Source organism: Ambystoma mexicanum, chromosome 6p, assembly GCF_040938575.1.
Source record: "Ambystoma mexicanum isolate Mex_15411 chromosome 6p, UKY_AmexF1_1, whole genome shotgun sequence".
In the NCBI taxonomy this organism is placed as follows: Eukaryota; Metazoa; Chordata; class Amphibia; order Caudata; family Ambystomatidae; genus Ambystoma; species Ambystoma mexicanum.
Genome location: NC_090935.1, coordinates 466,532,771 through 466,676,949, shown reverse-complemented (window position 1 = coordinate 466,676,949; position 144,179 = coordinate 466,532,771).

Sequence of the window (144,179 nt, the reverse complement as noted above, 5' to 3'; positions counted from 1 at the left end):
TTCCTAGTTTGAATTTCTAGTAGTTTGTATGAGCAGGATATGTATGATGTGTGTGTTTTGGAGTTTGTAATTGGTTGTTGGTACTGTTGTAATTATCCACAGCTATCCAGCAACCACTCAGTGTGCAGCGTTGTTCCCCATGGGTAGATTTGGACCACAGTTCAGCTGCGGCTATATTAGGGCAAATGGAACGTCGTGTGTTGGTGGATGTGTGGTAGCCGCAGCTAGCCGACATTTTTGGTGGAATAGCATTATAGATGCATTGAGTTTTTGGGGTGTTTGGGGGAAACCAGGGCAGTGGACGAGGAGCATAGAGAGTGGAGGGGGGCTGGTATGTGTGTTAGGTGCACTTGTTTGGAGTTTGCGGGAGTGGAAATACATTTTTTAATTTGTAGTTTTTTTGAATAGCTGTAGCTAACAGCAAACGTCCATAAATCTGCGGCTATGAATATACATTTTCTGCGCAATAATCATATTGTTATGTGGATAATACAGCATAGAATTTTATTTATGTGTGTTATTTGATCTGCTTTGCAGTCTTGAAGGCCGGCTTAGTTTGATCATGGGCTTGCATAAAAATGTACGTGTAGTCGCGAATACAAAGCAAGATCTGCAGCTGCATCTAATAGCCGCGGCTATGAAAGATGCTGGGTGGGGAAAAAATAGATTTCTTTGAATTTCATTGTTTGTTATTGGTTGTTGTTACTTTTCTATTTCAGTAGCTGTCTGTGATAGGTTGTGGTGAAAATGTGTCCTCCATTTTATTAGTTTTATTTCCATATAGTGGTTTTTTTGGTATTCATTTTGGAAAGTATAAAAGCCACCATTGTCTGCACTTCCATCCTTTTGCTTGCAGAACTTTACCTGTGTACATGGCAGGAGTGTGGGTAATGTGAAAGTAAGTGTTATTAAATAGTTACATGTTTGAAGGTTTATTGGCAGTGTTGTGTGTGTTCATTATATATAAATTACTGCTATCAAATGGTGTTTATTATATTTCTTTCATCTGCTCTGATTGTGTAGCAAGTATTTTTAAATGTTTTCTTTTTCACTAACATGGACCTACAAAAATTTGATTTCTCAAACAATGGCATTTATATGTAGACATTTAGTTTATGTATTTATGTTAGTGAGGTTGAAGGTTTATTTAATTGTATTTGCTCTCATTTTAATGCAGTTTCAGCTATGCAGTACTCTTAGCTGTTTTGAGTTTTCTGTGAGGTAGTACACTTGATGGTGTTTTGCAAGTTCATTTTAGTCATTTTCCATTTTTGTATTGTGTTGTAGCTGTATCGTTCCCATTATCCCAGTGGATTTACACAAACTATATTTAAAACAAAGTGCTACTAGGAGCAGCACATTTGTAGACCGTTTTTGAAAAGCCTTTTTTTTTCCTCTCTAGCATTTCTGATGATTCTTGAAATGGAGTGCTGCAAGTGTTTCAAGTCTCTGGTTCTGGTGACAGCACCTTTAGTGTGTGGAGGTTGATTCTGCACAACCACTGCTCAAGTCTAGCTTGTTTAATGTTTTTTTAATCCAAGTTGGAGTTTTCTTCCCAATGACCCAATGATTAGTATGAGGAAAGAGAACAACATTGTTGTATACACACATGTTGTATCTTATATAGTGCATGTGATGCACTGCATACAAGCTATGTGGGTAATATAAATGTGTGTATTCAATTGTGTTTCTTAAAGAGTGTGTGTTGTTTAACTGATTATGTTTTCTTTTTGTTCAGATAGAAGGATATTATAATTTTTTTAAACATAGATGAATAATGCTGTTGCATATTGGAGGTGTGTTTAACCGCAGCAACGACTGCACAGGGTGTTAGCTCCAGTTTATAGGGCCATACCTCTGGCTATAAGCCGCAATGTGGAAAAAAGTACACTGTTTGTACCCAAAAGAGTCCTTTCAAGGACTGATCTATTATGTATATATTTTTCGAACTATTTTCTTTCACTTTGAAGTATCGCCAACTGTCTGCGACGATCTTCATTTCAGTTTCTTTCTTCCTTTGGTGGCGACAGATTCGGGACCCAAGTAACATCATCATCACTGTTATGTAAAAAAATTAAAATGACAACACTAAAAAGACAATGGGGGTCATTACAAGGTTGAAGGTAGCCATGGCGCTATTAGCGCCATGGCTACCCCCTTACCGCATTCTTGGTCCGGGTTCCTGGAATAGGGACTTACCGGGTCATTCCGACCTTGGAGGACCCGGAGAGTCCCCATTCTGGGAATCATTCCCCATTCCCATTGAGCCCCTATAGGGCTCAATGGGAATGGGGATGGAACTAATAACTGGCCCGCTATTGGCGGGCCCATTATTAGCTCTAAAGTCCCTTAACAGGTCCTTTCCATAACACCTGGTAAAACCAGGCGTTAAGGAAGGGACCCGCTAAGGGACCTCGTTGTAGGGCGGTAAGGGATTACCGGCATCGGTGTTGTGACCCCCCAATGCCTCAAAAAATGAAAACACTTTTTCTAAAACAAAAACAAAAACAAATAAACCTAAACAAATCACTAGACAAGGGAAAACAGGTTGAGGTGAAAAGTGGGTAAAAAGGAAGAAGGATTAAAGGGTTAAAGTGCCAAAAGTTCTTGCAGTTACTTGGATAACCTTTCACTAACAAGCGTTGGTTGACGCGGATAAGAATCACATGTAGGCGCGGAGCCGAAGCACATGATATGATTGGCTAGTGCATCAGGCAAAAAAGATGCATAGCCGCATTGAAGGAGTTCGACATCCTATTGGCTAGTTTTGCATGTGCAATTTTCATCAAAAGGCATGAGCATAGCCACATCAATACATCACAGCACGTGATTGGACCGCTGTTTGATGCGGATAAGATACGTGTAGGTGCAGAGCCGCAGCGCACAATATGATTGGCTGGTGTGTCAGGTGCAAAGATGTATAGCTGCTTTGAAGGAGCTTGACGTCCTATTGCTAATTTCAAACACAAGGGTTCTCATTGTCTCGTTCTATGACGTGTCTGCACAGCCCATGATGGGATTGGCTGTTAAAAAGGGACACAAATCACTGTAGCCGCGTGAACGTAAATTTCTAAGTAATTGGGCCTTCCATTGATTCAGCTCCTCATTTGGCAACATGATTGGTCAATCATTTAGGCGTGAAGAAGAAATTGCGCTTGGGTGTATACAGGTGTACAGAAAACACATTCTGGTTGGCTATATCGCGTAATCGCAGTTAAACCCGCTCCCAAACACTTTTTCATGTTTTCTGTCATTGCTTTTGGTCTCTTTGTAGGTGTAATTCACAGTGAGCCTTCAAAAGCAGTACCTTGATTTATCAATTCCTTTTTTACCTTTCTTGTTCCTACACATTTGTCCTTCATCTTGTACTTTGTAGTTTGTAATTTTTGTTATTTTAGCATGTTATATATATGTTTTTAACTTTTTGATATTAAGTGGCAGATACCTTTTTGTGTTGTGTTTTTTACAGTTTTTAGTTTTCCTCCACAATTAGCATTTCAATATGACTACGGCCAGCAGTGGTGATTAGCTGGTATGGGTGGTTTCAGCTTTACTGCCATGGAAGAAGAAATGTGCAAAAAAAAGTTGCTGACAGTTAGCAATATTTCTGCGTAAAGGAAAAACACAGCAAAAAGATTGAGGAGGTCATGTGTAAGGTTTCTCAGAGGGTACCTTCACACAAGCCGTCACAAAGCTTGGGAACATGCACGTTAATTCAACATCTTGTCGATGTTCATTGGGATGAAGTGGATGAATCCTATAGGAAGGCTCATGTGAAACATCAGGTCAAAGCATGTGGGGCAAGATCAGGACAGCAGTATTTGTCATCTGTGCCACAGACTTCCAATTTGATTACCAATTATTTTCTACCAAGTAACACCCAACCCCAGTCCTCCCTGTCTGCACCTGATCTTTCTAATTTTATTGTGATGTGCAAAACCTGTTACAGTACAATCGAGGTGGGAGGTGGCACCCTAGACACTTTGGGCAAGGACCGTTTGGAGCGTACAGGCAATTGCCAACACTAGGTATATTTTTAAGTGGCAATTTATTTGTACCGCATTCTTTAGAAAAAAAAGAAGAAAATGTACTAAATATAAAATGCGAAGAAAACACCTATTATTTTTTTAACCTTTTGTTATATGTAGTGTTTCCCTTCTTATTTCCTACCTCTTTTTTTCTTATGCCCAAAACGGTCCTTTTGAAGGCCAATATTTCAGTTATTAAAATAGACAATAAAAAAAATACTGTAAATTTGGGTCAAAGACCTTTAATTGATCCTTTCAAGACAATGTGCGTTAAAAATTAAAACATATCATTATATATTTTATTATAGCCGCAATTATCCCATGTGGGAGCCACAACTAGATCCCTTCCAGATCTTGCTGCATCTAGTCGCACATGTATTTTGACAGCCGCAGCTATAAAAACAATTTTTGAAAAGAAAAATATATCTACATATATAAATGTTAATGTTTATGTTGCTAATGTTAAAGGTATTTGTATCGGGCACCGTCACCACTGGAGTGAGGCTAGGCGCTCCGGCGGATCTGAAAAGGAAGGTGTGAAAAAAGATTAATGTTGGTGAGTTGGTAGGGTGTAGTGGGAATAGGAAAGTGAGAGTTGTGATTTCCTGTTGGCAGCTTCAGTTCGGTTTGCACCGTTCGCTGTGCTTAAGTGCGGCTTTCGGGTCGGTGCATCTTCCCATGTGCTTTTGTGAGGTATTATGTGCTGTTATTCGGTTGTTGTGGTGTGGTGAAGTACGTGTGTATTGCTGTGCAGAGATGTGGTTGTGGAAGTGTATGCGGAAAGTTGAGGTTTTAGAGTTGGGTTATCAGGTTTTCCTTACCTCTTGTGTTTGCGTTTCTGTGCTTAACATCTATGATTATCCTGTGTGTTTGGTGCAGTAGTTTGTCTGCTTAGTTGGTGTGCATATTGAGGCGTGGCACTTTTCCTCTGTGTTACTCTAGTGGTATGTCTACCTGGCTGATGCTGGCATGTATCTCGACCTGGGTAGGCGATGATTGGGATAGAGGGTTCTGGTCACTACCTACCCATCCCTTAGGGGGTCCTTACCTCCCTATGTTTCCTAGGGGGAGATGGTTTGTTAGGGTGTCCTCCCCCGACCTTCCGCTAGGGAAGATTAAGTTAGGGCCATGGGTTACTTCTTAAGGTTCTTGTTTCCCGTTGGGTGCATGTTCTGTTAGGCGAAGGATTAGGGATTTGCAGTTTTCGATGGTTAGCGGTTCTTCAGTTTCAATTTTGAGGTGTTTCCGGTATGCTATGGCTAGTCCTCCTTCTTTTTTTCTTTTCCTGTGTGCTTGCAAGCACTTGAAGTTGTCAGGGATGCAGTTATGGAGTGAAATTTTTTAATTGTTGCCTAGCCATGTTCCGGTTATGAATAAGATGTCGATACGTCCGTCACACAGGAGGCCGTAAATCTGGGTGGCATGCTTGGACATTGATCTGGTGTTGATTAGCTAGCTGTGGCTCTTTTGATGTGATTAGGTGTGTTTTTTTATCTGTGTTTTGTCTCACAGTTGTTTAGTTGGGGTGCTTCTGTGTTGTCATAGATCGGTTGGTGATCCGCAAAGTCTGCTTTGTCGTTAAGGCGGTCTGTTAAGTTGATGGTTGAGTTGATGAAGTCTTCTGTTTCATAGTCTTCTATGTTTTGATGGGGTTTTTGGCGGTGCCCTTATGTTTTTGTGATGTACGGAGTGAGGAACAGAGTGGGGACTTTGGTTATGTACCTTTCTATTCTGGGGCCCTCTCTTCTTTTTTTGCAGGGTGTCAGCAGGTTGTCAGCAAGTCTGGATCTGTCTGTGGTGTTGGAGTGAGAAGGTGTTGTGGTTGCTGTGAGGTACGTGTAAGATATAGGGATTTGTCTCATCTCATGTTGTTTCTTCTGTTGGCTGTATTGTTAGTTGGGGTGTGTTCCGTATTTGCTGCGGTTTCTACTGGAGGAGGGTGAGGGTGTGGATCTGTTCGGTTTGTTCCTTGTTCAGATTCTCTTTGGCAGCGTCCAACTCTGTGTCGGAGCATTTTATGGTCCTTGATAGTAGGATTGTTAGGGTATTGAGGTTACAGGGGCAGTAGCCCGCCTGTAGGGCCTTGTGTGGTTTGGTTGGATTCGACTCTTATCCTCTTGCAATGTTATAGCTGGAAGTCTTCTATGGGTAGTTGTCAAATTAGTGGGTTAGGTTCTGGTGTTCCTCTATCTATGGATGGCCTGTCTAAGCAGGGCTCTGGCGGGGTACTATGTATTGGGAGTGGGCAGTGAAATTGGATATGTGAGGAAGGTGACTGGTTCCTAGTTAATTTGGGCAGTGACCTGGCTATCAGCACTTGCTTTTAGTGGTTGCTGGGTGTTCCTGGGTGAGAGGCAGGCCTTGGTATTGCAGATGGCAGGCAATGGGAAAACGGATTTCACATTCCCCGATAGTGGGACAAAAGTCCTAGGTTTCTCAAGATGGTAGTCAATTGAGAAAACCACACCTAGATTTGAGATTCCTTGATAGTGCGAGAAAAGACTTAGGTTTCACAAAATGGCTGTCAATTCAGAAAACCACATCTAGATTTGGGTTTTCTTGATAGTGGGAGAAAAGGCCTTGATTGCACAAAATTGCAGTGAATTGAGAAAATCACACCTAGGTTTGAGATCCCTTGATAGTGGCAGAAAAGGATTAGGTTTCACAAAAACCTCAGTCAATTGAGAAAACCACACCTAGATTTGAGATTGCAAGGTAGTGGGAGAAAAGGCCCAGGCTTAACAAAAACAAAAATGTCAGTCAATTGAGAAACAACACACCTAGATTTGAGATTTCTAGATAGTTTGAGAAAAGGTCTAGTTTTCAGAGAAATGGCAGACAATTTGAGAAAACACACCTAGATTTGTGATTCCTAGATAGTGGTAGAAAAGGCCTAGGTGTGGGCAGTCAATTGAGAAACAACACACCTAGATTTGAGATTCCTAGATAGTAGGAGAAAAGGCCTACGTTTCACAAACTGGCAGCCAATTGAGAAAACCACACCTAGATTTGAATTTCCTAGACGGTGGGAGAAAGGGCCTAAGTGTAAGAAAAAGGTGGTAAATTGAGAAACAATACACCTAGAATTGAGATTCCTAGACAATTGGAGAAAATGACTGGGTTTCACCAAGCAATGAACTCTTCGATGTGTGCCTGTAAATTGGGTTCACACTGGACTCCTCAGAGTGTGTATGTTTAGTGGGTGAGGTATTTATGGCAAGAGGCTGTGGTTTAGGAAGGAGTTCTCCCTACCTTGTTTGTTGACGCAGGTTGACGGCTGTCTGGTCTTCTTTTTCCATATGTGGATGCTATGCAATGCTGATTCTGCTGTTCATGGGTGGAATTATGTCTTGGCAACCACCCAGGTGAGTCGAGGTGGGAGCAAGGGAGCTTGTTGGCAGCTGCTTTGGGATTAGGTGGTGCTTGCCTCTGCAGCCGGGTATAACCTGCCAAGTACTACTTTACCTGTTGCTTGAGCTCAGTGTGGGATGGGTTACAGGCAGAGGGAGTAGCAAGCATAAGGGGCTCTTCTGTTTGAGTATGTGTGCAGGGTTTGGGGTTCGGTGGCAGTGATTCACGATAGTGCTTATTGGTGGGTGGTAGCTTGCTTTCCCTGCTGACACCTGCAGCCACTTCTCAGGGTTGATTCTTGGTAATTGCCCTTTGCCTTGGGACCCTTAGCCGCGGGGGCTGCAATGGGCAGAGGGCTTCCCTAGCACTCTGGGTCTTAAGAGGACATTGGATCAATCAGGGCCAGGGGTAGGGGATACACCTAGGCAATCAAAGGGGGCACTGGGTTGAAGCATGCAGGGGCCGGGGGAGCAAAATACAATTTTAAATGCCAAAAAAGAGTCACAGTAATGAGGGGATCACATAAATGGTGTGGTAGGCATCGGGTGAACACAAACACCCTGTGTGTTACAAAAAAAGCCGGCTTTAGGCAATCAGGGTAGACGGGGAGGGACGGGAGGTGAGCGGAAGGGAGAGGACAAAAAGGCACAACGTAAAGCCCTAACAAAACAAGATTGCAAGCGGTATGTAGCAATGCAGGCACTCACACCATGATGAAGATGGAAGCTGAGTGGGGGAAAGGTCACTGTAAGGCTTGCACCTTGCAAAGGTGTTCCGCGCGTCAGGGCAAGACTTCAGGGCAAGACGCCATGGCCCAATTGGTGGGTGGGGGGTGGCAGGAAGTGAGCAAGGAGCTGGGCAGAGGGTGGGGGGAGGATAGAGTCGAGCAATAGTCTTATAAAGATTTATTGTAAGATACATTGGGGGTCATTACAACCCAGGCGCTAATTGCGCCAACTTTACCACAATGGTGTAAACTACGTTTACAGCATGGTGGATGGCGGACTTACCGCCCCATTCCAAGGTGAGTGGGGCGGTAAATCCCCATTTCCCATTTTCCCTTCCCCATTCCCATTTTTGCCCCATAGGGCATAATGGGAGTGGGGAAGGCGCTAATTACGCCACCGTAAATTACGGTGGCGTAATTAGCATCATGGCAGGTTAGCGCCATGGATTTTAACGGCTGCTAAAAGCAGCCGTTAAAATCAGAATAGGCGTTAAGGGTTAACGACGGCGTTAACCCTTAACGCCTGGGTCGTAATGAGGCCCATTGAGTGTAATCTTTGTACACAGTTACTGTAACACTTTAATAACTTTCTATTTATCTATAGTACATATAAATGTAAATACTTTAAAATGTTAATTACATATGCAAATACATTTTTTAAATAACAGTTTTATTTGGGGTGAATGTGGTTGTACAATTTCTTTTTATTTTACTTTCTACACATTATATATTGTTTTCATTAGCCCAATTGTCAGTATTATTAATGTCAATTATGTGGGGCATGACATAACCTTTGAAATTCAAGAAAAGAACTTCAGCTGAGGGACGTTAAGGTGAGTAATACATTGTAAAAAAAACGTGGAATTCAAGGAAATAACTTAAGTTGGAACGACATTAAGGTGAGCAATACGTTGTAACCAAACCTTTGAAATTCAAGGAACAAACTTTAGTTGCAGGGACATTAACATGACAACTTAATGCAACAAAACCGCTGAAATTCAGCTAAAGCCACCTTAACTGTGCGCCCCCTGTTGGGCAGCCTATGACCCCAATGATGACATCTCAGATAACATCACTGATGAGACTACTAATTACATTACACAGTAACTGGCATAAAGAATGTCCTTCAGCCATAGTCAGTGTGCATGGCCAAATATATTTTAACACATGAATGGGTGCTAGCCATGGCCTTCAGTTATGGACATTGGTCAGAACCTTCACCCATGTGTGCTGAATACAGTGGACACAGCTTTCAACGGTGTCCACTGTATATTATATACAATGATCAGGCACTAGCCATAGACTTAAACACATTACTGTCCAGTGGCCACAATCTTCAGCTGTGCTCACTATATATCTAACATATAAATGGGCCACTAGACATGACCTTGAGCAGTTTCTTCATCTTTTGGACATGTCCACTGTATATTGCACAAAACAGAAATACATTAAGCGATGGCCTTTGGCCGTGCCCACTGTGTATTATAGAACACTAACCAGCCACTAGTTATGGCCTTCAGCCGTGCCCACTGTATATTATATACACTAACCAGCAACTAGCCATGGTCTTCAACGCAATTCTAGCCAGTGGCAACAGCCTTTGGCTCTGCTGACTGTATATCCTAACATATTAATAGGCACTAGCTATGGCCTTTAGCCATAGCCAGTGACTGCAGCTTTCAATGTTGCCCACTGTATATTTTAAAAGGATGTATTTGAAAATACCAAAAGAGAAAACGGCGCACTGCAAAAAAACTAAATTAATTTGTTCGTAAAGTACAATAACTCTGTATTGGCAAATTAATGTTAGTATTACATGTGTGGGCATAAACACTATTAAATTGTAAGTTAAAAGTGTAGTTAGCATGCAGAATTAATGACAGAAAAGAAGAGGTACATTACACAATCATGTACAATGAACTCTCCTGTCTCCCTGCAATGCCAGTTCCCTTCTCTTACGTGGATGACAACCAGCGCTTCAGGGTCCGTTTAAAAAAGAAATCTTTATTTGTCTGCCTGCCCGAAAGAGGGGACACCTCCGCAACCCTCAATCCTATTATATCAAACAAGGGACACCCCTGCATCCCAGCTCCCCCTGTTTGCTATAATGGGATTGTACAGTGTAATTGTTCCACATTTTTGGCTGTATGAAATTTTTAGTGCAGCCGAATTTCAAACAAATATATCATACGTTCATTTTTTCAACTTTTTCTACAGATACCTTTTAAAACAGTGATGGGCTACTAGGCATGGCTTTTAATCATGCACATTGGTGTATTTGTACACTAACCGACCACTAGCTATGGCCTTTGGTGCTGGCCAGTGACCCCAGCCTTAGTCATGGCCAAGTCTATGTCCTAAATTGTTATTAAGGTAATCAAAGATTTCATGAGCAACCGTATAAATGATGTTCTGTCTAAGTGCATTATTGATGTAATCAGTTATATACAATGTAATTAGTGTTGTCATCAGTGATGGCATCAGTGATATGATTTGTAAGGTCATCAGTATTCACATACAACATGTAATTAGTGATGTCATCAGTGATGTGATCTGTGATGTCATCATTGTGGTTATAGGCTGTGCAATAGGGGGCGCGAACTTAAAGTGGCTTCAGCTGAATTTCAGGCGTTTCATTGATTTAAGTTCACACCTTAACATCCTGCAACTATATATATCCTGAACATATATATATATATATATATATATATATATATATATATATATATATATATATACTAGCCTAAGTACCCAGCCTCACCCGGGATATCCAGTCTCAGATTTCTTTTTCATATGCCACCGAGGAAGATGAACAAATATTGTTGTTTGCCACAGAGGTAAAATGCGATACATGTTGATTTCATTAATTAATTGAACACCACATTTTCATTTATCTCTGATTTTAATTCTCACCTGAATATCATATTTGTATGCCTTCCATGATTATTTGCAGTGTTGTTAGCAGTGGTGGCCATTTTCACAGCTAAACACACACTGCAAATAATCAGATTAAGCATACGGCCTCAAGCATATGATGTTAATGTCAGAATTTAATTTGAAGGTAAATACAAATTTGGTGTTCAATTAATTAGTGAAATTAACATGTATCGAGTTTATTGCAGAACAAATCAATAAAAAGAAAAACATACTCATTCTCTTCTAAAAAAAATTAGAAAACAAAAAAATGCAAAACCAGTTCAGCACAGACAGCACAATGATGAGCACTTCCTACAAATGACCTGTAGATGGCTCATGGAACACCACAAACATAATGCTGAATTTTTTTTAAAAAAGTTAATTATCTCTGGAACGGGATGACCTATCAAGGTAGAAATAGTTGCATTAATTTGGGAAGGTAATAAATAATATTCCATGCAAAATTCACAGTGCCAGACATCACCGTTCATGGTGAGTTACGTCCCCAAGATCAATGCCAGATACAAACCTACACACAAACACGACTTTGTTTTGTATATATACATATATTACAGAACCTGCGGTAGCGGCCCGGTAGTTATGGTAAAGTTGATCAACTCATAGAAAGAGCACTTTTGGGCAGCTTATAACTTTGCCCCCCCCTGGGACGAATCCTCACGAAACTTTGCAAAAGTATATGGCCCCCTTGGAATGATTGTGCAAGGTTTGGTGTGGTTTCCTCCAAGGGGGGGGGGGCAAAGTTATAAGGAGGCCCAAACATTTTTTAAATCCTCATAGACACAATGCAAAAATCAATTTGCTTGTGCCTTCAGCCCAAACCGGTAGACTGATTTTCACCAAACTTGCGCCAGGAGTGATGGTCTGGTCCCGAAAGCATGCTTTGTAAATTTGGTGAAAATCCATCCAGTCATTTTTAGAAAAATTGCCATAAAGTAGGTCAAAACCTTTTGGTGATATTTGGGTCCAGTCCATGGACTCACTTCCTGATTCAGAGTCCGCAGACACCTATGGACCAATCAGGATCCAGCATACCATCCGTGGACACCATGCATACTGGCTGGTTATATTCAAAAACTTGAGCTGTGTCATATTTCTTTAAATGGTCGGCCTCTTGGATCCACAGACAGGTGTACACGGATAGCACAGTTAGAAAAAAGTGTGGAAAACACATTTAGGGTTATTTAGTGGCCAGAAGAGGGCATGGTAAGGGTGTAGGAGTGGAATAAAGTTCATATGGAGCTGTTTTTATAGGTGAAAAAAAGGTTTGCAGGTGCCGCTAAATCCGCGGACATCAGTGCTGACCATGGACAGCACAGTGAGAAAAAAGTCTGGAAAACAGATTTTGGGTTATTTGGTGGCCAAAAGAGGGCCTGGAAAGGGTTGGGGTGGAATAAAGTTCATATGGGGATGTTTCTATAGGTGAAAAAAATGTGTGCAGGTGTATTGCTGTCTACAGATCCTGCAGTGGTCTGTGGACCCCCAGGTTTCATCCGGGTGTTTAAAGGATGCCTGGCATGGAAATCAGACATTGGGGGAGTAGCTAATCAGGTTTTGTGGTTGTGGAGGAGGAGTTGAAGTGGACAAAAACACAGGAAAGCAAGTGTTTTCTTTGTTGTGTGTAGTGAAGATAGCATTGGCTATGGCTATTTCTATAAAGAAGTAGAGTGTGTGGACGGTGGAAGATTCTTGGATCCATTAATTCAAGGTTCATACTGAATCTCGTGGCATCTCTGCTACTACTGGATTGGAATAAGTGGAATTTTCGTGGCATGCAGATTGTGGATTAAAGTGAGTGGCTTTATTACCATTCTGTGAGAGTATGGCTCACTTTAAATGTCCAGCTATTATTATTGTGCATTGTGGAGGCAGCAGTTTGGGCTATGTTACTGCAGGAACTTTGCAGTTTGCCATGAAGGACATGTTGAAAAGCCTAATGGGACTGTTTCCAGCTGCAAAGATAATTTTTTCTGAAATCCATGAAAGTCAAATATGGAGACGTCAAAACTTGTTTTGTTCTGAAATGGAAGAAGCCAGACAGCATGTAAATAAAGGTGTATGTGTTTTTTTATTTGGTTTAGGAATGGCATCTTTTGACAACGTAAATATCAAATATCACATTTTTCAACGAGATGCAGTGCATTTAAATGATGTCATAAATCCGATTTTTCTTTTGAATATCCAAAACACACTGGAAGAAATGTTTGTGAACTTGGGAATTATGTTGTGAAGTATTTTTTTAGAAGTCGTTTTTGTTACGATCGCCTGGCTCCCACAGGGGCGTTGATCGGAACTGGACAGCTGCGGTCTCCACCAATGTGACGCGTAGTGCAAAGATGACAGACTGGACTGGCCCGCCTAATTTCGTCTGCTTGACCCGTAGAAGTATTCTCCTGAAAGTGAAGAAAGGGAATTAGCCACCCGTGGATTTGAGTGATAACACCCCATTGTTCTTCCCACTAATCACCTCCAATATCTCCTTTCATAGTCTCAACTTATGTTTATAAAAGATGAGCTCTCCATCCTGCGTGGAATGCAGGGGCGCGTAGATAACCAGTTACTTCACTGGTCCGAAGGAATTGGGAGAGTTCCAGACCAATATTGACTCTGAGGTCCCTGGCGAGGAACCGTAAGTATATAGTTCGTAAGAGTTCAAAATGTCTGATATTCACTCTTGTCCGATTCCTTTTGTCTTGCAGCTTGACCCAAGAGAAGATTGCCTCGTGGCAGCTGGTAGCGTTCAGGTAAGAGTCTGTATTACCCAACACTGTCCGGTAAATGATACCTGTGTTTAATCTGTTGCTTTCCCTCTTATTACTGGTGCGGCGTGAGAAATTATGACGTCTTGATGAATAATGCCTCCGGGGGTAAAATCAGGTAAGTCTATGGTGGTAAAAGAGATTGCCTTTGTTTATTCTCTCGGTTCACCTTGCTGTTCTTTTGTTCCCCTTAGGTGCCGGAGTTCAGCGAAGATGAGATGGAGGCTGCGCCGGACCGTGGAGATGAAAAATGCCTCCAGCGGTAAAATCAGGTAAGTCTATGGTGATAACAGAGATTGCCTTTGTTTATTCTCTGGGCTCACCTTGCTGTTCTTTTGTCCCCCTTAGGCGCCGGAGTTCGGCGAAGATGTGATGGAGACTACGGCGGGTCGTGGAGGTGCTGCGAAGGCTGGTGAGTACAGCGCGGCGCTACAGCGGGCGATGCGACGCGTATCAAATTAACGTCTCTTTCCTTGTTTGAAGGCGTGATGGATCCGGAATCAGGTGGGGAATAGAAGTAATGTTCTTGTTCTAACCTTTCCTCCTTCTTCCCCTTTTCTCTAGGAGCTCCAGACTCGAGCCGGGCGTGGCAGAAGGCTGGATGCTGACTTGCAGGCACGGTGAGCGTTACGCTGCTGGATGCAGAATAACGCGAAGCGTGTGCTGCTCTTCGGGCGTGGTTTAAATGGCCTTCAAAGTAGTCCCAGGTAAGAAGTTCCCCCAAGACCACACCCGAGTAAGAAAATAGTCCCTGAAGTAAAGTATTCCCCTTCAGGCTTCACGTTGGCTTGGATTCTTAGCAGCATGGTCTGCATGAGGTAAGTGTAAGCATATGAGCCTGGCGCCTATGACGCCAGGACTGACTCCTTCTATGAGCCTGGTGCCTACGGCGCCAGGACTGTACCCAGGTAGCCCCTAGCCGGGGCTGCTGGGCTTTTTCTAAGCATCTCGATGCCTGCTCCCGGGACTGATGGGCCTAGTCCGGATGCCCGGGGGTAGGCATCTGGACAGCACTCCCCCTCAAGGCCCCTCCTTAGGTCGTTCTTCCTCTTGGCCCTGGTTTGTCTGGGAAGTTCCGATGGAATTTTTTCACCAATCGAGGTGCATGAACGTGGTCACTAGGCTCCCATGACCTTTCTTGTGGTCCGTAACCTTTCCAGTCAATTAAATAAAAAAGTCTTGAGTTCACTATTTTAGAGTTCAGGATATTTTTAACTTCAAATTCGGGTTCCCCATCTATTAGGATGGGGTCAGGTGGGTTGGTTAATCTTGTCCCGGGTTGAACTGGTTTCAGAAGTGAAACGTGAAAGACGGGATGGATTTGCATGTTAGAAGGTAATTCCAAAGTGACGGCCACCGGGTTGATAATGGCCTTAATAGTGTAAGGTCCCAAATATCTAGGGTTAAAGGTCTTAGTTCCTTTTAGGGGTATGTGTTTTGTAGCCAGCCAAACTTGATCCCCAATCTGGTATTGTGGAGCATCACTCCTATGTTGGTCAGCATTTTCTTTGTATTTTTCTTTTGCTTGCCTTAAATGTTCTGTTGCCTCCTTGAAGGCTTGTGTAATAGTAGAGTGCAGATGATTCACCGCGGGCATTTCTTGGTGTTGGGGCGAATCGAGTTCTGAGGTTCGAGGATGATGCCCATATATGGTATAAAAGGGTCTTTGTCCGGTTCCTGAATGTACAGAGTTGTTGTATGCGTATTCGGAAATCCACAAAATATCCTTCCAATTGCCTTCGGTTTGGTGTAGCCTGCAACGTAGGTATTGCTCAAGAGTCTGGTTGGTTCTCTCCATCTGACCATCAGTCTGGGGATGGTGACTGGTAGATAACCTCACGTCGATTTGCGCCAATTGACAGCATTTCCTCCAAAATTGCGAAATGAATTGACTACCTCGGTCTGAGACCAATACGGAAGGGAATCCATGTAGTCGAACAATATTCTCAAGAAATTCCTTGGCCAAAATCGAAGCGGAAGGTAATCCCTTCAAAGGAATAAAGTGGGCCATCTTGGAAAAAAAGATCCACTACAACTAGAATGGTGTAAAATCCACTACATGGAGGCAGATCAGTAATGAAGTCTAGGGACAAAGTGTGCCATGGTATAGGTGGAATATCCAAAGGTTGTAAAAGACCGGCTGGTCTTTTCTTCAGGCTTTTGTTTTGGGCACAGATCCCACAAGATAGCACAAATGACTTTACGTCTTTTTGCCAGGTGGGCCACGAAAATTGTCTCTTAATTTTAGCTTCAGTTTTTGCGACTCCTGGATGTCCTTCAATCAGCGCATCGTGATAATTGGAGATAACCAATTCTTGTAGTTTCTTGTGTGGTATGAATAGACGACCTTTATAGTAAGGTAGGTCATTGATGACTGAATAATCTTGGCCTTTCTTTACCCAGTCCTGTAGGGCTGCTGGATCGAAAAGTTGCTTGATTTTTAGATGAATATCTGCTAGAGTCTGTAGAGTAGTTATGCCAAGAATTCTTTCTTCTGAAATTATAGGTACCGGTTCTGGGTTCGAGTATGCATCTCCCATTCCTATTCGGGATAAGGCATCTGCCTTGCCATTTTTACAACCTGGTCGATAAGTGATCACGAAATCGAATTCTGCAAAGAATAATGCCCACCTAAGTTGACGTGATGATTGGGCCTTGGCTGTCTTCAAATATTGCAAATTCCTGTGATCGGTGATTACAGTGATGGTATGCCTGGCGCAGAGAAGATAATGCCACCAAGCCTTGAAGGCAGATTTGATGGCCAGTAACTCTTTATCAGTAACTGCATAGTTTAATTTGGGTGCCGAGAATTTTCTGGACCAGAATGCTACTGGATGAAGTCGGCCGGTTTCAGGATCCTTCTGAGACAGGACAGCTCCCATGGCTAAACTGGATGCATCCGTTTCAACTACGTATGGAAACTTGGGGCGTGGGTGCTTTAAGATAGGTGCAGATGTGAATTTCAATTTTACATCTTGGAAGGCTCTTTCAGCTTCTTCGGTCCACAAGAAGCGCTTGTTCTTTTGCAAGCGTGCTGTGATGGGATGTACAATATGTGAGAATTCAGGGATACATCTTCAGTAGAAATTAGCGAAGCCAAGCATGCTTTGTACTCCTTTGACTGAACTGGGTGATGGCCATTTGAGAATGGCATCCACCTTCTGTGAGTCCATTCGGAACCCCTTTTGGGGTCAGGATAAATCCAAGAAATTCGACTTCTATAGAGTGAAAGACACATTTTTCCAATTTTGCATATAACTTGTGCTGGCGTAATTTCTCAAGGACTGCACAAACGTGCTTAACATGGTCTGATTTTGAGGAGGAGTACACTAGAATATCGTCTATGTATACGACAACACAGACGTCAATGAGTTCACGAAAGACATCGTTCATAAAATACTGGAAGGCTGCAGGTGCATTGCACAACCTGAAAGGCATCACCTGATATTCGAATAATCCGTACTTGGTGCGAAAGGCAGTCTTCCATTCATCGCCTTTCTTCACACGTACCAGATGATATGCCCCTCGGAGATCTAACTTAATGTAGATACAAGCATCCTTAACTTGGTCCAGTAATTCGGGGATCAGAGGCAATGGGTATCAGTTTTTTACCGTAATTTGGTTTAATGTGCGGTAATCTATACACGTTCAAAGGTCACCTTTCTTTTTAGGCACGAAGAATAGAGCTGAGGATGCAGGAGACTTGGATGGGTGAATGAAGCCATTAGCAAGGTATTGGTCCAAGTATTGTCGTAGGTGAAGGTTTTCGGGCTCCGTAAGGGCGTAGATCCTGCTGCATGGGGGTTGTGCACCAGGTAAGAGATCGATTTGATAATCGTATGATCTGTGAGGTGGTAAGGTGTTTGCCTGTTATTTCTGAAAAACATCCTGAAATTCTTGATATTCCTGAGGTAACTGCACAACTGGATTAGTGACTGTGGCCAGGCCTTTGTTCAAGGTTTTTTCCGGGTAACAGGTGTGTGCACAATCTGGGAAGGTCATTCTCTTCTCTCGCCATTCGATACAAGGATGATGTGTTTCCAACCATGGCATTCCCAGAATTATTTGGAATTGCGGAGCCTTGATTAGGTCAAACACAATGCTTTCTCGATGCCCATCTTGACCCAACAGTGTCATCTCTGTAGTGGAATGAGTTACTGGCCCAGAGGCAATTTCAATACCATCGACGGTAGTGATGACATCTGTAGTGGTCCTTTTGCAAAGAGATAGGTTCATCCTTGAAGCCAGTTCGTGGTCCATGTAGTTTCCTATGGCCCCACTATCAATGTACGCTCTTACTGCGTGCATACGTGATGGTTGCCTTGGATCAATAAGGACCATTGGTATGATTAGGTGCAAGGTCTGAGTGTCCTTCTTTAAGCTCAGCAAGCGGACCTCTATGCTTGTCGGGCGTGGTTGTTTCCCGAATCAGACTCTGTATGGCTTTTGTCCGCAACTCCTACAACCTTTTTGGGTGGTTTTACCGGCCAATCCCGTAGAAAATGTCCCGAGGTTCCACAGTACAGACACAAGTGCAATTGCCGTCTCTTTTCTCTTTCCTTCTGAGTTAAAGGTCCTTTAACCCCCCTGATATGCATGGGTTCTGGTGCATCTGTTCCTTTAGGGGTAATGCTCGGCTTAACCAACACTCGATTCTCGAACCTAGCTCAATCAGCCTTTCTATTTTGAAGTCGGTGATCTATCTGGACCACTAAGTCTATATATTCAGCGCAATCCTGAGGTGGGTTCACAACTTGAGCCAAAACATCTTTGTGTTCTCCTCGCAGCCCACGATGGAATAATGTAATTTGTTTTACCTCGGGCCACCCGGTTTCCACCATCAACCTATTGAAGGTAGCGATATAGGTTAGCAGATCCTGGTTACCCTGTCGCAGGGACAAAAGTTCGTTATCCAGGGCCTGTCCCTGTGAATGTCGGGCGAATAGTCTTTCCATGCTCATTTGAAAACCCTGAAAATCCCGAAGAAGAGGGTCATCCTGGTTGACTAGTGGAATTGACCAATCAGCTGCACTGCCACTGAGGTATGATAATACATTGGCTACTTTGGCTTGATCATTTGGAAAGGCTCCAGGTCTGCATAAAAAGTGGAGGCGGCATTGGTTCATAAACACAGCAAACCTTTTGGGGTCCCCAGCAAAGCGTTCGGGTGAAGCTAAAGGAATAGTTCCTGGTAGAATTACTTGCACAGGGTTGCTTGATGAAACAGGAGTTGGGTTTCCCCTGAGTCCAGGTAGGGGTGTTTGCCCAGCCTGGCTTTGCAGTAGTTGTCTAGCAAGGTCATCAGTGCGCTCCTTCGATACAATCAGTTCTCTCCTGAGGGCATTAGTTTCTTGGCGGGCGGAATGTACTTCAGCCCTAAATTCCCCTAATAATTGGGCCAGTTGGTCAGTTTCTGAGGTCTCCATAACGCCCAAGTTGGAATTTGTAGGGAGGCTTTGCGTTCTTTTACGCTCACCTGGCTCCCACAGGGGCGTTGATCGGAACTGGACAGCTGCGGTCTCCACCAATGTGACACGTAGTGCAGAGATGACAGACTGGACTGGCCCGCCTAATTTCATCTGCTTGACACGTAGAAGTATTCTCCTGAAAGTGGAGAAAGGGAATTAGCCACCAATGGATTTGAGTGATAACACCCCACTGTTCTTCCCACTAATCACCTCCGATATCTCCTTTCGTAGTCTCACCTTATGTTTATAAAAGATGAGCTCTCCATCCTGCGTGGAATGCAGGGGCGCGTAGATAACCAGTTACTTCACTGGCCCGAAGGAATTGGGAGAGTTCCAGACCAATATTGACTCTGAGGTCCCTGGCGAGGAACCGTAAGTATATAGTTCGTAAGAGTTCAAAATGTCTGATATTCACTCTTGTCCGATTCCTTTTGTCTTGCAGCTTGACCCAAGAGAAGATTGCCTCGTGGCAGCTGGTAACGTTCAGGTAAGAGTCTGTATTACCCAACACTGTCCGGTAAATGATACCTGTGTTTAATCTGTTGCTTTCCCGCTTATTACAGGTGCGGTGTGATAAATGATGACGTCTTGATGAATAATGCCTCCGGCGGTAAAATCAGGTAAGTCTATGGTGGTCAAAGAGATTGCCTTTGTTTATTCTCTCGGTTTACCTTGCTGTTCTTTTGTTCCCCTTAGGTGCCGGAGTTCGGCGAAGATGAGATGGAGGCTGCGCCGGACCATGGAGATGAAAAATGCCTCCGACAGTAAAATCAGGTAAGTCTATGGTGGTAACAGAGATTGCCTTTGTTTATTCTCTCGGCTCACCTTGCTGTTCTTTTGTCCCATTTAGGCGCCGGAGTTCGGCGAAGATATGATGGAGACTGCGGCGGGTCGTGGAGGTGCTGCGAAGGCTGGTGAGTATAGCGCGGCGCTACAGCAGGCGATGCGACGCGTATCAAATTAACATCTCTTTCCTTGTTTGAAGGCAAGATGGATCCGGAATCAGGTGAGGAATAGAAGTAATGTTCTTGTTCTAACCTTTCCTCCTTCGTCCCCTTTTCTCTAGGAGCTCCAGACTCGAGGCGGGCGTGGCAGAGGGCTGGATGCTGACTTGCAGGCACGGTGAGCGTTACACTGCTGGATGCAGAATAACGCGAAGCATGTGCTGCTCTTCGGTTGTGGTTTAAATAGCCTTCAAAGTATTCCCAGGTAAGAAGTTCCCCCAAGACCACACCCGAGTAAGAAAATAGTCCCTGAAGTAAAGTAGTCCCCTTCAGGCTTCACGTTGGCTTGGATTCTTAGCAGCATGGTCTGCATGAGGTAAGTTTAAGCATATGAGCCTGGCGCCTATGGCGCCAGGACTGACCCCTTCTATGAGCCTGGTGCCTATCGCACCAGGACTGTACCCAGGTAGCCCCTAGCCGGGGCTGCTGGGATTTTTCTAAGCATCTGGATGCCTGCTCCCAGGACTGATGGGCCTGGTCTGGATGCCCGGGGGTAGGCATCATGACAGTTTTTGTGAAAGTTAGAAAAAATGATTACGTTCAGTAGAACATTTGCTGGTGCAGTATATAAAACCCTTTAACAATAAAAAAAAGGTTATTTTAAGAGCCACCATTTCTGAACGAAAAACAAGTGAATTGATTTTAATTCCCCCACTACATGGCTTGAATTTTCCAGTTGTCCGCGGACTATGCAGATTTCAAAAGGTCGTGTGATTTTTATTTTTAGTTATATTTTTTAACTGTGAAAGCCGGGTCCTAAAGGAACCTTTTTTCTGTCTTTCTGTCTTTTATATATTTTCAGAATTTTGTTTTTTTATAGGATTGCGGAGGAGGTAAGGTGGTGGAGGGAAGGGGCACCATGTCATGATGCCTGCCCCCGGAAGACCAGACCAGGCCCAGCAGCCCCGGAAGCAGGCATCATGCCACTTGGAGCATGCCCAAAAGCCCCAGTTAGGGGCTGTTTGGGTGCAGTCCTGGCGCCTGTGGCGCCAGGCTCATAAAGATAAAGTCTGTCCTGGCGCCATGGGCGCCAGGCTCATTATTGATAACTTACCTGAAGCAGACCATGCTGCATACTCACCTGAGGCAGACCATGCTGCATGAAGACTCAAGCCAAATGAGGCTTAGGAGGGACTATTTTACTGAAGGAACTATTTTGTTACTTGGGTGGGGCTGTGAAAGAATACTTACCTGGATCTTCTTCCAAGGCTATTTAAACCACGCCCGGACAGCCACACGTGCTTCGCGTTATTCTGCTTGCTGCAGCGTAACGCTCACCGTGTTTTCAGCAGCTCCAGTCTTCAGCCATGCCCGCTTCAGTCCTGGGACTCCTGAAACAAGAAGAAAGAAGGATAAAGGTTAGAACAGGAGTTTTAACTTTAATCCTTACCTGAATCCTGATCCATTTCGCCACGGAACTGAAAGACAGAAGCATTTGAAGCATCGCTTCGCATTCCTACGGCGCCGCGCTGAACTTACCTGCTTGGCGGTACTTCAGCATTCCATCACGCTCTCTCCATCTCGCGGCCGCCCTCCGACACCTAAGGTGACAAAGACAGCAAGGTGAGCAAGGGGACTCTCTAAGGCTATACAAGCTACCTCCAAGGACTTACCTGATTTACCACGGGAGGTACTCACCTCATCTCAGGTCGGCGCAGTCAACTCTGCTTCATCGCCGTACCCCGGCCCCTAAGGGGAGAAAGCAAAGACAATACCAGTTACCCCCCACAAAACTTAGCTGATTTACCACGGGGGTCTCACCTCATCTTGGGTCGGCACAGTCAACTCTGCTTCATCGCCGTACCCCGGCCCCTAAGGGGAAAACCACAATAGACTTACCTGAATCTTACCATGTGCCATTTGGAAATCTTCGAGTGGATTAATCGGCAACCTGCAAGGAATCGGACAGAGTGAAGATCAGACATTTGAACTCTTATGAACAATTGGACTTTAGAGTCAATACTGGAACTCACCAATTCCTCTACGCCAGTGAAGTAACTGGTCATCAACGCTCCCCTGCGGTCTACGCAGGATGGAGAGCTCATCCTACCAAACTATCAGGTGAGACTAAGGAGGGGACATCAAGAGTGATCTGTGGGAAGACAACGGGAGTGGGGAAGGTGGGTTGACACTCAAATTCCACAGGTGGTTAATTCCTCTTCTCCTTTGCAGAAGAATATTCTTGTGAGCCAGACAACCTAGGCTGAGCGGGCCAGTCCAGTCAGTCATCTTGGCGCTACACGTCACGCTGGTGGAAACAACAGTGGCCCAGTCCCGGTCGACGCCCCCGTGGGAACCAGGTGAGTGTAACACACCAACCACAGATATGGGGGGCAGGTAGACAGGGGAAGGTGTTGGGCGTGCCTTAAATTTAAGGTAGGTGGCAATGTTTTCCATGCTCCTTGACTTTGGCCTTGAAAGCACTCTGAAACGTCTCCCCACTGCAGAGCTGCAGAGTAGTGTGTCACAGTACAAACAGAGTATTGTGACTTTCGAAAGGTAAGGGTCAACAGCGTTCTGTACGGCATGTGAGGCAGCCAGTGAGATCTTCTTCCCACAGGAGTAGCTTGTGTGGTGCTATGAGCGGTTGAGGCACATGGGGTCGAGGAAAATAACCTACTTCTCCCTGAGAAAGGAATGGCCTTTCTTAGATCACCTGTGGTTTTGCATGGAGGTGATCACAAAACAGTACTGCCATGGTTGTCAGCGACTGAGTACGACTCTGCACTCATTGCATTCATCTTGGCCGCCCAAGCTTTTGGTACATCCCCAATGGTTTTAAATAACTGCCACACTCATGATTCTCTCTGGGTGCTGGAGGTAGGAACTTCCTCTACCTCATCTGTTCCTTGTCATCCTCTTCCGCATTACAGCGCTTGTTCCCATGTTCAGGTCCTACATATGGGGATGGTGGTGGTTCTGGTGTTATGACAGATGCCATTCTTGAACTCCTGGAAGTCTCCTGGAAGTAGCTCTGAAAAGATGCTCTCTCCTGGTCTGCCAGATTGAGAAGGACCAAAAGTAATGTGTGGGTCCCTTCAGAGGAAGCGTTGAGGACCTTGTGACTGTCTGCGGACTACCGAGTTGAAAATAGACCCTGAAAAAAGTTGACAGATCAACTAAGAATATGTCTAGGAGGTCTGGAAGGGTCAACTTTCAACTTGAAACATTCTAGATTGGCCAAAAATAGTTTCAAATCGTCCACGATCATGAACACTGTCCGTGGACACATTGGCACACCACATGGGTGCGGTGACATGATGACATCTGTGGAGCATCTGTGGTAGCAGTGGGTGTCCGTGGAAATTGGCAGGTGGGAAACATGGGGCCCATGTGTAGGGATATCCGCAAATGGGAGCATTGTCTGTGGACTCATTTAAAATGTCTCATGTGAGACCGGACATGCACGGACAGGGTGTGATGTCCTCATTTGTTATTTGAAGGCGTATTGTACATACTTTTTTATATGGTTTAATTCTATTGTGGTTGTTGTGGCCAGTGGCCAGATTCTTGAGGGTAAGGCCATAAGGCGTGCCTCCAAGAATCTGGCCACTGGCCAGATACAGTATAGTAATATGTGTATAGTCATTATTGGTTGCATAGGGGAGTATACCAGATTTTTTTATATGGTGGAATTATTGAAGTGTATATGGTATTTATGATAGTAGAACAATTGAGGATAGTGCTGCTTGATGTCTCCTCTGCCTTTGACACAGTGAACCATTGTATCCTCATTAAACGGTTACATGATACCTTTGGCATCATGGAACGGGCACTGGACTGGCTGACCTGTTTTCCACACTAACTGCCCTTACCAGCTGCAACTGGGCCATTTCTACCACCTTAGTCTCTACCTGCAGCATACCCCAGGGTTCTATCCTATCATTGTGGCTCTTCAATATCCATCTCGTCCCTCTGGCTTACCTGATGTCCTTCTTTTTTCTCATTTCCAGCGTCATGTTAATGACACACAGCTTTCTTTGAAACTTCCCTCTACTAACTTCTCCCCGATTTGTATCCCTCAGTGTCTGACAGCCATCAGAGCATTGTGTGCAGCTAACAATCTCTGTCTTAATGCCAGTAGGATGGAGATCATTCTTATTGGGACACCTGTGCCCTGTTTTCTTCCTTCTCTACGGCCGCCCTCTTTGGGCCCTCTACTCTCACCATCCTCTGAGGCCAAAAACCGTGGGGTCATATTTGAGTCCTCTCTCTCCTTTACTCCTTACATTTTGGAGCTTGTAAAGAAGGCCCACTTTCGGCTTCACCTCCTAACAGGCATCCTACCGATCCTCAACTTGCCCCAGAAGAACAATATCTGTAGAGCCCTGGTACTCTCTAGGCTGGGCTACTGCAACAACCTCTTCCTTCACTTCCCCCTTTGTTAGTTTCTGTGCTTTTCCTTTTTCTGTAGTATACAATTGTTCATTATTTCGATTAGCATAGTACAAAATGCTAATGGAAATGTTGGAGAATCTTATTGAGTCTAACAAATTTACTGAAAATTTAAAGTAGATAGAGTCTATGGGCTTCATTACGAGTATGGAGTTAGCCATGGTGCTATTAACGCCATGGTTGCCACCATACCGGGCTCCAATACCGGGTTCCTTCAATGGGGAATAACCGGGTCATTCCAACATTGGAGGACCCGGTAATTCCTCCTTGAAGGAACCATTCCCCATTCCTATTTGAGCCCCCATAGTGCTCAATGGGAATGGTGAGGGAGCTAAAAACGGGCACGTTAATAATGGGCCGTTATTAGCTCCCTGTTCCCCTCGCGGGACCCGGAAAGGACAACTGGTTTTACCAGACGTCTGTTCTGGGTCCCGCAAAGGGAACCTTGTAATAGGCGCTCCCGTAATGAAGGGTGCCGGTCCCGTAGCGGCACCCTTCATTACGGGACCGCCAGGGTCGTAATGGGGCCCTATAAGTTTATTGTTCTTTAGTTCTATTTTTTATCTGTGAAAGGTGCTTCCTAAAGTAACCTTTTTTTGGGTGTTTTTTTATTTAGTATTTTTCTTTTTTGCAGGTGAGGCCAGGAAGTAAGGTGGGGGAGGGAAATGAGGGAAGGGGCACCAACCACAGTTATGGAGGGGAAGGTGAACAGGGGAAGATGTTGGGTGTATGTTAAATATAAGGTAGGTGGCAAGTTTCTCATGCTCCTTGATTACAGCCTCGGAAGCACTTAGAAACTGCTTTCCCTGCAGAGTGATGTGTTACGGTCCATGCAGAGTACTGTTGTCTTGGAAAGATATGGATCAATAGCCTCTTTTATGGCCTGTAAGGAAGCTGATGGGACTTTCTGTTCCACAGGAGTAGCCATTTTGGTGGCACTAGCGGTTGAGGAAGATGAGGTAGATGAAGACTGCCTACTACTTTCTGAGAAAGGAACAGCCTTTCAGAGAGGACCTGGGTGGTGTGAGTGGGTGTGGTGGTGCATGGAAGTGGTAGCAAAACAGTACTGCCCGTGTTGTCTGTGACTAAGCATGATTCCATACTCAATGCATTCAACATGGTCAGCCTGAGTCTTTGGTACCCTACGCACAGTCTTCAAGAACTGCCACCCCTGTGATTCTCTGTGCGTGCTGGAGGTAGGCTTTTCCTCTATCTCTTCTTCCTGGTCCACTTGATCCTTCTCTACATCATTACACCTTTTCACTTGTCCAGGCCCTCCAGATGGTTGTGGTGGTGGTGTTGGCGTTGGTGGCGGCTCTTGGGGAGGAGGGATGGCCATGGCTGATTCCATTGTTGAAGTTAAATAGCAGGTGTGTCAATACTCTTCTAAAGCAGGTGCTTTGTCCTGGATTGCAGATGAAAAATGAGCAAGAATGGGTCAAAAAACATTATTAAAGGGACATTATAGTTAAGTTGCACTAATAAACACCTATGAAATTCAATGAATAAAAGTTCTTAAACGGACGTTATGGATACAAATAAAACAAAACCCCTTAACAAATGTGCCAGTTATTGTAAGCTAGGCAACCATAACTCGTGCCACCACCGTGCACTGCTAAGACATCACAAATGTCATTGATGATATCACAGATGACATCACATATGGCATTAATGTTGATGAAAAGTTCCTACAAGGGATTGTGTTTATAATGTGGGTAATAAGATGTCAGGGGTGATCAGGAGACCTGAACTACTTAATGTATTAAAGAATGTACTCATCTAAACAAAACATTATATTGGAGTATTTTTGTTAATACAGGAGCCTAATAATACATACACATAGGCAATGGCTGCAGCATGCACCATAGAAGTACAATATTTCTAATCTGGCAATTTTGCATAGTAAAATAATGAAAACTACGTTATCAGAGTTTTGAGTAATGTTAAACCTGGAATAAATAGCTAATAATTCAAGACTACATACTTGTGTTAGTACAAACAATACATATGAAGACCCAGAATGCATACAAATCAGAGACACATACAGGAAAACTTGAGTAAGGAAGAAAGAAAAAACATCACCAGAAAATGTCAATAACATTAAAGTTCATCATCATGTATACAAATGAATTGTGTGTTTGAGGCCTGCTTATTGCTCCACATATGTGCGCCATGAGCAAAGACCAAACCCTAAGTACTTTAAGAACATACAAGATGGTTAACGTCTAAATATATAACACATTTTCAATTTTCATATTCTATCACTGAACAAAACTGCCTGGCCTCGATATGTCAGTGAACCAAAGCAAGTGGCCCAGATATGTGATATCATCAGTGATGCCATCAATGACATTTGTGATGTCATCTTTGATGTCCTGGCTGTTAGTCTTAGCAGTGCACAGTGGTGGCGCGAGTTATGGTTGCTTAGCTTACCATAACTGGCAAATATTTGAGGGTTTCTGGTTTTACTTGTAACCATGATGTCCCTTTAAGAAAATGTTTTCACTGAATTTCATAGGTTTTTACAAGTGTACCCTTAATCTGCTACAAGTTCCTTATATTGTATTCACCCCCAATGTAGCACCTGTGGAGTCCATGGACAGTATGGAACATTGCAGACTTCAGGTCGCATTCACACAGCCCAGAAGCACAGAGGACAACAGAAAATGTTCTACCCATCAACCAACAACCACATATACATAAAACAACGTTACTTATATTTACTGCACCCAAATATACCTTTTTGTAATGATTATTTGAAAATGTACACATTTTATGTATTTATAACATACAATAAAATGGAATGCACCAAGAATAAACCATAACTGTACTGCTATTATCACTTCAATACAACTGTTCATAGAGACTCAGCTACACCAAGCGCTTATTCTAAAACAATCTCTCACCAAACAGTAGGTATACTGAATTTATTTCATTATTATTAGCATTCATTATATAAACATGTGTTATAAACAAAAATCACTATTTTTTCATTTTTACAGAAATGGCAAACACACTTGAATGGTTAGAGGAGAACGTCCCAAAAGAAGAAATGAGTGACGATAACATTTCTAATGATATACATGTTTTAATGTAAACAAATAATGTAATTTGTATAGATTTCACTTAAATAATAATTTATTTTTTTCTTACAGTACATAGTTTTCATGAAGGAACCACTCCCCAGTTTAATTATACGCAATCCCAAGAATCACAAAGAGAAGCCCTATCTCCAACTGTACATAATCAAATCATGAACTTAACTACAAAATTGGATGAACTAAGTAATGATTTTAAAGAACTTTTGCAATATGTGAAAAATCATGTAATTAAAAATACTCCCTATCACTGTACTTCTTGCACCTATTCCCCTTGTCCCCAGCAATCATCCCCATCAAATACTGAAAATGTAACTCAAAGAGAGTATGATAAAATATCACTCATTCCTCCCCTCATCATTATTATACAGAAATTCCTAATCCACCTATTTATGTTTACCATTCAAATACCCCATCCCTTTCATGAATAAATTAATTTTTTAATAGTATAAATATGTTGTATATCATTGTGTGATATTTATTTTGTTTTTTCTAAAAGCCCCATTGTGAGTCCACGGATGCCGCAGCTGTCCGGGGTGTCCGTACTCAAAATGGAGGTGCCCCCGGATAGGCGCCATGTCTGGACATGTCCGGTTTCGCATGATGCACTTTTAATTAGTCTGCGGACATCGTGCCTGTTCTACAGACATGTGCCCTGGGATTCTTGGCCTGTGTTTGTCCGGAAATGACCGTCATGCCCGTGGATGGCCGCGGATGTCATCATGTGACTGCACCCATGCAGCGTAGAAGGGATGTGACCTAGAAGTTCGGGCTGGACTGCCCCTTTTGGGGTGGGGCCAAGCCTGATTTGCACATGGTCTTTCCCCTTCTGTATTGGCTTGGCAGGCGAAGAACGATGGTCTGGAGGGTTGCCCAGAGCAATGCCAGTGGTTAAGATTCATTCTAAACCTTCCAGCCATCACCTCTTTTTTTTTGCTTTGTCACTCCGAGTGGGACGGCTATACCCAGACGTGGGTCCCGTGCCTGCTAGGCCTAGAGACCCAAGATACTCTTCACTGATGAGGCCCAACAAGGCCAAAACATGTTTGGGGATGCTTGTGGTCTCGTGCAGAAGGGATGTGACCTAGCAGTTCAGGCCGGACTGCCCCTTTTGGGGTGGGGCCAAGCCTGATTTGCATATGGTTTTCCCCTTCTGTAATGATTTGGCATGCGAAGAACAATGGTCTGGAGGGTTGCCCAGAGCAATGCCAGTGGTTAAGATTATTTCTAGACCTTCCAGCCATCACCTCTTTGTTTTTGCTTTGTCACCCCGAGTGGGACGGGTATGCCCAGACGTGGGTCCCGTGCCTGCTGGGCCTAGAGACCCAAGCTACTCCTCACTGAGGAGGCCCGACAAGGCCGAAACATGTTTGCGGATGCTTGTGGTCTCGTGCAGAAGGGATGTGACCTAGCAGTTCGGGCTGGACTGCCCCTTTTGGGGTGGGGCCAAGCCTGCTTTGCATATGGTCTTTCCCCTTCTGTAATGGCTTGGCAGGCGAAGAACGATGGTCTGAAGGGTTGCCCAGAGCAATGCCAGTGGTTAAGATCAATTCTAAACCTTCCAGCCATCGCCTCTTTGTTTTTACTCAAAAAACGGAACCAGCGAACACTAAACTAAAAAAAGTTAGGCTCCTCTTCCAAACACTAATACTAAAAAAATGTGTAAACAAAACCAAACCTACTAATGAACCTAACACTATATCTACCAATGTTAACATAGCCACAGAGACGCATTACAAAAAATGTATTTTACAAAATAAAATCCACCGTAGAGTGTTTCACAATCTTATGAAGACAGCTGAAAAAGTCACAATCTACCATTAAAAACTGCTGCTGAAAACTAATACTCGAAGTGCTAAATGGTGGGGAGTCATAATGTCGAAAAAAAAATGTCGACAGACAAAAATGTCGACAAAATAATGTCGAAAAAAAAATGTCGACTTTCGTTTTTTTTAATTATATATTTATTTTATGGGTTCGGGAGTAAAAAAAAAAGGGAAAAATAAAAAAAAAATCAAAAAAAAGGGGAGCTGGGGGGGGGGAACCCCCCCATTTCGAAAAAAAAATGCATTGAAAAAAAAAGTCGACATTTTTTTTTTCGACATTTTTTTTTCGACTTTTTGACTGTCGACATTTTTGTTGTCAACATTATGACTATAAACCGTGCTAAATGACAGCGCATTTCTACTGAGAAGAAAGTTGTTTATATTAATTTTAAACAGAATTATACCACTAACTAAATTTATAAGTAAATTACAAAAAGTACTTCTTAACATACGCAATGTCAATATAAATACCTTTCCAAACTTCTGTAAGGTGAATGGATTCACACAAGCAGCACATAACCACATATTAATGAAGAGGCTTATAAACAAGAACAGAAATCCCATTTACCATAGACAGTAATGCCTGAGGGTATGAAATGGTAGAACACACTGTTATGGCACAAGAAACTCTTATAGGCAAAACATCCACAACAAACATTGAACCAAGTGTTCCTTACGTCCAAAGAATCCGTCCAGTATACAAATAGACATGCAGCTCAATGTGCAACGTACGCCAACAATCCTTCAAATCTTTACGGCAATTCCTCAATCACTATGTGAAACTAAAAGCCAAAAGAAAAAGAAAAACTTTAAAAACCACGGACTCCTCTCCAGTGTACAACCACACTGGACTGCGAAGACATCCATTAGCCTGCATTTCTGGAACTGCTTGCAAAAACACCTTCCACCTCATCAAAATATTAGCAACACACCATTCCACTATACGGAATCATATGCATACATTATACTATGCAAAAAGTCCTGCTCTTTAACTGCAAAATGTAAATAACATTCTTCTATATGGAACAGCAAACAACTCCTTCAAGAAATAGAGCACATCCAAAGTAAATATTTTTGAACTGAAGATCAATTAGAAAATGTAGTACCTTCGGAAAACATTAGTGAAAACCATACAAACACCAACCTCCTAACAAACACATACAAGACAGAAATAGCAAAATTTCAAAACACATCTGCTGAAATACCAGAACAAGTATGTTTTTGTTGTCACAGAACATTTAATAAAAACAGCAAAAAAATAGTAGATATGTCCTACAAAATAGAGGACAATGAGGAATCTGAATGGCTCCAATTAGCTTGATACCTAACAACAGAAAATAAATACAAAATAACTGACCCTTCAATAGTTTGTATTTACTGCAATACAAATCTTGACAATAACCAAATGCCATCAAGTCCTGCCACTAATATTTTGGAAATATTCCCACTTCCAAAGGCTCTCCAACTACTTAACTTGTATGAGAGTATTATAATCCAAACACTACATCCATTTCAAGCTATAATATGCCTTCAACCCTAAACAGCCAAATGGCCTCCTTATGAGTTACTAAAAGGCATTCATGGCAAAGTAGTGTATTTGTCACTAGATCTTCAAGAAAATGTAGAAACTCTAGGTGTACAATGCCCAATAGATCAATCTTTAATTGTACTAGTGAATGGTGTAGCAACAAAAGACACAAAGATTTGGCAACAACTAGTCGGTTAGACATGCCCTACAATATCTAAAAGAACACAATGAATACTACAAAGATATAAACATAAAGGAGAACTTAAGAGAAACCACCCAGATAATGCAGGATATACCACCAACTGGCCAATTTGAACATGTAGATCCTATTACTGCAGCCAACATTTTGGACCAGTATACAATTCACCCACTGCACTCCAAAGACACCATAGAAGATTCATTAGAAACATATCAAATGCATCTGCCCAAAGGATCTCCAATGAGCAAATGGGAGAAAAGTGTAGACACATGTTCCTTTCCTCTACTCTTTCCTACAGGTGAATGAGGAAGATATGATGAAAGATCCACAAAAATAACTGCATCAGAATATCAATCTTTACAAATGTATTTTGAAGACCCCAGGTTCAGACAAAATGCGGAATACATTTTCCGGCCTCCTGCTCAAAAGTGAGCTAGCAACTCTATGTTATGAAGTTGCACACACATTAAAAACAGGCACTCATTTTTTTAACATGTCCGCTACCCAACTGCTTCAAAAGATAAAAGACAAAGATTAAATTTTACAGTCAAATATCACAAATCTCTTGGCAAACATGCATGGTACAAAAGAATACTGGTTCCGACGTCATGCTGATGTACGTTGTTGTCAGGATTACTTCCCAACCTTGGACCCTGTGGAGCAGATGGAAACGTATTGGAGTTCACTTGCCAACCACCAAAGGTACTCCCACTGTGCATATAGCTGCCAACCATAATATGACTACCTGAAACATCCGCAGACATGTCTTAACACAGCCGTGGGCGAGGCCTGTTCCGGAACTCCTCAAAACTTCACAAAGATAGCTAGATGGTGCATCGCAACTTCTCTGTTGCGCGGACACTGTTTTCTTCTTGCCTTCTAGGGCCTGTTCTACAGTTCCTCCCTTGCTCTCCCTCGCATGTTTCCTTTTGCCTTACCTTCCTGCTCTTGTGCCTTTATGGAGGTACATCTTCTTCAGCTCTATTGTACGGACTTGGATACTGGTTGGTTCTTCCTGTTAAGTAGCTGCTTAGAAACTCTGGAGAATCTGCACGTTACCTCTCAGTCTGATCTTGGGATACACCAGACAACTTCCTGAAGGTGATTTCCTGAAAATCATTTTTTCATGGGTTTGGCCTCTTGGGCAGAGCCTGAGCGCTCTGGTTTTGGGAACTCTGGCTTCTCGAGAGGACCAACCTTTTCTCCTTGACTCCCAGACTTCACGTAAGACCCAGGTAAGGTGGTTGCCTGAAAGTTGTATGCTAAGGAACCTAGGCCCACCTACATGGTGTGTTACTTTAAGTTGTGTAGAGTATGCATGGGATGACTTGCACGACTTCTTATGCACAGCAAACCAAAATAAAGAAGGAATGGACATATAAATACCGGAAGAAGAACTCTGTTCTCTATACCCTGTGAATGTATCAAGGTACTTTCACCATCGCTTTATTGCCATGCTGCATTTCATCTACAATTAAACTACCCCTGCACTTGGAGAAATGGAACACTTCTTTTGGAGAAAAGAACATCAATCCAGAGGAGCACAGCACATCCACATGCTTTTTGTGGATAAAAGATGCTCTAAAATGTGGCCATGACATTGATTCCATTGTTTTACAGTTTATACAAAAATACATGACCTGCAACATCCCTTCAGAAACAACACAATCTTATGTTTCCAAAAACATAAGTCTGGCAAATACTGCAGATGTAGATATAAAAACCAAGGTAAATACAATACCAAATGTAGCTTTGGCTTCCCTAGACCAGTTTTGGAAAAAGGACAAGTAAATAGCTTCATGTCTTCTGTTATACACAGTGTAAAAGGCAAATCGCCTAAAAACAAATGCAAAATTAAAAGGGACGAAGCATCAAAGTACATCAATGATTACAATGCAATCATTTCCCTCTTACAAATATAGACATACAATATATTACAGACAATTCCACTGCTGTTGGACAATGAACGCCGACAAGAGGAAGAAGTTGAAGCTCAACTAGATAAAGACACTCCTGAGGGCAGTCAACCTTTCCTTACAGGAAGCCAAGAACAACGTGGAGAACCGCTCATTCTAAATGAAGCAGAAATATCCATGACTGAAGTAGAAAACACAATGTATCAATTTGACCAATCGGAAGAAGGCTTGTCAGTGCTCAAATCACAGCTAAATGATGAACAACTCACCATTTATCTAGAAGTCACTGAAGAAATTGAACATGGTTTTAAACATGAAACTAAAAGTTGTAGCTGTAAAAATGATAAACCTATGCTCATGTATTTAAGTGGTGAAGCTGGTTCTGGAAAACATTCTTAATTAAAATAATCAGCCATTTCTACAAAACCTAACAAACAACACACTTTCAGCTGTTGTAACAGCCCCCACAGGTTTAGCTGCCTACAACATAGGAAGTGTAACTTTACACCGACTACTGCTCCTTCCAGTAGAACACCAAAGCAAATTAGAATACTACAAATTATCAGCTTATGCTGCTACTGAAGTATGCGGAATTCTGAAACAAATAAACGGCTCTTAATAGATGAAGTAAACCTGGTTTCCAAACTCATGTTGGCTTTAATTCACCTGAGAATGCAAGAAGTACTAAAAACCGACCACGAACAACTGTTTGGAGGAAAACATGTTATTATTTTCAGAGACCTCCTACAGTTACCACCAGTAAAATACCTATTTTCAAAACATTAGGACACAAACAATGCCGCAAAAAACTCAACAGCATAGGAAATATAAATCTCTGGCAATATTTTCAGCAGAAAGAACTTACTCAAAACATGTGTCCGCTTTCAGTCCTCACCTATGCAAACATTTTTAAAAAGCATTAGAACTGGTCTGCTTACTAAAGGTGCAAAATCCATCTTAAATAGTAGACTAATCCATGATCTGTATGGACAAAACACATCTGCTCCTGATGTAATGGAACAATTAACTCAACAAAATATAAAATGCATGTCCTTATTGCCATCCCTAGCAAGCTGCAGTTAATTCAATGAAACAATGTTAAAAAAAGAAATACAACCAATACTGCATATCGCCTCCACAGACAAACTAGAAGTGCATGGCATGACACTCCCTATGTGTCAGCAAGCAGCAGCATGGCTAAATATCTCCAGCACAGCTGGATTGGAGAAATGGTAATGTGTCTAAACTGATAGAACAAGGTTTAGTCAATGGAGCAATTGGTACAGTTGTTGCCTTCCAAAACATATCGATGGTATCAGGTAATAATGTCTCTATATATATGATTGCTGTACATAATGTCACCGGTAAATGTTTGTGGTGACATTATATAGGTGACCATATTTATAGGGACAGGGATAGTAGGGGTTGCGGTAGTCTCACATGCTCCCCTTGAAAAAAAAGGTTTTGGGGTTTGCAGGGATGTCCCCTCCACCTTCCATGTAATAATGTCCCTGCAAAAAATTTTTAGGCACATTTTTTGCATGATGACAACATTCAGTTTGTCAACATCCACTTTGACAAACTTGCAGAAGTTAAGAAAATAGGCCGCACAATAGCATAATTCCTTCTTTTCAAAAACATGTATGTACGCAGAAAACAATTCTCTCTGTGTCTTGCATATGCTGTCACTATTCACAGATCGCAAGGTCTAACCCTAGATCACACATTGATTGACATTGGCAGCACAGTCTTTAAGGGAGGTATGAGTTATGCAGCACTTTCACGTTCACATACACTTGAAGGTGTATTCCTAGTCAACTTTAATGCAAAGTCAATGCTTACATTTCTTGCATCCTTGAATACAACAGCCTACGTGGACTGTACACCCCTATCTAGATATGTACCCTGAACTTCAAAAAACAAAACCTTAAAATACAAACTAAACCTATAAGAGATCTCACAACAGTAGCACCAAAGAAACAAAACACAACTGCTACTCCATCAGAAGACAAAAAGACAAATATTTCTTCCAAAAAAACAAGTGCACGCCCATCAAATAACACAGAAACACAACTCTCTGGTCCATTTAAATTTAGCAACACAAATGGAGTAAATTACTATGCAGATTCAGATTACTATGCAGGTAGCAATTCAACTTCTCTTCCAATTACCACCAATTGTTCAAAACATGGACTTAAACGGCTCAGACCAGTTATGTTCGCAAATGCACATCCTTCATAGAAATGCCACAAATAACCCTGACAGCATGCAAAGGGCCTGTTTCACAGAAGCATTTTATAATGGCGCAATCCCATAGGAAAACATTCTGTGAATCAGGCCCATAGTGTCTGCAGTATAAGGCACGAAATTGACTTTTGTATAGGAATGGTGAAATACACCATAAATACACAGAAAGATCCACAAGAATTTCTAATGTACTTACTACAAGTACTAGAGACCAGAAACATACCTATAAATTATATTTTTCGTATTTTTCGGATTGCATACACATGGAAACATACACACAGTCTATGCAACCATGTTTCACAAGAAAATATCCCATATGAATGATTTTTGTATGTTTCCATACCAAATGGTGAATTCATTCCATTTTACCAGCTTCTGCAAAATGCAAATCATGACATGTTACACACTTTTTGCAATTCAGACAATCGTTCCACTATACAAATAAACTCACACAGCCAATATCTGATACTAATGCTTAAAGTACAATGCAGATGGTACCAAAAACAACTGTAAGTTTACTAGCTTAACACACAGCCAAGTATCTCTTGGCAAGAAAACTGACACAACATTAGGCATAATCTACCACACTGCTACTGAAACCACTGCAGGCCACTATACTGCATATGTTAAAAAAACAAATGGTCGGTTTCAATGTAACGACAATTCCGTTACTCTAAAACACAGGTTACCAGCAAATCAAACACATGCCTACTTAATATTCCTTAAACCCAAATTTAGGCACTGAACTTCAGCACTATCAACAATTAGAATACGCCAACCGGTATCTAACTGCATCCATAATACTACAATACTATTTTTAAAAGTTAAAATATTTCGAATATGCCACCGGGTATCTAACTACTTTAACAATACCCTTCATTGCACTACACTTCAAATACGCCAGCACAATTCTTATTACTGCAACACTTCTTCTAACATCAAATATACTTGGAATACACTAACAGGTGTCTAAGCACTTTAAACATTTCCTTAAGTACAACACACTTAAAAAAAAATACTGTCAAACTTACACTGACATAAATGTAGTTTTTTAAAAATCCTGTATGGAATTTTTTTCCAATGACCCAATGATTATTTAATGTCAATGCAACAATATTGTAGCAAACACTAATGTTGTACAAAACATAGTACATAGAATGTACTGTTTATGAGGGTCTAAAGGTAAATGAATATGTGAAATTGTATGCAATTAAACATTTCAAACTATCCTGTTTAACATATTATACTGTGTTTTATTCACAGACAATGAACCACAGATGTCTCCTTCATCACCATCTGCAACTAAGTAAACCTACCAAATGTAATGCTAATTGTTATGTTTACAAACAAACAAATACAAATTCGATAACCACTACCCTCAATTGCACTGCACTTCAATTGTATTTTGCCACCATATGACTGTATACTCCTCCTACAGTAGCTATAATTACTATGCACATATTACTATATTGTATGTAGCCAGTGGCCAGATTCTTGGAGGCATGACCACTACCCTCAATAGTACTTCACTTCAATTGTATTATGCCACCAGATTCCAAGTACTGTATATTCCCCCTACAGTACCTATAATTACTGTACACATATTACTATAGTGTGTGTGGTCAGTGCCCAGATTCTTGGCATGAATCTGGCCACTGGCCACAACCACCTCAATATAATGAAACCATATAACAAGTACATACAATACATATTGAAATATCCAAACTTACCCAGAACCCCCTGCTAATACAAACTATGAAACTATGTCCACAGACATCGAAAGTGACAGCGGACTCAGCGGCACATGCAAACCTTTTTTTCTACCTATTGAAACAGCTCCATATCATCTTTATTCCACTGTACTACCCTTTCCAATCCACCTTTCACCCACCAAATAACTCCAAATGTGTTTCCCAATCAGTCCTTTCATGGCACTATCCGTGGAATGCTGCGGTATCCGTGGACTACCACAACACCTCCACATGCTTCTTTCACCTGTAAAAATAGCGAATATCATAATGTTTCCATTCCCACACCCTCCCAAGCCCCTCTTTCCACCACCAATCAACCCCAGACTTTTCTCCCAGCGCGCTGTCAGCAGACAGCGGCTGCTGTCCGTGGATACAACATGGCCAGTGTTTCAGAAAATATGACGCACCTCACACTTTTCACCATCCAATCAGCAGATGCAATACGATGTCTGCCGACATCATGTCATCCTCTGGGCCAATCGGAGGCCTGTCTGCTGACCAAATAGAGAAGTAATTCCGCGGACCAAACCAAGATATCACAAGATTTTTTACCTACTTTCTGGCTGTTTAAAAAAAAAACTACTGGACGGATTTACACAAAATGTACAACAGCACACTTTCGGGACCAAGCCACTGCTCCTGGTGCAGATTTGGTGAAAATCCGTCTAGCGGTTTGTGCTGTAGGCATGAGCAAAATATTTTTTCCATTGTATATATGGGAAAAAGCTCACAATTTGGAACCCTCATATAACCTTTTCACCCTTTGGATGAAACCTCACCAAACTTTGTAAAATTAAAATCAGTCCAGAGGGCCATACACTCTTTTTGCATAGTTTGGCAAAGATTTGTCCAGGGGGGAAAAGTTATAAACCACCCAAAAAGTGCTCTTCCTATGGTTTGAGCAGCTTTACCATAACTACATGCCCGCTACTGCAGGCTGTGTAATACATATGTTACTGCAGGCCCTGTAATACACACGTATTACAGGGCCGGTGGTAGCGGCCCTGTAGTTATGGTTAAATTGCTCAACCTATAGCAAGAGCCCTTTTTGGCAGGTTATAACTTCACCCCCCTGGACACATTCACACAGAAAAATTACAAAATAAGTATATGGCCCCCCATGGATTGATTCTGCGAAGTTTGGTGAGGTTTTGTCTAGGGGAGCAAAGTTATATGGGGGTCCCAAAATGTGTGGTTTTCCTCATAGATTCAATGGAAAACATGGTTTACTCACGCCTACAGCCCAAACCACTGGATGAATTTTCATAAAATTTGCAGCAAAAGTGGCGGCTTGGCCCTGAAAGCGTGCTTTTGCAAATTTGGTGTAGATCGGTCCAGTCGTTTTTTTTTAAACAGCCAAAAAGTTCAATCCGCTGACTCAATTCCCTGTTTGGTCCATGGCCAGGCATCCGATTGAGTCATATTTTCAGAAACGCCGCCATGTTGGATTTGTGGACAGCTGCCTTTGCGGCAAAAACATATTAAAAAACACAACATTGAACTTGTCAAACTAATGAAACAATCTCTGGGGAGGTGAGGGGTGATGAGGATGGAATGGGGTATGGCCATAAAAAGCCAAAAAACAGGCATTCATCATCCCTGAAGTCCGCAAACAGTCATTACAGAGTTGGTTAAAAGCAGTTTTTGGATGGTGTATAACTTTGGCGCCACTCAATGAAACTGCCTGAAAGTGTGTGATATAGTTCTAGACATGACCTTGAGTGGTTATACAAAATGTGATGCTGTTTTGCCAAGAGGGAACAAAATTAATGGGGGGTACCAAAATATTTGAAAGGCTTATACATTTGGTGACATTTCACGAACGTGCACAAAAGCTTGCAAAAATATTTAAGACCCATATTTGAATGCCTTTGCAAAGTTTGGTAGGATTTTGGGAAGAAGGGGTAAACTTAGAGAATGGGGTTTCAACATTTTTAGATGGCTTATAACATTGTTGCCATTTTCATGAATGTGCACAAAAGATTTTAGAAAGATTACAGACCCAACCTTGAATTTTTCTGCAAAGTCTGAATGGATTTTGTCAACTGGCGGCTAAGATATATGACTAGTTTATGTACGCACATTGTGACACATTTGAAAAAAAATAAAGCATGGAAAGTTGGGCAAGGAGCATTGGCAAGGACCTGAAAGCATTGTTTTGCAAATGTGTCTGTGTTTCATTTTTTGAAAAGTGTCATAATGTAGGTAAATAAAGTTGTTATATACCTTTGGTGATTGAGTCATGGCCTGTGGCCATGGGCAGTGACCTGATTGTCAGAGTCATATGACTCGGATAATCTGGGTACTGGCTATGACCACGAAGGACTGGCAATGGGGTTAAAGTGGGCATGGCCACAAGGTACTAGCTATGTGGTGAAGTTTTTCAAAATAGGGATAGGTTTGAATGGAAAAATTAATTCTGCCCGTGGCTAAAATTCTGTCTGTGGCTGCAGCCCGAAGTGGTGCACAGGATTGCATCAACAGATCACTGCGACTATCGCTGCATACATTCCGATACAATGCTAATCAGCAGATAATTACCAGGCATGCCGAACCAGTGATATAAGTTTGATGCATGGACAATAGGCCTGACCCTCGGCAAGGACGAATGCCTACTCTAAGTTACTTATTGAGGCATGTGGCATGGTCGAAGCTCGAGGTTGAAATGGGAAAAAAATGTTTGCTTGCGGCTGCAGTCCTGAGTGATGGATGGGATTGCAGAAACCTTGCGTCAGGAGCATCAGCAAGGACCTGAAATGCTGCTTTTGCAAAACTTTCCTGTGTTTTATTTTTGTGGAAACTCAAGTAGAAAAAATAGTGATATAACTTTTCTGCCGTGGGCAGTGGTTCAAGAAATAGTGATATAAATTTGGTGCATGGACAATGGGCCTGGCCCTCGGTAAGGCGAATGTCTACTCTTATTTACTTATCGGGACATGCGGCATGGCCAAACCTGTAGGTTTAAATGGGAAAAAGAATCTGCTTGCAGCTGAGCCTTGGATGCTGGACGGGATTGCAAAGTTGGAGGCATGCAGCAATGCCGAAACTGTAGATTTAAATGGGAAAAGAAAATATGCTTGCAGCTGCAGCCCGGAGTGCTGGACAGAATTGCAGCAAAGTTGTGCGAGGAGCATTAGCAAGGACCTGAAAGGATGCTTTTGATAATCTGTCCTGTGTTTTGCTGTTTTGAAATTGTCGAATTGTAACTCCAAAAAATCTTGGTATATCTTTTCTGCCGAGGGCCTGACCTTCGGCAAGGTCAAATGTCTACTCTGATTTGCCTATTAAGGTGTGCGCTGCTGCTAACAACTCACATAAGTATGCTTTGCAAAACATATATTTATTAAAGGAGGTTTATAGTTGTTTCACATATGTTAAGAGAGGAATTATTAATAATTTATATACAGTGATGTAACATTATGAAACATTTTCACTTATGACAATGTATTCAATTGACAGAAAACAACTTTGTTAAAGAGACGTTATGGTTAAAATGTACCCCACCCTTGGGACTCCTCTGCCCCAGCAGTTAGCTAGTGGCCTCCCACCTTGGCACCCCTTGACACTTCCCTCCTTGGCTCCCATGAGCATGTATCCATCCGCACTGCACAATGCATATGTGCATTTATAGAAGCACTATGTAGAATTTGTGGGTATAAGTATGGGAAATGTAGATGCAAAAGATTTGTAGAACATTTTTAAGTGGCAGTTGGTGGGTGGAAGTTTAATATGTTGATAGGCTATATGTAGAGTTTTTTTTAAGTGATTGGTTGATATATGTGTGAATGGTTTATAGCAGGCAATGAGGGAGGGTTACAAACATAACAGTAAAAAGAGCTGTTTTGTGTGAATATGCAAACCCGCATTTTCTAATAAGGCATGGGCTAAATAGGGGAATGCAGAGACAGTGTATAGTTATGAACAGCAATGGATTATGGTGTTTATTGTATACTACAGAGAATAAGTTGAGACAGAAATTGGTTTCTGTGCTTTTTTCTTTTTCTCTAGCACACAAGTGTCCATTATTTCCATTAGCATAGTAGAACATGCTAATGAGAATGTTGGAGAATCGTATTGATCTAACTACTTTACTGAAAAATGTAAAGTAGATGGAGTCTATAAGCTTATTTTTTTAGTTCTATTTTTTAACTATGAAAGGTGGTTTCTAAAGGAACCTTTTATAATGTGTATTTATTTATTTATTTATTTATTTATTTATTTATTTGCAAGAGAGGCCAGAAAGGAAGGTGGAGAGGGAAATGAGGGAAGGGGCAGCAACCACACATATGGAGGGGCAGGTGGATAGGGGCAGATGTCGCGCATGCGTTCAATCTAAGGTAGAGGGCAGTGTTTCTCATGCTCCTTGATTACCGCTTCAAAAGCACTTTGAAATTGCTCCCCCCCGCAGAGTGTTGTGTTGCAGTATAAACAGAGACATGTTGCGTTTGAAAGATATGGATCAACAGCCTCTTTTATTGCTTGCAAGGTAGCTGGTGGGATTTTGTGTTCCACAGTAGTAGGCTGTGTGGTTACAGCATTGGTTGAGGACAATGAGGTAGAGAAAGACAGCCTTCTACTTACTATGAAAGCCTTTCTGAGAGCATTGCAGTGGTTGGATTTGGTGTGGCGGTGCATGGAGGTGATCCCATAGGAGTACTGCCCAGGTTGTCCATGACTGAGTACATTGTTGCACTCAGTGGCATTTCACTTTGGTAGCTTTAGCCTTTGGTGCATTTTCAACAGTGGTAAAGAACTGCCACATCCATGATTCTCTCTGGTGCTAGAAGTAGGCACTTTTTCTACCTCATCTTCCTGGTCTTCTTAATTGTCTTTTGAAGTATTGCGCTTCTTTCCTTGTGTAGGTCCTCCAGCTGGTGGTGGTGGCTCTGGGGGACGAGGGGTGGCAACAGCTGATGCCATTCTTAAAATAAATAGCAGTTCTCCAAATATTCTTCCAACTATGATATGATATGATATATGTCATTTATGTATGTGCTGTCTGCTAGATTGTTAATAAATAATGATTAACAATAGGTGTAGGAACTCTGCAAGGGTACATTGTGAGCTTCAAAGTTCCTAAATGAGCTTATAAATGCATCTCTGAACTGTTCGCGAAGCACAGACCTGTTTGCGAAGTGTGGACGCGGTTGCACAAAAAACAGTGGAACAAATTGCAAAAAGTGTATAGAACTTTTAAAAATGATGCTAAAAGGTGGGGAATGGCAGACTTTTAAGGTAAAACCTTCTAAATTGGAGAAAAATGTTACTATATTGGAGTTTGATATTAGTAAGTTGTATCAAATTAGGGTGCACTGGTAAAAACCCACTTCTCCCGCTGACAGTTGCTTCTCAGTTTGTATGTAAAGCACTACTAAGGTAATACTTTTGAAAGCACAGATCATTTTTCTGGTTTGGGGCATTCCATTTTGTTGCACACCCTATGCAATTGCACTGCTGCTTTCATAAGTACAGAGTTTGTAGACCTACTTCATGTTTCATATAATTCACTTATGTATTGCTCTTTAAACATGGCCAGTGTCTTGCTGCATGCTACCATAATGTAAAACAACCCCTGAGCTTTTGGGCAGTGTGGATGCTACCCAAGGTCCGAGGACAGTCCCTTAGTCCGCGGACCCTGTGGTTATCAGCATGGGGCCAGTGGGGTGCAGTATGTTGTATGGTACATCTATACAGATTTAGGGGAATCCTGGTAAAAACCTATGAAATTCAGTGAAATAACTTTGTTAAAAGGACATTATGGAAATTGCACTAATCAAAACCCATGAAATTCAATGAAAAAACTTTGTTAAAGGAATGTTATGGTGAAGTTGCACTAATAAAAGCCTATGAAATTCAATGAAAAAAACATTGTTAAAGGGACTTTATGGTTACAAGTAAAACCGAAACCCCCAGAAAATTGCCAGTTATGGTAAGCTAAGCAACCATAACTCACGTCACCACGGTGCACTGCTAAAACAAACACCCAGTACATGAAAGATGACATCACAAATGTCATTGATGACCTTACTGATAACAACACACATTAAAATAATGTTCATGATCAGTCTCTACAAGGGGTAGTGTTTATAATGTTGGTAACAAGATGTCAGGGGTGATTGGGAGATCTATCATAAACTACTTAATGTATTAAAGAATGTTCTCATCTAAAGAAAACATTATATTCAAGAGTTGTTGTTAATACAGGAACCTAATCATACATACACATAGGCAATTGCTGCAGCATGCACCAAAAAGTACAATATTTTCAATCTGGTAATTTCCGATAGTAAAATAATAAATGCTACCTTATCAAAGTTTTTCATAATGTTAAGCATGGAGTAAATAGCTAACAATTTCAAACTTACGATATACTTGTGTTAGTACAAAAAATACATATGAAAACCCAGAATGCATACAAATTAGAGCCACATACAGGGAACATAAAGTAAGGAAGAAAGAAACAACAGAACCAAAAAATTAAAATAACATTAGAGTTGATCAACATGTGCACAATTGAATTCTGTGTTTGAGGCCAGCTTATTGGCCCATGTATGTGCACTATGAGGTCAAATCAAATTCTATGGAAAGTCCCTTAAGAAGATATAAGATGTTTAATATATAGCACCTTTTCAATTTTTTTCATTCTCATTGTCAGTAAAAATTAAAACTAGCCTACACATGTCAGTGAACAAAAACAAGTGGCCCAGATATGTGATGTTATCAGTGATGACATTTGTGATGTCAGCTTTCATGTTCTGGGTGTGTGTCTTAGCAGTGCATGGTGGTGGATGTGAGATAGGGTTGCTTAGCTTACCATAACTGGTGGATTTCTGTTTTTTTCAGTTTTACTTGTAATCATAATGTCCCTGTAACAATTCTTTTTCATTGAATTTCATAGGTTTTTATTAATGCAACTTAACCATAGTGTCCCTTTTACAAAGGTTTTTCAGTGAATATATTACATGGCCTGCGGTAGCAGCCGTGTTGTTATGGTTACGTTGTTCAACTCATAGGAAGAGCACTTTTTGGGCGGCTAATAACTTTGCCCCCCCTGGACAAATGCTCACCAAACTTTGCAAAAAAGGTAAATGGCCTGCTCTGAATCTATTTGGTAAGTCTGGTGAGGTTTCATCAAGGGGGGGGCAAGGTTATAGGGGCGTCCCAAAAACTTTTTCTTCCATAGACTGAATGGAAAAAAATGTTGCTCAAGCCTACAGCCCAAACTGCTGGAAGGATTTTCACCAAATTTGCGGCAGGAGCGACAAAATGTAGGTGTAAAAAAATGTGTGATATCTGGCTCCGCAGACCCATTTCCCTGTTTGCTTCGTGGACAGGACTCCGATTGGTCAGGACATATGATGTGCCCGCTGATTGGCTGGAGGGAAGCGTGATGTGTGTCATAACTTTCTGAAACACTGGCCATGTTGTATCGTGGATATTCGCGGATAGCGCGGCGGCGAACAATGCTTGAAAACATGTTTTGGGGCATTTAGTGTTGGGGAGAAGGGCTGGAAAGGGTGGGGGAGTGAAAGATGGTTCATATGATGTATTTATTTAGGTGGAAGAAGACTGTGTCGTGTCCATGGTGTCCGCGGACAACGCAGCAGTTCGCGGGTAGGTCCTCAGGCGAGCAGCTTATCTGGTAACTGCAGGCAGGCTTCATTGGTGTACGGGAGTGGAATGTAGATGATGTGAGGGTTTTTTTGTAGTCTGTATTATGCTGTGGTAATTGTGGCAAGCTCCTGGACTCTTGGGATCGAGAGTCTGCTCACTGGTTGAAGTACTGTAATAGTATGTGGAGAGAAGTGCACAGGGCCTCAGGCGGCTGGCTTATTGCACCCAAGTGTCTTCTGACTGATTGCAAGTACTGCAATATTATGTGCCAGAGGCCATGCACCCAAGAGTCTGCCTACTGGCTGCAAGTAGTGTAATAGTATGTGTACAAAAGTGGACAGGGTGTGAGGCAGCTGGCTTATTGGACTTCCCTGAGGGTTGTGGCCACTGGGCAAATTCTTGGGTGCATGGCCATATTATGCTGGGGTAATTGTAGCCAGCTACTAGAGTCTTGGGTGCATGGCCTCATGCCATGCACCCAAGAGTCTGCCCACTGGCTGAAAGTAATGTAATAGTATGTGTACAGAAGTGGACAGGGTGTGTGGCAGGTGGCTCATTGGACTGCCCCGAGATTTCTCAGTGTATGATAGTCTGTGCAGTGGGGCAAGTAATGCAATAATATGTGAATTGAAGTGGACAGGGCCTCAGTTATATACCTCATGTGTGTGGGTTGTGGCCACTGGGCAAACTCCTGGGTGCTTTGCTGTATTATCCTGTATTTGTTGTGGGCAGTCCGTAGAGCCTTGGGTGCACAAGTCTGTCCACTGGCTGGAAGTACTGTAATGGTATGTGTACAGAATTGGACAGGGCATGTGGCAGCTGGCTTATTGGACTGCCCTGAGATTCTTGGGTGTATGAGAGTCTGTGCAGTGGGTGCAAGTAGTTTAACAGTATGTGAACTGAAGTGGAAAGGGCCCCAGGTAGCTGCCTTATGTGTGTGGGTTGTGGCCACTGAGCAGATTTTTGGGTGCATGGTCTTATTATGCTGCAGTGGTTGTGGCCAGGCCCTAGACTCTTGGGTGCATGGCCGTAGGCCAGAGGCCATACACACAGGAGTCTAGGGCCTGGCCACAACCACTGCAGCATAATACGGCCATGAACGCAAGAATGTCACACTGGCACATGGATTGCACAAACATGGCTACAGAAATTCAATTTGCTGATTACAAAGAAGCATGACACCAATAAACTTATACTCACTGTAGATATTATTGAGGCACTGTATACCTTTTTGGAACTCAGTGATAGAATACCATTGAAGTGGCAATAGCAGAATTGAATATGGTGGCACTGTGGGCGCATATTTGTTTTGTTGCATGTGGAAATGCAGGAGAAATATTTGTTTCATTGTCTGTGAAAAAAATAAACATGACATGTTAGAGAAGGTACTTCATAATGCTGTATTGTACTCAATTTCAGACATGTATCTACTTTAGAGACCCTCATAATTAGTACATTACAAGTACTATGTTTCAAACAAGTGTACTGTGCAGTGTGCTCAGTTCCTGTGTTTGTTTGCATAATCATTTGGTCTGTGGGAAAATAAATCCATGCAGGATTAAAAAACAACCTTCTACATTCATTTGATGTTATGTGGCATACTCTGTTTCATTGATGTGTGCAGTACTTACAGGAATGTTTAAGGTGCATATATATGTGGTCTTGCTGTTATAAGCAATGTTGCAGCAGGAGGAATTGAAATGGTGTATGTGTTTTGTTTTTTGGAAGTGGTGGTACTATGGTTGCAGTTAGATACCATTTGGCATATTCCAACTGCTTATCTGTTTCCTCATTTTCACAGTATCCGTTTATGCTGTTTGATTGCTGTTGGTGTTTTCTAAGTACTGTTTATTGCAAACTAATATTTCAGGATTGTGTGGCAGTTAGATACCTGTTGGCGCATTCTAACTGTTGGTAGTTTGAAAGTTGTTGAGGGTATGTTTTGTAGCACTTTGCTGAAGGTTGATTTGAGCAGTTTGGCCACTGGAAGTAATATTGTAGTACTGCAGGTGTAGTAAGATACCAGTTGGTGTATTCTGGTTGATGATACGTAATAAGCCTTGAAGGGTTTCCTCAGAAGAACTTTCATTTTTGCTGGTGGATTTTAAATTGTCTAGTAATGGGAAGTAATATTGCAGTATTATGGTTGCAGTTAGATAATAGTTGGTGTATTCTAACTGTTTACAGTTTCACAGTTTTGCAGGGTTAGTCTTCAAGCACCTTCATTCTTGTTGGCAGATTTCCATTTTCCACTATTGCCAAGTTCCATTGCAGTATTATGGGTATATATACATGCAGGTGTGTATTTATTGCAGTGGTATGGGCATTGTTAGACAGCTATTACCTTATTCTAACAATGGTCGTTTTACAGGCCATTAAGGACAGTTTGTAGACCCTCATACTCACTACTTTTCTTTTTAAGTACTATTGGTGAAACAATATTAGTGTGTCTTTTCCACAGTTGTTGTTTCTGTTACTATAATCATTGGGTCATTGGGGAAAAAACTGTTTAGCAGGGCAACTGATGTACTCATGGACCAGTTGGTGTATGCTAAATTGTTGCCGTTTCACAGTGCAGAAGGTTATTTTTTGTTTGCAGTTACATATCTGTTAGTGGATATTGGGCAGTATGGTATGCTACTTTTGTAGATCTGTGAGTACATTCTGGTTTCAAGAATATGAAGTAGGCATTTGCAAGATTTGCTGTTAATCTCTGCTTCAGAGTAATGGAAGTATCATTGCATTCAAACAACCCACATTTCCTTTTAATGTATGCAGTATAGTGACCGTCAGTGGTTGTGGCACCAGTGTGGTAGACTATGCCTACTGTTGTAAAGGTTTTCTTGCCAAGTGATACTTTCCCCTGTGTGAAGTTAGTAAGCTTGCAGTTGTTTTTGGTACCATATGCATTGTATCATAAAAACATTACTATTATCCATTGGCTATGTGACTGTAGCTGTAAGGTGGAACAATTGTCTGAATTGCAAGTATTACATGATATGCCATGATTTGCATTTGGTACCAGCTGCTGAAATGGAATGGATTCACAGTTAGGAATAGATAAATACACAAAGCGCTCCTTAGGGACTTGTTCCTGCACCACATGGCTGCAGAGAGTGCATGTATGTTTTCATGTGTATGAAATCTGGAAGATTTCATTTCTAAATATGTTTTTGCTTTCCAGTACTTGCAGTAAGTACATTAGAAATTCTTGTGGATCTTCTTGTGTGTTTATAGTGAATCTCACCATTCCTGCACAGTAGTCCAATTCCTGCCTTATTCCTTAGACACTATAAGTGTTGTCAGGATTGTTTGTTGCATTTCTATGAAGGAGTAGCATTTGCAAACACAACTGGTCTGCTCCGTTTAAGTAAATGTTTTCAACAATTGGTGGCAATTGGAATAGAACATTGATTGCCACATTTGCATAGCAATTTACACTAATTGTGTTGGAAAATTTGAATGGACCAGACAGTTCTGTCTCTGAGTCATTTGATGGAAGTGCACTTGATTTTTTTGAAGAGGTACTTCTCTTTGTTTGTGCAGCTGGGTATGCATTTGCCTTTTCAGTACATCCTTCTGTGGTTGTGGTAATTGATGGAGTAGCAGCTGCTTTCAATTTCTTTGGTGGTACTGTTGAGAGATCACGAATAAGTTGTGTTTGCACTAGTTTTCTTTTACCAAGTTTGCCTTTTTGAGGAACATGGTACTTTTTGAGATGGGGTGTGTAGAGTGCACATAGTCTGTTGTACTCTACGATGCAAGGAATGTCTGCCTTGACTTTGCTTGCATCAAAATTGATTAGAAATAGTTGTTCAAGTGTACGTATGTGTGACAGTGCTACGTAACTCATGCCTTCTTTAAAGAACACTGTGCTGCCAATGTCAATCAATGCTTGATCTAGGGTTAGACCTTGTGATTTATGAATAGTGACTGCCTATTTAAGAGACAGAGAAAACTGTTCTCTGCATACACACATGTCTTTGAAAAGAAGGAACCGGCCTGTTGAGTGTCCTATCCTCTTAAGTTCTGAAAGTTTGTCAAAGTGGATGTTGACAAACTGAATGCTGTTGTCACGTGGGTGGGTCTGGAAGCCAACAACTGTGCCAAGTGCTCCGTTAACTAAACCTTGCTCCACGTCAAGGTTACCCTTTAGCATTACTCTACAGTTTAAACACAATATTAACATTTTCTCCAAACCATCTGTGTTGGAGTTAGAGTTTTCTAAGCTATTTAGTCGTGCTTTGGCTTTTTGACACATAGGCACTGTCATGCTGTGCACGTCCAGTTTGACTGTGGAGTAAATTTCCACTATTGGTTGCATTTCCTTTTTCAACATTGTTTCATTGAATTGTGCACAGCTTGCTAGGGTTGGCATAGAGGACGGTGTCCAGTCAATTGGTCGACAGCAAACTGGTCGACTGCAATTTGGTCGACACCATTTGGTCGAATGCCAAATGGTCGAATTTTTCTTTTTTATATATATATATATGTGTTTTGTGGGTTTTCGTGTGGGGGAAAAAAAAGAAGAAAAAAAGGGGGTTGGGGGGGACCCCCCCAAAAAAAACAAAAAAAGGGGTAAAAAAAAAAAAAAAATTCGGCCATTTGGCATTCGACCAAATGGTGTCGACCAGTTGTCCTGTCGACCAAATGTTTTCGACCAATTGACTGGGAACCATTAAGGACCTACATTTACATTTTTATGTGCTCATTTTTCCATGACATCAGTAGCAGATATGTTATGCCTGTATAGCTCATGGATAAGTCTGCAATTTAAGATAGATTGTGCTTCCTTAGAGAGCACACAAATCCGAATGCTTTTGAAAATGTTAGCATAGGTGAGGTCTGCAGTGTAACGCTCACCTGATTCTCGCAGAGGCGCCGGTCTTGACTGGGCGACTACCGTATCTTCAAAGGTGATGTGCAGCACCCGGTTGGCTCTTTGGGCTGGACCTCTGTGCACTGTATGCCTGACGTGTAGAGTAAGATGTCTGCAGATAGAAAATATGGGGGTTAATGAACTGTGTTTATTGGGGTGTCCCTATCTCTTTCCTCTTCTCCTCTCCTGTAGACCCCCAAAGGTTAACCCTCTCACCTTAGGTAAGTGAATGCCGAGCTCTCCATCTGCCTCGGGGCAGGGTGCTGTAACCAGTTTCCTCACTGGATAGGTAGCGCAGGCCTCTTGACTTCAGAGGACTGCTGTCCGTCGTTTACTGCACGAACGGTAAGTTTCGAGTAACTCAAATGTCTTTAAAGTCTTTAATAATGATGTCTCTTGTTTTGCAGGGTTCCGGCGATGGCGGATGACGGGCTGAAGTGAGTTGAAGATGGAGCCCGTGTGAGGAATAGAAGCGCCTGGAAGCACGTAAGTAAGCGCTTGTTGCCAGCTTCACGATGCGCTCTAACTGTCTTTTTATTTTGCAGGTACAAGTTCGGTGCGGCTGCAGGGTGCCGGAATACCCACTGGGTTAGATGTGGAAAGGAGTATTGGCACGTGAGTATTAAAGTTCCCCAATGTATTTAAACGCACCTTGTTTTGTCTTTCAGATGCGGGATGCAGCGCCGACGGCCTCCGGAGCGTGCGAAGAGTTGGTAAGCTTTTGTCTTTCAGATGCCGGAATGCAGTGTGAAGACCTCCGGAACGCACGAAGAGTAGGTAAGCCTTTGCCTTTCAGATGCCGGAATGCTAACCTGTTCTTTCTTGTCTTTATAGGTGTTGCTGAAGACTGGATTCAGGATGGTAAGCCTTTTCCTTTCAGATGCCGGAATGCTAACCTGTTCTTTCTTGTCTTTATAGGTGTTGCTGAAGACTGGAGTCAGGATGGTAAGCTTTTTTCCTTAGGCCCAGGACCGGATGCAGAAGACACGATGAGCGTTCTGCTGCAGAGGGTGCAGAATAACGCAAAGCAAGATTCATCCACCGGGTGTGGTTTAAATAGTCTCCTGTAGTGCTTACGTGTCTCCTTCCACAGCCACGCCTAGGTAAGAAAAGAGTTCCTGGTAAGAAAAGAGTTCCTGCCTTCCAGAAGAGTTCCAGTGTTCTGAATCTAGGGAGTGGCTCCAGCCCCACCCAACAGGAAAAGTAGTTCCAAACAGAAGAGGATCAGAGGCTCAACTGGCAGGCAAGTAAGCAGCATGGTCTGCTGCAGGTAAGTCCACCCAAGCATTATGAGCCCGGCGCTTCCAGCGCTGGGACTGGGCATATTTATGAGCCTGGTGCCACTGGCGCCAGGACTGGGTCCAAAAGGTCCCAATTGGGACTGGTTGGCACTCGGAACCTGGGTTATGGATCTGCTTCCAAGGGAGTTGGGAAAACCCTGACCTTTTGGAAGCAGAGATCATGACAGTACCCCCCTCAAGGCCCCTCCCAAACCGGGCTTCTCCGGGGGTTTTGGCTTGTCAGGAAATGTTCGGTGAAATCTTTTGATTAGGCGAGGAGCGTGGACATATTCAGCAGGTTCCCAGGATCTCTCTTGGGGGCCGTAGCCTTTCCAGTCAATTAGGTAGAATAGTTTAGATTTGGAGATCTTGGAGTCCAGAATGCTTTTGACTTCAAACTCGAGTTCTCCATCAACTAGGATAGGTTTTGGAGATTTGGTTAGTCGGGTTTGAGGTTGCACGGGTTTTAATAGAGAGACGTGGAAGACCGGATGTATCTTCATGTGCGGGGGCAAGTCCAACTTGACCGCTACTGGATTTACTATGGTAGTGATGGAATAGGGACCAAGGTATCTTGGGTTGAATGTGCGTGGCCCTTTTAGAGATAAATATTTAGTGGATAACCAGACTTGATCCCCTACTTGATAGTGAGGGGCTTCCTTCCGATGTTGATCTGCTCCTTTCTTGTATTGTTCTTTAGCCCTTTGAAGGTGAGAACCAGCTTCCTTAAAGGCTTGGGTGATTGTAGAATGCAGGTAGTCTACTGCTGGTGTTTCAAGATCTTGGAGGGGATCCAACTCCGAGGTTCGAGGGTGACTGCCGTACAAAAGAAAAAACGGGGTTTTCCCAGTTCCCGAATTGACAGAGTTATTGTAGGTATATTCGGCTATCCAAAGGATATCTTTCCAAGTTTTTTCAGTTTGTTGCAGCATGCAGCGTAAATACTGTTCCAGAGTTTGATTGGTCCTCTCGGTTTGTCCATCGGTCTGAGGGTGGTGACTGGTCGATAGTCTCACATCAATTTGAGCCGACCGACAGCAACTTCGCCAAAAATGAGAAATAAATTGACTACCTCGATCCGAAATTAGAACCGAAGGAAAACCGTGCAGTCGGACGATGTTTTCGAGAAATTCTCGGGCCAGAGTTGCTGCTGTTGGCAAGCCTTTGAGCGGAATGAAATGCGCCATCTTGGAGAATAAGTCCACGATTACTAGAATCGTATTGTATCCGGAGCATGGAGGTAGATCGGTGATGAAGTCCATAGAAAGCGTATGCCAAGGGCGAGGTGGGATGTCAATAGGGCGTAAGAGGCCTGCTGGTCTTTCCTTTTGACTCTTGTTTTGGGCGCATACTCCACAGGACATTATAAAGTCTCTGATATCTTTTTTCCAAGACGGCCACCAGAAGTAGCGCTTGATCTTTTCTGAGGTCTTGGCTATACCAGGATGACCTTCCATTAAAGAGTTGTGATAACAAGAGATTACTTTTTTCTGTAAATCTGTGCTGGGTAGGTATAATCGTTCTTGGAAATACAATAAGTTGTCCTTTACTGCAAAGTCCTTTCCCTGCAGATGCCAATTCTGTATGTCTGCTGGAGTTACAAGTTGCCTGGCTTTATCCTTAACTTCCTCTATGGATTCTGTGGCGATTACACCCAGAATTCTTTGTTCGGGAATGATTGGTACAGGTTTTGGGTTAATCAAGTGTTCTTCCACTCCCATCCGAGAAAGAGCATCAGCTTTACCGTTCTTTGTACCAGGTCGATAGGTAATTATGAAGTCAAACTCAGCAAAGAATAATGCCCAACGGAGTTGTCTAGAGGATTGGGCTTTTGCGGTTTTCAAATATTGCAGGTTTCGGTGATCCGTAATCACAGTAACGGTGTGTCGGGCCCACAGCAGATAATGCCGCCAAGCCTTAAAGGCAGACTTGATAGCCAGAAGTTCCTTGTCAGTAATCGTGTAATTGATTTCCGGAGGCGAGAATTTGCGGGACCAAAATGCCACGGGATGCAACTGATTGGTTACCGGGTCCTTTTGTGATAGAACTGCCCCCATGGCAAGGCTTGAAGCATCAGTTTCCACGATGTAGGGGAGTTCGGGGCGAGGGTGTTTTAAGATTGGTGCAGAGATAAATTTAGTCTTCAAATCCTGGAAAGCTTGTTCCGCCTCGGTAGACCATTCAAAACGTTTGTTTTTCTTTAACAAGGCAGTGATGGGCTGGACTATTCGAGAGAACTCAGGGATAAACCTGCGGTAAAAGTTAGCGAAGCCTAACATGCTTTGCACACCTTTTACGGAGGATGGTGATGGCCATTTGAGAACTGCATCGACCTTTTTTGAATCCATACGCACTCCGCCAGGTGATAATATGAATCCCAAGAATTCAACTTCAGTCACGTTGAAAACACATTTTTCCAACTTAGCGAAAAGTTTGTGTTGACGCAATCTTTCGAGGACCATTTTCACGTGTTTCCGATGTTCAGATTCCGATGAAGAATAAACGAGAATGTCGTCAATGTAAACAACAACACACACATCTATGAGTTCTCTGAGGACATCGTTCATAAAATATTGAAAGGCGGCCGGGGCATTGCAAAGTCCGAAGGGCATGACCTGATATTCAAATAGCCCATACTTGGTGCGGAAGGCCGTCTTCCATTCATCGCCCTCTTTTACTCGTACCAAGTGGTAAGCTCCTCTAAGATCCAGCTTTGTATATATGCATGCTTTTCTGACTTGGTCCAGGAGTTCAGGGATCAAAGGTAACGGATATCTATTCTTAACGGTGATCTGGTTCAGGGAGCGATAATCGATACAAGTTCTAAGGTCTCCTTCCTTTTTTGGAACGAAGAACAAAGCTGAAGAAGCAGGGGACTTGGAAGGACGAATAAACCCATTTGCCAGGTATTGATCCAGGTATTGTCGAAGGTGAAGGTTCTCAGGCTCGGTGAGGGCATAAATTCTACTACAAGGAGGAGTAGATCCAGGTATCAGGTCTATCTGGCAGTCATAAGACCTATGAGGAGGTAGAGAGTTAGCCTGCTCCTTCCGGAAAACATTTTGGTATTCTAGGTATTCGGGAGGTAACTGGAGAGTCTCTGAAGAAATTGCTGCCAGTGCAACACCAGGTGGAGGGTGACAAGTAGAGACACATTCTGGAAACTGGACCGTTCTTGCTCGCCAATCGATCAGAGGATTGTGTTTCTCTGACCAAGGTATTCCTAGAATAATCTGGAACTGAGGGGCCTTGATCACATCGAACACGATCTTCTCATGGTGTCCATCTTGACTTACTAGCGTCACCTCTTGAGTGGTATGTGTTACTGGCCCGGAGGCTATCTCCATACCATCCACCGTAGTAATGACGTCCTTTACAGCCTTGGGACAAAGAGTTAGATTCATCCTCAAAACCATTTCATGATCCACATAATTGCCGATGGCACCGCTGTCGACGTAAGCTTCAATTGCATGTAATCGATCCGGATTATCAGGGCTAATGAGGACCATAGGTATCACGAAATGCGAGGTCACGGAACTGGTTTTCACGCTCGGCAAGAGGACCTCTATTCTTGTCGGGCGAGGTCGTTTCCCTGCTCAGAGTTTGTAACTGTGGTAACTGCAGCTCCTACTGCCTTCTTGGCAGGTTTCACCGGACAGTCTCGAAGAAAGTGCCCTGAGTTTCCGCAATATAGGCATAATTGCAACTGTTTTCTCCTTTCCCGCTCCCTTTGTGTTAGAGGGCCTTTCAGACCCCCTATTTGCATGGGTTCCCCGGAGTCTACTCCTTTGGAAGGAGTTGGCGGTTTGGAAAATACTCGAGCCTCAAACTTGGAACGATCGGCCTTCCTGTTCTGCAGTCTGTGATCTATTTGAACGACCAAGTCTATATAATCCGAACAGTCTTGTGGGGGATTCACTACTTGGGCTAAAACGTCTTTGAGCTCTCCACGTAGACCTCTATAAAACAGCGTAATCCTTTTGTCCTCAGGCCATTGAGTTTCCACTATTAGTCTATTGAAAGATGCAATATAAGCCAAAAGGTCTTGATTACCCTGTCGCAACGAAAGAAGCTCATTGTCCAAGGCCTGCCCCTGTGCATGTCTTGCGAACAGTTTTTCCATACTAAGCTGAAAGGCTTGAAAATCATGGAGAATCGGATCATCTTGATTAACTAGAGGGATCGACCAGTCTGCCGCATTGCCACTAAGGTACGAAAGTACAAAAGCTACTTTAGCTTGATCAGTTGGAAAGGCTGCTGGCCGGCATAAGAAGTGCAACCGGCACTGATTGATAAATACCGCAAACCTCTTTGGGTCACCAGAAAATCGTTCGGGCGGAGCCAGAGGTACATTCCCAGGTAGGTTGATCTGCACTGGATTCATAGAGGATGTTGAAGGAAGATTTGCCCCTGATGCGGGTAGCGAGGTCTGTCCGGCTTGTGACTGTAGCAATTGTCTAGCAAGATCATCTGTTCTCTCCTTGGAAATAATTAGTTCCCTTCTTAGAGCATTCGTTTCCTGACGAGCTGCATGCACTTCTGCCCTTAGTTCCCCAAGTAACCGGGCTAGGTGGTCAGTATCCGAGGTTTCCATAGCGCCTGGGCGAGAGTTTTGCGGTAGGCTTTGCGTTCTGTAACGCTCACCTGATTCTCGCAGAGGCGCCGGTCTTGACTGGGCGACTACCGTATCTTCAAAGGTGATGTGCAGCACCCGGTTGGCTCTTTGGGCTGGACCTCTGTGCACTGTATGCCTGACGTGTAGAGTAAGATGTCTGCAGATAGAAAATATGGGGGTTAATGAACTGGGGTTATTGGGGTGTCCCTATCTCTTTCCTCTTCTCCTCTCCTGTAGACCCCCAAAGGTTAACGCTCTCACCTTCGGTAAGTGAATGCCGAGCTCTCCATCTGCCTCGGGGCAGGGTGCTGTAACCAGTTTCCTCACTGGATAGGTAGCGCAGGCCTCTTGACTTCAGAGGACTGCTGTCCGTCGTTTACTGCACGAACGGTAAGTTTCGAGTAACTCAAATGTCTTTAAAGTCTTTAATAATGATGTCTCTTGTTTTGCAGGGTTCCGGCGATGGCGGATGACGGGCTGAAGTGAGTTGAAGATGGAGCCCGTGTGAGGAATAGAAGCGCCTGGAAGCACGTAAGTAAGCGCTTGTTGCCAGCTTCACGATGCGCTCTAACTGTCTTTTTATTTTGCAGGTACAAGTTCGGTGCGGCTGCAGGGTGCCGGAATACCCACTGGGTTAGATGTGGAAAGGAGTATTGGCACGTGAGTATTAAAGTTCCCCAATGTATTTAAACGCACCTTGTTTTGTCTTTCAGATGCGGGATGCAGCGCCGACGGCCTCCGGAGCGTGCGAAGAGTTGGTAAGCTTTTGTCTTTCAGATGCCGGAATGCAGTGTGAAGACCTCCGGAACGCACGAAGAGTAGGTAAGCCTTTGCCTTTCAGATGCCGGAATGCTAACCTGTTCTTTCTTGTCTTTATAGGTGTTGCTGAAGACTGGATTCAGGATGGTAAGCCTTTTCCTTTCAGATGCCGGAATGCTAACCTGTTCTTTCTTGTCTTTATAGGTGTTGCTGAAGACTGGAGTCAGGATGGTAAGCCTTTTTCCTTAGGCCCAGGACCGGATGCAGAAGACACGATGAGCGTTCTGCTGCAGAGGGTGCAGAATAACGCAAAGCAAGATTCATCCACCGGGTGTGGTTTAAATAGCCTCCTGTAGTGCTTAGGTGTCTCCTTCCACAGCCACGCCTAGGTAAGAAAAGAGTTCCTGGTAAGAAAAGAGTTCCTGCCTTCCAGAAGAGTTCCAGTGTTCTGAATCTAGGGAGTGGCTCCAGCCCCACCCAACAGGAAAAGTAGTTCCAAACAGAAGAGGATCAGAGGCTCAACTGGCAGGCAAGTAAGCAGCATGGTCTGCTGCAGGTAAGTCCACCCAAGCATTATGAGCCCGGCGCTTCCAGCGCTGGGACTGGGCATATTTATGAGCCTGGTGCCACTGGCGCCAGGACTGGGTCCAAAAGGTCCCAATTGGGACTGGTTGGCACTCGGAACCTGGGTTATGGATCTGCTTCCAAGGGAGTTGGGAAAACCCTGACCTTTTGGAAGCAGAGATCATGACATGCAGACTGACGTTTCAGTTAGTTCTCTGTATTGGAAATGTTGCCAGAGATTTAAATTTCCTATGCTGCCAAGTGTGTTACAGCACAGTTTGTGTCATAAGGTTTTAAAAATAGGTTCACCTTTCACTGGTGTTAATTGAAGAAGATCTCTGAAAACAATAACGTGTTTTCCTCCAAAGAGTTCTTCGTAGTCTGTTCTAAGGACCTCTTGCAATCTGAGGTGAATCACAGCTAACATTAGGTTGGAGATCATGCACATCTCATCTATTAGGAGCATTTTCATTTGTTTCAAAATTTTGCGTAGCTCCATAGCAGCTTCTGCTGAAAGTTTGTGGTAGTGTAATTTGTTTTGGTGTTCTACTGGAAGGAGTAGCAATCGGTGTAAAGTAATACCACCTATGTTGTAGGCAGCTAAACCTGTGGGGGCAGTTACAACATCTGAAAGCTTGCTGTTTGTCAATTGTTAGAGGAACTTGCTGATGATTTTTATAAGAATGTTTTGCCTGAACCAGCTTCACCACTTATATACTGGAGTACAGGTTTATAGTTTTGCCAGGTCCAAGTTTTAGTTTCGTGCTGCACACCATGTTTAATTTCTTTACATACTTCCAGGAAAATACTACGCTGTTCATCATTCAGTTGTGATTTTCCTTATACGGACACATGGCGCCTCATTACACGGAAGGCGGTAGCCATGGCGCTACTAGCGCCATGGCTACCCGCTTACCACCGTCGGAGGCTGGGTTCCTGGAATAGGAACTTACCGGCCTATTCCGACCTTTGCGGGACCGGTAAATCCCCATTCCAGGAACCATTCCCCATTCCCATTTGAGCCCCCAAAGGGCTCAATGGGAATGGGGAAGCAGTAATGGGGAAGCAGCAAATAACGGTACCGCAATTTGCGGTACCGTTATTTGCACTGAAGTCCCTCAGCGGGTCCTGTCCTTAACATGTGGTTTGACCACATGTTAAGGACGGGACCTGCTGAGGTACCTCATGGTAGGGCGGTGGGGATTACCGGCACCGGTGCCCTTACCGGTGCCGGTAATCCCCTACCACCTTCCGTGTAATGACGCCCATGGTGTTTTCTACTTCAGTCATGGCTAATTCTGCCTCATTTACTATGAGTGGCTCTTCAAGTGGTCCATGGCTTCCTGTAATAGAAGGTTAACTGCTCTCAGGAGTGTATACATTTAGTTGTGCTTGAACTTCTTCTTCTTGCTGGTGTTCATTGTCTAACATGTTTTTGTACTGTTTGAAGTTTATATCTGTTATAGTGCTTTCACTCACATTGAAAGCATCTTCATAGGAGGCATGGGTGTCCAATAAAATGACTTCTTTTCTCCATGGTTTAAAAAGTTGTAGTAGGGACATGTAGTAAAGTTTTCTATGTTGAGGAGTTTTAAATAATAGCTTCATATTATTAATCAGGCTGCATTTGGTAAGTTTAATCAGGCTGCCCTCACAACTTTTGACTATGCATTTACCTTTTTTCTCCTCTGGTTTAATATTATTTTTATATTAGAAGTTTTGGGCTATGTGGTATAGACACATGGGGCCTCATTACAACTCTGGAGGTAGCCATACCGTTAAAAACGGCACGGCTGCCACCGGAGTTGCATTTTTTCTGGCACTCGCGAATGGGCAAGAAACAGGTCATGCCGAGCTCGGCGGACCCAGTAATTTCCCATTTGCAGGTGCCGGAATCAAGGGCCTCTGCCCCATAAGGCTAAATGGGGATAGGGACTTTGGATGCACATGCAGAGTTGTGCTGGTGCATCCGACAAGCTGTGCTCGTGGGTGCTGGTAAAGCCCACCAGGAAAAATCTGGTGGGTGAAACGGCACCCACGAGCAGAGCACGTAGTATGGCGGTCCGGGAACTATGGTACCGGCATGCTTACCGATAACGTTGTTCCCGGACCACCATGCTCGTAATGAGGCTCATGGTTTCCAAAGCAGTACTCCTTTTTGGATAGTATGTGTCCAATACATTGTTTTTCATAATGGCCTGGCTGTTGTTATCGTTTTTGGTGATTTCTTCTATGTCTTGGTATGATTTGAGAACTCTTTTTCAGGATGCAGCAGGACCAAGGCTTAGCCAGACTATGTTTTCAGATTTCCCACACAAGGCTGTGCCGGTTAATCAGTCTGCGGCTTTGTAGCAACCACATTGGCGAGCATTTTTATGCAAAAGCTGTATAATTTGTATGACAGTGTTTTGTCAGATGATATGTCATCCCAGAAGTCTTTCAGCTCTGTTTTCTCAGCTTTGGTTAAGTAGGCTGTGAAATATTGTGCAACTGCAGTGGAATTGCCTGCAATGTACTGCACATGTATGCTTACATTCCAGAGGAGCGCAATGATTGCATTGTAATCACTGAAGTACTTTGAATCGTTGGTTCTTTTAATGCAGTACGTGTTCTTAGGCAATCTGCCTTTCACAATGTGTCTAACAGAAGACATGAAGCTCTTTACTTATCCTTTTGCTCAAACTGGTCTAGGGAAACCAAATCTGCATTTGGTGTTATATTTGCCTTTGTTTTTATTTCTGCGCTGACAATACTTGCCACATTTATGTCTTTGAAACCGCAACATTTGTGCATGTAGGTCATTATGTGCGCTTTCTGAAGTGATTTCGCAAGTGACATATTTGTGAATGAACTGCAAAACTGTGGCATCACTGTCCTGACCAAATTTAGGAGCATCTTTAATCCACAAAAGCATATGGATGTGTGGTGCTCCTCTGGATTGATATTCTTTTCTCCAAAAGAAGTGTTGCACTTCTCCCAGGGGAGGAATTTTTTTATTACAGATTAAGTGCAGCATGGCAATAAAGTGTGATGGAAGTACCTTGACACATTTACAGGGTCAAAAGAGCAGAGTTCTCCTGGTGTTTTCATGTCTAACCCTGCTTTGTTTTTGTTTGCCATGCATAGGATATCGTGCAAGTCTTCCCATGCATACTCTGCACAAATTAAAGTGACAAACCATGTGGCTGGCCAAGGTTGCGTAGCAGACACTGTACATCTGCCTGACATCGGAACCAGTATTCCTTCCTACCACGCATGTTTGCCAAGAGATTTGTAATACTTGACTGTAAAAGTTCATCTTTCTCTTGAAACTTTTGAAGTAGCTGCATAGCATTCATGTTTAAAAAACTGGAACCTGTTTTCAATGTGTGTGCAACTCTGTAACATAGAGTTGCTAGTTCACTTTCAAACAGGAGGTGGAATGTGTATTCAACGTTTTGTCTGAATCTGGGGTCTTCAGAATACATTCGTAAAGAGCTGTATTCTGATGCTGTTATTTGTGTGCATCTTTCTTCATACCTTCCACCTTTTTCATTAGGTAGGAGTAGAGGAAAGGCTCATGCGTCTACACTTTTTTCCTATATGCTGATTAGAGATCCTTTGGCTTGCCGCATTTGATATGTTTCTAGTGCATCATCTATGGTGTCTTTGGGGTGCATGGGTGAATTGTATACTGGTCTAAAATATTGGAGGCTGTAGTAGAATCTAGAAGTTCAAATTGGCCACTTGATGAGGAATCCTGAATTATTTCAATGGTTTCTCTCAGGTTTTGTACAATGTTTATTTCTATCTCTTTAAGATATTGCAGGGCTTCTCTGAATTTGTTTAAGTCTACTAGCTGCTGCCAAATTATTTTGTCTTTTGTAAGCACACCATTCACTAGGATAATCAAAGATTGATCTATTGGCCGTTGCACCCATAGAGTGTTTACATTTTCTTTAAGATCTAATGGCATATAAACTATTTTGCCATAAATGCCTTTCAGTAATTCAGAAGGAGGCAAATTGGCTGTTTTCGGTTGAAGGGGTGTTATCCCTTGAAATGGGTGCACTGCTTGGATTACAATGCTCTCATACAAATGAAGCTGTTGGAGTGGTTTTGAAAGTGGGAATATTTCAAAGTTATTAGTGATAGTCTGTGAAGGCATTTGGTTATTATCAAGTTTTCCAGTGCAGTATGTGCAAAGCATTGAGGGGTTAGTGATTTTGTATTTGTTTTCTGCTATAAAATAGAGAGCTAATTGGCACTATTGGGATTCCTTATTATGTTCTATTTTGTATGTTATATCTACAGTTTTGGTGCTCTTTGTATAAAAATGTCTGCGACAAAACACGCATACTCGGTTTGGTACTTTAGCAGATGTGCTTTTAAACTTTGCTATTTCTTTTTTGTACGTGTGTAATAGAAGGTTGGCATCTGCAAAGTTGTCATTACTCTGTTCTAAAGTTACTGGATTTTGTAAGTGCTCTTCACTTCCAAAATATTTACTTTGGATTTGGTCTATTTGTTCCAGCAGTTCTTTGGCTGTTCCATGTTGGAGAATGTGATTCAAATGCTCCAGTTCTTTTTGCATAGTACAGTCTCTGAGTGAGATTTCGTATAGTAGAATGTTGTGTTGCTAACATTTTGATGTGGTGGAAGGTGCTTTTGCAAGCAGGCTCGGAAATACAGACTAATGAATGTCCTTGTAGTCCTGTGTATTTGCACACTGGACAGGAGTCCATGGTTTATAATATTTACATTTTTAATTTGTCTTTGTCTTTCACATACTGACTGAGGAACTGGCACAAAGATTTGAAGGATTGTTTCGTACGTTACACATTGAGGTGCACAGCCATTTGTAAACAGGACGATTGGTTCAGTGTAATGGAGAGTTGATTGTAAATTTGTAAATTTGTTGGGGATATTCTTTCAATCAGCTTTTCTTCTGCCATAATGGTACTGTCTACCTTTTCATACCCTCCGCCAGTTAGTATGCCTCTTCATTGAACTACGGCTCTTTGCTGGTTGTGTGAATCCACTCACCTGCACAGAAGTTTGCAAATGTATCTATGTTGATATAGCATTTGTTGCAAAGTACTTTTTGTAGTTTTCTAAATAATGTTGTTAGCAGTTTCATTCTGTTTAAAATGAATATAAACAATTTCCTTTTGAGGAGCATTGCCCTGTCTACGAGAGCTTCCAGGATCAGTTTTCTGCTGTAGGTTTTAAGGGTTGAGAGTGATTCCTCCCCTGTTTTTATAAGGTTCAGAAGTTTTCAATGGTGGAAAATGTTTGGAAAATAAATTTTTTGGAATGCTTACCTGTGGCTATGTTAACATTGGTAGATGCAGTGTTAGCACTACTGGTAGTTGCATTCTTCTTAATAAATCTACCTTTAGTGTTACATTTTGGACGAGAAGTCACACTTTTTTCAAAGCTACCTGGTTCCATTTTGCTCAGTGACTGTATTAGCTGTTTTGTTCGAACTTTTCGTACGAAGTCTGTTAGAGGTGGATGGCTATTTTGCATGGTTCCAGTTTTATCTGCTCTATTTCTGTGTTGGTTTTCTAATGAGTTGCTTTTTGGTAGGCATTCTCTTGTGTCTTTTGGAGAAAAAAGGAAAGTGTGGGTTTAGAAGTTGTGCAATGTATTTGTGTGCACTGTGCATGAGTGTCGGAATATGAGGGAAGGCATGCATAAAGGAGTGTGATTGTGGAAAGGGCTGTTACTTTTGGTTGGGATGGTTGTATTGGCATGTGTGTGTTCCTGTGTGAAAGGTTTGCTCCAGTGTGTATGACAGTGTAGTGTACTTGAAGAAGTAAGAACATTAAAAGGTTTTCATAAAACTAGTGGGTATTACCATAGCAGTGTTCTGATGACAATAAAAAGAGTGGACCTGCCAGGATACAATGAGAAAGAGTGAAGCGAGTGCTGTGGGGTTGGATAGAATTGTCTAGTCTACAATACAACAACACTGCACTGTCTGAGTAACAAGCAGAACACTACTACAGTAATGCACTTACTTTGTTGGATGTGGAGAATAGGTTTCTTCTGGGTTTTATCTTCCAGCAGAGATGTCACTGGCTTTTAGGAGGCGGTTCTTCACTGTAATTGCAAAAGAAGGAAGTTAGTGGGCATGTGTGTTAATGGTACAGTAATAGCACTAGGAGAACACATTATTTTAGATTGTAGGAGGATTTGTTGGCAGGAAGAGTTAGTGTGTGTGTGTCCAATCGTACAGCACTGCATAGGAGTGGGGACTTGGCAGTATCAGCTTTGTTGGTAACGGGCCCAGTGCTGCAGTGATAACTGTGCCCTATGTGGCTGAACCTTTCGAAGTGTGTGAGATGTTGTTGCACTACTTGTTTTGGAAATGGATTAGTGGAAGTCCTATTAGGGTGAGAAAAAGGGCAGAACGATGTACAGATTGGAAAGGAGAATGTTACAGTGTGAAATGTTGTTAACTTTCTCACACATAGATGCTTGATACATGAGTGCAGAAATCCTTTCCTGTTCTTTCATTTATTTATCCAAATTTACAGATAGCACTGTTTCCAATGTACACATGCATTTCTTTGCTTTCCTTCCAATGGTGCATTTTGGCAAGTCTTCAATGTATGTACTTGCCATGCTTTCCTAACATACATGGAGTTTCCCTTTTCTGTGTGCATTCTGGGCATTTCACATAGGATCTGGCACTTGAACTTGCTGTACAAATGTTCCCAATGTGATTTTTTGCAAAATAATCACAGAGAGCGCTGCTACAATTGAAATATGGGGTTTGCAGCTGTTACGCAAGTGGGCAGTAAAAGAAAACCTTGAAAGCACACATCATTGTTAGTAACTGTCGCTTGATGTCAGGAAATGGGGCAAATAAGAATATGCTTATTGATTAGGTTATGCAGGGTAACTGGCAGGCACGCTGTTCATATGCATGCAATCTATGTATTTGCTATGCTTTGGTAATATACATGCAATTTTCATTTTCTGTGTGCATTCTGGGTATTTTACAGCAGCAGCAGGTGTGTTAGTGGGGGAAGTGGTTGCAAAAGTGACAGAAGGAAAGAAGAAAATAACAGTTTGCACATTACAATGGGTTGTATGGGCAAGCATGCATGGCGTGGTAATATATTGATATTGAAGTTTACATGGGATCTGGCACTTGAACTTGCTGTTGTAATGTTCCCAATGTGGTTTCTATTTAAAAAAAAATCACAGACAGTGGTGCTGAAATTGAAATATGTGGTTTGAAAGCAAAAAGCATTATAAGTAAATGTTAGATGATGTCAGGAGATGGGACAAATGAGAGTATGATTATTGAGTAGGTTATGCAGGGCAAGTGGCAGGCACCCTGTTCATATGCATGCAATCTATGCACTTGCCATGCTTTGGTAACATACATGCAGTTTTCATTTTCTGTGTGCATTACAAAACATATGCATACCTGTAGTTTGTGTTGATGGATGTAGATGTAGATGTGGATGAATCTGGAAGTAGAAATCTTGGAGAGTTTTACAGTACTTTTGGATGCAGGTGCTTGGGAATCACAGGAGACCTGTACTCTGTGTGTTGAACAGTACATCTGCAGTGTTGTACTGAGTTGATAGAGTTAGATGTAGAGATCTTGGATGTGTTTGGTGAATGGATGTGTGACTGCTTAACAGTAGCTAATGAGAGAGTGCTGCAAAGAGTGCAGTGGAAAGGGAAGAAAGGCTGCCCCTGTGTTACGAGATCTGCAAAACACTGTGGTAGTTCGCAGATCGCACGTGCTACATCCGGTGCTTCTCAGCATGCCTGGCATGGATATGGGACAGGGGGATTAGCCAATCGTGTGTTCAGGGTGTGCTTTACAGTAAGAGAGGGTAATACTTTTTTTCATTGCTGTGTTGGTTGTGTAGTGAAGATGGCTGGAGTTACTGTATGGAGAGTGGGATATTCCTTTGTATGCAATCTGGAGAGGTATGAAAAGACAAGAGGTGTTTCTGCTGATCTTGGTTTTCCAGGCCTGCATGCTTTGTGGTACAGTGTGCCTGGCCACAATTTGCAGGCACGGGTTGCTCTTTGCAGAAACATGGGTACTTTTGGTAGTTCTGATGTTTTGGGGGTACACTGTGGAGGAGAGCATTTGGGCTACATCAGTGCTCCAAGTTTGGTTCCTGTACTGAAGTTGTTGGTGGAAGAACTGATGCTGCTTTTCCCTACTGCAAAGGCGTTTTATTTCGGAAATACCACCTAGAGCACAATGGAACAACCCCAATATCATTAATCCCCAGAAAAATGTTGCAAGGTGCCTCGTTAATAGAGGCATGGGTAAATATTTGTGGCGTGCTGAGATGTTTGTTTTCTCCAATGACAAAATTGGCTCCCTTAGTGTGCACTATTTTACGGCAGACATCGCTTCGTTGTCCATTCTTGGAAATACTTGTTTTTTTCACTATCTAAGGGATCCTTTGCAGAGGTTGATATAAGGCAGTTAGGAGGAATAGAAGTGAAAATACCCCAAAAAAACAAAACACAAAATGTGTTTGTTCAGTAGCACCTAAAATAAAACAATTTAAAAAAAGGCTCTTTTCAGAGCCACCACAGTAGAGGAAATCTCCTACCCTGGGTTAAATTTCTCTCCCCACCCCTTGGAATTGGCCGATTTATCCACAAACTCTGCGGTAGTTCGTGGATCGCACGTGCCACATCAGGGACTTTTAAGGATGGCAGGCAATGAAATCGGACTGTGGAGGCCAGGGGATTGGTCAATAAGGTTCCTTGGGTTTGGTGTGCAAGGAGAGAGTGTGGCAGAGGCTCTGTTTTCTGAGAGGAGTGCAGATGGCTGTGGCTATGACTGAGTGTTTTGGGAGGCAGAGTGTTTGGAATTTGGGGAATCTCGATACATTACGTGTATGCAGAGCACTATGGAGTGGCTGCACATCTTGGATTACCTCATGTGGATGTGCATTGGTATGATGTGCGTGGCTTGAAGTGGCTGGATTTGCTTCCCCTTTTTGCCACTTTGGTGATACAGCATCATCCAGCCATTATTATTGTTCATTGTGGAGGGAACAGTTTAGTCCACGTTACTGGATTCTCTCTGCAGTTTTTGATGAATGAGGCACTTGGGAAAGTCATGGACATGTTTCCAAACTCTCGAGTAATTTTTTCGCACATTTCCCAGAGACAGATGTGGCTGTGCTCTTCTTCATTTGGTCCGCAAATGGAGAAAGCCAGGCACATTGTCAACAAGGATGTTTTAGCAAGGTGTTGGTATGTCTTCCTTCCACAATGAAAGCATTGCATTTCATAGCACAAACATTTTCCACAGAGATGGTGTCCATCTTACTGATGCAGGCAATCACCTTTTTTTGCGCAATATCCAAAATTCTTTGCAGCCGTTCTTGCAAGTATAGCAAGCATTTGTGCAGTAGGCGTTGGCCACTTCAAAACGTCCAAGAACAAAAAAAAAACAAATGGTTTACATGCTGCCACCACCTGCATTCTTTGGAAGTCCGTGGACTACCGCCCTGTCCGCAGAATTCGTGGACTGGTCAGGGGTCTGTACAATTTAATTGATACTTCTATTTTTAAACTGTGAAAGGTAGCTCTGAAAAGAGCAGTGTTTTTGTGTTTTCTTGTTTTATATTTTTGTTGGTATTTTTTCAGTGAGACACACAAGGAAGGGGGGACGGAAGAGGCAACAACCACTGGAATAAGAAGGGACAGGTGGAGAGAGGAAGATGTTGGGTGGGCCTCATCGAGGCAGGGGGCACTTTCCTTCGTGGTCCCAGACCGCAGACTCGAAACCACTCTGGAACTGCTCACCTCTGCAGAGTACTGCGTCGCAGTACACACTCAATACAGTGACCTTTGAAAGGTAAGGATCTACTGCGGTGCATATAGCCTGCAAGGCTGAGCCAGGGATCTGCTGCCCCACAGGAGTGTCCCTTGTGGTGACAGGAACAGATGTCGAGAATGCTGCAGTGGAACTCAACCTACTACCCTGTTCGAAGGGGATGACCCTCCGAACTGCTGCCTTTTGGCACGATCTCCACTGTCGCCGCATGGAGGTGGCCATAACTGTACAGACCAGGTTTGCCAAGACTGAGTACTCATTGCAGCGAGCCTTGGCAGCTTGAGCCTGGGCTACCCCCCCAACATTGGTAAAAAGCCTCCACACCAAAAGACTCAAGTCAGCAGCTGGTAGTGGGGACTTCCACTACCTCATCCTCCTCTTCTTCTTCTTATTACCCCTCTGCAACATCACACCTTTTCCCCTCTCCAGGCCCTTGGGAAGGTGGTGGTGATGGTGGTGGTGGTGAGGGTGGTGTTGCGGCAGAGGCAGCAGATGCAACAGCAGTGGATGCCATTATTCAGGTAATCCAACTAATCAAGCCACACAGCAGCCCAGCAATGCAGCAAACTATCAATGTGGAGCAGTAATGCAGCAATCCAGCAATATGGTGCAGTAATGCAGCAATCTGGCAGAGTGCTCTATTCAGGAAATCTGAAAACAGAATGAGGAGATGCACTGGGGTGTGGCCTTTTATAAGGCTGCTGGGGAGTGCTCTGCGAACAGTCGCGCGCTCCACTGACATTTTGAACCCCACGCTGGGCTCACAAAGTTCCAAAAAGTGTTTAGATCACCAGGGGCATGGTCTGGGACCTCTGCAAGGGTGAAGTTTCACAGTAAAACACCTTGGATTGCTGAACAAGCACTTTTTTTGCTGTTCAGGGGCCGGACAGTGTTAGCGAATAAGGACCGACGCTCAGCGTGGGTGCAGTCACATGGTGATGTCGTGAACGTTTGTGAATGGGACGGCTGTCCACAGAACACCTATTGCATGGGATCTGTTGTGCACATGCGCCTAGGTGTCCTACGGACAGGGTTGGTTTCCCTGAACTAATTAAAAGTGCGACATACATGCGGCGGACAGTTCCGAACAGGCGCAGTATCTGTAGGACTCAGGGGTGTGATGCGCATGTGCACAGGTGTCCGCCGGACAGCGGTGGGGTCCCCAAACTAATTAAAGTATTTCACTGCTTGCAGACCTACCAGATAGGCACAGTGTTCGTAGGACCTAGGGGGGTGATGCGCACGTGCCCAGGTGTCCGCCGGACAGGGGTGGGCTCCTCGAACTAATTAAAAGTATGCCACAACTTTGTGGACATGCCAGACAGGCACGTTGTCCATAGGACACAGGGAATGTGATGCGCATGTGCACAGGTCTCCGCAGGACAGGGATGGGGTCCCCGTACCAATTAAAGGTACGTCACAACTTTGCGGACATGTCTGGAGAGGCACAGAGTCCTACGGGCACCTACATTTTGATTACGGACATGCCGGACAGTCATGCGCTACGCGGACTCCAAACGGGGCTTAAAAAGAAACACTCACAAACACAGGAACAGTATACACATAGAGCTTTATTTATGCACACAAATACACACAATTAGGAAAGGGAAGAGGTAACGGAAATGGAAACATATACAGGGGAATTGGGGTTTTGTACAGACTGGTCATTAGGAGAGGAAGGGATTGAGGTCTCATCATAACGTCTTTGCTTACAGGGAATTTGTGGAGATGATAGTCTGGGATAGGGAGAAGGGGTACAGGTGCAAGTGGGGCAGTGGTACTTTATATTTTCCATTATATGCCTTTGAACAAGAAGCTTTAAGTCTGCCAAACTGTTATTCAATTGGTCAATTTCTGCCACCAGACTCACTAGTTCATTGGCCGCATTGTCAGTTTGGTATTCTATGTGCTCTTGCACTTGTGTAGTAGCTGGTGCATCCGGGCCATTCCTTTGATTTCCCGTATGTACTGTTAAGCAAAAAAACATGTTTCAGTTACATGTCAAGCAATGGGTATTCATTCTTTTATTTTTCAATCTGCACTGTGTACCATTGGAGTTACTATCTTCACTCATTTTATCTAGAGGGAAATTCTCTTCAAGCCACTCCAGGGTGCTTGCCATATCTGTGTAAAAAACAACCAAAATGTTTTACTAGTCATGTACAAACTGCACAGTTATAGGAAAAAATATAGTTTACTTGCCACTTTCTAGTACGGTTCTGCTGTCACTACTTTGCACTTCTCCTGCTGACAGTTGCTTCTCAGTTTGTATGTAAAGCAGCACTGAGGTAATACTTTTGAAAGCACAGATAATTTTTCTCCTTGGGGCATTCCATTATGTTGCACACCCTATGCAACTGCACTGCTGCTTTTATAAGTACAGAGTTTGTAGACCTACTTCATGTTTCATATAATTCACTTATGTATTGCTCTTTAAACATGTTCAGTGTCTTTGCTGCACGCTACCATAATGTAAAACAACTCCTGAGCTTTTGGGCAGTGTGGATGCTACCCAAGGTCCGCAGACAGTCGCTTAGTCCGTGGACCCTGTGGTTATCGGCATGGCCATTGGGGTCAGTATGTTGTATGGTACATCTATACAGATTAAGGTTATCCTGGCAAAATCCAGTGAAATAACTTTGTCAAAGGGACGTTATAAGCCATCTAAACAATATTGAGACCCCCCCTCTTATTTAGCCCCCTCTTGAGAAAATCCCACCAAACATTACAAAAATATGTATATCTAGATTTAAAATCATTTTGCAAACTCCCTCCAGCCATGCAACCAAGAGTCTAGTGGCTGGCCACAACCACCACAGGCCCTGTCCATTTCTGTACACATACCATTGCAGTACTTGCAACCAGTGGCCAGATTCATGCACCCAAGAGTCTAGTGGCTGGCCACAACCACCACAGCATAATACAGCTATGCACCCAGGAATGTGGCAAGTGGCCACAACCCACACACATAAGCCACCCGCCAGAGGCCCTGCCCACTTCTGTACACATACTATTGCAGTACTTGCAACCAATGAGCAGACTCTTGGGTGCATGGCCTCCTGCCTAGGGGCTGGCCACAACCACCACAGCATAATACACCATGCACCCATGAATCTGGCCAGTGACCAGAACCCACACACATACGCCAGCCGCCCGAAGTCCTGTCCACTGCTGTACACATACTATTACACTACTTGCAGCCAGTGCGCAGACTCTTGGGTCCATGGCCTTCAGCTATGCATCCACCATTCTAGTGGCTGGCCACAACCACCACAGGCCCTGTCCACCTCTGCACACATATTATTGCAGTACTTGAAACCAGTGGCCAGACTCTTGGGTATGGCCATGCACCGAAGAGTCTAGTGGCTGGCCAGAACCACCACAGCATAATGCAGCCATGCACCGAAGAATCTGCCCAGTGGCCACAACCCACACACATAAGCCAGCCACCAGAGACCCTGTCCACTTCTGTACATACTATAGCAGTGCTTGCAACCAATGAGCAGACTCTTGAGTGCATGGTCTCCGGCCATGAATCCAAGAATCTAGTGGCAGGCCACAACCACCAAAGTATAAAACAGCTATGCACCCAAGAATCTGCTCAGTGACCACAACCCACACACAAAAGCGAGCCACCTGAGGCCCTGTCCACTTCTGTACACATACTCATACTATTACAGTACTTGCAGCCAGTGGGCAGACTCTTGGGTGGATGGCCTCTGGCCATGCACCCAAGAGTCTAGTGGCTAGCCACAACCACTTCAGCATAATACAGCCATGCACCCAGGAATCTGGACACTGGCCACAATCCACACACATAAGCCAGCCGACAGAGGCGGCCCTATCCACTCCACAAGAATCTGTGCACTGGCTGGAAGTAGTGTAATAGTATGTATTGGCCATACGACGGTGATGGTAAAACCAGAATGTATCAGGAGCAGGGTAGAAGAATCAAGCAAAACAGGCAACACCTATGTGTGAGAAGGGAGACGGGCACAAGGGAACATCACAGGGGGGCCAGAGGGGGTGGGGATGGCCTTTGGGGACAGAGGGAGTAAACACATGTTGGTGTATGCTTACCTGCTGTTTGGCCTCTTCGTCCTGGTCCGAACATCCAAACAGGAATTGCCCTTTTCTTCGTCAGCTTCGATGCAGGCCATACCGCAACAACAGCAGACATACATGCCACAGACTACATCAAGTCGAAGTATTACAACAGCAGCAGCAAATGCAGATACAGCCTGCACAGACACATGGAATTACTATACAAGGACAAGTGCAGGTACAAAATGGGGAAATGGTGGGAACTCAAGGTACAGTGAACATACTTTAGGCACAAACACAGACACAGATACCTGAAGGGGTGACAATACTGGCACAGAACACATACCCCAATGTACTGGAGTGACAATGGTGGGTGGTAACCCATTTGCGTTGCCTGCAAACACTTTTTCCCAATAGGGGTGCCCACAGGGAGTGTGAGTGTGTCCTGTTCTAGCAGTAACTGAAGACCATGAGGAGGAATCGGGGGTAGCAGTTCAGATAGGACAAAAGGGATTTCCCTTCTAATGAATGCTGGGACGCCCAGATCATGCATCAAGGAAGAAGGATGTCCATTATCTAACAAAAGTTTGGACACACAAGGCTTTTCAGGGGCAATTTTGAAAGTTTCTCTGACAAAATATTTACTCTTAATGATAGGGAAACAGCATATTGTAGCACCTTTGCTGTATTCAAAAGACACTCCCATCAATATTCTGGGGAGGGACTTACTTAGCAAATTGAATACCATGATTTCCTTTTCTGAAAAAGGGATGGTGTGCTCTGCACCGGGAATGTACCCAGTCTGGGTGGGAGTACTGATTCAGACATACCATGCACACAGCGCACTGAGAGGGGTACCTACACACATAGAGGTGTTTGTACATGGAGTGCACATGTTACTGGGATGGTTGTCAGGAATTGAGGGGAAGGTGTTCCGGCTAACCAACATGTCCCCCTCAGTTAGCCCAGGCACACACACACTACTGTACTTGAAGGAAGTAGTAGTACGGAAAGACATTTATTTTATTTTATTTATTTATTACATTTATTGTACGCCCAGACCATGAGGCATCACGGCGTAGTTACAGACATAAGCAAATACAATCTTGGTATTGAGCAAAGCATTCACACAAAAGATACAGGTTTACAATTTCTACATTATATACACAAGTGTACATTTATATACAGTGGATATGCGGAGTTGGTCTGGGATGTGATGTACCTGGGGGCAACTAGAACTGGTTGAATAACCACGTTTTGAGTAGTTTTTTAAATTGCGGGAAGGACGTTTCATTCTTGATATTGATAGGTAAGGCATTCCAGTGCCTAGGAGCGAGTACTTTGAAGCTGCTGCCTCCTGCTTTTTCTCTTTTGTATCGTGGGATTTCAAGGTTTTCGCTGTTGTTAGATCTGAGGAGTCTGGTATGGGTTTTCTTGGTGACTGTGTTGAGGAGGTATTTGGGAGCTTTATTGGTAATGCATTTATGGGAAATGCTGAGGGATTTGAAGAGTATTCTGGCTTTGATGGGGAGCCAGTGATTTTATCTCCCAATGTTGGAGATATGATCAGATTTTTTATGCCTAATGCAGCTCGGAGGGCTTTATTCTGCATGAGTTGGAGTTTGGATAGGTTGGAGTTGGAAGTGCCTAGGAAAAGGATGTTACAATAGTCGAGCTTAGTAAGTAGGAGCGCTCTTGCTAGTGGGATGCAATTTTCTGATGTCAGGAATTTGTGACTGAGAGAGATACGTTTGGCTGTGCAGGAGGTAGAGGATGCTAGGGTATTTAATTGCTTGGACATGGTAAGTGTTGCGTCAAGGTAAACCCTCTAGTGTCTTCACTTGTTTAAGTACTGGGATTGTGCTGCCATCAATACAGAATGCTGAGTAAACAGGCTGTAGGGATTCTATTTTGGAAGATAATCCTAGTATGAGCAGCTCTGTTTTGTCATCATTGAGACATAGGCTGTTGTTGGCCATCCAGATTTGGATTATTGAGTAGACCTTATTGATAAGCAAGGAGTCCTGCTCATGGGTTCCTGTTAGAGGGATAAGGATTTGAGTGCCATCTGTGAAATTGGTGTAGATGACACCCATGGCATCCAGTTCTGCGAAAAGCAGCTTGGTATAGGCATTGTACAGAGTGGGGGAGAGGCAAGAGCCTTGAGGGACGCCTAATAGGACTGGTATGGGGTCTGCTGCTTCTTTACCAATGACAACTCTTGAGGACATATCTGCGAGAAAGGATTTAATGATTATGCTGGTTACTACTGATGTGAACAAAATGGAACGGTGATCAATATTATGTGTTGACCCTACACCGACTGTTAAAACTGATATAATATTGTTTCGTCTTCATTGTATATGTTGGCCTATGCCCAGTCGCTTTGCGAGGAAATCCGGATTGCAAGGTTGCGACCTTAAGTGAATCAAGCCTCCAATTTAGGTTAAAGCCGCCATGTTAGTTTATCGTGCAAAGTCACCCTTTGCCTAAAATGGCCGACCTGTGTTCTCTTGTTCTTACTTTCCCCTCTTCAACCTCTGTAGGAGAGTTAATGTCCAACCTGCCTGCAGGCTACATGTTAGGGTCATGTAGATCTTGTCCTTTGTTGACCTTGGGATCAGGGGATTACTTGAATCAGCGATTTTAACCTACAAGTATACAAGAACAATAACGCTATTTTAACATGTCATGCGAAACATCTGTTTGACCTGTATTAAAACAAATGTGTAAAGAGTGTAAAGTTAAACCCAGAGAATAATAGTGCTTGTTAGTAAATGTATTAAAAGGTAAACCGCATGCACGAGATATGTAAATTAGGAATGAACCTGGCGCGACCCTAGCCCAGTACATGATTAACTTGTAGGAGGCTGGACATCGTTATGAAGAAACTGTATAAATACGCTGATGTCCAGCTCGCAATTCCTGTTCACTGCTCACATTGAACCCTGCTGGTGGTGTCCGTGATGTATTGACGGCCAAATAGCTATTTGTGTACTTTGTTTTGTAAACTGTACAGTATTGCAATAAAGATTCTGGGAAACTTTACAAGCCCGTGTCGGTGTATTTCTCTTTGCATGGTGTAAAAGCCTTAATATTGTATTTTCTGATTCCACACGACATTGACAGGAGTAAGTGACACAGAGTTGTTTGCAACAAAACAGAATGAACAAGAATGGTAGTGTTTGAGCATAGCCTACCTTGCACAGTGTGTATAACAGAAAGAGCTTTGCCTCAAATGACGCATACAGCATAACAGAAAGCCCACTATTTAGAGGAAGATTTGGGAAAAGTGTCCAAGAGCTTGTGGATAACAGGACCCCATGATGTAGGAATACTTAAAGGGCAGGGGCAGTACACATTAAGTTAAATGAAGGAGCACTATTGCCATAAGTAAAACAATACCCCTTATTAAAGGAAGCAGATGAGGACATATTTGAGACACTGCATGCCCTATGGCAGCAAGGCATAATACAGGTGAGCACATCACCTTGCAACACTGCCATTGATCAGATTAAGAAAGCAAAGGTAGGGGTATGGTGTTTTATACAGGATTCACGCCCTCTGAATGACATTATTGAAGCAGAATATCAATTGGTTCCAAACACTGCGACAATTATTTTACAACGCTCCTGCGTAGGCACCATTTTTAACAGAGGCTGACTTAAATACGTTGACGACTTATTAGTGTGCAGCACAACAGAAGAAGAGTGTAGAAAGGACTCAGTGAAACCACTAACACTTTCAACTGGCAAAGGATACAAGGTGGACAGGGAGAAGTTGTAATACTGTCAAAAAGAAGTGATGTACTTGGGTCAGGTTGTGTCAGCAGAAAGAAGAAATACAACAACAGAAAGAGTAGAGGCCATACACAAGACTCCACGACAAAAAACAGTGAAAGAGATTCAGCAATTTTTGGGCTTGTGCAACTATTGCAGAGCATGGGTTTTTGGGTACTCCACATACACAAGGCCATTTTTGCAAGCGCTAAAAGAAGCACAGAAAAACAAAACACACATATATGGATGGTGGAAATTAGTGAGAATTTTGATGAGTTGCAAAATGAACTAGCGTATGGACCAGTGTTAGTAACTCCCAATCACTAGGAAAAATGTCGTCTGTTTTCGCATGCAGATGAAAAAGTAATGACAACAGTACTGACACAGAAAAAAGGTCAGGGACATAAGCCACTAGCATACTACAGTGGGCCTTTGGATGGAGTGATGCATGGACACTTGCCATGTGAGCAGGCACCTGCTGCTGTGGCATTTGCTATTAAAAAGGCTTCCACTGGAGGCAGCATTAGACATAGGCAAACTCTCAGTGTTCACTTTCCTACAGTTAAAAGGGGCTCCCACAAGAAGGAACCTGAGGGACAAGATACAAAGGGACCTCACGCCCTTTGAATTACTGTTGGATAAGAGGACGGAAATGAGAGGGCTGATCTCAGCAATGTACAGGGCCCTGGTTGCACAGAGTAAGGGATCTATGGGAAAACTGAGCGGCCGCTGGGAATGGGGCATGGGATTCAATCTGGACCCCAACCTCTGGGATAGACTGCAGGGGTGTAGCAAAGACATCTATCTCCTATCAATCTTGACTCCATTCCATTAAGCTACTCCACTGATGACACTTTGACTCTCAAGAATGTTCCCGAACATAAGCCCCAGGTGCTGGAGAAGGTGTGAGCAGAATGCTGACTATTGGCATATGTGGTGGGATTGTCCAAGGGTGCACATTTTCTAGGACGAAGTCCTGGGGTGGATAAAGGACCTAGATGGCATAACCCACATAAAATCACCCATTCTGACCCTGCTTGGCATGGAAGAGACGGAGGGGGAGTATAGGAGACTCCCGAAAATGGCTGCAGCAATGATGCTAGCTGCAAGGGGATTTATAGCGACCAAGTGGAAAAACAATCTCCTCCCCGGGAAGAGAGACTAGATTATTGTGGCCAGGAATAAGTACACAATGTAAAGAATTACAGCAGGCCTCCATGGCGAGGCAGGCTCATTGGAGACAGGATGGGGAGGGTTTGTTTTGACATATATGAGCCTGGCACCCCAGACGGAGCAGGGCAGCACAGAGGCTAAAGTGTGGGGGCTTAGAGGGACTCAAGGGTGTAATACATGATCTCAAAAGGCATATAGAACTACAAAGAACAGACTGGAAGGAGGGGCTTGCCCAGGAGGAAATGTGGATCCACAGACTGAAATTTTGATTTAGCAATGGGACTGTGTGGACAATGTGGTGATAAGTGAGCAGGAGGGAGAAGTACCAAGGGGGTGTGGGTGGGGGGCAGTCAAAAGGTGGGGGAGTAATTATGTGTTGAATATTGATATGTTTGCCCTAGGGGCACAAATTTGTTCCAGGACCCCTGGAGTCTGGGTTGTTAGTTGTAAATGGTAAAAGATTTCAATAGAGTACACATTTGCAAAAAAGGCTTCCACGATAACCATGGGGTGCCCAGTAGTTCTGTACGTGGAACATGCATTATTTGCAGTACTGGAGAAAACAAAATCAACACTGACTTCAGGGTATAAGGTAATACTAACCAACTCAGCAATAGATGTGGTGAGGTGCAGAACAATAAACCCAGCATTCTTCATAACTTTGTAGCATGCATTGAGAGGAGCAAAGGTACCCCCCTAGTTACGGAAGAAGTGATCGAAGAGGGGGACGTGATCTTCAATGATGGAAGATCCAGCATTGATCAAACCACAGGACAGAGGCACTCTGGGTGTGCAGTAGTGGGCTATGAAAGGTGAATACAAAAGGGGGAGGAGTTGATATGTACTCACAAACATGATTGCCAAATCGTTACTCTGCACATGCAGCTGAATTAATGGCTCTAATTGAAACACTAAATATGGCCAAAGACCAAGCAGTAAATATTTTCTCAGACTCAGCTTATGTCATCTCCACAGTACACTCAGGACTAGCAAGATGAGAAAGTAGATGGTTTAAAAGAAGTGACGGTACTCCTGTTCAACATGCAGCATTGTTGAGAGAGAACTATTGGAAATGCTACCACTCCAAGTAGAATTAGCATTAATAAAGTGCAAAGCCCATACAGAAGGGCAATGTTTTATCTCACTAGGAAATGAAAGAGCAGATATAGCAGCAAAAGAAGCAGCATATCTGCCAGAGGGATCACATGTGCTGTACCCTGGAAGGAGGAAACAAATACCCCTAATAGCAATATTGAAAGTGAGCAAAGAAAAATATATATTGCCAGAAAGTTTTAATGCGATTCTAATGTTACAAATAATTGAGCAGCAAGGAGATGCATCAGATGCTGAAAATGATTTGTGGAAGAGGAGGGGTGCTCTCTGTCTCCGACCGATCTGGTTTGGCGACATGATAGCACAGGAATGGTGATTATGCCAAAGAAATTGTTACAATTGGCATTGGAACAGCTTCACTATCCTTCACAAGTATCAAAGGAGCATGTGGCTGCAGGGATAAGTGAAGACTGGTTTGTGCCAAATTTGTATGAATATGTTTTAGAGTATGTGAGCAATTGTATGGTGTGCCAGAAAGTACCTACCAGGTCATACATTAAGAATTGTACAGGGAACTTTGCCACAACCAGAGAGCTCCTTCTGGCACTTGCATATTGATTACCTAGATATGCAAGAGAGGTGTACTTCATACAAGTACCTGCTAAGAGTGGTGTGTCTATTCTCACGTTGGCTTGAGGCAGGTCCCTGTGGTCATAACGATGCCTGCTCGGCAACAACATTTTTGGTGAGGGAGGTGTTCCTGAGGTGGGGAATTCCAGATGAAATTCGCTTATGCAACCGCTTGAAAAATAATGGGTCCACTGCTTGATGCTTGCTTTATTCACTTTAAGAAACATGCCTGGCGGAGATCATGACTTGACTCCTCATGAGATTGTTACAGAACAGAGAATAAATGCGCCAAAATTCAATGTTGGGTAAAATCTCTGATGCTTACTCTACTTCTGCTATTCTGGGAGGGGAATCTGATTGGTATCTCAAAAAACCTACGAAGGCCCTTAAACATTGCAGAAAAAGCCTAAAAATGAATGTGAGCCAGCAAGTGATGTGAACGCACACTTTCCAAGAGCAGAACCTCTTTTTCTGGGAGATGAAGTGCTTATCAGAAACCATATAAGGAAGTGGAAAGAGGAGCGTTTCACTGGCCCGCATTCCATCATCTACTCGACACGGACTGCAGTTAAGCTAGAGGGATGTCGCAGAGACAACAGTACTATCTCCCAAAGCACAACATAATGGGAAGTATTACAGAATTTTCCTTTCATTTTCTAACTGCATTGAGATTTTTTCAGAAACCAGAAAAAGAGGGAACAGAAGAGGACTGTACTGTAAAAAAAGATGACCAAGAAAAGGACATTTTCAGGTTTTTGGAGTGTTATGATGTTAATATGTTTATAGCATTGTTGTTTTTATTTTACATTTTCTTCAAAGAAAAAAGCTAAATGCAATTGAATAATTGAATGCAAAAAGAAAAATGGGAAGGAGGAGTGTGATAAATGGGGAGGGCATCCACCACGACGCAGAGGACGGGCATAGTTAATTAACAGGCAATGTCTGGTATGATGAGATGATGCGTGTGTGAAGGAAGAGAGTAAATGACACATGCTACGTGTGCTCTGTCATTCCACATGTGGTGGGGATGTCCAAGGTTCTTCTGCTACAGGCTATGACCTATGAAGACGCTGGATGCCTGGTGCACATGTCTCTTTGCAGAACTCAAAGTTTGTTCCAGGGAAACAAAGTAAGTGTTCAGTGGGTGGATGAAGGAGAACATAGTATGAAGACAATTACGTGAAATTAAAGTGAATGCTCCAAAATCAGGATACCAAGCACGAAGTGATAAAATTTCAAGAGGGAGAATTAAAAATAGGGGATCATAAAAGAATAAAATACACAACTAAAGAAGTCAAAAGTATCCCCTAGTGTCATACTAGACTGCTGATGCGGAGAGAGGGAGCAGTCTGGTATGGGGACAAACAGGGGTGGGGGGAATAATGCAATGTTGTGGTGATGGACTGGTGGGTTTTGAGCAAAATGTTGTAGTCAGGGTTAATGGAAACTGCTGAGGTATTTGGGGAAAGGATGTTCATGCCTTAACTTGGTTACATGAAAAACATCAACTAGTTGAAATAAGGAGCTTTACATAATTCCATGTGTGTTTCAGGTCAAATGGGTCCATTTTCCTAGTAGCCAATTCAGGCTGTGCAAAAGTTTTGCAGAACGTGGCGCTGGCACGGGGTACAGCAGTACTTATGAACCTGTGTTGGGCATGCGGATCCAGAGCATATGCCCAGCTTCTGCCAGACTGGAATGGAGTGTGAGCCCTAATCACTTTGCACAGTCCTGCACTTGTGGTGCCTCGAAATAGCACTGCCATGATGATCGAAATGCAGGGGAATATGGCTTGGTGGCCCTTCAGAACCGCTTCATACTGGACCTACTAACAGCCGTCGAAAGAGACATGTGTGCTCGCTTTGGGTCAAATTGTTGTACAGCAACTCCTGATGGGGAGGTCTCAAATGGAACTTTAAGTGCAGCTTTACAAGTGATAAGGGCACTCCAGGGAAAGATGACAAGCAAGAGTAATGGAGTGCAAGCAAAAGACTGGTTGGATAGAATATTCACATGGGTGCCCACCTGGCTTCCTGGACTGTTCATAGTGACTGTCCCTGTGCTGGTTATGCTTCTCATCGCCTTCTGCATTATTTAGAACACTCTTAAAATATTTTTGTAATAAGCAAAAAGGACATTTGATGTTACCCTTGACTACTGATAAAAATAACATTGATATGAAAAATAGAAAGAAAGTAATGGGGGAAAATGAAGGGGAGGATCCTGATGGATGGGTGTTTAAACAGCCTGCTGATATTGAAAATTAGAATCAGTACTGGATCCAATGCCTAAAAGATGGGACAGGGTGTTTCTGGGTTGGAGAAGACCTAAATGGCTGGGAAGAGACTAGGGGAGAAATGAGCCGGTTAAAAATTATTTGGGTCCATAAAGATGAAGTGGCGAAAACCAAGATGCCCAAAACGATTTAGTTATCAATACATTACTAAAAGGGGAATAATGTTATAAAAATGCAAGTCCAGCGCGGTGTGAAGGAACACACTTATCAGCTGAGAGAGTAGCACTCTAATAGGGGAGGAGGCAGTTTCTCATATCTGCAAAATCAAAAACTTAATAAAACAAATCCATAAATCCTGGGGCATATCTAAGTATAATCAAACTTAGTGGTAGAATAAAGTTTGGTAACCAGGCCCCAAAAGCCTGCTTTATTTTAAACGTGTGAGAGCATTTCATTTGAAGGCCACTGCGGATGGTTCATTAGCACAGAGCATGCAATCCCTGGCCAAGTGTACAGAGAAGTGCACATAGGTCTACTGATTAGAGTGCACAGGGTCTGCCAGTGAAAGAGACATATATGACCATTTTATAATTCAAAATCATTTATGAAATGTATTTTCTAGGGAAGCCTGCAAGACCCACAGCAGTTTCAAATTGCCCGCAAACCATTTTCCCTGGGAAGAGGGTTATAATGTTCCCAATATGCAACAATCATTTTAAAGTATGTCTTTGGGTCAAGGCTCTGATGGTGTCGGGGTGGGTAGCCGTTTCCATGGGAGACAGGAAGAGGTGATCAGGGCAGAATAATAAAGTTCTGCTGGTCGTCTCTAATGTTTCAATCATATAATTTTGTGTTGTGGGAATAGGGGGGTGGATTGTGATGTGACATTATTGTAATTGAGGGCGGTGTCGGAATTGCAAGAACCAATCATTGATCTCAAAGGCTAAGTCTTTTTCTGTGTATGAAAGTTCTCACTTCAGAGGTGTTTATTTGACGGTGCCTTTTGATGCAGTTCTGTTTGAATTTGCAGTTCCAGCTGAGTCTGGGGCCCTGAATAAAATTGTGTTAATTCTTGAACCAGCGTACACTCCTTTGATACATTTTTGGTGAATGCTATGAGGCAACCCCCTGACTCATTTTAATGAACCTCTCCCTAAACATGGGATAAGTACCTAAAACCTACAAATCTATATCAAGCTCTCCTAAAAAATGAAACAGGAAATGCGGAAGAGCCCACTAACTTCAGACCTATATTGAACCTAGCCTACCCAGTGAAACTACTTGAGAACCACATTTACAAAATACTACTATGCTACTATACTATGTGGAAAGCAACGGAATACCCAACCACTCCCAAGTTGTCTTCAGACCCATGAGAGGAATGCAATCAGCACCTCTATCCATATGGGGCAACCTACAAATAAACGCAGACAACAGCACATGATCGGCTCTGATACTAGTACACATAGAAGCTGCCTTCAACACAATCAGACACACAACTCTAATCCAGAGACTGGATGAATGTGGCATAGAAATCATTGAACTATAATTAGAAACATGGTTGGCTCTAGATTTGGAGTTGACCTTTGCTAAGCTCTATTATTCCTTGCGCATTGGGGTAGAATTCATGTGTCGCAAGATCACAGGAGCTGTTGGGGTTTAGCCAAAACCCCAATTGTTGAGTAGAAAAAGGAGGGTGTTCTGGCTATCTTGCTTTTGTGATTTAGATAAATTGTTCTTATACACTGGTTGTTGCAATACAATCTCGCTTTTATTTGTGCAAGTGGTAGGTTGTTCTTCGTTTTGTTGGTATACATATAGTACTTTAAAGCCCTCTGCATCGCCCAAAAATCACTACATGGACAAAGAGCAGAATTTCTCCAAGCCAAAATCAACCCGTACACATCAAGAAGAAACCTTAGATCGAGCAATGACATCGAAATCGAAGGAAAACACTTAGAGAAAAGGAAATTCGGAGGAACCACATTCTCCCAATTGATAGTCAATCTATGGAACTCAGTATCGAATGAAATGAGAGTGAAAAAAGATCGCCTAACCTTCACAAAACGACTGCAAACATGTCATTCAATTCACAGAAACAAGCATAAAATCTGCGAACAAAAATGACCCCGAACCCAAGGCAAACATGGGACAGAATGGATTATGGAACTGAAAATAAAACAACCACACACCCTGAGCCAAACCGACTACTCCTGCATACCTCCCACATACTACACACACCGAAAAGGCAAAGGAAATGGTCAAGTAAGGCCACTGAGAAATCCAGCGCTATTGCCCTAAATTAAAAATTATAACATACGGCAGCATTCAACTGTTGAGTTGTGGGTGCCTTGACCAACATGCCACAGAGAAACTGAATAAGGTAAAGGTAAACAGTGAAACTGCGCCGAGTTACAGAAAGTCCATCAAGTACATTTGTACCGTATTTAAATTTTTGTTCAAGACAGCCTGACACGTGTTTCGAGCGAAGCTCTTCCTCTGAGGCTGTACAGATATAATCCAATTAAGTTGTATGGTACATTAGTAATTACATTTTCATTCACAGTGTATCGTCCAGAACAAGGGGTCATTTGAGGTTGTGCCACATATGTACGATAAATGAAATACCCAAGTAATACATTGTGCATATCAACATTAAAAAGATAAATGCATGTTGGCATAATGAGTAATTATGAGCAATAATTATGAAAAATACAGATAAGCAGTTACCATTCCAGTAGTGACATCAAAGTACTCCCAGAGTCAGGAAAATTAAATAACAAAAACAACACCAACAGTTAATCAAACAAGGTGGATAGACAACCGTGGGCAAATCTATAGTAATTAAGAAATTATAATCAAGGGCAAAATTTAATTCAGCGACTCAGTAAGGAAGCATATTTACCAAAAGATCCAAATGGATACTCTGCACAATAGATAATCACAGACAGAATGGGTAATGGGTGTGTGCCGACCAAGATAAAAAATTACTTGCTAATCCTGACATGTTGCTAATATACACTTACCAAATACTTAAAGTAACCGATAAATAAGTCCAATTCAGGAATCTAGGTCATAAAGAGGACAAAATAGTTTATAGCTATACTTATTTCACTAATTGTAAAAACATTAACATGTGGAAAAGACCGAAAGTATTAATGATTTACCTGAATTAAGATTGTGATTTCAATTGCTCAATGTTAACGAACTTCATCAATTCCAAAGTTGCCACCTTAATTGAAAGAAATTAAAGTCAACCAATATAGACGGAGTCCGCACAGTTAGTTCAACCAATCTGTCAAAATCAAATTGAAGGCAGGGGGTGAGAAAAAGAAGATCACAAACAAGCCTGAACTAGACCAGAGTCTCAATTAGCCAATATAACTCTCAAGGCGTGTAGTCAGGGACCGTATCAAATTGTATGGACAACTTGCTTACCAGCCTTCCGGCATACAAATGATTCTGGGGAGAGCGCGTGAGCGCTTTCCAAAGGATTATAAAGAATCACTATACCGCAAGCCCTGGAAGACTCGGCAGTCTCCCCATGGCCGCCATCTTGTGTGAGGGAATCACCCTTACACAACCAATTGAGCGTATTCAGAGTAAGTATCTGAGCAAAGACAATGAATTTGCCGTATGGTTTACACATGTCATTGCGAGCCGTTAAGAAATAACGAATAACAGATTATGTAGCACATTAGAGTAAAAATAGAAGTATGCATACTGTAAGTAAACGTTGATTGACAATAAAAACTACAACTACAGCGGATGTTTTCAAGGATAGAGCAAGATCCTAAATTACTGAATTTGGGATTGAATAAGATATATCGCGCCAAAGATATTGCCATGATTGTTTATCCACCTGAAATGAATTTACATCTTGGATCATATATCCAATCAAGTACAGGGGAATAGTCTCACCCCAGAGCACAGGGGAATAGTATCCCTCCATTCCAAGACCCACTGGCAATTCACAATGCGACAATGACAACAAGTGAGTGAAACATAGCGCATTGACAGACATGACAACATTGTATCACTCGTGTTACGTGTTGTAACAGTACATAATGTGATGATTATAGTAGATATGATTATAAATGAAGCATCAAAATAAATAAATCATTGCTGCATCCCACATATTGATTCATAAAAATACATGAAACTCATGGTCCGAATTTAGACCTCTAGTAACTAATCTGTGGTTACAGATAAATCGTGCTTCTAGCTGCATGAGCTTAAGTTCCATATTGCCTCCTTTCTTAGATGGACATATCTGAGCTAATCCTGTAAAGCGAATATCCTTTATATTATCCAATTGATGACGCGTCTGCCAATGCAACGCTAAGGGATATTTAGATTCCTGTTTAGACAATGTGTAGAAATGTTCTCGAATGTGAATCTTAAGAGGCCTAATTGTGCTGCCAATGTACATTAGTCCACAGGTACAGATAATACAGTACACTACAAATTTCGTATTGCAGTTAATGAATGAGTCAATTGCATGTTTTCCCGTTATACCAAAATCAACCGATTCAGTCTCAAACGTATGCAGACACATGTTGCAGCTCCCACACTTGTGAAACCCTTTAACCCTTCCCTGAGCAAGCCATGTCTCGCCACAGGGTGGTTGGGACATGAAAGATGGACATAGGATGTTTTTCAATGTAGGTGCTCTACTGAAGGTAATTGAAGGATTGGATTCGAGCCATTTTGTCAAATCATGATCTAACTGTAGTTAATGCCAGTCAGATATGAGTCTGATTTTATTATGTCGCTCATTAGCAAAATCTGATCTAGTCTTTGGTTTAAGCAAATCTGCTCTCTTCATACTAGACACTTCATGTTCACGAAAGATTGAGCATAAGGGAGATCAATACATTTTGGGAGATCACAACGCTCAAACATTGCGCCTCATTACGACCCGGGCGGTAAGTACAAAACGATACCGGTAAAGGATCGAATGTGAATCTTAAGAGGCCTAATTGTGCTGCCAATGTACATTAGTCCACAGGTACAGATAATGCAGTACACTACAAATTTCGTATTGCAGTTAATGAATGAGTCAATTGCATGTTTTCCCGTTATACCAAAATCAACCGATTCAGTCTCAAACGTATGCAGACACATGTTGCAGCTCCCACACTTGTGAAACCCTTTAACCCTTCCCTGAGCAAGCCATGTCTCGCCACAGGGTGGTTGGGACATGAAAGATGGACATAGGATGTTTTTCAATGTAGGTGCTCTACTGAAGGTAATTGAAGGATTGGATTCGAGCCATTTTGTCAAATCATGATCTAACTGTAGTTAATGCCAGTCAGATATGAGTCTGATTTTATTATGTCGCTCATTAGCAAAATCTGATCTAGTCTTTGGTTTGAGCAAATCTGCTCTCTTCATACTAGACACTTCACGTTCACAAAAGATTGAGCATAAGGGAGATCAATAAATTTTGGGAGATCACAACGCTCAAACATCGGGCCTCATTACGACCCGGGCGGTAAGTATAAAACGATACCGGTAAATGATTACCGGTATCGCTTACCACTCAGCACAATTAGGACACGCCAGTGTAACGCTCACCTGACTCCCACGGGGGCGCTGGCCTGGTTCGCGCTGCTGTGTCCTCGTCTAAGGTGATGCGCAGGGTTCGGAAGACGGACTGGACCGGGCCCCAGATCTGGCTTGTCTGACTCGCAGAAGTATCCTTCTGTAGGTGAGAATATGGGGTTAACTGTCTGCGGGGTAATACAATCGGCCTCCCACTTACCCCTCTCACCCTCCTCAAAACCCTTCTGTGCTTCCCCGTAGCGTCTCACCTTAGGGTCTGGAAGGACAAGCTCTCCATCCTGCTTCTGATGCAGGGGCGCGTTGGTATCCAGTTACGTCACTGGATTTTCGGATGGGTGAGAACCAAACTTGCTTGGCTTCCAGGTAAGTTTTCTATAAGTGGTTCCCCTTGTGTCCATGCATTAATGTTGGAATGCCGGGGAACAGGCACCGACCCGAGGTGAGCGGTGAAATCCTTGTGGAAATCAGGTAAGTCTTTAATGAGTGTTTTGGTAATGTCTTTTCATTCACTCATTAACGCTGATGTCTTTTTCCCCTTAGGGGCCGGGGTCCGAAAATGCCTGGATGCGGCGCGGACCCGAAATGAAAAGGGAATGACCCAACAGGTAAGTCTTGACATGCAGTTTTAGCTTCCCTTTTCCCTTCTTTCTCTCACCTTTGTTCTTGTCTTTTTCTCCCTAGGCGCGGGGGCGCGACTGCGAATCCGGATGGTCGCTGCAGAACATGGAGGCGCCCTGTAAAGGTGAGTAGAATGCAGCGCTGCAGCGATTGATGCGATGTGCTTTTAAAAATAAATGTCTTCCTTTTCAGGATTGTCGGCGAAATGTCTCTGGGATGCAGATTTAGCAGGTGAGGCCTTTTCCTTCTTCTGTTCTCTTGTTCCCTTCCTTTGCAGGTGATTCAGGATGCTGGCAGGTGTGGCAGAAGTCAAGATGCAGGAGCAGACACGGTGAGCGTCCAGCTGCTAGATGCAGAACAACGCGAAGCACGTGTGGCTGATCGGGTGTGGTTTAAATAGCCTTGGAAGAAGTTCCTAGAATGTGTCCTTCCTCCAATCAGGTATGTATCCTTCCCCGACCACGCCCGGGTGGTAAATGAGTCCCACAGGTAAAGTAGTTCCTTTCAGGCCTCAAGGAGGCCGGGGTTCTGCAGCATGGTCTGCATCAGGTAAGTGCACCCAAACACTTTCATAATGAGCCTGGCGCCTATGGCGCCAGGACTGACGTTTTCTATGAGCCTGGCGCGATAGGCGCCAGGACGCTGTCCAAAGGGCCCCTATAAGGGGTTGCTGGGACCTTCCCCGGGGACTTGATGTCCGCTTTCGGGGACGCAGGGCCTGAGCCGGCTCCCCGGGAGCGGGCATCGTGACAGCCAGACCCGCTATTAGCGGCACCGTAATTAACAGTGCCGCTAATAGCGACATGAGCGTGGGCACGCGACCATCATGGTGGCAATACCGGCATGGCGCAAACAGGGGAACATCACAAGTCAGGCGGACATGCAAATACCGCCCTAGTGAAGGCTGAAAAGTACCTTAACGGCATGGTGCAAATACCAGCATCGCGGACCACCCGTAAACGGCCATGTGCAGTGTTCCCAACTGCCACATGTGCACACAATCAGCACAGGTGGAGGCAATACAGACTGGGCCAGCACAGAAGGAGCACACCCCACCCCTTCCCACACCCAGTCACACACCAAAATGGATCCAATACTACTAGCAATGCTGGGGCTAGAGGACATGATTGCACTGGAACTGCTGCAACAACAACAACAACTACAACAACAGGCAGCACAGAGGAGACGCAGGAGGAGAAGGAGGGTGAGGCAGGCCCAGCATGTCCCACCTGTGCAGCCTGTGGTACCACGCAGGCAGCCCCCAATCCCTCGCATCAGAGCCAGTCCATTCAACCTAACCCCTGAGCAGATCCACCCCCTGTACCGTCTGGACCGGGACACCATCACCACCATTGTCGACATGATACATGACGACATCGTCAGCCTGATTGAAACACGCACCGCCATCCCACCCCTACTAAAGGTATTGTCTGTGCTCCACTTCCTGGCCACAGGCACCTACCAGCACACAGTGGGGCACATGCATGGCATATCTCAACCATTATTCTCACGTACGCTGAACCAAGTGCTTGATGCCCTCCTGAAGCACACAGGCAACCACATTTACTTACCACGTACTGCCCAGGAGATTTCAAACACCAAAGTTGGTTTCCATTCACTGGCCGGCATCCCTGGTTGCATTGGCGCCATCGACTGCACCTATGTGGAATTGGTGGTCCCACATGCCATGGAGGTAGCGTACCGCAACCGTAAGCTATACCACTCAATCAACGTGCAAATGGTATGTGACTCAAACAAGATCATCACACATTGTTGTGCCAGACACCCCGGATCAACCCATGATTCAATGGTCCTGCGGAACTCCACAATACCACGCTACATGGAGCGACATGCAGGGCACAGATCCTGGCTTCTTGGTGAGTTGCCTGTAAGGCTTATGGAAATGCGATGTGGGTAGGTGATTTGGGGAGAGATGCATACTTCGCCTGGCTGAGTTGGGGTGGGGGGGAGATGCATACTTCACCTGGCTGAGTTGGGGGGGAAGAGATGCATACTTCACCTGGCTGAGTTGGGGAGTGGGGAGAGATGCATACTTCACCTGGCTGAGTTGGGGGGGAGAGATGCATACTTCACCTGGCTGAGTTGGGGGGGGAAGAGATGCATACTTCACCTTGCTGAGTTGGGGGGGAAGAGATGCATACTTCACCTGGCTGAGTTGGGGGGGGGGAGATGCATACTTCACCTGGCTGAGTTGGGGGGGAGAGATGCATACTTCACCTAGCTGAGTTGGGGGGGGGGGAGAGGAATACTTCACCTGGCTGAGTTGGGGGGGAGAGATGCATACTTCACCTGGGTGAGTTGGGAGGGGGAGAGATGCATACTTCACCTGGCTGCGAGTGTCAGAGAGAATGGACCATGCATGCTCATACCCCAAAGCAGCCCAGACTGGACCTGACACCTGACCACATAATGCAAGATGTAAGCAGCCCTACCATGTGAATGATGCAGTGTCACAGCCCTTCCATAGCCATCTACATGTGCACTGTACCTAATCAGACCGTATCCCCCTCAACACAATGCAGCTACAAGCAATTACTATGGCCAATACACAGCACCAAATACCATCAACTGAAAGGACAGTCCCCCATTACTGCGTACAAAGGAGTCACATGAGGGTCAAATACATTAATACACCACTACACTGACACAGAGGTCCAACAGAATTGCATGTCACCATTTGTTGTGCATAGTGAGATCATCATGAGGCTGACATCAATGGTGCCAGGATGAAAGCATCCAAATTACCGGACATCAGCCAGATCATGGAAACAACCGCCATGGACTAACACAGTGCATGAGCACTCACAAGGAATTGGACCCCCCTGCGCCCACTAGTTAATGGCACGCACACCAGTCCATAAGAGGAATACACACATAGCAGTCACATTGTGTGTCTCCATTCATGCATGGGAATGTGGTTGCAATCAGGAAATAAATGCATGCTATGGTGTCATTGATCGAGGTCCCATATGATGTGATGACTTGTTGCCCACGTGCAGGTGATGCAGGCTAGCCCTTGAAGAGGTGGTTCCTTACCCCAGTCCGGAACCCACACAACAGGCACGAGGAGGACTACAATCGTGCACATACACGCACCCGTGTGGTGATTGAGCAGACATTTGGCCTCTTGAAGGCACGGTTTCGCAGCCTCAGCAGATCTGGTGGGGCACTCCTGTACCGCCATGAGAAGGTGGCCAAGATCGTCATGGCATGTGTCATGCTACACGATATGTGCATCAGACGGAATGTGCCCATGCCCCCTGATGCTGAACTGCAACCACCTGACGATGAGGATGAGGAGGGTGGAGATGGGGCAGCACCTCAGGGAGGCAGCGATGCTCAGGAGGGAAGTGACATGCATCAGACTCTGATCAAACAATGTTTCTAGCACACATGGATGGGGAGTGTGACATGGAGGGGCACTCGGGGCACTGGGTGTTTCAGGGACCTGGACACTGTAGACTGTTCACCAATAAAGCTCACGTACGCAATAAGCAATGTCCACACATGTGAATCATGAGTCACCAAAATGTGTATTAAAGAATTGTGAAAAAGTGAAGAAGCCCTCCACCCCACATACCCTCTCCCCCATCCCCCTTAAACTCCGCACACACCCTCTCCCCCTCTCCCATCAACTCCCCCACACACCCTCTCCACCCTCCCCCTCAACTGCCCCACACCCCCTCTCTCCCCTCCCCCCTCAACTCTCCCACATACCATCTCCCCACTCCCCCTCAACTCCCCCACACACCCTCTCCCCACTCCCCCCTCAACTCCCCCACACACCCTCTCCACCCTCCCCCTCAACTGCCCCACACCCCCTCTCTCCCCTCACCCCTCAACTCTCCCACATACCATCTCCCCACTCCCCCTCAACTCCCCCACACACCCTCTCCCCCCTCCCCCCTCAACTCCCCCACACACCCTCTCCCCCCTCCCCCATTGACTTCCCAACACATGGTGTGCAGTAGCGCACACAAGTAGTCGACATGGCACTAGTGTGCATGCCTGTGCCTACTGCCCTCCCCCTCTTCCAGCACCAGGTGCCCCCGTCTGATCTGCGCAGGTTCCTGCCAGAGCAACGCACAGGGCTGGTCCTAGCAGAGCTGGCAGTTGATGATGGTCCTGATTGTCCGGGCAACTGTGGTGGATGCATGTCCCGCATTGCTGCCACCATTTCTGAGAGGACATGGCGCACTGCTGCAAGTTCCGCGCAGATGTCCTTTGAGGTGGACTCAATGGCTGTTCTTAGGGAAGCAGCAAATCCCTAATATCATCACTTGCATGTGTGCATTCGGAATATTTGGCGTCAGCAGCCCTGTGAGTTCCTCCTGGTGCCTCTGTATGGCCATGATCCTCTCTTGGGTGGTTGTCACTGGGGTGGAAGTGTGAGGCGTTTCCACCATGATTTGGTCATCAGGGACAGTAAGCGTGGGGCTGAAACTTGCCGGCCATGAATCTCCAGGTGACAGCGCGTGCATGCTGCCGTCCACCACGCTGCATGGGGATAGGTGTGGAGAGTGGAGGGGGCCTGTGGCGAGTGTTGCGCCATGCAGCTGTACGTCATACTCATTGTCCGATATGGCTGCTTTGGCAGCTGTCTCACCGACTGTGCTGCTGCCAGCCGATGGTGTTCCTTCTGCCAATGCCTCCTGGGTGATGGTGGCTGGTGTGGGTGTTGTTGTGGGGTCCGTGGTGCACTTTGGTGCTGTGGCCTCTGTGATTTTCATGGCCTTCTGAGGTGGTGCATGTTGGCCTCTGTCCCTTGAGGTTGAGGGGCGGTGTTCACCCTCCTCGGCCCTGGCCTTCTTCTGTGGTGTGGCACCGGTGTCCTCATCACCACTGTCAGAATGTGTGCCTGTGGGGGACCAAAGGAGGGAGAGGGTTAGTGATGGGTCTACGTGCATTGGGCATGCGTTGGGGTGGCTTCATTGATTTGGAATGGTAGATGATTAACATTGGGGGGAGTGACATACGGGTTGCCTCACTCTTGGGTGGGTGATGCATGGAGGCATCTACTGCCTACAGGCAGTGCATAGCATCACCTTGTCCACATGCATATTGCACCCCTTATGTAGCAACACATATGGGGTGCAATATGCATGTGGACAAGGTGATTATGCACTGCCTGTAGGCAGTCTTGTACTTATGTGTCTGGTGGACCCTGCTCTACATCAATGCACTGTCAGTTCAGGTGGACATCATCGTGGGGGTATTAGCATTGTTTAATTTGAGACACCTACCTGCATCGGCTGATGACGGGGCTCCTCGCTCCATGTCCCCGACTCCCTCTATTGCCTCGGTGACTATGGTGGAGGCGCATATCTCCTCCCAAGGTTGCAGTTTTATTGGGGACTCCGCACCTCCGCCTGTTGCCATCCCAAGGTTGCGTTTGGTGGACAGTATGCTCCGCACACGTAGACGTAGGTCATCCCAGCGCTTACGCCATTGTTTGGGTGTGCGGGGTGTGGTGCCAACGGCACTGACTCTCTGGGCGACCTCTACCTAAATCTGCTTTTTGCACTGCAGTGCTGGACGGGACATGTCATTTGAGAACACCACATCTGCATGCTCCTGCAATGTCTCCGCTAACATGGTGAGCTCCTCTCTGGAGAAGCGCTCCTTGCGCATGCGATGTCCCATTTTTTTCACTGCTTTTGGCATATTAAATTGCAACAGGTAGTGGTGGAGGTGTGTTGGAGTTCTGGGGGTCAGATGGCTCCTGGTTGTGGTGGATGGCAATGGATTGTGTTTTTAAAGATGGCCGCTGTGCTCTTTCCCATTCCTGTGCGATGACGCTACTTCCGGTTTCGCGTATTTACGGTCACCGCTAATAGCGGTCAACGCTGTTAGAGGTGACCGATAATACTGATGGCTTGGATGCCGGAGGTGCTATTTCTACTACAGACGGTGGCGCAAAGGGGGATTTTTTAGACTTTAATGCCATGGCGCTGAGGTCATTACCGGCATGGCGCAAAGCTCGTGCCTGCAAACTCGTAATGGGCCGCTTTTAGCGGTCTATTGCCAGCACGGACACGGTAAATTGCGCCATGCCGGTAATGACCGGTACTTAGCGCCCGGGTCGTAATGAGGCCCATTATCTTCAAGAACACAAAATACTGAGAGGTCTTCGCATACTTATTCTTCCCGATTTTGAGGATCCTCAAGATAGTGATCTGGCAGTTGAATGGGAAACAAACCTGACCTCTAGTGCTAACAAAATGATTAAATTACTTATCGAACATGCTGAAAGGGAACATGCCCCTATAGTTAAACAGATAGACGAGCTTAAACAAGAAATTGAACTGTATGATGCCCCTAGCGCTACTATCGATAAAAACTTCAAAACCAAGTATAAAATATTGAGGAGACATCAGGATGATGTCAAAATGAGAAAATCCAGGGAATTTTCCAGAGATGATAGGGATTATAGAGATAATCGGCTGTAAACCTATCAACCCAAATTTGATAATCTCTCATGATCTCGCAACAGCAGTGCAGCCTCATCACCTGTTAGTTCCGACATCGAAAGTGATTTAGATAGGTCTAGTAATAAGGCCTCGAGTGGTGATGCGCCAATAGCAAATGAGATAACTAATGAGGATGGTGCTGAATCTGAAGAATTATCGGAATCCCCTATTCTTGCGCCTTTCTTAGAACAAATAAGACGATTGAAAAGGGGCAACAGACAAGAAGCTATCAGAAAACAGGTCAGGTTTCGTCTACCACCCGCTGCCAATATTTCAACACCAGGTCCAAACCAAGGGGCACAAGGGGTGGCCAACACAGGCGGAGGCAGCACCGCCCCACTCGGTCAACATCTAACCAGAGCATCCTATCAGAAATCTCTTCAAAACCAGAACGCTTCAAGCCAGTTCAGATAGAGTTAGTTCACAATTTAAGTCAATATCAGCTCTCTGCAGAAGAACACTCACTACTTAACAAAGGTCTCTCTTTTGCACCATCTAGCACGAATGACTATGTACACATTCAGATAGAGCTATTTAAATTCATCAGAAAACAAAAACTTAAGAAATATTTTGCGACACAAGTTAAACAATACTCTCCAAAAACACCAGTAATTGAACCATCAGAGCTCTCCTTACAAGTAATGATGAGCACACATATTTTGATGTCTATTAGTGATGCTATATCTGACAGAGAGTCCAACCTATTGGACACCATGAAAGAGTTGGACATACAACAACGCAATTTGAAAATTAAAGACTTTTCAAACAAATCAAAATGTACGCCTATCGTTCCAGAAGACAATACTATAGATACCTTTCACCGAGCTGTGACCAATGACATCCACTTACTCTGTGATCGTTGTCCTTCTCATTCTTACCGTAAACCATCTAATTTAACTACAGCACAATTGCAAGCCCTACACAAGTTAGCCTCCAACGGCTCCCTTGTGATCAAGGAGGCCGACAAGGGAGGCAACATTGTAATTATGGATAAAGCTGATTACATTACGATGGCACTGTCCCATTTGAATTCACATGGGTGTTATGAAACTTTGAAAAGTCATCTGATTTTGTGTATACGCAATACAGTTCACGCAATTATTGACAAATGGTACAAGCTAGGTATCGTCACTGATGTGGAAAAATCCTTTTTGATTCCTGAGCGACCCACTATGCCGACTGCATATTTTTTACCCAAGATCCATAAGGCATATGAAAATAAACCTGAAGGCAGGCCGATCATAAGTGGGCAGGGTGGGATTGTGGAATCAATTTCAATATATGTGAATGAATGTATCTCATATTTGGTACATACCACACCTACATATATACGTGACACTATGCATATTCTCGATATACTTGAATAATTACCACCCATATAGGATGTATTATTGGTGACACTTGATGTTAAGGCATTATATACTTCTATTGATCATCAGAAAGCTATTGACAGAATTAACTACATTTTCCGCCAGCAATCCCCATCATATCACTTGCACATTGAAATGGTTAAAGATTTACTTTTTTGTGCCTTACAAAATAATGTCTTTTTGTTTAACAATACATATTAAAAACAACTCATCGGGATTGCCAAGGGGGCAAGCTTTGCTCCTCTGTGGCTAATGTATTTATGCACCAATTTGAGCAACAATATGTGTTTTCGAATGCTGACTTTTTACAATCAATATACCTTTGGAAAAGGTATATTGATGATGTTGTCATGTTCTGGACTGGCACTGAAGATTGTTTAAGTCAATTTGTTACTTTCCTTAATGCGAATAATTGGGGACTACAATTTACTTATCAATTCAGTACTTGCTCTATTGATTTTCTTGATCTGAATATCTCTGTCTGAGAGTGGTTTCACAACAAAAACCTACTGTAAACCTACTTCTGTAAATGCGTGTTAAACTCGTCAAGTTCTCACAAAAATTCTGTGATTAATAACATCCCAAAAGGAGAGTATATTAGAGCGAAAAGGAACTGTTCGCTTGATGCTGATTTTGTGGTGGAAAAGGCCTTCATCCATGGTCAATTTCAAACACAGGGATACAAGCCCTCATTACTGACTAAGGTTGAACGTGAAGTGTCTAGTATGAAGAGAGCCGATTTGCTTAAACCATAGACTAGATCAGATTTTGCTAATGAGCAACATAATAAAATCAGACTCATTACTCGGTACAACAGGGACAGCAATGGTATCTATGCTATTCTTAAACGCCACTGGCATTTGCTACATTTAGATCATGATTTGGCAAAATGGCTCAAACCCAATCCTTCAATTACCTTCAGTAGAACACCTACATTGAAAAACATCCTATGTCCATCTTTCATGTCCCAACCACCCTGTGGCGAGACATGGCTTGCTCAGGGGAGGGTTAAAGGCTTTCACGAGTGTGGGAGCTGCAACATGTGTCTGCATACGTTTGATACTGAATCGGTTGACTTTGGTATAACGGGAAAACATGCAATTGACTCATTCATTAAGTGCAATACAAAATGTGAAGTGTACTGTATTATCTGTACCTGTGGACTAATGTACATTGGCAGCACAATTAGGCCTCTTAAGATTCACATTCGATCCTTTACCGGTATCGTTTTGTATTTACCGCCCGGGTCATAATGAGGCACAATGTTTGAGCGTTGTGATCTCCCAAAATGTATTGATCTCCCTTATACTCAATCTTTCATGAACATGAAGTGTCTAGTATGAAGAGAGCAGATTTGCTTAAACCAAAGACTAGATTAGATTTTGCTAATGAGCGACATAATAAAATCAGACTCATATCTGACTGGCATTAACTACAGTTAGATCATGATTTGACAAAATGGCTCGAATCCAATCCTTCAATTACCTTCAGTAGAGCACCTACATTGAAAAACATCCTATGTCCCAACCACCCTGTGGCAAGACATGGCTTGCTCAGGGAAGGGTTAAAGGGTTTCACAAGTGTGGGAGCTGCAACATGTGTCTGCATACGTTTGAGACTGAATCAGTTGATTTTGGTATAACGGGAAAACATGCAATGGACTCATTCATTAACTGCAATACGAAATTTGTAGTGTACTGTATTATCTGTACTTGTGGACTAATGTACATTGGCAGCACAATTAGGCCTCTTAAGATTCACATTCAAGAACATTTCTCCACATTGTCTAAACAGGAATCTAAATATCCCTTAGCGTTTCATTGGCAGATGTGTCATCAATTGGATAATATGAAGGATATTCGCTTTACATGATTAGCTCAGATATGTCCATCTAAGAGAGGAGGCAATATGAACTTAAGCTCAGGCAGCTAGAAGCACGACTTATCTGTAAACACAGATTCGTTACTAGAAGTAATTGGTTATACGGACCATGAGTTTCATGTATTTTATTAATCAATATGTGGGATGCAGCAATGATTTATTTATTTTGATGCTTCATTTACAATCATATCTAATATAATCATCACATTATGTACTGTTACAACACGTAACACTAGTGATACAATGTTGTCATGTCTGTCAATGCCCTATGTTTCACTCACTTGTCATTGTCGCATTGCGAATTGCCAGTGGGTCTTGGAATGGAGGGATACTATTCCCCTGTGCTCTGGGGTGAGACTATTCCCCTGTACTTGATTGGATATATGATCCAAGATGTAAATTCGTTTCAGGTGGATAAACAATCATGGCCATATCTTTGGCGCGATATATCTTATTCAATCCCAAATTCAGTAATTTAGGATCTTGATCTATCCTTGAAAACATCCACTGTAGTTGTAGTTTTTATTGTCAATCAACGTTTACTTACAGTATGCATACTTCTATTTTTACTCTAATGTGCTACATAATCTGTTATTCGTTTTTTCTTAACGGCTCGCAGTGACATGTGTAAACTATACAGCAAATTCATTGTCTTTGCTCAGATACTTACCCTGTATACGCTCAATTGGTTGTGTAAGGGTGATTCCCTCACACAAGATGGCGGCCATGGGGAGACTGCTGAGTCTTCCACGGCTCGCGGTATAGTGATTCTTTATAATCCTTTGGAAAGCGCTCACGCGCTGTCCCCAGAATCATTTGTATGCCGGAAGGCTGGTAAGCAAGTTGTCCGTACACTTTGGCACGGTCCCTGACTATACGCAATGAGCGTTATATTGGCAAATTGAGACTCTGGTCTAATTCAGGCTTGTTTGTGATCTTCTTTTTCTCACCCCCTGCCTTCAATTTGATTTTGACAGATTGGTTGAACTAACTGTGCGGACTCCGTCTATATTGGTTGACTTTCATTTCTTTCAATTCGGGCGGCAACTTTGGAATTGATGAAGTTCGTTAACATTGAGCAATTGCAATCGCAGTCTTAATTCAGGTAAATCATTAAAACTTTTGGTCTTTTCCACATGTTAATGTTTTTACAATTAGTGAAATAAGTATAGCTATAAACTATTTTGTCCTCTTTATGACCCAGATTCCCGAATTAGACTTATATATCGGTTACTTCAAGCATTTGGTAAGTGTATATTAGCAACATGTCTGGATTAGCAAGTAATTTTTTATCTTGGTCGGCACACACCCATTACTCATTCTATCTGTGATTATCTATTGCGCAGAGTATCCATTTGGATCTTTTGGTAAATATGGTTCCTTACTGAGTCACTGAATTTAATTTTGCCCTTGATTATAATTTTGTAATTACTATAGTTTTGCCCACGGTTGTCTATCCACCTTGTCTGATTAACTGTTGGTGTTGTTTTTGTTATTTAATTTTCCTGACTCTGGGACTACTTTGATGTCACTACTGGAATGGTAACTGCTTATCAGTATTTTTCATAATTATTGCTCATAATTACTCATTATGCCAACATGCATTAATCTTTTTAATGTTGATATGCACAATGTATTACCTAGGTATTTCATTTATTGTATATATGTGGCACAACCTCAAATGACCTCTTGTTCTGGACGATACACTGTGAATGAAAATGTAATTACTAATGTACCATACAACTTAATTGGATTATATCTGTACAGCCTCAGAGGAAGAGCTTCGCTCGAAACACGTGTCAGGCTGTCTTGAACAAAAATTAAAATACAGTACAACTGTACTTGATGGACTTTCTGTAACTCGGTGTAGTTTCACTGTTTACCTTTACCTTTTTCACACACCGAAACGGTTCAGTCATACTACACACAAAAACACACACGGCACACAACCATTGCAAGAACAAACAGCCACAACACCAAACAACCCAGACATTAGATATTACCCCTCCAGACACAACAAGTCAATTTCACACTCAGAAAATCAACACACACAGGCGCCAGTTTCTTCAGGTTCTGAAAGCAGCAACAGTATTAGCACAACCTCTATCCTATGCAACTTCCCTCACTAATCAGGCCCACACACTTTCTTACAGAGCCACGTCAGCGTCTGGAGACCATGCAAATGGCAGCAGTGCGTGGTATAAGTCAACATAAGATAACATAACATAATAGACAGCCTTGTGTTGTGTGATGTGGCACACTAGCCTGCCCTAGTATTTTGTATTTCTTTCTCAATCCTATAAATAAAGCACCATGTAAGTGAGTACAAGATAGCTGTCCACCCGTGAAGTTATGATCCTCCTTTTTTATCTGCATCACCATGTGTGGGTTTTGGTAATGATCACATAATTAATGTGTGCAATGGCATGTAAGGAAAGATGACAGTGAGATTTTACCACAGTGTGTATTGGCTTATGGTTAGGGTCGAGTTGAGACTGATTTTCCAGTTGTGGATTCAGTCAGTAGATGAGCACTGAGTTAACAGGGCAGGCTTCATTTGAAACATTAACACTCTCCAAATGAGCAAGTGTCTCTAGACTGTGGGGGTCATTCCGAGTTGGGTGGTAAGGGAAAAACGATGCCGGTAAAGGACTACCGGCATCGTTTCCCGTTACGGCCCATTCTGACCCACCAGACCGTTATTTCCGGCGCCGTAAAGTACGAGGCCATAAATAGCGGTTTTGTGGCACGCGCCCGACACGCCATGCCGGAATTAGCGGCCTGGCGTAAACCGGAGCTGATCCCAAGTAAAGCGGACATGGAAAAAACGGCCTCCACAAGACCGCAAAGTACCTTACCGCCATGGAGTAAATACCGGCATCGCCGAGAAGGTGTAAAGAACCCCGAGCAGTGTTTCCAAGAGGAACAGGTGCACTCAATCAGCACAGGTGGAGGCAATGGAGTCTGACACAGCACAAAAGGAGCACACCCACACACCACACCCCCTCCCACACCAAGATGATACCAATTGTAGCAGCATTCCTGGAGCTGGAGGCCCTGCTTGCAAGGCAGCAACTACAACAACAGCAACAACAACAACCACAGCCCCCACCACAGAGGATACACAGGAGGAGAAGGAGGGTGAGACAGGCCCAGCATGCCCTACCGGTGCAGCCACCATTACCACGCCGGCAGCCCCCAATCCCCCGCATCAGAGCCACCCCCTTCAACCTCACACCAGAGCAGATCCACACCCTGTACCGGCTTGACCGGGACACCATCACCACCATAGTGGACCTGATACATGACGATATAGTGAGCCGCATAGAAATCAGCACTGCCATCCCCCCTCTACTGAAGGTAGTGTCTGTGCTCCACTTCCTTGCCACAGGCACCTACCAGCATACAGTGGGGCACATGCATGGCATTTCACAGCCCATATTTTCCCCGATACTCAACCAAGTGCTAGATGCCCTCCTCAACCACACAAGGGACTACATATCCTTACCCCAGACTCCCCAGGAGATATATGACACCAAAGTTGCCTTTCATGCACTGGCAGACATGCCAAATTGCATAGGTGCCCTCGACTGCACCCACGTTGAATTGGTGGTCCCGCATGCCATGGAGGTGCCGTATCGCAACCGCAAGCAATACCACTCCATCAACGTCCAGATGGTGTGTAATGCCAGTAAAGCCATCACACATTGCAATGCCCGATACCCCGGATCAACTCATGACCCCTTGGTCCTGCGGAACTCAACACTACCACGCTACATGGAGCGACATGCTGGACGACGTGCCTGGCTGCTTGGTGAGTAACCTGAATGGGCCATGGCAGTGCATTGGGGCTGTGAGTAGGTTGTCTGCATACTCCACCTGGGTGGGAAAGGGGGGGATGCATACTCCACCTGGGTGGGAAAGGGTGGGGGATGCATACTCCACCTGGGTGGGAAAGGGGGGGGATGCATACTCCACCTGGGTGGGAAGGGGGGATGCATACTCCACCTGGGTGGGAAAGGGGGGGATGCATACTCCACCTGGGTGGGAAAGGGGGGGGATGCATACTCCACCTGGGTGGGAAAGGGGGGGATGCATACTCCACCTGGGTGGGAAAGGGGGGGATGCACACTCCACCTGGGTGGGAATGTCCACGCCAGTGCACGATGTTCACCTCACAGCACACTGGGCCCCAAGGCAAGTGACACGGCACATGACCACATAACCACACAGTGATGAATTTGAGCCGACACCTAACACTACATGACTAACAGGAAACCTGGCCAGATACCACAACACATGCACCACTCATCGGCGGACCTTACACACCGTAGCGGCATGCTGCACCATGCAGTGCAATAGCACCATGTCGCTGACTCCTGCATCTCAACACACAGGACAGTCATCCCTGGGAGTGCATAGAAGTGAGTCTAACAGGGATCCTACAGCGTGTCACTGGTCCTGCACCCCCATAGGATTGCTGCAAGCCACCATGGTAGGGATCCGTGCAGAATGACGAGTATGCTACCAACTACATTCAACACCCCCTTTCACCAAGTCTCGCGCAAGACATCAATGAATGCAGTCCAACACTGCTGCATGCATGTACGATGCACATGCAACAAGACGTGAGTGCACACCATGACCCATCAGGGAGAAGCTACCCCCTCCATCATTCCATTGCACATGACACATAGCCGGTCCAGTAATGGGGTGACTGTATCCTGGGACATGTGTGTATGGCCAGTAATCACCTGCGGCCATGTAAGACTAGTACAATTCTCCACCATGAATGCACAAACACTTACCTTCATTCCACTCTCATGCAGGTGATGCTGGCTACCCTTTGAAGCCGTGGCTCATGACCCTGGTCCGCAACCCACAGAACAGGCACGAGGAGGACTACAATAGATCCCATACCCGTACACGGGTGGTGATAGAGCAGACCTTCGGCCTGTTGAAGGCACGATTTCGTTGCCTCAGCCGGTCGGGCGGGGCACTCATCTACAGCCACGAGAAGGTGTCCAAGATCACCATGGCATATGTAATGCTGCACAACATGTGCATCCGTCGGAACGTGCCACTGCCCCCTGACGTGGAACTGCTACCACCAGATGATGATGAGGGGGAGGAGGAAGGAATGGCAGGACAGCATCACAGTGCCGATGCACAGGAAGGACGTTCCGTGTGGCAATCATTGATCGGACAATATTTCTGACTCACAAGTCAGCTGAGGGTGTGAGGATGACAGGACATTGGGCACTGGGTGTGGGGATACATGTACACCATGCACTGTGCGACATTAAAAGACGCATGCACAATGATCAATGTCCACTCTGTTTTTTAGGGATGATCAACCAGTGTATTGAATGCTAATGTCGAAACGTGTACAACAAAACCTCCACCCCCCTCCCCCTCCCCCCCAACTCCCACACACACCCTCACCCCCTCCCCCCCAACTCCCACACACACCCTCACCCCCCTCCCCCTCACCCCAACTCCCACACACACCCTCACCCCCCGTCTCCCCCCAACTCCGACACACACCCTCACCCCCTCCAACTCCCCCCCAACTCCCACACACACTCTCACCCCCCTTCACCTCCCCCCACAACAACCCCACAATAGTCCCATCAGTGCAACATAGGCCACATGTGTGTGGCAGTATGGTCAATGTGCACTTCCAGAGCCAGGGGGATCCATGTTGTGGCGGCGCAATGTACGCAGTGACCGACGGACAGGGATGGTCTGCGTGGAGGAGATTTGGGAGGGTGGGTACTCCCACTGGGGCTGTGGTCTGGGGGGTGCTGCCTCCAGGGCATCTGCGATCCGGCCCAGCACCTCACAGAGCCGGTTTGTGCTCGCAGTGATCACCTCGCCCAGAGCCTGAAGGTCATTGTGCCACTCCGACCTAGATTCGCGGTTGTCCCGGATAAAGTCCTCAATCAGGCCCGTGAGGTGCTGGGAGTGCACTGCATCCATGGCCGGTGTGGCCGATGTGCTTGGCAGGCTTGGTATAGAGCCTGCAGCCCTTTCGGGACTTTCTGCAGGGGAGGTGGATCCAGGACAGGCAGGTGGTACTCCTTGGCCTGTGAGCCCTGGGGTGTCACTCTTCCCGGAGTCGCTGTGTGCCACCTGGCTGTATGATGGAGTGTCTGGGCTATGTCCAATGTCATTGGGGTCCTCCACGTTGGACACGGAAATTAATGTTGGGCTATCTGGCACATCGAGGAGGCACATGGCAGCATTCTCCCCTGCCACACTGGACTCCTCAGAGTGCACCGTGGTGCATGTCTCTGGCGGCACTGCAGGCATGGGTAGGGGTGCGGGTGGGGGTTGTGCACCCTCCATGGGGGTTGCTGGAGCAGGTGGTGTTGCCTGTGTTTTCTTCCTGCTTGCAGGTATACGGTGTCTCCTGGCTCTGCCCCTGGAGGTACTGGGCTGGGTGGCTTCCTGGTCCTCACTTTCATGCCCGCTGCCTGTGGGGGGGAAGAGAGAGATGGCATGAGCAATGATTTGGGGGTCAGCATTTCTTCAAGCCCATGGTATAACAATGGGATTGCAGCGTTTTGTTGACATTTGGGTGGTGAGTGGGACAGTGATCTGGGCTTGGATGGAAAATGCATGCAGATGTCTGGGTCACTCATGTTGGCGGAGTACTGTGGTGACTCACATTGACAGCCTCTTTGTGTGGTATGGCCAATATGGGTTGCAGCCTTGCACCTGACATCAGCCTGGGTCCCACTTGTTACGGCATGATTTCATTGGGGGGGGTTTCCCATACATGATGTGACAGCTTGCCCAGCCCTTAGCGGTGCCTTACATTAGGAATGCATTTACTGTCTTGACTCAGGACACTCACCTCCATCAGCGGATGACGGAGCACCGCACTCCATTTTGCCAACCCTTTCTATGGCTTCTATGCCCATCATGTCCGCACACGTTTGCTCCCAGGGCATCATCTTGATAGGAGCTGGGCCTCCTCCTGTCTCCAGGGCCTGACTTCGGTTGGCCGATAGGATGGCCCGCACCCTGAGACGGAGGTCATCCCACCGTTTCCTGCAGTCCTTTGTGGTGCGGGGGGTGTTTCCTACGGCACTCACCCTCTGTGCAACCAAGTCCCAGATCTCCTTCTTCCTGACGACGGTGGGCCTACGCATGTCACTGCTGAATACTATCTCAGCATGTTCGTGCAGAGTGTCCACCAGGACCTGGAGCTCGTCATGTGTAAAGCGCTCTTTCCTTAGGCGGGCGTCACACTTTTTCAGTGCTTTCAGCATGATGATGGTCTCTAATGGCTATTTTCCCGATCCAAATATGCCTCCGGGTCGTTTATGAAGAGGATGGCAATGGATTGGGTTTTTAAAGATGGCCGCCGTGCTCCTTCCCATTCCTGTGCGATGACGTAATTTCCGTATCCGTTAATTAGCGGTGACCGTAATTTACGGTATCCGTAAATTACGGTCACCGCTAATTACGGACGGCGAAGCTTCGATGGCGGTGTTGTAAAGAACGTCTCGCTTCATGCCACTAAGGGGTTTAACGGGCCCTTTAGCGGTATGCTGCTAGGGGATTTACCGGCATGGCGGAAAGCTCGTGCCCGCGAGGTCGGAATAGCCTGTAAATAGCGGCGTGGTACCAGATTGGACTCGCTCTTTCCGCCATGCCGATAAAAAACAATACTTACCGCCAACCTCGGAATGAGGCCCTGTGTTTGGTTGTTTAATATTCAATGGTTGATCTAATTGGGCTGAAAAATAAATCCTGTCTGCTCCATACCTTTTAATTCTATGGGCAGGGTGAAAAGGGAAAACTTGGTTTTGGGCGGTCGAGGGACCATTACAATGAATGGACGGGTAGGAGGCTTGGCTGGTGAATTAATTGAATCCAAGGCAGGTAACACCCGCCTAAAGCGTGTGGATTGGGAGGTATGGTGTTATATGGCAGCATTTCTGTTTGTAGATTCTTCCTTTTTTTTAAATTTTATCTGTCAATTGTATTGACCGTGCAGTTGTCTTTGAATGCTGCAGAATGTGTTTGTGCAAGTAATAAAGAATTGTAGCCACATCACTTTTACTGTGGTGCTTTTAGTAATGCAGCAGTATCAAGATGATGTAGGCCATGTCAAATAACATCAATATTACCAAATATTATGTGTGCTTATTTTATTTCCTTGGCTGCTTTCAAAGGATAAAATAAGTCACACTTGCTGGCGAATGACCGCATGACGATGAGTTTACACAAATGCTGCAACAAGCATGTTATTCAGCTGACTAGTAAATTGGATGCTGTGATTCTGGATATGTACTTGCTCCAAACAAGGCAAGACACACAGGTACTATTACACTGCAATCGCACAGAACATTTTGAAATCATTCAGGAGTTAAAGCACTGGTCTCTCAAATAAGGACCGATCTAGTTTCAAATCTTTGAATTCCCTTGTGGGGCCTACTTGCCATTTAAATATTCCATGGCCTACAAACTGAGTGGCATACACAGGGGTAATAATGATTGCTGTTATTATAGAACTTAGAAGTCGAAGGAATTAAAAATTAAGTGGTATATAAGAACACAAATTAGTACTAAGGAAAGTGATCCAAAAATGTATATTACATGCAGCAAGATGAGACGAGTCTTGAAGACATGAAAACAAGGCTCAAATGATGTGCAGAGTGGCATCTAAGTTTCATTAACACAGCAGTCAAGAGCAATGTAATGCATATAGGCAGCAGGAACTCAGAAGAACTACGCATTAGGTGTGTGTTATTTTTACAAGCCGCCCACAATGGGGACTGTAATAGTTATTTATTTATTTAAAGCGCGCTTGCAGCCCAGAGGCATTGAGGCGCTGTTACAAGCAAGTGTCTTGGTTACATGATACATAATTTGCTACTGGTTACATTAAGTGTAGCGATTGAGATGAGTACATTATTTTCATTTAGTTACCTGAGCAGGTAAGTATACAGATCATGGATCGCAAGCAGTGAACACCCTGTGAGGTGGGTGATGGCAGGTTTAAACTAAGAGCATGGTCTTGATAGCTTTGCGGAAGGCTAGATGGGATGTTATTTCTCTAAGGTGAGGTGGAAGTGAGTTCCAATGGGAAGCAGCAATGAAAGGGAAGCTGGAGCCTCCAGCGTGTGTCCTCAGGACTTTGAGCACTGTGATGTTGTTGGTGTATGGAGTTCTAGTGGGTTTTGACGTGTGTACTCTAGCGATTCTCTGTGCGAGGTACGGGTGCTGTGTTGTGTGGGCATTTGTGTGTAAGGGCCAGTGTTTTGAAGATGACACTTTCTTCGATGGGGAGCCAGTGGGCTTGTTTCCTGGTAGCTGTTATATGGTCTCTTTTGGGGATGCCGATGGCAGCCCGGAGCACGTTGTTTTGGACAACCTGGAGTTTATCAATGTTTTTTGCAGAGGTGCCGGCCAGGTGGGCGCTACAGTAGTCGAGTTGGAATCCGATTATGGCTCTGGCTATGGGTTAGACAGTTAAGGTTAGAGAGGAAGGGCCTGGCTGTGGCTAGTAGTTTGGAGTGATAAACTGCTGCGGATGCTATGGCGTTGACCTGTCTAGTCATAGATAGGTTGGAGTCAAGGTAGACACCAAGCTTTTTTGGGAGACTGATATTTGGGAATTGTTGATGGTGAAGGTACTATATTGGTCATCGAGTCTCTTTAGGGTGGCACAGGAGCAAATTAGGAGTAGTTCAGTTTTGTCTCCATTTAGACAAAACCAGTTTTTTGCCATCCATGTTTGGATGGTAGAGTAGATTGAGTTGAGGGTTTTGGTGTATGAACCATAGTCACCTGAGAGTGGAATGAGGACCTGAGTATCATCAGCGTAATTAGTGGAGGTGATGCCTAGTGTGTCAAGGATGAGGAACAGGAGCATGGTGAATATATTGTATAAGGTGGGTGAGATGCATGAACCTTCCAGGACTCCCCACTTGATGAAAATAGGGTGTGCGCAGGCTTGGTCGGAGAAGACCTTCATGGTTCTAGCTTGGAGGAAGGAGGTGATCCAAGCTGTGGCCTTGGGGGAGAAGTTAGCAGCAGATGAGAGGTGGTGGCAGAGGGTGTCGTGGTCAACGAGGTCAAATGCTGGCGATAAATCTAGGAGGAGGAGAAGGGCTGGCTTGCCCAAGTCTCTGATGTCATCCATTTGATGCTTGAGGTCTAACAGGGCTGTCTCGGTTCCGTGACGTGGGCGGAAGCCAGACTGGTGGAGACCGAGGAGGTTGTTGGCTTCTAGGAACTTTTGTACTTGCAGATATGCTGCTTTATCAAGGACTTTTAGTAGAAACATAACTGTGGGAATGGGTCTATAGTTCCCTGGGTTAGCTGAGTCAAGCAAGGGTTTCTTTAGGAGTCGGCGTACCCAGGCTTTCTTGAGACAAGTTGGAACATGCCTTGTGGTGAAGGACGCATTGATGAATGCGGTGAGAAAGGGGGCGAGGATGGAGGAGCATTCTTTGATGAGATGGGAAGGGCAGATGTACCTTTGCAATTGGATGGTTTGATGGAGTTAAGGTCAATGACTTCCTGTTCAGTAATGTCCTGAAAGGAGAGGAGGGAGAATTGCTCACGTTGGGGTTGGTGGGGTGGTGTCGCTGGTGGATCAGCAACTGTTGGTGCACTCAGATTTTGTTTTGAAGGGTGTCGAGTTTGTCCAACATAGCCGATTGGATGCTGTTGCACCACGCTTCATCTTTGGTGAATGACTGCTGGGAGGGTAGAGGGGGTTTCTAACTCCCTAAATATAGAGAAGATCTCTTGGTTGTTGGACTTAGCATTGGCTATTCTAGTGTTAAAGGATGTGACTTTCGCTTTAATGATAGCTAGTTTGTATTCTTTGGCTAGTTTACTGAACTCTAGTTTAGTGGAATCGCTCGGTTTGGCTTTCCAGGTGGAAAGGGCTTCCCTTTTCTTGGTGTGTAGCTCCAGTAGTTCGGGGGTGTACCGGCGGCATTGGTGTGCTTGGTGCATTTAGCTTTCCTCACAGTGAGAGGGGCGATAGAATCTACTGCTTGGGTGACGGTGGCGTTGAATGTGTGTGCTAGGGTCTCAGGGTCATTAGAGAATGGTGACATGAGAGCAGGAACTGGGAGGTGTAGAATAATCTTTTCTTTGGTGAGCATGCAGGAGATCCATGTGCAAGCAGGGGAAGGGGTGTTTCTGGCTGGGGAGTGGTCTTTGTAGTGAAGAGATTGAAGAGAATGATGTGATGGTCGGTCCATGGAAGGGGGCAGTTAGAGTTAATGATGAGGTGGCAGTTATGGTGTGCTATCCAGTCGAGGGTACGACCTTTGGTGTGGATGGGACTGGTGATTGCTTGTTTGAACGCAAGAGTTGTTAAGGGCTTATCTAGGGATTTGGCTGAGGAGTCGTTGGGATCATACAGCCCATGGTTGAGGTCTCCTAAGAGAATGGCCTTTGTAGTTGTTTTTAGGTTGTCTGATAGGAGGTGCAGTAAGGAGGCCTGGAAGTCGGAGGTAGGACCGGGGGCCGGTAGACAATGTGGAGGAAATGGTGCAGTTAGGTGACGGGTTTAGCTTGCGGAGCAGGTGGTCACTGTGGTTGATGGTTGAACCTTGTTTATTCGAAATGGCCCCCACAGGATTTACCACTAGTCATTAAACTGGTATGAAACAAAAATGAAAAATATATTTGTGTCAATATTTATTTTAAAATACACCAATTTGTATTCATATGTGAAAAGGAGAGTCAAACAATTAATGAGTACAATATAAATTGTGCGTAGGTCCAAGGGACAGAGCCTTGTAGCAATAAAGACATAGGACAGTAGAAAATCTGAAGAGTTAGACACAAGATTGTCCTATCGTAGTCCCAAAAGGTGTGTGGCCTTGTTTTGGCATGAACTAGTGAGAACATAAGGAAAGGACTCAAGAAATAAAAGGGTTTACATAAAAAAGGAAATAAATCATTATGAAAAAAATGATGTAAAAGCATAAATTGCTTCAAGTTTTGTTGAAGCCCTAAAACACATCAATATATCTATGACAAGGACCAGGTTGAACTAAATTAATCAGACTGTATACAATCCCACACTCATTTCACAGTTGTCAGTTCTTGTTTTTGCAACAAGCATTGGAATAAAATGGTTAATCTAGTAATAACTCAATTTCTAAAAAAGATGTTGGGATCTGCCAATGTGTTCATTGTATCACAAGGGTATCAGGGTGGTCCTATGATTTCCAGATCCCAGTTGTTCATGTTTCGGCAGCTGTTGGTAGAGTAAGACCGCCTTCATCGGGGCATGTGTGAATACCCTGCAAGAGCGTGTGGAAATATATTTTAGTATCATACCAGCTAATGGCTGAAAATAAATGTATACCTCTGGGTTGCCCTGAAGAGTTCAACCTTCACTGAAACTCCTAGCATTCATTCGCCAGAGGAGGTGCAGAAGTTAGTATGTGAGGCATTGCACAGTGCTGTATAGAATAGAGTGTCCCGCACCAGAGGACAAGAGAAGAGCAAACGTGAGGAACCCATGTTGTTCCTGAGGTAGGGTTCACAGATCTAAGATTGAAATAAATTAGATTAGATATGAGTGCCCTGCAAAGACCATTAAGACTTCCATGAAGGCCTTGTGAGGAAGGGCTCCAGTGCTGTAATCAAGTTTCGTTTGTTGGACCGGTCAGATGTGGTCCTTAAAACATTCAGATTGGCTCATTGTCGGTGCTGTGGGGAAGAAACTAAGCATGTAGCCAATGGTCAGAAATGTACAATCTGTTCCCAGTATAGTAAAATACAGGTAATCCAGTGTCCGGTGGTCGAATGCTGAGAATGTGACCCAGATATGTAAGCAAGGGAAGGTAGCGGGTGAATTTGCATCTCCTCCACTTGATTCGTGGAGGAGAAACAATTGACTATAAGTGTCCCATTATTGACTAGAGTGGTCACTGTTTCTAGAATCAAGATGAGTTGCTTGGTAGCTGTATGCTTAGAACCAGTGAATCCTAGCAGTGAAGGGGGAAGAAAGCAGGCACAGGGAGCGTAGTTAATGGAACCTCTGCCCAATGGAACAATGCCATTATGTCAACACCCCTGTTGGTTCTTTGTGACAGAGGGAGGACCTCAAATATTCTCATGAAGGTGTTACCTCAGGGGGGGCCAACCGTGACTCAGCAAATTGTGATGAAGAAGCATAGGGTATGAGCCCTAATGCGTGTCCGAGATGGCTTGTTGCATCTGTGGGATACAAAAATAGGCAAACTGTAAGTCAATATAGTATGTGAGCCTTGATGTTAAGGGTAATAATATTGGCCACGTGTGTGGCTCGTACCTTTATTTTCTCCACTCAGGGAATGCTGACTGCTGTGCTAGACGGAGAAAGATGCAAGCGCCACTGCATATGTCAAACTGCTTGTGAGTTGATGCTCATGTAGTCATGGAAACATGCGTAGATGCCCATTGGGGACTGTCGTGTGGACGTGGTGACATCACCACGTCGTCCACTAGGCGATGGGATGTACTGCGTCATGCCTTTTTCAAGGATCACAGCAGCAGCCATAAGTAGGAGTCCCGATCAGGTATGGGAAAGAACCCACTATGAAGCACAATGTAGCAGATGTAAGTACCCATTGTGTTTGTGAATGGATTGTTGCATGTGGGGGACACTCCATTCTTTACAGCACTTGCATACTACCTTCTGCACCTCCTCCGGTGAATGAATGCTAGGAGTTTAAGTGAAGGGTAAGCTCTTTAGGGCAACCCAGAGGTATACATTTATTTTCGTCCATTAACTGGTATTGTGAGGAATCTGAGGGTGTTATCACTTTTTTTGCCCAGATATTCTTCCCCCGGGGGGCCAGGGAAGGACCATCGCTATCCGATCCTGACCCTGGATGGTGGATATGCAAGGCACTACCTAGGTGGAGGAGACTTGGGGGAGAGGAGTTGAGGTACCCTTAGATGAGACAATGCATCACACTTTCCCTCTCCAAAAGTCCCCTTAATCCTCCGGACCTTTGTGGGCTAGTAGGGTCAGACCCCTATTTACCCATTGATATTCACTCTTACACACACACCACTTTGGTACTGGGACGAGGAAGAAGCAACAAAAAGAGACAAAAACTCTAGAACCAACAAATGCAGTCTGGTAGTCAGAGACCCATCAGCTTGGTGGGATATTGAAATACCTGTGATGCAGGATGAAGGAGGACGGTGTTAGCTATGGCTGTGGACGCAAAAGCACCAAGCCTCTCTGGGAAGTCGTGCACAGGAAAGAGCGAGTGCCAAGGGGCGGAGCGAGGAGGCTCGCCGACAAGAGCCACGGCAAGAAAGCAGGCCAAGGGGACAATGAGGGCAGAGCAGAAGCTCTGGGGTATTCACAGGTGCGGGCAAGCCCAACAAGGCTTATCGGAGCGCTTACCCGAGATGCTGGGAGAAGTGGAGGCCATGAAAGCCAGAGGAAACCGAAGGAAGCAAATACAAAGCAAACTTCACCATAGCCACTGCTACGGTCCACCACGAGAAAAAACAAAGGTGCCAGAATAGATCGATGAGTTCTCCGAAGTGGGAAAGGGATGCCAGGGCATATTGGAGGTTGCCTGTTTAAAGAAAGAGCAGAAAGTGGAAAAGCCTTCACCTGGCAGGAAGAGAAACCAGGTTAACTTGGGAGATCCGTATCCCGATAATCAGAAGCAATATAAATGTAAATGAATTAATATTCCGATAAGCTGAAGCAAAGTAAATGCAAATGGCATCACAAGTAGAAACACGCACCTTTTGAATGCCAATCCGAATGAAAGTAAGCATTCTGAATACTGATCTGAATGAAAGCTGTTTTGAGAAAACACATGAATATAAAGGAACTGTGTGTTTTGACAGAACACGTATTGGCAAGAGCCATACGAATATGAGCATTGGCAAGAACCACATGAATATAAAGGAACTGTGTGTTTTGAGATCACAAGCATTAGCAAGAGCCACAAGACTATGTGAAAGTGCAACATGTGAATAGTGGCAAACAAGTAATGGTAAAGCATCAAGAGGATGTGAAATGAGCCTGAACCAAATCCCACTGTAAAGCTGAAACAGTGGCAACGTGCTGGTGAAGGAGAAGCAGGATAGGTGTTTTGATTGCATGACCTGTAATGGGTGGATGTTGTGGTCCAACAACTGCACCCAGACCATGGACCAGACACCCACCTACGGAAAAGTGTGAACTCGAATTGAAGAATAGAACTTTGTGAAATTGTCGAAAGACTTTGAAGACTTAGTGCCCTTCACCAACTACCTTGGTGCTTTGTGACTTTGTGAACTTCCTTGAAGCCTTGGGGAAGAAAAACCCCTTGGGACTTCGTGAACTATCTTGAATTGTGGGAAGGGAAATCCTTTCCATCCAAGAGCTGGAAGAAGCTTGGAACTGTTGTTTGAACACTTATGATTTTTGAAGTTGACATTCCTACACATTGTATACAAATAGATGCAAGGGCAAGTATAGGTTTTGGACACAGACAGGCATTTACCTTTGGACCACCTGAAATAGACTATCTTTAGTGTCATTAGGTAGGGAAATCCCACCTGAGGATAACGCAAGTTATGCCTTTTTCCATCCCTCCTTTTGAATTAATAAAAGTATGAATAGCAAACATGATTTCAGTTGTCTGTGTCAACTTCATGATGCTTTCACATATGATACTAAGAGATATTTCCACACGACCTTGCAAGATCTTCACACAAGCCCTGATGAAGGTCGGTCTTACTCTCCAGCCACTGAAGCATGAACAACTGGGGATCTTGCAATCATAGGACCATCCAGATACTCTTGTGATATAACAAACCCATTGGCAGACCCAAAACAAAACATATTTAGAAATGTAGTTATTATTAGATTGACCATTTTATTCCAACACTCGTTACAAAAAAAAGAACTGACAAATGTAAAACAAAACATGCGAAATGAGTGTGGGAACTAATAATGCAATGAGTTCTATAGAGTCTGATTAATTTAGTTCAACCTAGTCCCTACCTTAGATATATTTATGTGATTTAGGGGATCAATACATCTTGAAGCAATTCATGCTTTTATATATTTTTTTCATTAAAATGAATTTCCTTTTTTTATGTAAACCCTTTTATTCCTTTAGTCCTTTCCTTGCATTCTCAATAGTTTGTGCCAAAACAAGGCCACACAACTTTCGGGTCTATGATAGGACAATTTTCTGTCTGACTCTTCAGATTTCCAACTTTATTATGTCTTTGTTACACCAAGGTTCTGTCCCTGGGGCCTACGTGCAATGTATGTTGTACTCATTAACTGTTTGACTCTTCTTTTCATGTATATATACATATTGGTGTATTTCAAAATAAATATTGACACAAATATATTTTCCATTATTGTTTCATACCAGTTTAATGACTAGTGGTAACTCCTGTTGGAGCCATTTGGAATAAACCAGGTTTAACCAGAAGCAAGAAATCATCTCTGGTGGAAGAATTTCTATTTTGTTTTGCCCTCCTATGTGTGAAACAGTATACAATCTCTATGGAATTTGTGGGATACTTTGACCCACTCAACAGTACTCCCATCCATAACAAATCTGCATTTCAGCAGAAACAGCAAAATGGCTGCACTGATTCTTTGAGCACCACTGCCTCACACCAAAACTGCATTTTGCAACTAAAAAAAGATGGCTGCATCATGTTGCCAAGCACATATTGGGCAGGATGGAACAAGGGGGCACACTGAAAAAGCCTGCCAGTGTGTTGCTTACATGTACAAAATAAGGGGAGGGAAAAAGCAGCGCTGCTTTGCTGCAAGCCCAAAGATCCCATTGAAAAAAGGGAATATTTCCCATTGAAAAGGGTACTGCTCTGACGCTATTTTCATCTGTTGTTCATCAAACTACTTTTATTAATAAGACCTTGCCATGTCCCTCCATATCTATATTGTGCTTCAGCAGAAGAAAGCATGATCCCTGAATGACAGGCTCTGTCAAGCCAAATCTGGGGAAATCAACAAAAGCTTTAATTCAGCTACATGGAAAAACATTTGACCTTTGCTACAAAATGTCAAAAATCACTGCTCTAAAAGAAATTCTAGCTCTCTGCGCACATGTCAATCTCAAGAGACCATTTCCTTGTACAGACTGTTGTGTACAAGAAGCTAACTATGGCTACAAAACAATGTGGAAGTGCAGATGGAAGAGACAAATAGAATTTGCAAGGACAATGCCAGCAGTCACCACATGTTTAAAATGTACTTTTGCAAAGAAAGAAAAATACTTGTTTAAAAGTGTATGTTGGATAAGGCCCTGCCCTTATCTAGCAATGGGAAGAGGTGTTTGCTGTGAACGATATTGAGAGATCTTATTCAACAGGCTTTATTCTGATTTATACCAAAAATAAATAAAATAAGGAATTAAACTGCATTGGCTGGATTTTGCAAGCTGCAGAACAGATTTTTCCTGCTGGCTAAGCTAAAGTTTCTCCCAAAAGGAACCACCATAGACTTCCAGGACACTTGACTGATAAGTACTAGGTTGGAAAACTTTGACTGACCAAGACAAGCAAAGTTCACATACTCATCAGACTTTCATCTGGGCTGAGGCCTTCTACAATAGAAATTCTGGGACACGGGTATGTGAAAAAGAAAATCACACCTCCCCGGGACTTCTACAAGAAGCTTCAAAGAAAAACTCCATGCTGACCCTGGGCTAAGTGGGCTAGCCTCGAAAGGCATGACCATATTTGGAGGACAATGCTGACCATTTGGTTTAAACAAATATTTTATTAAGAAACTTTTCAGACTTTTATCCTTGCAACCGGACTTTGCAGGAATATAAAAAGTTAGCAGTTTTAATGTAATTTCGTGGGTTTTAATTTAAGACATTGTAGCATTCTGCCATATTGTGAGCAGAAATGGCAGCAAATTGGGTAGTCTAAGGAAAGTATACATGATGCCCATGTGAATTTCAATACTGATATGCCCAATGATAATTTATACACCTGTATAAAGTTATAGAATTTTAGGCCGAATATTTCACACTAAAAATGAACAAACATTATTAGAAGGGTAAAACAGAGGGCCTCATTATGATCATGACGGTCAGGAAAGAACGGTGGTGGTAAAACCGCCACCACCGTTCTGTCCGGAACGGCTGATTAAGAGTCCTGCAGGTGGGAAGTGTCACTCCCGCCAGGTCTGACCTAGTGGGTTTAACACCACCCGCCTGCAGGCAGACATGGAAACACCAGCTCTGTCATAGACGGAACCAGTGTTTCCATTGTCCCCATCCCCATGGAGTCCTATGGGGCTCCATGGGAATGGGGATTTACACAATTCCGCCTCCGGAATTCCCGGGTCACCGGGGTCGTAATGCCCCAGTGATTCTGGGAATCACGGAGGCGGAATGGTAATACGGATCCAGCGGTAACCTGCCGGTTTTTCCGGCTCGGTTACCGCCGGACTCGTAATGAGGCCCAATGTCTTACAGACTGCAGAATTAGACTGGCATGTGCTGCATAAAATATGTAACCTGCTTATGTAATTTGTTAAGATGCCACAACTGTACAAATGTGCCATTATTGACAAAACTGGATTTTAGCTAAAGTAACTGTGGGAGGTTCTGGACATTGTAAAACTCACATCATAAATCTGACACCATGCCATTAAAACCCAACCAGCTGAGAGCAAGGCGTCAACCATTACCCCTGACAAATCCAGTTGTTTAGAGGTGTGCTTAGCTAAGCCTGCCCCACCACATCATCTAATGATGTCACCATGCCTTATGAATAAGAGTGGTTGACAGCACACTAGACAGATTCTTTCCTGAATTTCCTGCACCTGCGTTCCTGATCTTCTACCTTCATCTTGCCAGACTCCAGATCCCACTGCAAAGCCAAAGCATAGCTGATTCCAGATCCCACTGCAAGACCAAAGCATTGCTGACCATCCAAGCAAGGCCTCAATCCTGTTACCCACTAAAAATCCCAATACTTAAAGGGAGAAGCTGTGATATTCTTTTGGTAAGCATCCTCACACCAGACCAGCTTCTTTCCCACTAACTGCATGCCCGCTGCAACCCTGCCTTACATCTGTTCTGATTCTTTGGTGGCCAGACCTTTGCCCAGCTGTCTTTTGCCGGGAGAGTCCGCTATCCGGTGAGCAGAGTCTTTTGTGACCAGAACCCTGACTGTCCAAAATCCAAAAACTCAAGCATGGAATGTGAGTATCTCCCCATCCCAGAGAAACACATAGTCTCCCCATCTTGACCCTTTTGTCTTTTCTCCACTCTCTAAGCAATCCTATCCATACCCTGGTAACTTGTTAAAACTGTTAGAATTATCTGTGCACCCTGTCCTTGACTTTCTAAGTGCTAGTGCCATCTCTCTATTAATTCATTCTTGTGTAGATAATAAGCCCTTAGTCATAAGGTTGACGTCGCAAATTAACCTTGGATCTTCCTGTGTCCCCCTTTAACAATATAGTCTTAATAATCTAGTTTAAGTAAAATTTGCATTTCATTTTTAAAACTGATTTTCTCTTTTTAACTGTTCTATTTTCCTAAAAACTAACCTCATTCTACCTTCCCAATCTCTCTCAATTCTTCACCTATTACCCTCCTTTCACTTCTATATTGTCCCTGTGCTATACCTCTATTGCCCTGCCCAAAAACCGCATTCCGATTCAGTGTTTTTCACCTGTTTTCTGAAAAAAACGTTTTTACATTTAAAACTGCAAACTAGAAAAAATGCAACTTTTCCATGTGTGATTTGACTGCACGGGTTTGCAGTTTTAACTTGCTTTGTGAACTGGATGCTTTGGTGATACTTTGCCTGATGGTTGATAGTGAGATAACATCCCTAGTACTGTGATAAAACATATGCATATCATTATTTAAACACACAATTAATTAATTATTTACCAAAATCTGAGTGTCATTTTAGGCCTTATTTTTGTGAAGGAAGGTCGGATTTTGATTCTGTTTGCTGTCTCTTATCCCTGATTACCTGCTGCTTCTTACTATCCACTCAGAATTTGATTTTTAGTAGGTTGAGGGAACATTGCAGGGGGAAACCTTAACTTGGATGCTATCTGTCCTAATTCAAAAAGTGCTCCTATTCAATTGTGTTTTAGATATGTTAATGTAGAAGGTTAATAAAGTGCATTGCTTTCATTTCCATTATCATTATCACCCCATTGGTGATTGCTGCCCAATATTAAAATTTGTGTGATTTTTTTGAGAATTTTAAAAATAAATAAAATATTGTATTTTCACCAACTGACCTGGTTCATGGTCCTTTGTGACCTGGGGTATTTGTAAAAGGGGGTGTGAGACGGGTTGGGTACCGGCTCAATTTGAATTTGTTGAAATTAAAGAAAAAGCATTCCTATTGAGCACCACATTCCAGGCTAAGACCAAGTGTCCTGGTCCGGTGTGTGACGCCCGATTGGAATCCTTGAGAAATTGGGGGCTCGTAAACCAGGGATTGAGTTTGTTTATTCACCTGTGACAGCCTAACACAGCAGACTAACCTTCAAAGTAGGAATACTTTTTGTGGCGGGAACACTTTGTTACACTGTAGAAGCGCCTCCCCAAAACAAAAATCCTAAGTGCCATGCCTGTGTATAAAATTCAAGCTAAAGCAACCCCATAAATAGACAAACAGCAATAGAATACAGATTACCCTTACATGAATAAATGAATAAAGAAAGAGCACTTTCCAAAATGGCCACAGTAGAGATCAACATAGCTAGGGAGCACCTTCTGCACAAATTATTTGTCAGGGGGGAATGGCCAGAACAAGATGAAAAAGTCTGGCTAGAAGAAATGACGCAACAGGTCACTGCCATAGACATGGATAAATGGCAGGACGGTGGCCTATTACACCAAGCATTGAGCGAGTTATACTTGACTCCGAAAATTAAAGAGGAGCAGAGTAAAATTGTCAGAATTGTGGCATATATGTATCTTCATATGGGAGTGATGCAGGAAAAGCGTGAGGAAAAGACAACTCTTGCACAAAACAAATCTGAACTTTTAGCTCAAATCCAGACTGAACTGAAATTAGTGGAACAAAACATGAAAAAGAGCCAAGAGCTTGAGGCATAATCTGGAGATTACATTGAAAATCTAAAAGAGGACTTGGTGCTCCAACAGCAGAATAATGTAGACCAAGAGGCCCAATTAGATGCATTAAGAGTAGAGTGTCAGGAAAAGGTTAACGCTCTGGAAGAGAGTCAACGGAAGCTGACTCAACAATGAACATATAACAGGGGCTGCTCAGAACAAATAACCATGCTGCAAGATCAGGTCAAAAGATAGGAAGAGGAAAATAATAAATTAATTATGAGAGACCTCCACTTCCAAGCAGAATTTGATGAAGCGCGCCAGAAATTAGGCGCCATAACACAACAAAGGGATGACTTGGTGGAACAAAGGGTGCTCTGTATCAGGAGAAAGAGGCCCTCCACCAGGAAATGTGTAATTTAAAAACCAATCTGGGGAGAAGGGAATCAGACCTTCAGACACTGACTGGCCTATCAAGAATATGATAAATTAATAGGACACTGGAGACAAATGGAACTCGAGTTAGAGCAGGCCATAGAGGATCTAAATGTGCAGAAAAGGGAGGCTCACCTCCTACAACAAAAATGGGTTCAGGGTGCCCAAACAATACAGGCAGCACATAGAGATAGTGAGGCCCTCTGTGGGGAGAATGATGGACTCCACAAACAAGTGGCAGCTCAAGGCCGGGTCATAGAGGCCAGTAAACCCCTAGAGATAGGGGCTGAGAAGGAAAAACTAGCAAGGCTCGAGAGAGAGTATTCTACATCTAATACCAACTGGAGGGACCCCAAACAGGTGGAGAGGGGCAGAGCAACCCATGATCATAGTATGATGACCTCTATGCCTAGGGACTCAAACCCATTTAATACATTGAACACTGCTGACTTCCTGTCTACTGGTTCACAGGGACCAGAAACCATGAGGCCGGTGGAATTAAATAGGTTTTGTATGATGGATCTGACAGGTAAGTGCCCCCCAGAAATTGATGGATGGGCGTCCCAGTATAGATACCAAAACATTAAGGCTGATGTCTCTGACCAGGAAGTCTCCTATGAGGGGAAAGTCAGGGAATTAGATCTACAGAAATACTACCATCCGAGGGACCAGTTGGTTCAATTTGTAGAAAACCGAATGAAATGAGGCCCAAAAAGTGTCATGATCTCTGCTTCCAAAAGGTCAGGGTTTTCCCAACTCCCTTGGAAGCAGATCCATAACCCAGGTTCCGAGTGCCAACCAGTCCCAATTGGGACCTTTTGGACCCAGTCCTGGCGCCAGTGGCACCAGGCTCATAAATATGCCCAGTCCCAGCGCTGGAAGCGCCGGGCTCATAATGCTTGGGTGGACTTACCTGCAGCAGACCATGCTGCTTACTTGCCTGCCAGTTGAGCCTCTGATCCTCTTCTGTTTGGAACTACTTTTCCTGTTGGGTGGGGCAGGAGCCACTCCCTAGGTTCAGAACACTGGAACTCTTCTGGAAAGCAGGAACTCTTTTCTTACCTAGGCGTGGCTGTGGAAGGAGACACCTAAGCACTACAGGAGGCTTTTTAAACCACACCCGATGGATGAATCTTGCTTTGCGTTATTCTGCATCCTCTGCAGCAGAACGCTCATTGTGTCTTCTGCATCTGACCCTGGGCATAAGGAAAAAGGCTTACCATCCTGAATCCAGTCTTCAGCAACACCTATAAAGACAAGAAAGAACAGGTTAGCATTACGGTCTTCAGTGACAGCGCTTCACTTACCTGGTCCATCGGCTGTCACCAACGCCTCGCGCTGCATTCCGGCATCTGAAAGACAAAGGCTTACCTACTCTTCGTGTGCTCCGGAGGTCTTCGCACTGCATTCCGGCATCTGAAAGACAAAGGCTTACCTACTCTTCGTGCGCTCTGGAGGCCTTCGGCGCTGCATCCCGCATCTGAAAGACAAAACAAGGTGCGTTTAAAGACATTGGGGAACTTTAATACTCACGTGGCATTACTCCTTTCCACATCTAACCCAGTGGGTATTCCGGCACCCTGCAGCCGCTCCGAACTTGTACCTGCAAAATAAAAAGACAGTTAGAGCGCATCGTGAAGCAGGCAACAAGCACTTACTTACGTGCTTCCAGGCGCTTCTATTCATCACACGGGCTCCATCTTCAACTCACTTCAGCCCGTCATCCGCCATCGCCGGAACCCTGCAAAACAAGAGACATCATTACTAAAGACTTTTAAAGACATTAGAATTACTCGAAACTTACCGTTCGTGCAGTAAACGACGGACAGCAGTCCTCTGAAGTCAAGAGGCCTGCTCCCCTTATCCAGTGAAGAAACTGGTTACAGCACCCTGCCCCGAGGCAGATGGAGAGCACGGCGTTCACTTACCTAAGGTGAGAGCGTTAACCTTTGGGGTTCTACAGGAGAAGAGAAAGGGAAGAAGAGAGAGACATTCAATAACCCAGTTCATTAATCCCATATTTTCTATCTGCAGGCATCTTACCCTTCGAGCCAGACATACAGTGCACAGAGGTCCAGCCCAAAGAGCCAGCCGTGTGTTACACATCACCTTTGAAGATACGGTATACGCCCAGTCAAGACCGGCGCCTCTACGGGAATCAGGTGAGCGTTACAGAACGCAAAGCCTACCGCAAAACTCCCGTCCAGGCGCTATGGAAACCTCGGATACCGACCAGCTAGCCCGGTTACTTGGGGAACTAAGGGCAGAAGTGCATGCAGCCCGTCAGGAAACGAACGCTCTAAGAAGGGAACTGATTATTTCCAAGGAGCGAACAGATGATCTCGCTAGACAATTGCTACAGTCACAAGCCGGACAGACCCCATTACCCGCATCTGGGGGAAATCTTCCTTCTACATCCTCTATGAATCCAGTGCAGATCAACCTACCTGGGAATGTACCTCTGGCTCCGCCCGAACGATTTTCTGGTGACCCAAAGAGGTTTGCAGTATTTATCAATCAGTGCCGGTTGCATTTCTTATGCCGGCCAGCAGCCTTTCCAACTGATCAAGCTAAAGTAGCTTTCGTGCTTTCGTACCTTAGTGGCAATGCGGCAGACTGGTCGATCCCTCTAGTAAATCAAGATGATCCGGTCCTCCATGATTTTCAAGCTTTTCAGCTCAGTATGGAAAAACTGTTCGCAAGACATTCACAGGGGCAGGCCTTGGACAATGAGCTTCTTTCGTTGCGACAAGGTAATCAAGACCTTTTGGCTTATATTGCGTCTTTCAACAGACTGATAGTGGAAACTCAATGGCCTGAGGACAAAAGGATTACGCTGTTTTATAGAGGTCTACGTGGAGAGCTCAAAGACGTTTTAGCCCAAGTAGTGAATCCCCCACAAGATTGTTCGGACTATATAGACTTAGTCGTTCAAATAGATCACAGACTGCAGAACAGGAAGGCCGATCGTTCCAAGTTTGATGCTCGAGTATTTTCCAAACCGCCGACTCCTTCCAAAGGAGTAGACTCCGGGGAACCCATGCAAATAGGGGGCCTGAAAGGTCCTCTAACACAAAAGGAGCGGGAAAGGAGAAAACAGTTGCAATTATGCCTCTATTGCGGAAACTCAGTGCACTTTCTTCGAGACTGTCTGGTGAAACATGCCAAGAAGGCAGTAGGAGCTGCAGTTACCAAAGTTACAAACTCTGAGCAGGGAAACGACCTCGCCCGACAAGAATAGAGGTCCTCTTGCCGAGCGTGAAAACCAGTTCCGTGACCTCGCATTTCGTGATACCTATGGTCCTCATTAGCCCTGATAATCCGGATCGATTACATGCAATTGAAGCTTACGTCGACAGCGGTGCCATCGGCAATTATGTGGATCATGAAATGGTTTTGAGGATGAATCTAACTCTTTGTCCCAAGGCTGTAAAGGACGTCATTACTACGGTGGATGGAACGGAGATAGCCTCCGGACCAGTAACGCATACCACTCAAGAAGTGACGCTAGTAAGTCAAGATGGACACCATGAGAAGATCGTGTTCGATGTGATCAAGGCTCCTCAGTTTCAGATTATTCTAGGAATACCTTGGTTAGAGAAACACAATCCTCTGATCGATTGGCGAGCAAGAACGGTCCAGTTTCCAGAATGTGTCTCTACTTGTCACCCTCCACCTGGTGTTGCACTGGCAGCAATTTCTTCAGAGACTCCCCAGTTACCTCCCGACTACCTAGAATACCAAGATGTTTTCCGGAAGGATCAGGCTAACTCTCTACCTCCTCATAGGTCTTATGACTGCCAGATAGACCTGATACCTGGATCTACTCCTCCTTGTAGTAGAATTTATGCCCTCACCGAGCCTGAGAACCTTCACCTTCGACAATACCTGGATCAATACCTGGCAAATGGGTTTATTCGTCCTTCCAAGTCCCCTGCTTCTTCAGCTTTGTTCTTCGTTCCAAAAAAGGAAGGAGACCTTAGAACTTGTATAGATTATCGCTCCCTGAACCAGATCACCGTCAAGAATAGATATCCGTTACCTTTGATCCCTGAACTCCTGGACCAAGTCAGAAAAGCATGCATATATACAAAGCTGGATTTTAGAGGAGCCTACCACTTGGTACGAGTAAAAGAGGGCGATGAATGGAAGACGGCCTTCCGCACCAAATATGGGCTATTTGAATATCAGGTCATGCCCTTCGGACTTTGCAATGCCCCGGCCGCCTTTCAATATTTTATGAACGATGTCCTCAGAGAGCTCATAGATGTGTGTGTTGTTGTTTACATTGACGACATCCTCGTTTATTCTTCATCGGAATCTGAACATCGGAAACACGTGAAAATGGTCCTCGAAAGATTGCGTCAACACAAACTTTTCGCTAAGTTGGAAAAATGTGTTTTCAACGTGACTGAAGTTGAATTCTTGGGATTCATATTATCACCTAGCGGAGTGCGTATGGATTCAAAGAAGGTCGATGCAGTTCTCAAATGGCCATCACCATCCTCCGTAAAAGGTGTGCAAAGCATGTTAGGCTTCGCTAACTTTTACCGCAGGTTTATCCCCGAATTTTCTCGAATAGTCCAGCCCATCACTGCCTTGTTAAAGAAAAACAAACGTTTTGAAGGGTCTACCGAGGCGGAACAAGCTTTCCAGGATTTGAAGACTAAATTCATCTCTGCACCAATCTTAAAACACCCTCGCCCCGAACTCCCCTACATCGTGGAAACAGATGCTTCAAGCCTTGCCATGGGGGCAGTTCTATCACAAAAGGACCCGGTAACCAATCAGTTGCATCCCGTGGCATTTTGGTCCCGCAAATTCTCGCCTCCTGAAATCAATTACACGATTACTGACAAGGAACTTCTGGCTATCAAGTCTGCCTTTAAGGCTTGGCGGCATTATCTGCTGGGGGCCCGACACACCGTTACTGTGATTACGGATCACCGAAACCTGCAATATTTGAAAACCGCAAAAGCCCAATCCTCTAGACAACTCCGTTGGGCATTATTCTTTGCCGAGTTTGACTTCATAATTACCTATCGACCTGGTACAAAAAACGGTAAAGCTGATGCCCTTTCTCGGATGGGAGTGGAAGAACACTTGATCAACCCTGAACCTGTACCAATCATTCCCGAACAAAGAATTCTGGGTGTAATCGCCACACAATCCATAGAGGAAGTTAAGGATAAAGCCAGGCAACTTGTAACTCCAGCAGACATACAGAATTGGCATCTGCAGGGAAAGGACTTTGCAGTAAAGGACAACTTATTGTATTTCCAAGAACGATTATACCTGCCCAGCACAGATTTACAGAAAAAAGTAATCTCTTGTTATCACGATTCTTTAATGGAAGGACATCCCGGTATGGCCAAGACCTCAGAAAAGATCAAGCGCTACTTCTGGTGGCCGTCTTGGAAAAAAGATATCAGAGACTTTATAATGTCCTGTGGAGTATGCGCCCAAAACAAGAGTCAAAAGGAAAGACCAGCAGGCCTCTTACGCCCTATTGACATCCCACCTCGCCCTTGGCATACGCTTTCTATGGACTTCATCACCGATCTACCTCCATGCTCCGGATACAATACGATTCTAGTAATCATGGACTTATTCTCCAAGATGGCGCATTTCATTCCGCTCAAAGGCTTGCCAACAGCAGCAACTCTGGCCCGAGAATTTCTCGAAAACATCGTCCGACTGCACGGTTTTCCTTCGGTTCTAATTTCGGATCGAGGTAGTCAATTTATTTCTCATTTTTGGCGAAGTTGCTGTCGGTCGGCTCAAATTGATGTGAGACTATCGACCAGTCACCACCCTCAGACCGACGGACAAACCGAGAGGACCAATCAAACTCTGGAACAGTATTTATGCTGCATGCTGCAACAAACTGAAAAAACTTGGAAAGACATCCTTTGGATAGCCGAATATGCCTACAATAACTCTGTCCATTCGGGAACTGGGAAAACCCTGTTTTTTCTTTTATACGGCAGTCACCCTCAAACCTCGGAGTTGGATCCCCTCCAAGATCTTGAAACACCAGCAGTAGACTACCTGCATTCTACAATCACCCAAGCCTTTAAGGAAGCTGTTTCCACCTTCAAAGGGCTAAAGAACAATACAAGAAAGGAGCAGATCAACATCGGAAGGAAGCCCCTCAATATCAAGTAGGGGATCAAGTCTGGTTATCCACCAAATATCTACCTCTAAAAGGGCCACGCACATTCAACCTAAGATACCTTGGTCCCTATTCCATCACTACCATAGTAAACCCAGTAACGGTCAAGTTGGACTTGCCCCCGCACATGAAGATACATCCGGTCTTCCACGTCTCTCTATTAAAACCCGTGCAACCTCAAACCCGACTAACTAAATCTCCAAAACCCATCCTAGTTGATGGAGAACTCGAGTTTGAAGTCAAAAGCATTCTGGACTCCAAGATCTCCAAATCTAAACTATTTTACCTAATTGACTGGAAAGGCTACGGCCCCCAAGAGAGATCCTGGGAACCTGCTGAATATGTCCACGCTCCTCGCCTAATCAAAAGATTTCACCGAACATTTCCTGACAAGCCAAAACCCCCGGAGAAGCCCGGTTTGGGAGGGGCCTTGAGGGGGGGTACTGTCATGATCTCTGCTTCCAAAAGGTCAGGGTTTTCCCAACTCCCTTGGAAGCAGATCCATAACCCAGGTTCCGAGTGCCAACCAGTCCCAATTGGGACCTTTTGGACCCAGTCCTGGCACCAGTGGCACCAGGCTCATAAATATGCCCAGTCCCAGCGCTGGAAGCGCCGGGCTCATAATGCTTGGGTGGACTTACCTGCAGCAGACCATGCTGCTTACTTGCCTGCCAGTTGAGCCTCTGATCCTCTTCTGTTTGGAACTACTTTTCCTGTTGGGTGGGGCAGGAGCCACTCCCTAGGTTCAGAACACTGGAACTCTTCTGGAAAGCAGGCGTGGCTGTGGAAGGAGACACCTAAGCACTACAGGAGGCTATTTAAACCACACCCGATGGATGAATCTTGCTTTGCGTTATTCTGCATCCTCTGCAGCAGAACGCTCATCGTGTCTTCTGCATCTGATCCTGGGCATAAGGAAAAAGGCTTACCATCCTGAATCCAGTCTTCAGCAACACCTATAAAGACAAGAAAGAACAGGTTAGCATTACGGTCTTCAGTGACAGCGCTTCACTTACCTGGTCCATCGGCTGTCACCAACGCCTCGCGCTGCATTCCGGCATCTGAAAGACAAAGGCTTACCTACTCTTCGTGCGCTCCGGAGGTCTTCGCACTGCATTCCGGCATCTGAAAGACAAAGGCTTACCTACTCTTCGTGCGCTCCGGAGGCCTTCGGCGCTGCATCCCGCATCTGAAAGACAAAACAAGGTGCGTTTAAAGACATTGGGGAACTTTAATACTCACGTGCCATTACTCCTTTCCACATCTAACCCAGTGGGTATTCCGGCACCCTGCAGCCGCTCCGAACTTGTACCTGCAAAATAAAAAGACAGTTAGAGCGCATCATGAAGCAGGCAACAAGCGCTTACTTACGTGCTTCCAGGCACTTCTATTCATCACACGGGCTCCATCTTCAACTCACTTCAGCCCGTCATCCGCCATCGCCGGAACCCTGCAAAACAAGAGACATCATTACTAAAGACTTTTAAAGACATTAGAATTACTCGAAACTTACCGTTCGTGCAGTAAACGACGGACAGCAGTCCTCTGAAGTCAAGAGGCCTGCTCCCCTTATCCAGTGAAGAAACTGGTTACAGCACCCTGCCCCGAGGCAGATGGAGAGCACGGCGTTCACTTACCTAAGGTGAGAGCGTTAACCTTTGGGGTTCTACAGGAGAAGAGAAAGGGAAGAAGAGAGAGACATTCAATAACCCAGTTCATTAATCCCATATTTTCTATCTGCAGACATCTTACCCTTCGAGTCAGACATACAGTGCACAGAGGTCCAGCCCAAAGAGCCAGCCGTGTGTTACACATCACCTTTGAAGATACGGTATACGCCCAGTCAAGACCGGAGACCTCCACCCAATCAGGGCAGTGGGGGATCCTCTGTCAACCCTGGAATCAGGGAGGAGTCAGAAGACTACTCTCCTGTGCACCACGGGGGAGTAGAAAAGAGGCCCCACCATTCTGCAAACCCCTCCCAAGCTCAAAGAATCAGGGAGCGCATTGAACATCAGGAGAGGTCCTCCAACAGTAGCGCCTCTGAGTCGGAGGGCGAGTGGACTCAGGTGACTAAGCCAAAGAAGGCAAATAAACTGAAGAGAGTTATGGCAAAAGACCCCATTAGGCAGATTAAGGCCATTAGGAGTTTCATAACTCCATACCACAAAAACGCAAAATATTCTGTCTGGGAATATTTGGAACTCTAGGAGCAAATGATGGACACTTTTCACCTTAAAGACAACAAGAACTGCATAGAGTATGCTAAGTGGACGTTCTCTCCAGAGTACTCCAGCTTCTTTGCTGGACTGGAGGACCAGGACCATTCAAGATGGTCCACCTACAGGGCGGCCATCTTGAAACACTTTTCCACCCACAGAAACCACCAAGAGGCTCGCAAAGCGGCCTACAATTTGCAGTGCAGGGAAGATAAGGCCCCACGAGAATTTGTGCAGGAGCTAAAACGCACCTTTGCACAAACCACTAGGAGGTTGCGCACAGATAGCAGGGAGTTTATAACTGCCTTCTTTCACACGCTCCCAAAGTATATTATGACCCAGCTGGTGAGGGATTTCCACGATAAAAGATCTCTGGACTGGGTAATCGAGCAGGCAACCCGCATTTATGAAGTCCAAAAACCTGTGGAAAATAAAAATCAGAACAAAAACCCCAAATCAGCCAACACCCCTGCTGCTGCTAAGGTAGCGGAGGTGAAGGTTGTCCCCATTTTAGACCTAGAAATGGGGGAGCCTAATAATGCACCAATCCCAAACCAGCAAAATCAGAGGCCAAGAAGGCTTTCAGGCCAATCACAAACCGGTGGCAATCAGGGAGGTAATCCCACTAATGGGACACCAATTCTCCTGAGCATATTAGTCCCAGATACAAGGGCAACCGGCCTATCTTGGGGTATGTATGGACTCCTCCAGCCCAAGGGGGGATACCGCCAAGTAAGTACTCCCCCCGGAAACTTCCCTCCTAACTTCCCTCAGGAGGACAGTAACCCCTCAAATCCTGGGTTAAGTTTCTTTCCGTAGTACCCTCAAAACCCCAACCTGCAGGGCAACCCTCCTTTCTGTCACCGGTTTCAGAAGCCCAGACAACCCAATCCGGGAGAGGGGAGGCCTACCAATATCCACCATCTCCAGGGTACTACGGGAGAAGGGATAGTTACCCTTCCCGTGAACAACTGAGGTATGAGCAAAGACCCCCGTACCAGCCGGAACGGGTGTCACAACTGGAGCACCAGGTCCAGACCCTTACCCAGGATCTGGGTCGCATGTTGTGGGCTCAACAGAACCCTCAGATGAACATGGCACTCAGAACTCCGCAAACCAAGGGTCTGGCACCCCAGAACAATTACGGGGAGAGAACCCTGACAATTTACCGGTTCCAGAGGAGGAGGCACAGGGGCAAGAGGGTGTAAAGCCCTAGAGGAAGCTTCCTTCCTAACCCGTGAAAAGCCATGGACAGCCCGGAACCGGAACAAAAATGTCCTGCCCCTGAAAATCTGCAACCAAGGGAACAGAGGGTAGGTAGGAGAAATAAAGACCTCAAAAAGGCCCATTTTGGGGAGGAAATTAGTGTCCTCCAATTTTAAGGGGAAGAATCCTTAGAGGATTCTGGGAAAACAATCTTCTTCTTCAGGGATGGGGGAATTCCTCCCAAAGAAAAATGGGTCCCGAGAGAACCAAATGAAGACTGGGGGGGGTGTGTGGGGACTGATGCAGAGTCATCTATCCCTGAACCCCAGAATTGTCATCCTGAGAAGAAAATAGTAATGGAGGGATCCTCCCCACACATTGGTTGTAGTGACTGCCACCCGGTAAGCGGGGGTAGCACAGAGATAAGGGAAACAGGGGATTCCAAAATCTCGACTATTTCAGGATGTCAAATTTTTATTACAGATCCCCAGACTCTGACACAGAAAATTGCCCAAAATGCCACTGTGTCAGAGTCCAAAATAAAGAAAATGACCACCCAGCTTGCCCAAAATGCTCATTACCTTTGCCCACTCGAGGAGAAGGAGGGTAGATTTTATGCCCCGGTCCAAGTGCAAGAGCAATGTATATTTTCCCCGCTGGTGGACACTGGATCCCAAGCCACTCTTCTGTCAAAAGGGCCTTTGATCAGCTAAATTCAGGAAGGAGGGAGAGATACCAGATCCCTCTGACCCCTCTTCCTGGACAACTCCAGAACTTAGATGGGAATGAAATTCCTGTCAACGGGAGAGCGGATTTGGAAATAAAAATTGGGCAACACAAAGTGAAACACCCGGTCATAGCTGTGACTCCAGAGGGCACACCCTGTCTACTAGGGAATGACATACTGCGGAGGTTGTCCCCCCTAATAGACTGTGTGAACAAGGTCCTCTGGACTCAGACTAACAGGCCAATAAAATTAAAACAGAGTGTCAACCATGTTAGTTTAAATGGCACATGGTTGAACAAAAACCTGATAATATTGAGTTTCATTTCCAGAACAATCACATACCTGACGTGACAGTAATTGCTGTAGGACAACAAACTGGTGATGGGAACTCCTCTCCATTCCTGAAAATCAACCTTTGTTCAAATTTAAGTGGCATTCCACATTGGAAAGAAATACTTTGAAATTTTATACTGAGTCACAATATTAAAATCCCAAATCTATAGTCAAAAGTGATGAAACCAGCTCAAAGTTGAGCTGATTTTCAGAAAATCAGAGAACAGTTGTTCATCCCTATTCAGTTAAATGAGCGGAAGGAGTCTGTTCTCGCTGAGTGTGCGTGAACAATGGTAAGAGCTTCATCAGCGAAGCCACGCTCAGGCAGCTCCCAAAAGATCCAGCCATTCCCACATTTAAATTGATCAAGTGGGAAATGGGCCTGGAAACTCCCAATTCCAAATATCTCCTGCCTAGCAGGTGTATGCTCAAAATTTCTATCGGTAACAAAAACATAGAACATAATTGTTGGATCATGCGAGATGTCCCGGCTGCATTCTATTTAGGCAGTGACATTATCAATTGGTTTGCCATTAATTTGGACCAGATAAATTACAAAGCCCGGTACTGACTAGGGGGAAATCCCATGGACTTTGATGATTCAGAAAAAGCATTTCGGTCAGCCCAATTGCTGCGTATGCAGTTGAAGTTCAAGTTGTAGAGAAGGTCACCATCCCAGGATGGACACGACTATTCCCACTTGAATTAAAAATTAAAAGAGGACAGAAACTGCAAAATCATGACGCATATATACACCTCAATCCCCATCTACAACAGCAGGGGTTGGGGTTAAACCCAACACCATTAGTCAATACAGAACACAACATCATTCCAATATTGATGGATAACAGCAACCCTAGGAGTATCACTCTGGAGGCAGGCACCATTATTGGAATAGCGGTTGATGACCGAAATTTCTCCATGGATCTAGGAAATTAATTGATAGGACCAATCCCCAAGGACTGCTTTGACAATGACAGTGACAATGACTTACCACCCGTCAGGATCTTCACCCGGCAAGGGGGGAATTTCCTGTTGTACTCTTTCTGCCCTTACGGGGAGGAAGAGGTGACCTGTGACATCAGGCAGGATGAGGTGATATTCCAGGTCTACAATGACTGCCTCTCCTACCTGAAACCCTCTGTCCAAGTCAACACTCTAACCAGAGACCTCTCCACCCAGCTGGAGGAGGCTGCTGAGATAGCAAAATCGTGAGTTTTCCCAGGCTTCAGGCAAATGGTTGAAGGGCGGGTTAACCTAGCTGATGCCTGTGAGACTTTGGAGCAAAAGCAAAAGTTGAAACAGGTGTTCTTAGATTTTCAAGATCTCTTTGCTGTGGACTCGTACGATTGTGGTGGCACCAAGATCAATACAACAACAATTCTCACGGACCCTGGAATGACTCCAGTGTTTGTGAAGCAATATCGCTTGCCTCTCGCATCCATGGAGTCCCTGACAGAAATTATCAGAAACCTTATGTCCCGTGGGATAATTCGTCCAGTCCACAGCACCTTTAATAATTCGGTGCTGGGGATTTTAAAACCAAATGCCCAATGGAGACTCTGCGCAGACCTTATGGAGCTAAATAAACTGGCCACATGTCCTGATGGGCTCTCCCCTACATTGACCAGGGGCTGGCCCAGATCCAGGGGTCAAAGGTATACACTGCCATTAACCTGAAAAATTGATACTGGACCATGCCCATCAGTAGGAAGGACCAATACAAGCTGGCCTTTACCTTCGGGGGCAGCAGTATACGTGGACCCAGACTCCCTTCAGATACATCAACTCCGGCAATGAATTTAACATCTTTCTGCATAAGGCCATGCCCAACTTGGGCGAGAGTTGCGACCTGGCCTATGTAGATGATGTTCTAGTCAAAAGCTCAACTGTGGAGGAACATATATTGGAAATCTGTTATTTTCTGACCCAGTTGAGGGTTGCTGGAGCAAAACTGTCCTTTCAAAAGGCGCTGTGGTACAGAACCCATGTCAACTTATTGGTGCATTAAATAACTCCTGAGGGTCTATGTCCCCAGGAGAAGAAAGTGGAAGCACTTCTAAAACTAAAAGACCCCACCACTCTGCGTGAGCTAAGAAGCCTCCTTGGACTAACTTATTACAGTATGAAGTTTATTGAGGATTACGCAGAGATCACAAGACCCCTCATCCATCTGTTGAAGGGGGTTGTCAAGTGGGAGTGGGGTCCAGAACAAGCCAAGGCAGTATATCAACTCAAAAGAAGCCTCTCACAAGCACCTTGTCTAGCTTACCCTGTCAAAAACAAGGAATTCTTCTTGGAGACAGGGTTCTCGAAAACATGCTTGACAGCAGTATTATATCAAAAGCATGACAAAGTCAATAAAGTCATCTCCTATGTAAGCAAGACTTTATCCTCTGTGGAGGAAAAATTCAACGATTGTGAGAAGGCACAACTGGCAACGGTGTGGGCATTGAAGAATTATCGCCCATTCATCCAGGGGGAACACATCATAGTGGAGACTCCACACAAGCCTTTGCAATACCTCCAAAGTGACAGAATCCGGGCTGGAAATGTAAGTAATTCCAGAATTACTTCCTGAATTCTGTCAATACAAGGCTTTCCTGTGGAGGTCAGATATGGCCAAAACAAAAAGAGTCCCTTTGCGCAAGGTCTGGCTGACTTGCATGATTGTGCCTGAGAAAACTTTCTCACGAAAGTCTTAAAATGCAGGACAACATGGAGGCATACCTGAATTCCCCGCACAAAGACTAGGAAGAAGACAAGTGTGAGGGAATGCCCACAGTTTATGTGGACAGGTGCTCCTACCATGTTGAAAACAACAGGGTAAAGGAACTGTTGGCCGGCGTTGGGAATGCCTGGGTGAGTGACTCCCCGGAACCCTCCACCGGGTACAAATCAGTCCTGCAGTAGTCAGGTGGCGGAGTTGATGGTAGTTCATCAGGCCATCCTCACTGCCGTCCAACACAAACTCCCGAACTGGTCATAATCACAGATTCAGATTATGACCGGAACGGGTTCGTGGAGCACCTGGTTAATTGGAAAACCAGAGGCATGCTATGTGCTAATAACAAACCGCTAAAACATGGCAAGCTCTATTGGAAGAAGATCAAGGGTCATTCCAGAATAGAGGGGCCAGACAAAACTGGAACCGACCTAGCTGATCAGCTGGCCAAAATCGGAGCCATCTAGGGGGATCTCCTTGAGAACGAATCCCTGTTGGGGGAAATCCAGGTCACTGCTATCACTAAGTCCCAGACAAATGCTCACAATGAACTTTCAACTGCCCAGGGGAGTAAGCAGATCCCAGATGCTGACTTAATCATGACTCAAAAAGGGGATCCGATTTGGGTAATTTTATCAACACATTGAGGACTCTGAGAACTTCCCTCTGACGGATACCGATTACATTGGGAAAGAGGACCTCAGGGTGTTGATGAAGTGTCCAAATATTTTCCAAATCCAAGACGGTTTGTTGGTAAGAAGATCCACCTCTGGCTGTGACCAGTGGGTGGTACCTACGTCATTCCGAAGCCTGATGCTTAGTCACGCCCATGACGCGGCCATAGCCGGTCATCAGGGTTTTCACACTACTTTAGAAATCTTATCAGAGGTTGCATACTGGCCACAAATGGGGCAGGACCTCGACCAGTACTTGAAGGGGTGTCTTGTGTGTGCACAATTTCAGCCAACTTCACTCACACACCAAGGTCCCCTCCAGAAGAGGGGGATGACACGGCCTTGGTCAAATTTACAAGTAGATTTCATCGGGCCCGTGATGCTTATTTACCCAATGGGTGGAATGTCTCCCAGCCCCAAATTGCAAGACAGAAACCACAGATACCCTGATGATCAACCACATCTTCTCGCGTTTTTGGTCTACCCCAAAGGATTGCGTCAGACCGACGTAGTCACTTCACCAGCAAAGTGATGGCACAGACGTGGGAGATACTTGGGGTAAAAAGGAAATTTCACATTGCATACCGCGGTCCTCTAGTTGGGGAGTTGAGAGGTACAATAAAACCATTGTGAGCATTCTAAAAAAGTTTGTGGCAGACTATGTGCCAAGTTGGGACATTTGATTACCGCTTGTCCTGATTGCCATCAGATCTACACCTTCTTCTGCGACCAAGATGTTTCCATTTGAGCTGATGACTGGACGAAGGATGGTGCCACCTCAGCATCTGCTCTACAGAACACAAGAGCAGACACTGATGAATGCCTCCACAACTCAGGAGTATGTTGAGAATCTAAGAAAACACCTTCAACAATGCTTTTGCATACGCTCAGTGGAAAAATCTGCAGAGGGGATGAAGACTCAATATGATTTAAAAACAACCAAAAAGGAATACCAAGTCGGAGACAGGGACTACTTTTACAATTTCCAAAGGAACCAGACCAAAGAGCTGAAATTGTTACCAAGCTGGCGTGGTACTTTTGAAATTGTAGATACAATTTCACCTGTCGCCTACAGAATCCGCATCCCCAAAGGAGAGTTGGCAGAAGAGAAATGGGTCCATATTAATCAGTTAAAAAGATGTCACCCTAGTCACACTTCGCAGCAAATTGAGGAGCCCAGAGAAAATCAAATAGAGGAGACATCTGAAGATTGAGAACCAGAAAAAGAAAAACCAGAAGAGAACAGATAGGTGTAGAGGTATAATTCTTTAACAGGGTGTATTTTTCTGCATTGTTAGGACGAAAGTGATTCCCCAATATTCTGGCCAAATCCATAGTTATTTGTGTCTTGTGAGTGATCAATTACCTTTACTGTCTAAAAAATTGTCATTATTGAATGTATATGTGTTCCACTGCTGTCAACCTTCCGGGAGGACAGTCAGTGGCAAAATGTAGTAACCGGTTTGTGTTTATTTCATAGATTCATACTGGTTCTGCCCATTTATCACCAAGGAGGGCCTCCCCGGGGACCGGAAAAGGAAAGTGCCACGGAAATGTTGAGTGTGTCGCTCAACACCACAAAGGAAGACCTCAGGGAAAGCTGTGGGTGTTGTTCCACACTCCAATGAGAGACAGCGGGAGGATCGTGTTGTACTGCTCCCTGATGGAAGAAGGACTCCTACCTGATCAACCCCATCTTGCCCTACCTGATGAACCCTGTTTTGCCCTACCAATGAACCACACTTTGCCCTACTGATGAAGCCCACTTTGCCCAACTCTCCCTCGACAAGCATCTCAGAAGAGTCGGGGGAATTTATGGGCTACTCTGACCCACGCAGCAGTACTCCCATCGATAACAAAGCTGCATTTCAGCAGAAACAGCAAAATGGCTGCGCTGACTCCTTTGAGCACCACTGCCTCACACCAAAACTGTGTTTTGCAACTACAAAAAGATGGCTGCACCTTGCCAAGAACATATTGGGCAGGATGGAACAAGGGGGCACACTGAAAAAGCCTGCCAGTGTGTTGATTACATGTACAAAATAAGGGGAGTGAATAAGCAGCGCTGCTTTGCTGCAAGCCCAAAGTTCCCATTGAAAAAGGGAATATTTTGCATCGAAAAGGATGCTGCTCTGGCGCTATTTTTATCTGTTGTTCATCAAACTACTTTTATTAATAAGGCCTTGCCATGCCCCTTCATATCCACATTGTGCTTCAGCAGAAGAAAGCATGATCCATGAATGACAGGCTCTGTGAAGCCAAATCTGGGTAAATCAACAAAAGCTTTACTTCAGCTACACAGAAGAATGCTTGACTTTTGCTACAAAATGTCAAAAATCACTGCTTTAAAAGAAATTCTAGCTCTCTGCGCACATGTCAATCTCAAGAGACCTTGGCCTTGTACAGACTGTTGTGTACAAGAAGCTAACTATGGCTACAACACAATGTGGAAGTGCAGAAGGAAGAGACAAACCGAATTGCAAGGACAATGCAAGCAGTAACCACATGTTTAAAATGTACTTTTGCAAAGAAAGAAAAATACTTGTTTAAAAGGTTATGTTGGATAAGGCCCTGCCCTTATCTAGCAATGGGAAGTTTTTTTGTGCTGTGAAAGATATATGAGAGATCTTATTCAACAGGCTTTATTCTGATGTATAACAAAAATAAATAAAATAAGGAATTAAACCGTATTGGCTGGATTTTGCAAGCTCCAGATCAGGTTTTTCCTGCTGGCTAAGCTAAGCCTTCCCCCAAAAAGAACCACTATAAACTTCCAGGACACTTGGCTGATAAGTACTAGGTTGAAAAACTTTGACTGACCAAGACAAAGAAAGTTCACATGCTCATCAGACTTTTGTCTCGGCTGATGCCTTCTACAATAGAAATTCTGGGACACGAGTATTTGAAAAAGAAAATCACACCTCCCTGTGACTTCTACAAGAAACTTCGAAGAAAAGCTCCATGTCGACCCTGGCCTAAGGGGGGGTAGCCTGGAAAGTCATGACCATATTTGGAGGACAATGCTGACCATTTGGTTTAAACAGCTATTTTATTAAGAAACTTTTCAGAATGTTATCCTTGCAACTGGACTTTGCAGGAATGTAAAAAGTTAACAGTTTAAATGTAAATTTGTGGGTTTTAATTTAAGACATTGTAGCATTCTCGGCCATATTGGGAACAGAAATGGCAGAGAATTGGGTATTCTAAGGAAAGTATACATGATGCCCTTGCGAATTTCAATACTGACATGCCCAAAAATAACACCTGTATAAAGTTCTAGAATTTTAGGCCGAATATTTCACACTAAACATGAACAAAAATTATTAGAAGGGCGAAACAATGTTTTACAGACTGCTGATTTGGACTGGCATGTGCTGCATAAAATGTGTAACCTGCTTATGTAATTTGTTAAGATGCCACAATTGTACAAATTGTACAAATGTGTCATTTATGGCAAAACTGGATTTTATCTAAAGTAATTGTGGGAGGTTCTGGACATTGTAAAACTCACATAAATCTAACACCATGCCCTTGAAACCCAACCAGTTGAGAGCAAGGTGTCAGTTGTTTAGAGGCGTGCTTAGCTTAACCTGCCCCACCAGATCATTTGATAAATTCACCATGCCTTATAAATAAATACATTTAAATAAATAAGAGTGGTTGACAGCACTCTAGACAGACTCCTGAATTTCCTGCGCCTGCGTTCCTGATCTTCTACCTTCATCTTGCCAGAATCCAGATCCCACTGCAAAGCCAAATTATAGCTGGCCATCCCATCAAGGTCTCAATCCTGAAACCCCACTAAAAATCCCAATACCCAAAGGGATAAGCTATGGTATTCTTTTGGGAAGCATTCTGAAACCAGACCAGCTTCTTGTCCACTAATTGCATGCCCGCTACAACCTTGCCCAGCTGTCTTTTGCGAGGAGAGTCCGTTATCCGGTGACCAGAGTCTTTTGTGACCAGAACCCTGACTGTCCAAAATCCCAAAACTCAAGCATGGAATGTGAGTATCTACCCATCCCAGAGAAACACATAGTCTCCCCATCTTGACCCTTTTGTCTTTACTCCACTCTCTAAGCAATCCTATCCATACCCTGGTAACTTGTTAAAACTGTTAGAATTCTCTGTGCACCCTGTCCTTGACTTTCTAAGTGCTAGCACCATCACTCTATTAATTCATTCTTGTGTAGATCATGAGCCCTTAGTCATATTTTAAGTAATCAAACTAATTTCCACTTGAAGTTGAACGCTGGGGTGACAAGGTTGACGTCACAAATTAACCTTGGATCTTACTGTGTTCCTCTTTAACAATATAGTCTTAATAATCTAGCTTAAGTAAAATTTACCTTTCATTTTTAAAATCGAAGTTTTCTTTTTAACAGCTCTGTTTTCCTAAAAACGAACCTCATTCTACCTTCCAAATCTCTCTCAATTCTTCACCTCTTACCCTGCTTTCATTTCTTTATTGTCCCTGTGCTATACCTCTATTCCCCTGCTGAAAAACCACATTCCGATTCAGTGTTTTCACCCGTTTTTTGAAAAAAAAAGTTTTTACATTTAAAACTGCAAACTAGAAAAAAAGCAACTTTTCCATGTGTGAGTTGACTGCACTGGGTTTTCAATTTTAACTTGCTTTGTGAACTGGATGCTTTGGTGATGCTTTGCCTGATGGTTGATAGTGAGATAACATCCCTGGTACTGTGCTAAAACATATGCATATCATTATTTAAACACACATATAATTAATTATTTACCCAAATCCGAGTGTCATTTTAGGCCTTTGCAAAGGGTTTAGAATACTGTCTCTTATCCCTGACTACCTGCTGCTTCTTTCTATCCACTCAGAATTCGATTATTTGTGCGTAGAGGGAGCATTGCAGGGGGAAACGTTAACTTGGGTGCTATCTATCCTAATTCAAAAAGTGCTCCTATACAATTGTGCTTTGAATATGTTCATGTAGAAGGTTAACCAAGTGCATTGCTTTCATTTCCATTGTCATTATCACCCCATTGGTGATTGCTGCCCAATATTAACATTTTAGTGATTTTTGAGAATTTTAAAAATAAATAAAATGTTGTATTTTCACCAACTGGCCTGGTTCATGGTCCATTGTGACCCGGGGTATTTGTAAAAGGGGGTGTGAGACGGGTTGGGTACCAGGTCAATTTGAATTTGTTGAAATTAAAGAAAACACATTCCTATTGAGCACCACATTCCAGGCTAAGACCAAGTGTCCTGGTCCGGTGTGTGACGCCCGATTGTCCACCACAATTGTATGAATAGAGTTATGCTTACGTTTCCTGCCGAGGGAGCATAGTGTAGGACAGGTAATGCCTAAAAGTTCTCATTAGTAAGAGGCTGAATGCATATGAATGCCGGTAAGAGCATGAAAAGAAAATAATGTTTTCGAGCATTACAGGATAATTATATATTTAATTAATCTCTGCATACAAGATAGTGCTATACGCAATCCAACTTGCCTTAAAATACACCATTGCACTTTCACACATCATAATAATTTGCCATCATTAGTACCTAAAACCTAATGGGCCTCATTACGAGGTGGGCGGAATGGGTTTAACAGTGCCGGTAATTGTGCCGGTGCCGGTAAACCCATTCTGCCCTATTACGAGGTTCCCTTGAAGGACCCGCTCAGAACGTCTGGTCAGACCAGACGTTCTTTGCGGGTCCCGCAAGGGGTCCAGGGAGCTAATAGCACCATGGCTACCTCCAAACTCGTAATGAGGCCCAATGTGTTTTAGGCAATAGGTTTATGAATTTAGACATTTAGGGGGTAATTCATAGAATTTCACGCACAAGTGGTGCATGCGGCTGGTGCACAGTGCACGTGCAAATGTCTGCGCCAGCCGCGTGCGCTAAAATCGATTTCCGCACACAGCGTATTCATGGATTTTCGCCTCCAAAACCAGCCGTGGCGCAGAGTGGCGCAGCGAACCTGCAGCAGTGCCAGTTATGCCCCCAAGAAAGCCCTCGCGCAAGGAAAAGCCATCAAAATCCCCAATCCAGCGCAAAGGGCTGCGCTAACCCTGGACCAGTTTACAGGGCTGCCAAACAGCAAACGCCAAGTGGGGAACGTGTATTACTGGGGTTCGCGTGAAATTTCACACGCGAAAGGGCCTGTGCGAGTGGGGTACGTGTATAACTGGGGTTTGCGTGAAGTTTCACACGCGATTGGAGCCGGGTACTTGTATTACGGGGGTTCGTGGGAAGTTTCACACGCGATTGGAGCAGGGTACGTGCATTACAGGGGTTCGCGGGAAGTCTCACACGCGATTGGATCCGGGTATGTGTATTTCTGGGGTGCGCGGGAAGTTTCACACGCGAAAGGGCCTGTGTGAGTGGGGTATGTGTATAACTGGGGTTCGTGGGAAGTTTCACACGCGATAGGCCCTGTGCGAGCGGGGTACATGTATTACTGGGGTTCGCGGGAAGTTTCACACGCGATTGGAGCAGGGTACGTGTATTATGGGGTTCGCGGGAAGTTTCACATGCGAAAGGGCCTGTGCGAGTGGGGTACATTTATAACTGGGGTTTGCGGGAAGTCTCACACACGATTTCAGCAGGGTACGTGTATTGCGGGGGTGCGCGGGAAGTTTAACACGCGAAAGGGCCTGTGCGAGTGGGGTACGTGTATTCCTGGGGTTCGTGTGAAGTTTTACATGTGAAAGGGCCCTGTGCGAGCAGGGTACGTGTATTACTGGGCTTCGCGTGAAGTTTTACACGCGAAAGGGCCCTGTGCGAGTGGGGTACGTGTATTCCTGGGGTTCGAGGGAAGTCTCACACGCGATTTCAGCAAGGTATGTGTATTTCGGGGGTGCGCAGGGAGTCCTACACATGAATTGGCAGTGTGGGTCCTCCCAGGTGTTCCCTCTACACCCTCCACGGCCCCTGCAAGCAGCCCACACCACAGAGGACTACCCTGCACCCCTGGTCATGTCCCGCAGGCAGCCCATCCACCATGGGCATGCCCCCCAGCCAAGCCACATGTCAGCTTGCACTACTGATCACCAACGCATGATCCCCTGCACTCCCAACCCCCAGCAGTGCAGGGCACCTGCCAGCAGGCCCCCACTCATGTCCCCTGCACCCCCACCCCCCAGCACTGAGGGGCACCTGCCAGCAGGCCCCCACTCATGTGCCCCTGCACCCCCACCCCCCAGCACTGTGGGGCACCTGCCAGCAGGCCCCCACGCATGTCCCACTCATGTCCCCTTGCACCCCCACCCCACACCACTGAGGGGCACCTGCCAGCAGGCCCCCACTCATGTGCCCCTGCACCCCCACCCCCCAGCACTGTGGGGCACCTGCCAGCAGGCCCCCACTCATGTCCCACTCATGTCCCGCTGCACCCCCACCCCCCAGCAGTGCAGGGCACCTGCCAGCAGGCCCCCTCTCATGTCCCACTCATGTCCCCCTGCACCCCCACCCCCCAGCAGTGAAATGCCGATCTCATGACACAAACCAAAAGTCAACTATGCACATCAACACATGTCCGTCACACACATACACTGGTTGGCATTGCTTGTGTAAACCCATATTTTCACATGCATCAACCCAATGAGCTAATCCCACACATGGAACTAAAAAATGAAAATGTATTATGTACATAAAATCAAAAATGAAATGAAAGCATACCAAAATATGAAACATGAAATGAAAAGCATGTGAAAAAGATGATTGAATGAAAATGATAACCAATCCAAAAAAATTAGAAAGAAAAACAGTCCAAAGTCACCCTCCAACAACGCAAATCCAAAGGATATGTAAAAAAAAATCTCCATTGCTTTATGTTCATAATAAAAAAAAAAGAAAAATCAATCCATAGTCCAACTATTTACAATCCATTGTCCGGAAAAAATAAATCCATTGCTCATTGTCCATAATGCAAAAAAAAAATGAATACATAATGAAACTATATACAATCCATTGTCCAAGGATGTAAAGGGTCCATGATCCAAACCAAACAATGAAACCTACCTAACAAACTACCTAAAAATATAACTATATACAAATTTGTGTGGCATTGTCCATTGACCACAAATAAAACGAAAACGAAGAGGAAACCTAACTCTAAAAACTATTTACAAGGGCAGCGGGCTAGTCCGACGGCTCACTTTTGGATGTCCCGGCCCAGGGCATCATCGAACTCCTGCTCAATGTCCTGGAGGCGGTCCTCTCCCATGGCCCCGAGGGTTCGCAGGGACGACGACATGTTCTCCTCCAACTCCCTGCGAATTGCCTCGAGGCACTCGGCCTGCCTCAGGGCCCTTCGCATGGAGTTCTCCGCCCTGACCATCGTGAGCCGTGCCTCTTCTGCCCGCTGCCGCTCTGAATCTATAGCATGGCCTAACCCCTGCCACACGGAAGACACTTCCGGTCCTGGGTCCTCCTGCCCTCTGGCCGATGCCTGCCCCTCTGATGTTGATGGCCCCGAGCCATCATTGCTCCCACCTAGAGCCTGCTCCTGCTGCTGCTGTCCATGTACCGTGTCTGATGGTGCCTGCACATCCTCCATCAGCTGGTCTCCAGTTGTGGTGTCCACCCCTGCTGGGCCGCCGACTCCCGATTGTGGCAGGGATGTGAGCTCCACCAAGCTGGCTGTGTTGGTCGGGCCAGGTCCACAGGGGGCCCTGGTGGAATCTACGCCGGAAGACGGTGTGGAGAACGACTGGCGCATAGTCTCCACAGAGGAGGAGAGGTCCGCCAGAGTGCGCGACACATGTAGGAACCGACCAACCAGGGCCCCTCCCAGCAGTGCCACGTCACGATGCTGCTCTCCGTGATGGCGTGCGTTCTCCACCCAGGAAGAACGCACGCCATCACGAATGACACGCGTGCGCAACGCGACACCAACCAGGACGGAGCCCATACGTTCGTGGGACCCCTCGTCCGCAGGTAGTGGAGAGGCAGATGACATGGCACTCTCCCCTACCTGCGGACGGGCCTGGGATGGGGCCTCCCTGCTGGTGCATGGTGGTGCAGTCACAGGGTCAGGGACAGTGACATGCACAGGCCCCTCCGCGGTGACCTATGCTGCCTCCTGACCCTGGCTCTGGACTGCACCACTTGCACCAGTGGTACTACCCCCACCAGGCCCCATGTGCGGCTCAGTAGCGGGCTCCTCCTCCTCTATGGAGACCACCAACCTGGATGTCTCCACACCGTCTTCTGCCATTCGAAGCCCCTGTAGGGGCTCAACCGGCCATTCCGCCACAGCCGTTGTGGCAGACGCAGCACCAGCCCCCTCGCTCCCAGATGATGGTAATTCCTGGGAGGGTGGCTGGGCCTTGCGTCGCCGCCCAGTGGAGGCCTCCCCGCCGCTTGGCTCCACAGCGCCGTCTCCGCCCTCTTCTTCACTTGATGCTGCGTAGAGGGAGACATAGAACACAAGCATCAGGGTACAGTACTAAATACCCTAGACAGGAAGCAATAACACATGAGTGGCACTGTCAAATGTCACTTCCATCCTGTCATTCCACAACACATGGGTGAATGCACACAACACACATGCAGAAACAGTCCCGGCGCCTGCAATCAACATCAACATCCATGTAGAAGGGCCCCTGTAAACCAAGATGATGCCTTCAAAGTCACATGCATCCATGGCGTTTCAAAGTCACACATACACTTCTCAGGCACACATACGTGCACCATACATGTACATGACATCAGCACCCATTCCTCACTCCCCCTCCATGTCGGGGAACAGAGACAACCATGCTTTCATGTGTGCATTCCGCATAGAGCTCCCCATGTTGCGTTAAGACACATGCACCAACCATGTGGTTCACACATAACTGGTCTCACATGCATGACCATGATGTCCCTGCACACACACATCCATACATGGCCTATGTCACACATACAGGCAAGCATCAGACTACCAGCACACTGCAACATGCCCTGTCTCACACAGCAATGCTTGGCCACTTACCGCTCAACTCCAGATGGGTCTGCCTCTGAAGGATCTGGGAGTGGAGCGCTGGGCCTACGCGTTCCACGACCCTCATCTGGATGTTACTCATGCGTGCCCGGCCCCCCCTCCGCGAGGTCCCGGGCCTTGTGGAGGGTCCTGGACCTGAAGTCCTCCCAGCGCTTCTTGACGTGCTTGATGTCGTGGGTTGCCACCCACTCCGCATTGATGGCAACCACTACGTCATCCCAGATCCTCTCCCGTCCTTCCTTGTTGGCGCGTGATGTTCCATCATAATGCCCCAGGACATGCTCCACCAGGACATCAACTTCGGTGGCAGTGAAGCTGGTGGCCCTCTGCCTCTCAGGCTGGGGGTTGCCAGTGGTGCCAGATGGAGATGTGCCCGACATGGCAACCCCAGAGGCAGGAGTGGGTGGGCAACTGGGTCCTGGGGCTGGGCTGTGGAGCGTTGGTATCCCAGTCGGGAGTCTTCTGTTCCAGCAGGGGTGGACACAGCAACTGGACCCCTGCAGATGGCTGATGTGCAGGCACCAAATAGCAGGGCACGTGGGCAGCAGACACTCAGGCAGCAGCAGATGGCAGGTGGGAGCGTGCTCAGGGCTCTGGGGGCAGGAAAATGGCCATCAGGGCAGGAGCGTGGTCTTCCGTGTGTGTACGCGTGGCCAGCTTGATACGGAGTGATTTGGCATGTGAAAAAATTGCACGTCAGCGTGTAATTCGAGGAAAGGACCTTAGCGCGTAAGCGCATCAGCACACGTACGCGATTTCATTGGACCAAAGGCCCTTAGCGTGTAAGCGCGTCTGTGACGTATCGCGCACGGGCGTTGCCCTTTCGCGTGTAAAACTTCCTGCGAACCTGAGGAATACACGTACCCCACTCGCACAGGGCCCTTTCGCGTGTACAAATTCACGCGAACCCCAGGAATACACGTACCCCACTTGCACAGGGCCCTTTCGCGTGTAAAACTTCCCGCGAACCCCAGGAATACACGTACCCCACTCGCACAGGGCCCTTTCGCGTGTAAAACTTCCCGCGAACCCCACGAATACACGTACCCCACTCGCACAGGGCCCTTTTGCGTGTAAAACTTCCCACGAACCCCAGGAATACACGTACCCCACTCGCACAGGGCTCTTTCACATGTAAAACTTCACGCGAACCCCAGGAATGCACGTACCCCACTCAGTATATACGTGCTTTTTATTTGTGCACAATTTTGTAATGCGCAGGGACGCTACCGCCTGCCTTCGTGTGGCGGACGTATTTAGGCCTGTGCGTGTCTTTGCCCGTGCGTGGGTTTGCCCTATTCGATTCCATGAATACGTGTGGTTACGCCTTCTTTTTCATGCGTTATTCCCCATTCCGCGTGTTACGCCCCCTGTTCCGCCTACTTTTGTTGTGTGCGCTGCGCTATGTGCGCTTTTGCTGTGCGCTTACCGCACGCTGTTTGGAGACGTGTGCGCCAGTGTGCGCCATGCACGGATTCGGCGCACAACCAGTGGGAAAGTAGCGCAGCGCCTTCCTTGAATCGCATGCGTGCGCTTGCTTTCTCACGCTTGCGCCTCCTTGCGCCTGCTTACGCTGGGATTTTCGGTGCACGTTTGTTCCATGAATCGGCCCCTAAATTGCAATTTGGAACACCTTTTCCCAATGTTTTCTTAAAGGGGTGATGCCCTAACTCCTTTTAGGGATTCTGGCTTGTGCATTCACTTCCATATGCAGCCTCTAAAAATGTATGCCCTACCAATTCCAAAGTCACCAGCTGTCACTGAAGATAAGGCATAACATGTCACACTTGATTTCCATATCATTTTCACATAATATTGTATGATTCTACAAAAAAAAACAATTCCTTCCAAATTGACCTTCAAGTGGAATATCACATTACTCTCTCATGAAATGTAATCATAATAAATAGTGAAACATAGCAACAACTAGTATATTATTTTCAAAGATATTTCATTCATAGGGAGCATTTTTTATTCAAGCACTTTTCACAGTCTTTACAATCAGTTTAGTTTTCAAATGTATCTACTTTGATGCATCAGCAAGGTTATGGTGGGTTTTTAAAGGGTTGAAAAAACTTCCATCCGATATGTGAAAGTAAACCAAGCCATTTCAGCCAAGCCATAAATTACCCAGTGCCACCAAGTTTTTGTTACAGAAAGATCCAAGCCACAATGCAATGTGGATGTGCAAACTAGCTCAAAATTCAAGACCTGTTGCTCCAGAAATGTCTCTTTGTCTTAAGGAGCACTGCTATTTTATGCACATTATTTCTCAACCCAAAAAAGACAGCTCTCAAGGATGCAGACAACTTCAGACATGTTTCACCAGTATTAGGGTTTGTCAGTGTGGTATAGTCTGACACCCCTGAGGTTGGAGCATTGGGGTATGTTGAGAATACACCAGCAAAGTTATGGTGGGTTTAAAAAGGCATGAAAGAATTATAGTGAAAGAAGAGAGAAAATAATCAAAAATGAAACCTATTTAGAATGGATTCGGCATCCTTAGGACTCATTGGTGACATTTCCATGAAAAGGCCCAATACTGACCCTGGCGTGCATATTGTTTTTTTGCCAGATAGGCCTGTGTCCATGTCATAAAGTACATCACAACAAGACAACAGATCTCTATCTCATCATTTGGATCTTTCATCTTCGCTCACAAGTCTCTCTCTACCTTATCCCCCTTTTTTGGACCTGGAGACTCTGCTTTGCTCCATCCCGCGGCCTCCTCCTCGACATCCGTCCCAACTACAGGAAACACTGATGAAGGAAAAGAGTTAGAGAATCTAAACCAGAGGTCTACCCCTGTTTTCTAACTGTCTGGCATAAAACCTTTACACTTTTATTATTAGTAAACATCCTTACTTCTCATTCATTCCTTCAGACACACCACATACAAACAACCTATGTACCTTTCCTGATGAACCCCTTTCACTCCTTTTGTAAGTTACTTACCTTACTGCAATTCACTGACTTATTCACATTGATTTTAATGTGACTGGTACACCTCTCACTCCCTGCTGGTTTCTCCAGTCTGCTCTTTCCTCTGAACTTTGTGTTTCAGGAAA